This window comes from Dendrobates tinctorius, unplaced genomic scaffold (assembly GCF_039654945.1).
Source record: "Dendrobates tinctorius isolate UK_male_01 unplaced genomic scaffold, ASM3965494v1 ptg000004l, whole genome shotgun sequence".
NCBI classification, from domain to species: Eukaryota; Metazoa; Chordata; class Amphibia; order Anura; family Dendrobatidae; genus Dendrobates; species Dendrobates tinctorius.
Genome location: NW_027361672.1, coordinates 45,639,702 through 45,783,880, shown reverse-complemented (window position 1 = coordinate 45,783,880; position 144,179 = coordinate 45,639,702). Strand labels below are relative to the sequence as shown.

Below are 144,179 nucleotides of genomic sequence, written 5' to 3'. Positions count from 1 at the left end.
ATCTGTCAGACGAGGCAATGAAGACGTCCTCCCGCCCGCGTCCACGCGTCGCTCATCGACGCCACAGGAAGCCCAGCAGGAAGCTGACGACGAGAAACGGTCCAGGACGTTCTCGCGCGATCAGCGATAATCAGCAGGGGAGCCGGTCGGAGGTAAGTATCAGACATAGCGATATCGCTATAACGTCACAAAATCAGTGACGTGTTAGCGATATTGCTAGCGATATCGCTTAGTGTGACAGGCCCTTTAAAATGTTTCAGATCACCAAACTAATTATTAGACAAAGATAACATAAGTAAACACAAAATGCTGTTTTTATATGAAGGTCTTTAATATTAAGGGAACAAGAAATCCAAATCAACAGGGCCCTATGTGAAAAATTGAATACTCCCAAGCCTAATAACTGGTTGGGCCACCCTTTTTTTTTAATCAGATAAATTTTTATTTATGATAACAATTACATCATGTACATGACATCAAGCAATTGTTCACATATAAACATGTTTTTATAAACAAAAACAAAACTCCTCCCTCCCTTCCCCCCCCATCCCCCCTCCGAGATCCCGTCAGTGCCTTCCCCGTTCCTCGTCCAGTAATCTTTCCAACATCCATATATAGTTATGTAATGTGAATATCTTCCATATCCCAATACGTCCCTCCCACCCCTCTAACTCCATTCTACCCATGGCTGCCATATCTTGTGAAACACCTCAAGTTTATTTCTCTTAGTGTAAATACTTTTTTCCAATGAAATTATATGCTCCGCCTGCGCAAGAAAGTCCCGTCTAGTCGGAGGCTCCTCTCTGATCCAAAACCGGGCAATCAATTTCCTTGCTATGAACAACAGTCTAGCAATCGCCAGTTTGACCATAGCCGCCGCTGCCAATTCTTCCACAAAGCCTAAAATAACGATCAATAACGGGTCCCTGGGGATTACACATTTATATATCCATTCGATCCGATTCAGTACAACTGTCCAGTATGTAGACAATCTAGGGCAACACCACAACATGTGCATCATATCTGCCCGTTCCTGCGAACACCGTGGACAATCGGAATCAGACCTCAAACCCATCTTGAACAATCTATCAGGAGTTCTGTAAGCTCTATGAATTATGTACAGCTGAGACATCCTCCCAGGTTCGCTCATAGAAATCTTAGGCACATATTCTAAAATAGATTCCCATCTATCATCACTTATTTCTCCCAATTCAGCCTCCCATTTCACTCTAGCCTTGATGGGATGACTGATTAGAAATGTAAATAATAAATCTCTATACACTTCTGAGATTGCCCCCTTTGTCTCGCTGTTCCCCAAAATGCAGGCCAGCGTGACATCAATCTGGACCTCAACAGGCCTCCTCCGACATTGCGACCGATACGCATGCTGAATTCTTTTATAATGATACATATTTGAGTGTGGAAGCTGGAACTCTGATTGTAGCTCCATGAATGATTTAAGTCTCCCCTGACCCACAAGCTGACCCATCCGTCTGATTCCTGCCTCTCTCCAAAGCCCAAATCCCTCCATTCGCTGGAATTCTTGTAAATTTGTTATCCCACACTGGAGAGTATTTAGTAAGGCCCTTGACACCCCTAATCTGTTTAACTTTCTCCCATACCTTATGAATAAGGAGAACCGTAGGAAACCTAGAGCAAATTTTAAAAACTGCCCCCCTTCCAGGCTCTCTCCCAAAGGCCATTTCCCAAACAGCTTTCTCAAACTACTGGGCGATTGTTCCTGTCCCGTCTCCTCCCCCCATCCTCCCATATGTTGACATTGTGCTGCTAAAAAATATACCCAGGGATTAGGAAGCGCCACCCCCGTCCTCTTTCGGCCTCTGCAACGTTTCTTGTTTAAACCGTGGGCTTCCCCCCCCCCATATTAGGTCGCCGAACAGCGATTTAATTTTACAGAACCTACTCTGTGGGATCCAAATTGGAGAATTATGCAGTACATACAGCAGCTGCGGCATCACAATCATTTTTAAAAGATTAACCCTTCCAATCACCGAAAGATGTAATTTATTCCACGCCGAAATCTTGGAACAAACTTTTTGTAGCAGAGGGCTTAAATTAAGTTCTTCAAAACTACTCAAAGGGAGGGCGATCTGTATCCCCAGATATTTAAATCTCGAAACTACTCTCAATTTCGGTGATATTCCAACCTCCCCAATATCTCCATCTACTGTATCAATGGGCATGATGCACGATTTATCCCAGTTAATTTTGAGTCCAGAAAATTCTCCGAATTCCTCAATGCCATCGCATTATCCAAGTTCTCCCCCGAGTCCCCCAGGTATAGCAGAATATCATCAGCGTACAGAGACACCTTCTCCTCCTTCCTTCCATAAACAAATCCCTTTATCTCCTGTGTATCCCTTATTTTAATAGCTAGGGGTTCCACGGCGAGGGCAAACAGCAACGGAGATAATGGGCATCCCTGTCTCGTACCCCTTTGTAGTGAGAAACTATCAGATAATTTATTGTTTACTCTGATTTTTGCCGTCGGAGAGGAATACAGCAACCCCACCCAAGACATAAACCTAGGCCCGAACCCAAAGCCCAACAGGACCGACCACAAGTACTTCCATTCTACACAGTCAAAAAGCCTTATGGGCATCCAAAGACACTACCACTCTTTTTCCAGCATTATCGGCCGGAATTTGCATATTTAAATATAATCTTCTTAGATTGATTGCTGTAGATTTATTGGGCATAAAACCTGATTGATCTGGGTGAATTATTTTAGCCACCACACGGGTCAACCTGTTGGCCAAGGCCTTTGCCAATATCTTAATATCTGTCGTAAGAAGTGAAATCGGTCTGTAGGACTCCGGATACAAAGGGTCTCTATCAGCTTTAGGAATGACCACAACAATGGCTTCTCTCATAGAAGTAGGCAGCTGTCCCCTCTCCAACGACTCATCAAATACCTTCACCAATTTAGTTATTACTTCTTCATTTAGTATTTTATAGACCTCCGTTGGAATACCATCTGCCCCCGGGGCCTTATTACCCGCCATGTCCGCCAATGCCACCCTCAACTCCTCTGCCGTAAGCGGCCTATCCATCCACTCTCTATCTTCATCCCCCAATCTAGGAAGCTCAATCGTCCCCAAATAACTGTCCATCTCCTCTTGACCTTTATGTGTCTGTGAGGAGTATAACTCACTGTAAAACTGTTTAAATACTTCCAAAATTTGATCCCCCTGTGAAACCACGGTACCTTCCTTATTTTTAATTGCATATACATGGGAAGATTCCCGTTGTGCCGACGCCACCACTGAGAGCAGATGCCCCACTTTTTCACCCTCCGCGTAGAATGCCTCATTCTGAAACGCCCGCCGTCTCTCCGCCTTACGGATATGAAGTTTATTAACTTCCAATTGGGCCACTTTCATGCGGGTCTGCGTATCTGTATTACACTGCGCACCCAATGCCTCCTCCGCTGCCCTTAGTTCCTCCATCACTGCTTTGTCTTGATTTTGAGACTTAGTCTTATATCGAGATACTTCTCTGAATAAAATCCCTCTCAAAAAGGCCTTCATAGTATCCCAGACTATATGGCCCTCTGCACTGCCTTCATTTATCCTAAAAAATTCTCCCAATTCTTCTCCCACCTTTCCCATATCCAGCAACCGTAACCAAAAGGGGTGAATTTTCCATCCCATTCCTGTCAACCTCCCTTGCCCTCCCAATTGTAGAGACACCTCCAGTGGACAATGATCCGATAGGACCCTGGGCAGATATTCCACTTCCTGTACCAAGTCATCCATTCCCTCATTTCCTAAAGCCACATCAATACGAGATAAAGATCCGTATGTCGCCGAATAACATGAATAAGTATATTTCTCCATATTCCGAACTCTCCACAAATCTATCCAACCAATCTCCCTCATGTAGTTTCCAAAAGGTGTCCCCTTCCCACCCCCCGTATGTTTACCTTTATCCCAATGATCATTTGCAATATTATTTACATCACCGATTACAAGCAGCGGGACTCCAATCCATTTCCCAGATAAGTCCAGAATTTCCTGTATCTTTTTTCTAGAGAATGGTGGAGGGATATACAAGGACACAATACATAATAATCTATTCAAAATTCTGCATACAATAAACACGTATTGCCCGTCCCTATCTATTATAGCCTCCACTTCTTCGTATGGAGTAGAATTGTGGATTAACACCGACACTCCCCTTGCATAGGCCGAATACGTCGAGTGATAAGCCTTCCTCACCCATCTTTTTTGTAGCATTGCGACTTTATCCTCTACCAAGTGTGTCTCTTGGAGGCAAATCACTGAGGGCCTCAGCTTCAGCAGATATTGTAAAATTGCAACCCGTTGTGAAGCGTTAGCGAGACCCCTAACGTTCCAGCTTAGAATCTTAATTCTATCCCCCATAATATGTTGCAATCCTAAACATTAGACACGTTATAGGTAGAATCTCGATCCACCCCCCCATCCCTCCCCCCCACCTCTACCCCCTTTCTCAACTTCCCAACTGGAATAGACTCCCCTCCCTCCCCCCCTCCCCCTCCCAAAAAATTAGTTGTCTCCCACAGCCTTTAAGCTGATAAGAATTCTCTCTCCCTCTCTATTTGAGAACCAGTAGGGCGTTTTAACAGCCTAACGATACAAGCTCTGTATTCCAACTACCCTCCCGTCCACATTAATCCAACTGCAATAAGCGTTGCGCCGCCGAACACAACCTTCTTAAACCAACATGGCATTGCTTCATCTCAAAGATGACCATTAACTTAGTAATTTCAAACTAAATCACAGTTAGTCACTGTTTCAACATCCCTCAGAGAATGCTTCAACGGGTCCGTCCCGCTCTGATATTTTGTATATTAGAGTCAAGCCAGAGTGTCGCCTCCTCTGGGTTCTGAATAAAGTGCACCCGGTCCAAAGCTGCGACTCTCAGTTTAGCTGGGTAGATCATCGAGTAGCGCACATCTATGTCTCGTAGTCTTCTTTTAACTTCTCCAAACGTCATCCGGAGCTTCTGGACTGCTGCAGAATAATCTGGGTAAATGGAGATGCGATTGCCATCTATGGTAAGTTCCGCATGGGTCCTGGCTTTCCTCAGCAGAGTGTCTCTGTCTCTATAATTCAAAACTTTAGCCAAAATGACTCTTGGAGCTGATCCTGGGGGCAGGGGTCTGGTGGGCACCCGATGCGCTCTTTCAACAGAAAACATTTTGGTAAGGCTATCCCCTCCCACAGTATTCTTCAACCATGACTCAATGTACTCAGTGGGATTATTGCCCTCTGCTTTTTCTGGCACCCCCACAATCCTCAAGTTACTCCTGCGGGAGCGGTTCTCCAAATCATCAGTTTTAAATTCCAGCTCCGCTATACGTTGCATATACTTCTTTTCCCTTTTCAACAGTTCATTAACCTGGTCCTCCGCACTTCCCGCACGTTCTTCCACCACCTCCACTCTCTGTTCAACTTTGCGCACTGCAGCGTTAATCGCAGCCATCTCCCCCTTTAAATCATCCACACGACCATTCAGAGCTGCAAGGGCAGATTTGTTGTACATTACCACAGAGAATATGTCCTTGAGCGTCGGCTCTGCTACATCCAGTGTGTCCGGCTGCTCAAGCTGGCCAGTACATGCAGCCACCTCAGGGGATCTCCATTCTCCCCACCACTCTGTGGCTGGCCCCCTCCTTCCTGCTGTGTCCCAGGGACATGTTCTGGGTCAGGTCTCTCCCCTTCAGCCTCTGACCGCTCATTAGCAGCCTCCTCTGACCTTGCAAAGCGTTCCAGCCAAGCGATCACCTCCATCTTCCTCTGATATGCCGCGCTCGCCCTTGCCGCCTCCTCTGCAGCCTCGGCGTCATCTTGGGCCTGAGCATTTCCAGACGCTGCCAGCTCCTTCTGTCTCCTGCGCGTCATCCTGCTGCGGGGCTCTTCTCCACCCGACCGCACTCTACTCCCTGCTACTCCCCAGGTTTCTGCACACTCCGTGGGGGAATTCCAGCGTTCGGCGGCGCTGCAAATGGCTATAATCAGGGAGATTGTGGCAGGAGAGCTCCTCTGCACGTCCTCTCACATCGTGCGCTAGGCCACACCCCCGGTTGGGCCACCCTTAGCAACAAGAACTGCCATCCAGGGTTTGTGATAACTGGTAATGAGTCTATTACAACGCTCTGGAGGAGTTTTGGCCCTCTCATCTTTGTAGAATTGTTGTAATTTAGCCACATTGGAGGGTTTCTGAGGATGAACTGGATTTTTAAGCTCATCCCACAGCATCTCAATCTGATTAAAGTCAGGACTTAGACTAGGCCCTCCAAAGTCTTTAATTTTGTTTTTCTTAAGCCATTCAGAGGTGGATTTGCTTGTGTGTTTTGGAACATTTTACATGGTGGCCATATATATGGATACACCTAAATAAAATGGGAATGGTTGGTATTAAAGTGGATTGGTCGCTCGTGGGCCAGTTGAATAGCCACCAAGGTCTCCTGATCTGACCCCCTTAGACGTTTATCTTTGGGGTTATCTGAAGGCAATTGTCTATGCTGTGACGATACGAGATGTGTAGCATCTGAAACAACGGATATAATGGAAGCCTATGCTAGCATTTCTTCTGCGGTGTTGCTATGAGTGTATCAAGAGTGGAAGAAGAGGGTTGCATTGACAATCCAACACACCGGGCAACACTTTGAACACATTTCATAAGTGGTCATAAACTTGTAAATAACTCATGAAAGAATAAAGTTTTGTTAAAACCAAGCAAACCATTGTTTTTCTTGTGAAATTCTCAATAAGTTTGATGTCACATGACCCTCTTCCCATTGGAAAAAATAAAGTTGGATCCAAAATGGCCGACTTCAAAATAGCCGCCATAGTCACCACCCATCTTGAAAAGTTTTCCCCCTCCCATATACTAATGTGCCACAAACAGGAAGTTGATATCGGCAACCATTTCCATTTTATTTAGGAAGATCCATATAGATGGCCCACCCTGTACTGCTGGATAACCAAGCTCGCTTCAGTTTGAGGTCACAAACAGATGGCTGGACATACTCCTTAAGAACTTTGTGGTAGACAGCAGAATTCATGGTTCCATTTACCACAGCATTACCACAACCATATTTTACTGTTGGTATGATGTTCCTTTTAAATGCTGTTCTACTTCTACGACACATGAAACGAGACATACACATTCCAAAAAGTTCAACTTTTGCCATGTCAGTCCACAGAGTATTCTCCCAAAAGCCTTGGAGATCGTCAAGATGTTTTCTGGCAAAACTGAGACAAGCCTTTATGTTCTTATTGCTCAGCAGTGGTTTTCGTCTTGAAACTCTGCCCTGCAGGCCATTTTTGACCAGTCTCTTATGGTGGAGTCATAAACACTGACCTTAAATCAGGCAAAGTCAGGCCTGCAGTTCTTTGGATGTTGTTGTGGGGTCTTTTTTGACCTCTTTAATCAGTCATCGCTGCACTCTTGGGGTCTTTTTGGTCGGCCGGCCACTCCTGGGAAGCTTCACCACTGCACCATGTTTTCGACATTTGTGGATAATGGCTCTCACTGTTTGCTGGAGTCCCAAAGCTTTAGAAATGACTTTATGACCTTTTCTAGACTGATGGATCTCAATTACTTTTGTTTTTTATTTGTTCCAGAACTTCTTTGGATCGCGGCATGTCTAGCTTTTGAGGATATTTTTGTCTACTTCAGTTTGTCAGGCAGGTCCTAGTTAGTTAATCCCTTAACGACCCCCGATGCACCATTTAACAGCGGCAGTTAAGGGTACTTATTCCTCAGCGCCGCATTTAACGGCACTGAGAAACAAGGTTATAGCACCCCCCAGTGTTGGAAAATCTCTGGGGTCTTGGCTACCGTAGGTAGCCGAGACCCCATTGAACATGATTTGGGTCAGTTGTTACCGTCCCCAGTGTTGCAATCACTGTTATTCACCGAATAACGGCGACCGCAAGAAAAAAAGTCTGATTTCCCATCTGTTTCTCTCTGATATAATCTAACACATCATAGGAGAGAGAAATGGGGTCCCTACGGCTTCTGGGAAGAAAATGGCAGGCGCAGTGCGTCCGCCGAGAACTGCCGGTTCACACCCGGCAACAATAATACATTTTTTCCATCATACATGACGGCACCACGAGAGGGGATCAGCCCTTCAAGATAAAAGGGGCGGTTCCTTTCTCCGCATCAGTTGGTTTCCTGTCCTTGATGGGGAACCCTCAAGATTAAGGATCTTGAAGATAGAAGAGGATGCCTGGGTCGGATGGGTTTTGGCAGGCACTGGTCTGCTACATCCATCACCAGGTGCTCGTAGTCGCCTCGGGGGCCATGTGTCACCATGCCCCCCTGAGCAAAGCATGGCCACAGCCTGTGAGGCAATGCCCGGGTGAAGATGCGAGCCTCGGAGGCCACATTCGTGTACCCTCCCTGATGCCTGCAACCCGCAAGATGTATGGAGGTCCTCGGCCACGTTTAATGTACCCTCCCTGTTGACAGTTGGTGGCCATGCAGCCTGTGAGGCACATCGGTGCCCGGGCAGAATTAAAGCTCCTTGGAGACCAGGTTTGTGTACCCTCCCTGTTGAGTATAGAGAGTCAGGCACTAAGGAACTGCCCTAGTGAAGTACCTGCAAACAGTGGTGGCAGTGCTGATGCTTCCTCCAATGAGATCAGGTCCGCACAGGTATGACGGCAGTGGTGCTCAGCCTGGACTACTCTCTGATCTGATGCCGCTTCTCTTGGCGAGGTCCATGGCGTTGCAACGCGCCCAGGTACGCACCGGAAGTGTTCCAGGCGCGTACTGGAATTGAAGGCTGGGTGTGCGCAGCGAGTGTGTACACCCGGGACCAGAGGATGCACACCAAGCAGCAGGTACGCCAGAGCCTTCAGGGGAGCGCGGGAGGTAGTTCGGCGCGCTCTGGATATGAAAACCCGGGTGCGCGCACGTCCCTTAGAGCGTGCACCGGAAGTGGTTGCCAGGTGCACACGAGCGTGATCGCACAGACCAGGCACAGCGTGTGGGGCATTATAGGTCCAGGAAGCACAAGTGGCCGGCAGATGCAGTGATCAACCAGATGATCAATTAATTTAAAAAAAAAAAGAAAGGGACCGCTCGTTATTTAAGAGCGGTCAGAAGTGCTGGTGTGGCCTAGCAAGATGGAGAGCTATTCGCCAGAGCACTTACAGCCGCACCAGGAGGTGCAGGAGAGGCGGTCTCGCTCAAATGAGAAGAGACAGACAGACCACAGCAGCAGTGGAAGTCGCTCGGGCAGAGTACGGGCGGATCTTCGCCGTTCTAAAAAGGAGGGGTGCATAGTCTCGTTGGGAGATAGAGAGAAGACCAGTCAGCCTCCAGATCCGGTACCCGTCCTTTTGAAGCGTCCGAGTGGTGAGTGAGCTTCCAGAAAGTCCAGCACGCTAATGTCTGTTCTCTTTCTCTTGTCTCCAACTCTCCCCTCTTTTTACATACAATAGTGAGGTGGAGTATAGGAGGTCCCTAAGAAGAGCAGATCTAACACTAAGAATAAGGAATGCCCCCTATGTAAAAGTCATTTTAGGACATCCTGGGATAAAAGATTGTGTCAGGACTGTATTGATAAAACTGGCGGAGGAGACGCCCTCTTTCGCTGAAACCCTAAGATCTCTTATACAGTCAGAGGTCTGTAAGTCAGTAAAGGCATTACAGACAATGGATGCAGATAGCAAGTCTAGGGACAGATCCAGCCCCTCGGTGTCTCAAGAGGACGCCACAGGATCAGAGGAGGACTCGGATAGATCACGTTAATCGGAAAGTAGCTCAGATGAAAATACGTTTCCACTGGAGGCTACAGACATGCTTATAAAAGCAGTCTGTTCTACCATGGGGGCTGGTAGAGGAGAAAGCAAAGAAGACGGCCCAGGAACTCATGTTCGGCGGCTTGCAAAAGAAAAAAACGTAGAGCCTTCCCTATTAACAAACAGCTGCCGGGGCTCATTAAAAGGGAATGGGAAAAACCAGAAAACAAGACCCAGATAATCAATTCTCTAAAGAGGAGGTACCCCTTTGATAAGGAGGGCATCCTTATCCTGGGATAGGGCTCCAAAGATTGATGTAGCAATCTCAAAAGTTGCCAAAAAGTCCTCCCTGCCCTTTGAGGATTTAGGTTCCCTGAAAGAACCTCTGGATAGAAAGACAGATAGTTGTCTTAAAACGGCCTGGCAAGCCTCAGCAGGGGCACTAAGGCCGGCCATTGCAGCCACTTGTGTGGCTAGATCCCTAAAGATACGGGTTGATAACCTGGAGGATCAACTAGAGCAAAGAGTCCCCAGGGAGACTATCCTAGAGGCAATACCGGCCATCAGAGCAGCGGCAGTATTTCTAGCTGAGGCTTCAGTGGATTCAGCAAGGCTGGCAGCAAAATCAGCAGCTTTGACTAATATGGGACGCCATGCGGTATAGCTTAAATGCTGGCCAGGGGACACACGGGCAAAGATTAAACTTTGCTCTCTGCCGTGTGAAGAAAATTTCTTGTTCGGCCCAGCATTAGATGAGGTGTTGGAAAAAGCCAGCGACAAGAAGAAAAATTTTCCAAAATGGCCATTTCGCACCTTTCGGAAGGGTCGGAAGTTCAGAAGACAGAAGTATAGGGATCGAGACAGAAACAACTCTGACAAGCGATCCAGAGGAGGGAGAGGCTTCTACTTTGGCAAGCCCTCCAAAGACACCAAAAAATCTTCCCAGTAACTATCAGGTGGGAGGGAGGTTCTCACTTCCTCCCAGCCTGGGAGAGGATTTTGTCCAGCACCTGGATCTGGCAAATTGTGGGATCGGGTCTGGAGTTAAGGTTCCATCACTGGCCGCCATGAAGATACATGCAGACCCCAGGACAGTCCTCACAAAAAAAACAAAAAAGTCTGGAAGGGAAGGTAATCTCGCTCCTAGACAAATGTCCTCGAACAGGTTCCGGTAGAAGAAAGAAAGGAAGGTTTTTACTCCCCCCTATGTCTTCTAAAAAAGACGGACAATTCCTGGAAGACAATTATAAATCTGAAAGGCCTCAACAGGTATTTGATAATCCTGTCGTTCAAGATGGAGACGATAAAATCAGCAGTAAAACTCCTCTTTCCGCAGTGTTATATGGCAGTCCTGGAGCTCCACGACTCTTATTATCACGTCCCAATTCGGCAACAAGATTGCAGGTTTCTCAGGATAGCAGTCCAGATGGGGTCACAGTTACATCACTTCCAGTACAGGGCTCTGCCCTTTGGAGTAGTGATAGCCCCTCCAGTATTCACAAAGTTGATTGCAGAGGTCACAGCGCATCTCAGAAAAAGATACTCTGTTAATACCATATCTGGACGACTTCTTGATAGTGGGAAGAAATTTCCCTCACTGTCAAGAACAAGTCAGAATAGTGATGGAAACACTACAGACGCTGGGAAGGCAGCTGAACCGCAAAAAATCCAAGCTGGAACCAACAATGATTCAGAATTTCTTGGGGCTAACGGTGGATTCAGTGTTCCAGGAGTGTCGCCTGACAGAGGAGAAAGAGGAAATAATCAAACAACTGATTTTGACAACAATAAAGAAACCAGAAATGACACTAAGAAGAGCAATGTCGTTGGGGTCCCTAACCTCCTGCATGCCAGCGGTAAAATGGGCCCAGTTCCATACAAGGGAACTACAATGGTGTGTACTACAGAACGACATAGAACTTCACGGGTAGTTAGAGCGAAAGCTTATTCTCCTGGACTCTGTTCTCCAATCACTCTGGTGGTGGTTACAGATAGTCATCCACGAGAGGAGTACCCAGGACATACACAGCCTCCAAAGTAGTCACAACGGATGCCAGTCCTTGGGGGTGGGGGGCTCACCTAGACACGTTATGGCTCCAGGATCCCTGGGCCCAGGAGGAAAGAAATCTTTCCTAAAACGATTGGGAACTTCTGGCAATCGAAAAGGCGCTAGAAGGGTTGTTACCACACTTAAGAGGACATCACGTGAGAGACAACTGAACAGCGGTCGCATATGTAAATCACCGGGGGCACCCAATCTCGGACATTACAACAGATAAAAAGGATCATGACTCTCGCAGAACATCATTTCCTCTCATTGTCGGCCCTGCATATCTAAGGAGTAGACAACCTGAAGGCAGATTTTCTGAGCAGGAATCACTTGAGGCAGGGAGAATGGTCCCTAAAAGAATCCGATTTTCATCAGATAGTGCACGTGTGGGGCAAACCCAAGGTAGATCTCTTCGCCTCAAGAGCCAACAGGAAGGTTCAGAAATTGTGTTACCTAAGTCCAGCAGACAGGCCGTTGGCAGTAGACACCTTCAGGATAGAATGGACATCAGTTCTTCTGTACACCTTCCCTCCAATATGCCTCATACCAGCAGTGCTGAAAAGGATCAGAGAGGACAAAGTCAGGGTGATTATGATAGCCCCCTTATGGCGAAAAAGGCCATGGTTCTACTGACTGAGAGAGATGTCAGTGACGGATCCATGGGTGCTCCAAGAGGACCAGGACCTTCTAACGCAGAGTCCCTTCAGTCATCCTCAGAAGTCCGGGCTGCATTTGACAGCCTGGAATTTGAAAGGTCACTTGTTATGAATGAGTCACCGGAGGAGGAGAAAGCAAAAATACAAGCTAAGTCCAGAAAACCGGAGAGGTTGGTAGCTATCGGATTGCAGACCCCTGATCCTATTCAGCACAACTAACAGTAGCCGTGGGGGGTTCCTACGGTGCCCTAGACCCCTCGTCACAGCCGGAGAACTACATAAGCCGAAAGAAAGAAAGGGGAAATCTAAACTGCCCCAGAGCAGACCCCAAAGCCCCAAAGCAATAGACAGCTCCCAACATGTATTGTCGGTGAAAAACAGATGAAAACACAGACAGAAAGACAGGCTGAGCAAACGATGGGGCCCAACTAACTAGATAGGACAGGACAGAAAAGATGCTGGCTGCAATCCGTAAAAACCCTACAAAAATGTCCCAACTGTCTGATAGGAAAAAAGGCCCTGAAGTCGCTAGACTTCAAAATCACTATATCAGCACTCAGGTATATTCTGAAAACAGAGCAAAGAGATCAACTGATCAGAGACAAAAATGGAATTCAGCCAGTCCCAACCAGGACTGGCTGAATACAAACACTAAGGAAACCAGACAAAATCTAATGGAATAATAGTAGGGCAAAAACGTAGCTTTTAGTAGACAGGAACTAAAACTGGATGCCAGAGCTCAGAGCAGAAAGGATCACCAGCAAACCCTGCAGGGCGTCGGCTGCCTTATATCCACTCAGAAATTCCAGATGTCCAATCACACTCCGCCTGTTCAGATAACAGGTTCTTCCCATCCCAATCAATTTCACTACCTCTCTTCACCAGCAGAGGGAGTTCATCAGATATCAAAAGTGAAGGGGAAAATGAACTCACAACAGTACCTCCCCCTTGAGGAGGGGTCACCGAACCCTCATCCACGCCACCAGGGTGATCAGGATGGGCCCGATGAAAAGCACGAACCAATCTTTCGGCATGAATATCGGATGCAGGGACCCAAGAATTATCCTCCTGGCCATAACCCTTCCATTTAACCAAATACTGGAGTCTCCGTCTAGCCAGACGAGAATCCAATATCTTCTCAACCTCATATTCCACATTACCTTCAACCAATACAGGGTCAGGAGGTGCCACCAGAGGAACTACTGGCTCAACAAACCTCTTTAACAGAGACTTATGAAACACGTTATGGAACTTGAATGTAACAGGAAGAGCCAATCGAAAAGAGACCGGATTAAGAATCTTCAAAATCTTGTAAGGTCCAATAAATCTAGGTTTAAACTTTGGAGAAGCCACCTTCATAGAGATATTCTTTGATGACAACCAAACCATATCACCCACCTTAAACCGGGGACCAATGGTCCTATGCCGGTTGGAAAACTGCTGGGCCTTTTCCTGGGAGAGAGACAACTTATCCACCACTTGGTCCCAGATCTGGTGCATTCTCTCCACCACAGTGTCAACACCTGGGCAGGCAGAAGACTCCACCTGCCCTGAAGAGAATCGAGGATGAAACCCAAAGTTACAAAAAAAATTACATCAAAGTGGCAGAACTAGCTCTATTATTTAAAGCAAATTCGGCCAAGGGCAAAAATGAAACCCAATCATCCTGATCAGCAGAAATAAAATATCTCAAATACGACTCCAAAGTCTGGTTTGTTCTCTCCGTCTGCCCATTGGTCTGAGGGTGAAACGCAGAGGAGAAGGACAACTGAATTCCCAGCTTGGAACAGAAAGTCCTCCAAAATCTAGAAACAAACTGAACTCTGTCAGATACAATGTTCTCAGGAATCCCGTGCAAGCGAACCACCTGTTGCAAAAACAAGGGCACCAACTCTGAGGAAGATGGCAACTTAGGGAGTGGTACAAGATGGACCATCTTAGAGAATCTATCACAAATCACCCAAATAGCAGTCATTCTCTGAGAGACAGGCATATCAGAGATAAAATCCACTGAAATATGGGTCCATGGCCTCCTGGGCACCGGCAAAGGCATCAACAACCCACTAGAGCGAGAACAAGGTTTAGACCGGGAGCAAGTCCCACAGGACTGCACAAAATTGCTGACATCACGAGACAAGGCGGGCCACCAAAAAGACCGACTCACCAAATCTCTAGTACCAAAAATACCTGGATGACCAGCTAATGCGGAGCAATGAACCTCAGACATCACTCTCTTCCTCCACTGGTCAGGAACATACAATTTTCCAATGGGACAACGCTCAGGTTTGTCCTCCTGAAACTCTTCCAGAGCACGTCTCAAATCAAGCGAGATGGCAGAAAGAACTACCCCCTCGCCTAAGATGGTAGCAGGCTTGGTCACAATAGGAGAATCAGCAAAGAAACTCCTAGAGAGGGCGTCTGCCTTGACATTCTTAGTGCCCGGAAGAAAAGAGACCACAAAATCAAAACATGTGAAAAACAAGGCCCACCTAGCCTGTCTAGGATTCAAGCGTTTGGCCGACTCCAGGTAAATCAAATTCTTGTGGTCAGTAAGGACCACGACTTGATGTTTAGCTTCCTCCAACCAATGTCTCCACTCCTCAAATGCCCATTTCATGGCTAACAGTTCCCGATTCCCCACATCATATGGATGGGGAGAACTTTCGGGAAAAGAAAGCACAGGAATTCATTTTAGATGTTACAGGATCTTTTTGGGACAAAACAGCTCCTGCACCAATCTCAGAAGCATCCACCTCTACCTGAAACGGGAGTGAGACATCAGGTTGCTGCAAAACCGGGGCAGAAGTGAACCTTCGCTTCAGCTCCTGAAAGGAAGAGCCTCCGGAGACCAATTCAGCACATCAGCACCCTTCTTAGTCAAATCAGTCAATGGTTTGGCAATACAAGAAAAATTAGCTATAAATTTACGATAAAAATTAGCAAAACCCAAAAACTTCTGGAGGGCCTTCAAAGAAGTGGGCTGAACCCAATCATAAATGGCCTGTACCTTGGTCGGGTCCATTTCAATAGTTGACAGAGACAAAATAAATCCCAAAAATGAAATTCTCTGTACACCAAAAAGGCATTTCGATCCCTTGACATACAGGGAATTCTCCCTCAAAATCCGGAACACAGTCCGAACATGTTCCACATGAGAGTCCCAATCCTTGGAAGAGATCAAAATATCATCCAGATAGATGATCAAAAATTTATCCACAAAATCTCGGAAAATATCATTCATGAAGCACTGGAAGACAGAAGGGGCATTAGTGAGCCCAAAAGGCATCACCAGGTACTCAAATTGTCCCTCCGGAGTATTAAATGCTGTCTTCCATTCATCCCCCTGCTTAATGCGAATAAGATTATACGCCCCCTGAGGTCAAGCTTGGTAAACCAGCAAGCACCTTTAACTCTGGAGAATAGATCAGAAATCAGGGGTAACGGATACTGATATTTAACAGTAATTTTGTTGAGGGAACGATAGTCAATACAAGGCCTTAATGAACCATCTTTCTTGGCCACAAAAAAAACCCAGCACCTAAGGGTGTAGAGGATGGTCTAATTTGACCCTTCTCCAACGACTCCTTAATATAGGATCGCATAGCCTCGTGCTCGGGTACAGATAAATTGAAAAGTCGACCCTTGGGAAATTTACACCCAGGGCTCAGCTCAATTGCACAGTCATAACTCCTATGAGGAGGCAAAGACGCAGACTCATTCTCACTAAATACATCATAAAAATCAGCCAAATAGTCAGGAACATCATGCGACTGGGGAGAGGTGGAGAAATCAGGAGCATCACTAAGGGCACAACGACAACCCCAACTCATCACAGACACAGATTTCCAATCCAAAACTGGATTATGGATTTGCAACCAGGGAAACCCCAGAACGATGGTATCATGCAAATTATGCAACACCAAAAATCTGCAATTTTCTTGATGTCTGGGGCGACCCGCATTACCACCTGGGACCAAAACTGAGGTTTATTCTTCGCCAAAGGAGTAGCATCAATACCCCTCAAAGGGATAGGCGTCCGTGGAGGTGTCATAGGAAACCCACAACGTTTAGCAAAATCTAAGTCCATCAGGTTCAGAGCTGCTCCCGAATCCACAAAAGCCTTAGCGGAAAATGTGGACAGGGAGCAGATCAGAGTAATTGCCAGAAGAAACTTAGGTTGAACACCACCCACAGCAAATGTGTGTGCAAAACGTTTCTCTCGTTTAGGGCAGACAGAAATCATATGAGAGGCATCTGCACAGAAAAAACACAGCTTATTACGCCTTCTGAACTCCTGACATTGCGCCCTAGACAAAACTAGCACATTGCATAGGTTCAGACATTTGTTCAACAGGTGGCAACACCTCTCGTACAGTTTTGCGTTCACGCCAACGCCGATCAACCTGAATGGCTAATGACATAGAATCGTCAAGACCAGAGGGAACAGGAAATCCCACCATAGTATCTTTTACGGTTTCTGACAAACCCTTCCGAAAGAGAGCTGCCAAGGCACCATCATTCCAGGTAGTAAGGGCCGCCCACTTCTGGAATTTTTGACAGTGCAACTCTGCAGAATCCTGACCCTGGCTCAATGCCAACAGGGCCTTTTCAGCCTGATCAATAGCATTAGGTTCATCATACAACAACCCCAAGGCCTGAAAAAATGCGTTCACATGAGTCAGAATAGGATCATCAGGTTTCAAAGAAAATGCCCAATCCTGGTGATCGCCGCGCAGCAAAGAGATGACAATTTTAACCTACTGCGCAGAGCTCCCCGATGAGTTAGGCTTCAAGGCAAAAAATAATTTACAATTCTTAAAATTCAGAAATTTAGACCGATCCTCAAAAAACACATCAGGAGTAGGGATCTTTGGTTCAGCAGCATGTGAATGAGCAAGGTAGGCGGAAATTCCCCACCCTTCAGCAGCAAGCTGCTCCACACGATCAGACAATTGCTCAATCTCCAATGAGAAAAAATTCCTCCTACGGCCTCAGAGAAATAGAGGAAAAAATATACAGAAAAAAAAAATTCTGACACTTTTTTTTTTTTTTTTTTTTTTACAATTCTTTCCTGCTATTGAGTACCCTAGAATCTGCGGTATGGCTGGTGATTCTGTTATGAATGAGTCACCGGAGGAGGAGAAAGCAAAAATACAAGCTAAGTCCAGAAAACCGGAGAGGTTGGTAGCTATCGGATTGCAGACCCCTGATCCTATTCACCACAACTAACAGTAGCCGTGGGGGGTTCCTACGGTGCCCTAGACCCCTCGTCACAGCCGGAGAACTACATAAGCCTAAAGAAAGAAAGGGGAAATCTAAACTGCCCCAGAGCAGACCCCAAAGCCCCAAAGCAATAGACAGCTCCCAACATGTATTGTCGGTGAAAAACAGATGAAAACACAAACACAGACAGAAAGACAAGCTGAGCAAACGATGGGGCCCAACTAACTAGATAGGACAGGACAGAAAAGATGCTGGCTGCAATCCGCAAAAAAACCTACAAAAGTGTCCCAACCGTCTGATAGGAAAAAAAGCCCTGAAGTCACTAGACTTCAAAATCACTATGTCAGCACTCAGGTATATTCTGAAAACAGAGCAAAGAGATCAACTGATCAGAGACAAAAATGGAATTCAGCCAGTCCCAACCAGGACTGGCTGAATACAAACACTAAGGAAACCAGACAAAATCTCATGGAATAATAGTAGGGCAAAAACTTAGCGTTTAGTAGACAGGAACTAAAACTGGATGCCAGAGCTCAGAGCAGAAAGGATCACCAGCAAACCCTGCAGGGCGTCGGCTGCCTTATATCCATTCAGAAATTCCAGATGTCCAATCACACTCCGCCTGTTCAGATAACAGGTTCTTCCCATCCCAATCAATTTCACTACCTCTCTTCACCAGCAGAGGGAGTTCATCAGACATCAAAGGTGAAGGGGAAAATGAACTCACAACAGTTACTACTAGAAAAAAAGGGATTCTCAGCTGGGTTAATATCCAATTTACTCATTTATGGGAGGATATGGAGAAAATTCTTATCTGTCTCAGGGTCAATACGGGAAGGGGAAGTCCCGATGTTGGCAATACTGGAATTTCTGCAGAAGGGTTTAGAGTTGGGGTTAGCCGTCAGTACCCTCAAAGCGCATGTTATAGCCTTGGCAGCATTATTTAACTGTGATCTGTCAAATAATAGGTGGGTGGCCAGGTTTATCCGAGCCTGTAGTAGAGCTGACTCTGTCCCATCTCCTCCTCCTCCTACTTGGGATCTAAATTTAGTGTTATCTTTGACAGAGAGTCCTTTTGAACCACTAAACAGAATGTCAGATAATATACTAACATTAAAAACAGTCTTACTAGTGGCGCTCACGTCAGCCTGTAGAATTGGGGATTTACACGCATTATCAGCAGACCCTCCCTACACAGCTCATGGGCGATAGAGTTGTGTTAAAGTTAGATCCAGCATACCTCCCCAAGGTAGTGTCAAGATTCCACTGGGCTCAGGAGATAATGTTACCATCTTTTTGTCCTAACCCTAGCAACCAGAACGAAGAGAGGCTTCATTGCCTAGATGTGAGGAGAAGTCTCCTGCAGTATTTAGCAGTGACAAGACCTTAGAGAAAGCAGAGGGCTTTATTTCATTCCAGGGGTCAAGAAAGGGCCTTAAAGCCTCCAAACAGACTATAGCTAGATGGGTGAGAGAGGCCATTATGCTAGCGTATAATAGTGCAGTCAGAGTGGTTCCAGAGGGTCTAAAAGCCCACTCCAAGAGAGCCATGGCGACATCCTGGGCGGACAGAGCAGATGCTTCCATCGACCAAATCTGTAAGGCGGCCACTTCGTCCTCTCCGTCTGCCTTCTTCACAGGGCTGTGGAGTCGGTAAGCCACAGTTGCGACTCCGACTCCTGGATTTTATCAGACTCCGGCTCCGACTCCTTCATAAATGGCCAATTCATAACAACAAATTTACTGTTGTAAAATATTAAACATCGTGCTTATTCAGTTTCTCACCATCATATAAGTAATCAGACCACTTAGAGCAAAAACTACATTTATTAGAATACAATTAGAATATAGCAAATAACTTTTATAAACTTTTCTAAACTGTAAGTAAATATGCAATAAACACTTTTATGCAGTTAAGAAGAAATCTATAAATTTGTCCTCAGAAAAAGTATTGCCTCTGTCAGATCCTCCTTCATGGATGCCCTCAAATCTGATCTAATTGTTTTGAGAGCAGAGAACAACCTCTCTACACTAACTTGTGTTGTTGGCAAAGCAGTAACCACTCGGGCAACATCTCTGACAATGTCAGGATACAGAGGAATCGCTTGTTGCACTGTTATTTTTGATGACCGGTCAAATTTCTCAATTTCTTTTAGTGCACATGAAAAATTCTGCTGAAATGTACTGGCTGTGTTGCTTGATGGGGATGACTCTTCTATGCGGGAACGCTTTGCACGGTCCTTGTGATCCAAATATTTTTCGAAATTAAATTCTTCATCAGTTGATGAGGGTGAAGATGTGGCAGGACGACCAAATTCTTCTTGTTCCTCCTGACTGTTCTGCAACCCTTTCATCCTTACTGCTATTTGAAACAGAGCTTCTTTTCCTTTACTTAGCTGTTGATCATCTAGAAGAATCCGATGCATTGGGTCTACATAAACAGCTGCCAAAAGAATGTTATTTTGTAATAGTAGCTCCTCTCTCCGTTTCATTGATGTAGCAATGCCACTTGCAATTAACCCTCCTCTTTGGGACAGTCGAAACATCAGGTTCTTCCACTCCTTTAAGAAAATACCTGGAGTTAAGTCCTCTGCTTGTAATTTTTTAGTCACTGTAAATGGGTGCTCTAGCAATTTTTCCAGCTCAGTCACCTGATTCCACTGACTTTCATTTAGCGTCAGTTGAGGGTTAGCCATGTCTACAAGAAAGGTTTTCAGTTCAACCAAGCGCTGAATCATTAAGTAAGTACTGCCCCATCGTGTGGCTTGATCAATAATTGCCCCTTTTCCAGCACGTCTCTTCAAAATTGAGTCAACTTTAGGGGTTCTGGCAACAGTAGCCAATTTTCTCACCTTGCCAATCAGTGCAGCAGCATGTCCTTCTTGCAGACTGTCTCTTATAGCCAGCTGTAGCGTATGCACAACACAGCGCATGTGATGAATGAAAGAACATATTGACACAGTTTCAACAAGATCATCTAAACTATCATGTTGCTGTTCATCTGAAGCAACTTCAGTTTGCTCCTCAGTTACAATACTGTGTTCCTCTATTTCAAACATTTCTGTGTCTGTGGACCCAGAATGTTCTACTAGCTGCTGGTCACCATCATTACTCTCATTCATTAGCTTAATAGTACTTATCATATTTGAAGCATTGTCAGTTACGACAGAAAGAACTTGCTCTTTTTTAAGTTCATAGTCTTGCAGAACCTTTTCCACCAAGACCTGGAGAAACTCACTGGTGTGATGAGCTTTGGTGTCTTTTACTGCCAATGTCTTGGTAACTATTTCATTTTTGTCACAAATAAATCAGACATTGATGGCAAAATAGTTCACTCTGTGACGTGTGCAGGCATCCATTTTAAGAAACAGAAAGCGTCCCTTGAGAGTTTTTTTAAGTTCTTCCTTTTGTTTAAAAGCTTCTTCGATTACTAATTTTCTAATACTCTCTCTCTCCAGAGAAACACCAAGCTTGCGGGCCATTTCCCCATTCAGACACATAAAAGCTGGTCGTGAAAATAATGAAATAGGCACACTATCCTTTACAACAAGCTCTATGATCTGTTTTTTAAATCTATCTACTGTCATTGTCACAGTAACTTTGTCACTGACAAAATATCTTGCAACTGATGGCTGCAAAGTTCTCTGCTCCTTTGTTTGGCTGGAAGAGATGGGCACTGGTTCATTGGTTTGGATGCAGTCTTTCTCATCCACTGCTTTCAGTACTTCTGGATGAAAGCGCTGTAAATGTCTCTTTAGATTAGAAGCTCTGGTAGGAGCATTTTTATCTTTGCCTGAATATGCACTCATCTTGGCTTCACAGCATTTGTTTTCGTCTGGATCATTTGTCATACACTGACAGACATAATGTTTTCTATCTTGAGTGATGGTGAAATGTTCAAATACAGCTGATTTAATGTGATGCTTCTTTGACAGTCTCAGGTTTTTAATTCTGCATTCACAATCCAAATGACAATTGTTTTTCCTAAAAACAATTGTACAAAATTATTGCCAGGTCATACAACTGATATAGTGGTCAGTAATACTGTTATTATTCCTCATGTACTCACAGTTAACTGATGCAAAGTTTGTTGAAAGGATAATACTTCTTACAGTCTTCCTCTTCTGAGTAGCAGGCAGCTGTGAGATGCTTGGAAGACGCACACCTAGTATGATCTAGTCTAGAGGAGGAGCTTTACTACTAAGAATTTGCAACACATTTTCACTTTCAGTTTCATACATTGTAAGTAGGGGGGTTGGGGCAGCATGAGGTTAACCAAGTATAAGATTAGATAAGGGCAGTGGAGAACAGTGACACACAAGAAGTAAGAAATGTCTCTATCTCCAGCAGAACTGCTTATCACTGTTGTTAATAGTTTGATAGAACATATATATTTGAGTAACATTTATAAAATTCATATGAAAGTTCAATTATGAAATATTAATACATTTTTTTTAAAGCTGGAGTCGGAGTCTGTACATTTCTTTTTTGGGAGAAGGGTGTTACAAGCGGTGATCCCTCCCTAAGAGACTACAAATCTCTGTAACTCGTGGTGCCGTCATGTATGATGGAAAAACACGGGTATTGCATACCTGGTAATGTATTTTTTCATGACATGACAGCATCCTAATATTCCCTCCCTATTGATCACATTATTAGTTGGGTGCATTATTAGCATTAGACACTCCCTTGGGTGTTGGTAATTAGGAGTATAAAGGATGTATTATTTTTATGTACACTAATCTGTAAAACAACTGATGCGGAGAGAGGAGCCGCCCCTTTTATTTTGAAAGTTTGCTGTCCTTGAAGGGCGGATCCCCTCTCTCGTGGTGCCGTCGTGTCTCATGAAAAAACACATTACCAGGTATGTAATACCCTTGTTTTCCTATTGGTTCATTTTGATCACTGTGATAAACCCTATCACAGTGTTCAAAATAAAAAAAATAGTAAATGAAACCCCCTTTATCACCCCCTTAGTTAGGTAAAAAATAAAATTAAAAAATGTATTTTTACATTAGGGTTGGGGTTAGAGTTAGTGTTGGGGCTAGAATTGGGTTAGGGGTGTGGTGTTGGGGGTTAGGGTTGATAGGCGCCCGCCATTGATTCCACCCAATTTTGCGTTCAAAAAGTCAAACGGTGCTCCTTCACTTCTGAACTCTGCCATGCGCCCAAATAGTGGCTTTCCCCCACATACGGGGTATCGGCGTACTCGGGAGAAATTGCACAACAAATTTTGTGGTTCATTTTCTCCTGATACCCTTGTGAAAATAAAGTTTGGTTCCAAAGTGATTTTTTTGTGAAAAAGGTAAAATGTTAATTTTTTCCTTCCACATTGCTTTAGTTCTAGTGAATCACATGAAGAGTTAATAAACTTCTTGATTGTGGTTTTGAGCACCTTGAGGGGTGCAGTTTCTAGAATGGTGTCACTTTTGGGTATTTTGCATTATATTGACCACCCAAACTCCCTACAAATGTGAGGTGGTCCCTAAAAAAAAAAAATAGTTTTGTAAATTTTGTTGGGAAAATGAGAAATTGCTGGTCAACTTTTAACCCTTATAACTTTCTAACAAAAAAAAATGTTTCTTAAATTGTGCTGATGTAAAGTAGACGTGGAAATGTTATTTATTAACTATTTTGTACTAAACTAGTTTATTATTTATCTTGGGTGGACATTTCTTTATTTATGGTGTTTGCACATATGCGGAGTCCGTGGCTCATACTGTGACAGCTCCTGACCTATCTCTGCCATCTTTCCTACCCTCATTACCATTTGTTTTATTTTCAGGGTTTCTCAATGACATTTTTACATGTTTTATTTGGCAGTTACAGTATTTCTGTTTATCCATTTTTAAGGTTATGACAAATAGACACACATTGCTCTTTTAGCTAAACCAGTGCACCTATACCCTGATACACTTTTTTGATCTATGATTTTATGTGATTTTATTTCATGGACCATGGACCCCCCCCCCCCAACCGACCAGGAAAACTGTTTCAACAACATTGTTTTTTTTTTCATTTTTAGTTTTTAGTTGTTTTTTTTCATTTTTACACTATAGTTGTGATATTCTCATATGGGGAGTTACTAGACTTTATATAGTCTCCCATATTGTGATTTTTTTTTTTCTCATGCCATTTAATTTGTTCAGTCAGGATTCAGTGGCATCCCCTACTGTTATTTTTATCATGTGTTTTTATAGTCATCTGAAATAAATATTTATTAATTTTGTTGTTATGCGTCACTTCGTTACTCTGGCTCTTTACTTTTAGCCAGAGCATGGTGGATTATTTTGTATGTGAAGTGCTATAACTTCATCTTTTGAAAATTGTGATTAATAATTTGACTATGGCGTTAATAAGGGGGGTGTCTTATAGATGTCTCTCCATTACTAACTCCTGAGCTTGATATCAGCTGACATTACATAGCTGACATCAACCCCAATACTATTAACCCACTTGGCACCGCATCAGGGCAAGTAAGGGTGAGCTAAGCGCCAGGATTGTGCTTCTAAAGGATGCGCCATTTTTGAGACGGCTGACTGATGTTCTTAGGTTTGTTTCACATTTGCATTTTTGTGCGCAGCGTATCATCTGTATGCGCAAACGCAGCATTTTTTATCCGCATCATCTTAAGCAAGACACCAAAAAAATGCTGCATGTGCATGCGTTAGTATGCGTTTTTGCGGTTTTTATGCGCATGCGTTCGATATTCCAAATGCTTTGCCAGTACAATTGCCTTGACACCAGACACCCTATGGGCGTGTCTCATGGGATTTCTATATATAGACACTCTGCACTGATGAAATCCTAGTCTTTTGATGCTGTTTCTAGCTGAAAGATGGATCTTATTAGCAAAACGAGCTTCATGTTTAATCTGGATTTCTCTTTGAAATTGGCTCATGCCATTGCTGTGGCTTGTCAAGAACAAAGAAGAAGAGAAAAACGGAGAAGACGTCATCGGTATTGGCAACACCCCTTTGTAGAAGTCCAAGGGAACCGTGGAGCCTACCACTCATTGTACACTGAGCTGTGTGAAAACCCGGAGAAATTTTCTGATTACACAAGAATGCCACAACACAGCTTCCATGACTTGCTGCTGCAACGTGTCAGAGGATCTATCAGCAGGCAGGACACACAGCTCCGTCAAGCAATTCCTGCTGAGGAACGTCTCTTGGTCACTCTGAGGTACGTAGTGTTGAAAAAGAAACTCCTGTCACAAATAACCCTAAGCAGTGTACTGATTTTTGTTTCTCATTTTCTTTTCCGCAGATTCCTGGCTACTGGAGAGACATTATCATCGTTACATTTCCATCTCAGGATTGGAGTATTCATGCTTTCTTGTTTGTGAAACATGCCGTGCTTTATGTAAGGTTCTGCACCGAGAATTCCTCCCTCAACCCACAACTGAACTATGGATGGAAAATGCTGCCAAATTCATGGAAATTTGTAATTTTCCCAACTATTTGGGGGCTGTGGACGGCAAACATTGGGATTTTGAAACCTGCTGGCAGTGGATCAGAGTATTACAATTATAAAACATACTTTTCTATAGTCTTAATGGCTATTGCAGATGCTAAGTGTAGATTTTTTGCCGTGGACATTGGCTCGTGTGGACGAGGAAATGACTCTCAGACTTTCAAAAACTTTGACATGGGCCAAAGTCCGTATGGAAATAATTTTAATTTTCCGCAGCCACGTCTTCTTCCCAACAAGAATTTTTAACTACAGTTTAAAAAGGGCACGAAAAACTGTTGAGTGCATCTTTGGATTGCTGGCGCATTTTGGGAACATCCATTAATCTTAAAATTGACACTATTGGTCAGGTTGTAAAGGCGTGTGTGGTTCTTCACAACTTCATTCTAAAAATCGACCCAAGCTAGAGGAACCTGCTACTATCACATTGCATGATTACTTCTATCACCCTATGAAGACTACAGTGGCAGTTGGCCAAACAGATAAATTTTCTGCCAACTTTGTGATATTGGACGTGTGGCATGGCGAAATGTACCTGTTATGTTTGTACCTGTTATGTTTGCTTACTTAACACCTTTCCAAAACCTCTTAAGTGTAACATCCATTACTACACACATGTTTAAGTAAAGACATAAATAAAAGAGACAGTGATTGTGAACCAAAAAAAAGTGTTTTATTAACAAAACTAAAAACAATGTTTACTTCAACATTAATAAATTTTTGGAAAAAAAATGTCTGCAATGTCTGCTTCTTGTTCTGCCCAATGGTATGACATTTTGGACCTAGGGGTTGTTGGGCTGGGATAATTGGCTAGGAGTGGTTGGGGAAGTGGTTACAAGGGAAGTGGCAGATACTTGGAGGAGTGGGTCAGACACGACACATTGGAAGCAGATGAAACATTGGGGGAAGAGGACACATTGGGAGAGGCAAACAAAGTGGAAGGCATTGACAAATTGGAAGGCATTGACACATTGGAAGGGATTGAAAAATTGGAAGGGACAGAAGGAGCATAAGGTGGGGACACAATTGGAAACTGAGAATCAGGGACAGTTGAGGTTTCAGGTAGTAGGACAGGTGAGGCTGAGGTGGTGGGTTAGATTTCTTCAAAGTTTTTTTCCATGAGGTTTTGCTGGTTCCTAGCAGTTTTGCTTGGCTTCGGTCCTGGGGTGCTGCACTTGGCTGAGATGTAGATGGCATGTCTTCACTCAGCTGCATGATGGTACTTGAACTCGGCTGTGTGGTGAAGCTGGGTACTGTCCTAATGTCCAGAGGTGGTGGAAATGTCACTTGGCGTGGTTGAGCTGATGGGTATCCTTGTCCTTATGAGGTGTTGAAAGGTGCTGGAGGATTCTGCCACTGCTGCTGTGCTGGCCCTTGTTGACCTGTATGGAAGGAACGTGGTACCTGCCGCTGATGTAGGGACAGCTGCTGTAATACCTGGTTGTAAGCAACATGGCAGGCCTGCATCACATTTAGCTGGAGATCAGGCGGTAGGTTTTCCATCATGCACCGTTCCATAGAGGAAAAAAATGTTGCACCAGTCTCTTGGTTGGCTTCCAGGTGGTCAAGAGACTGTACGGGCTCCTGTCAGGTATATATTATTGTATATATCCATTCTGTCTACAATCGCCTTGTTCCCACCCTGGAAGATCGACCCGAAGTACTCAAACTCGGGCAAGACTTGCCTCTCCCAGGCCCTCTGCCACTGATGAGCAGACCCAAATAAAGCAGTGGTAGAGGGCTGAGAGAGGGGAAAACTAGATCAACCGGCTGCCTGATCCCCAGCCTGTGAAGCCTGCCTGGTTGCTCCTTCGCTGGTGGATGACTGGGATTGGGCCTCTTCGTTGGCTTGATGAAGGTCCGCTCCAACAGAGGATGGACCAGGTTCTGCAGTGCTGCTCCAGGTTCTGTTTGGAAAATAAATGAAAAACATTAGTAAGAAAATTTAGACAGTTTGCATAAGAAAACACAAAAGATACTCAAGTTCGCTGAGCAAGTGCAGGCCTCAGAAACACAAGCTGTTGGTGATATTTGTATTTTCTCAGCCTTTGAGCAGCACCACTTCTAAACCGAATCTCTTGTCTCAAGTCCTTGTTGAAGTGATCCTTCGTCGAACGCCAATGGACTTTTATACTCTTCACTGTGAAGGGGAAAATAAAAAAGAAAGAATTGTTAAACAATGCACATACATTTTCAGGTTCACTGCTGCATCAGACCACTTTGAAATACTTACAAAAATCCTTTCTGGAATGTGGCGTGGCACGGTCCCAATCATCCAGCAGCGATCTTGCCACTTCGCAGAGTCATCGAATCAAGACTGCGTCGGAATGGTTGTGATCACGGGGGTCCCACAATGCTGCTCGCTCTTGCACTGATTGAATAAGAGTGTCATTATTGATCTCTGGTTTGCAATCATGTTGTGGAACCTGTAGAAAAAAAAATTGGTAAGTAAAACTGACAAAAAATTCAGTTACAACTCTGATAATGAAAAGAATACTTACACCCCGTCTTTCAACCTCAGAAGTTTGAGGCCGACGACTCTGGGAAGATTCATTTCCATTTGACTGCTGCTACTCTTCCCCGCTATCAGGTACCTGTAAAGAAAATACATATAAATACAATATAAATTCACATGTATAGTAATGAGAGAGTCTACATTAATGTGAGGAGCTATATTAGCCTATGCCACACTGAGGCCATGAAAGAGTAATATCAGAGAAGAAACTGGGCAAAGGTCTGTCCCAGCAAGCAAACCCTAACACCCAGAAAAACGAATAAAAAATCGTTTGAATAATAGAGTGACACACTGGCGCTAGTCCACTTGGCCCAGAAGAAAAAAATTGGGTATTCCCAGATGCTGCTGGTGATTGACAGGTTCTGTGCTAATACCTGCTAAAAAGAGACAAGCTTAAAATAGCAATTATACCACGCTATACTGGGAAAGACAAGGGTTAATATTAGACTACTCACTTGATAATGTATAGAAAAAACAAGATGTCCTGGAGGCTGGTTGCCTGGTCTTGGAAATATAGATAGCTGGCACAAAAAGTGGGATGAATAAATGAATGAATAAATAAATAAAGCCTATTTGTTTTGTTTTAGAAAATAAGCTACTCACTTGGTAGTGTATAGAAAAAACGTAATGTCCTTAAGGCTGATCGCTTTGTCTTGAAAATGTAAGTAGCTGCCAATAAAGTGAAAGAAATAAATAAACAAGAAGAGTACGCTTATCTTTCAAAAAGGGGGGGGGCAACCCCTTAAGGGTTAAAAGAGATTCTGCTAGACTTACTTATTAATGAATCCGACCGTAAGTGCATCCAACCTTGGAACTGTTACTGGGATATTGGCTGGCACATGTCCCCTAATCCTGGTTTAAATATAATTACTAATATAAAAGATTTGAATATCAGAAAAAAAGCCAAAAGGTACCAAGGAATAATGATAGATGGTTCGGGTGGAGGCTGAGGCTAACCTTGCCGAATGCTAGTGGCTGAATATCCTTAGATAAATCAAGAGCACCTGGTACTAGACTGTTATATGCAGAGGCAGACCTGTGACATAGATGAGGGTTAGAGGAGGCTTGTGCTCGCTGGTAAAGTGCAGGGAGGGGTGGCACTTACTTGGAAGCTGGTGGTCAGTGGTGCAGTCAAGCGTGCTAGATGGGGTGGGTGATGACCGCTGCTGCTGGGCAGTGAAGCAGTGCGGATCGCCGCTACCTCGTGTGCTCCGGCCGTGAGCGACGCTGAGGAGGTCGGCGTGTAGTGGGGGCAGGGTGTAGCGTGACGTCACACTGGGAAAGGACGGTGGCTTGCTAATGGCACAAAACCAACGCGTTTCGAGAGAACGTCTCTCTTCATCAGGGTTGTGCCTGCCATTGCATAGAGCGTCCTTTAAAGTATCCTGAAACCCTGCAGAGTAATCACCTGACCCACAGCTGCCTGATAAGAAAGCCTCATTAGGAAGGAGAGATTGTGGATTCCATGAGAATCAGAAAGGGAGGAGGGGAGGATGGCGGTGTCTGTATTTAACCCTAAAACAAGTAGAGGTTGCATGAGACTGAATCCAAATGAATGGACATAGAGAATATGTGTATATAAAAGGGAATGATTGATGAGATTAAGAAATACATAAATAAAATATGCATGTGGTGTAACCTTTATTTATTGAGAGAATTAAAATAGATTAAAAAATGAGAATGCAAATATATATAAAAAATATGTATCTCAAGAATAATGCTAAAAATAGGAAAAAATATAAAAATTAAAGTAAAAAGTATGCGCATATTTCAAAAAGCCCCATTTTATCGGGCCCTGTTTTTCGTTTATGGGCTGATCAAATAGTCCGACATTCATATGAAATCATGTCCATACTTCTGATGTAGCTTCACTTTTAAGCCATTTTGTTTGGCGTATATAAGGTGATTACGTATCGGGGAAAGAATTAATTGTTTTCCAAATTCCCGTATCATAGAATCATTAAATACGTGATTAAGAATACTGGTGTATATAAATGGTATCCAGTATGTATAATAAAACATTCATAAAATGCACGTCCAGGTGGCTAGTAAGGTCATGCAGGGTAGAGGAAGCTATGGGGTCATGAAGGATATTGATGCTGGATGACCTTAAAACTTGTACCACAAAGTGAGGAAAAAACTAGAACGCATAGAGCTCAATTTCGTGATTCAAACCTACTGGGGCTAGAGTGTCCAGGGTTAAAATCCATCTGGATTCCACTCGGGACATTGCTTTGAGATAGTCGCCCCTTCTATGATTTGGCTTAACTAATTGTATGCCCATATAGGAGACACCTCTGCATGATCGATTGTGCATGTCTGCAAAGTCGCGGGACAATGGATGTCCTTTATATCCCTTTCTAATGTTGTCAAGGTGCTCCTTAATCCTTACTTGCAGAGGTCTCTTAGTTCTGCCTACATACATCTTCCCACAGGGACATTTTAAAATATATATAACGCCTGATGTTTGACAGGAAATATTGTCTTTAATGTGAAAAGTATTCATGTTAGATGACTCCGTGAAGCACTGATGGAGTTTTTTTGGGGTTGCTGTTCTAATACAGCATGCACATCTCCCACAGGATTGAAATCCCTGTGTGTTTGGGCTTTACCGGAGTGCTTGGTTGGTTTGCAAGATAGAGCCACATATCTTGGTAGTGGGTGCCAGCAATAAGCCAAGATTCGGTGCCTTCGTATATACGAACCAAGGTTTTTTTGGAAGTAAATCACCCACATGTTTGTCACTCTGTAAGTGTAAGTGTGACCAATGTTTATGAATGATCCTATTGAATGCCCTGTAACCTGTATGAAACTGCGTTATAATGGGTAGATTATGAATCTGTTCTGGAATCGTGGCTACATTACTCTACTTGTTTATTTATTCATTCACTTTATTGGCAGCTACTTACATTTTCAAGACAAAGCGATCAGCTTTAAGGACATTACGTTTTTTCTATACACTACCAAGTGAGTAGCTTATTTTCTAAAACAAAACAAATAGGCTTTATTTATTTATTTATTTATTCATTCATTCAATTATTCATCCCACTTTTTGTGCCAGCTATCCATATTTCCAAGACCAGGCAACCAGCCTCCAGGACATCTTGTTTTTTCTATACATTATCAAGTGAGTAGTCTAATATTAACCCTTGTCTTTCCCAGTATAGCGCGGTGTAATTACTATTTTAAGCTTGAATAAAAAATCGTGCCTAGGGCGGAAGAGCCCACCCCCCAACAAACCCACAAGCAATCGAGAAACCACAATAAACATTGTATAACAGTATCTCGACTAAGACCTCCCATAATCATAATGCAGTAAAAAATAACGTGCATTAAGTAGAAACCGAAAGATTAATCATGCAGGTATATATAAACAGATGTAACATGGCTATCAACTAGAAAAAAATTACAAAAACCATGAAATTAAAGTCAAGTGGCCGGAGAAGAGGCTCGGGAGGAGCGCTTCACCTCCTCCATGGCTTCATTAGGGTAAACAAAAAACATCGTCTTTCCTTGGAGTTCCACCCTCAGACGTGCCGGGTAGAGAAGGGCAAAACGGGAGCCTCTGTCATGCAGAAGTTTACAAACTGGAGCAAAGGCGTGGCGCTTGGCCGCCACCACGGCAGAATAATCTTGAAACATAAGAAGAGAGTGTCCCTCATATTTCACAGCAGACATAGCCCGAAACATTAGCATTTTGTCCTGAAAATTAAGTAACTTAAAAATAACAGGGTGAGGGCGGGCATTGGATTCTGAAGTTGGAGGTCCAAGTCTGTGGGCTCGTTTGACTATCATGGAGCCAGGTCGGTCAGGCAAATTAAGTGCTCGTGGGAGCCAGGAGGAAGTAAAGTGGTGGAGATCCTTTACCTACTCGGGAACCGATGACGCGGAGATTGTTTCGGCGGCTCCGGTTTTCTAGATCATCGAATTTGTCTTGAAGCTGCTCTATCACATGGTCCTTATCTTTAAGCTGAGCAGCATAGGACTGTACAGTGTCCTCCAAATCACTGATCCGCTGTTCTGCTGCCAAAATTTTGGTGGAATGGACGGACAACTGGGATGTGATCAAGTCCAATGAGGATTGAAAGGAAAGAAGTCTTGCATCTATTTTTGGCATAAGTTGTTTTGTTAGAGTCAGCAATGGTTTGTAGGGATTCTTTAGACATGACGGGGTTAGAATCTGGTGATTCAGGAGATTTGGTGGCCTGTGCCCTGGTTTTAGTAGCCTTGGAGCTACTGGGATTTACAAATTTTTCCATGTAGATGGAGATAGAAAATGAATAGAAATGCACTTGTAAGGAGAGGGGAGACGTCTCAGTCGAGATTTAAGTGCAAGAACCTACATAACTAAGTAGTTTAGGTAGGACATCACGGAGAATTGGTCCCAAGGAGATCCAAGATGGTTTAAGGGATATGGACCACTCAGAAGATCCTAAAGGTATACAGGCTGAAAAGGGTCCCCAGTTGGGCCGGTATCCACAGCAGTTTAGAAGATGAGCCCTTAAGAGAGGCGTCTGTGCTTTAAAGAGAGCACTGAGTGCCACTCAGCAGTGGTATCCAGAGTGGTAGTATATTGCAGCCTGTATCAGTGCGTTATTTTTGTTATGAGCAGTAGATGGCAGCAGAGCTCCAACTTAACTGGTATATTGGATGAAATAGTAAATCAGGGATCAGGTGGCTTTTGGAGTAGTCTCTTGCTTTATGTGTGTCCTCTTGGGGGGTGTGGGGGGTCAAGAAAGTTCTGTCCCAGTAGCTGCCCCCACCAAAGGTAACCAGTGCCACAAATAATAGGTAACAAGCTCCTCTGGCCACTATTGGGGAGAGGCAACAGCACTGCTCAGGCTACAGTAGAGGAAATCTCATGCAGTGTCCCTCTAAGGCCCCAGGCTGCTCAGTGATTCTGCAGCAGATGGAGAATTCCCCTAATTGCACAGGAGAGGAAACAGCTCCCGGCAATCACACAGAACCCGATCAGCAATCTTCCCTCTCTCCCTCCCCGGGTGCAACAAGCAGCAGTATCAGCAGGTAAGACAGCAGATGGGTAGGGAGAGGTCTGGTCCTGGGGGTGTCTTACTGCCAGCAGGGTCTTCACCACCGATGCAGTGGGGCGCCCCCCGTGATGGATGATGGTGGCAGACTTCCCTAAATAATGTGCTGGAGGCTCCCAGAAAGTTCACTTACCCCTCAGCCGGGCCTCCACTGTAGATCTGTCACAGGTGGATGGAGGGGAAGGAGTGCAGGGACCATCCCCAGCCACAGGAGAGACTTTTTCCGACAGGGGGACCACGATTCAGGCCCTGTAGTAGGCCGCAGATTTAAGAGGCTGTGCAGGCAATCTCAGGCTGGAGAAGTTGGTTTAAAACTGCTGCTTTCTGGTCCCCCAGGCACTGGGCACCCACCAGAGCAGAGCAGGATGGTTAGTGAAGCACTATTAAGGATGGATGGCACGGATTGACTCCTCTGGGTGTGGAGCTCCCTCGTGTGTCTGATCCCTGCGGCGGCCATCTTGGAACCGCTGGTCAACTTTTAACCCTTATAACGTCCTAACACAAAAAAAAATTTGGTTCCCAAGTTGTGCTGATGTAAAGTAAACATGTGGGAAATGTTATTTATTTTTTGTGTGACATAACTCTGATTTAAGGGCATAAAAATTCAAAGTTGGAAAATTGCAAAATTTTTGCCAAATTTCCATTTTTTTCACAAATAAATGCAAGTTATATGAATGAAATTTTACCACTTACATGAAGTACAATATGTCACGAGAAAACAATGTCAGAATCACTGGGATCCATGGAAGCGTTCCAGAGTTATTACCTTATAAAGGGACAGTGGTCAAAATTGTAAAAGTTGGCCCGGTCATGAACGTGCAAACCACCCTTTGGGGTAAAAGGGTTTAAAAAACAAACATCCTACTTACCTTGCCTGAATCATCCCAGGGTGGACATGACATTTATTATGTAAGCACATTTGATATACTGTTTGGTAAGTATTGACTGTCAATCTTGGAACGTGGCTGGGCTCAATACTCCGGTGAAACGCAGGAAAGTTTTAGACCATGTTACTGGTATATGCCCACACATTGTGTTTTTGCAGGAAACTTACTGGATTTGTGGAAAACATCCTCCGCTCCATAACAAGCATTACCCGGACTGCATAGAGGCTTCTTTTTCAAGGAAGAAACGTGGGGTTGCCGTCCTGTTCCATAAAGACCTTGAATACTCTATTCAAGATGTGGTAAGAGACAAGGCGGGACCATATTTGCCAATTAGGATCCTTGCTGAGCAGAGGGAATACTGTCTTATTAATGTTTACCCACCTAATGCTGCTAGCCCTTCCTTTTTTTTCTAAGCTTGTAGAAGTCATCCATAGCTGGCATCCTACTAATATATTATTAGGTGGGGATTTAAAAGCTCTTCATGATATCTTTTTAGATAGGTCTACCTCACCGCCTGCATCCCTCTCCCCGGTTGGAATGATTCCCATCTTATTAGATAGGCTTGACTTATTGGATTCCCGGAGATGTTGCCATCCTACAGAAAAAGAATATACATTTTACTCTAGGGTTCACGAAGTACACACTCGCATTGATTACTGGCTAACATCTACCCTTCTTTTTTCATCTTTAAAATCGGTTGAGATTCTTCCAATGGTTATTTCAGATCACTCTCCTGTCCTATTTACCCTAGACCTTCCCACAATGAAAACTCTTTTCGTTGGCGTTTTCCCTCCTATCTTTATACGTCGGATGATTTAAAAAAATGTTTGGCTGGCTGGTGGGAGACATACAGTGCCCTGGTACTTTTCAACCTTTTCCCACATATGCTTCAAACATAAAGATACCAAATATAAATTTTTGACGAATCAACAACAAGTGGAAAACAATTGTGAAGTTGAACAAAATTTTTTGGTTATTTTAAATTTTTGTGGAAATTCAAAAACTTAAAAGTGGGGCGTGCAATATTATTTGGCCCCTTTAACTTAAAACTTTGTTCTGCCACCTTTTGCTGTGATTACAGCTGCAAGTCGCTTGGGGTATGTCTTTATCAGTTTTGTACATCGAGAGACTGAAATTCTTGCCCATTCTTCCTTGGCAAACAGCTCGAGCTCAGTGAGGTTTGATGGAGATCGTTTGTGAACAGCAGTTTTCAGCTCTTTCCACAGATTCTCCATTGGATTCAGGTCTGGACTTTGACTTGGCCATTCTAACACCTGAATACGTTTATTTGTGAACCATTCCATTGTAGGTTTTGCTTTATGTTTGGGATCATTGTCTTGTTGGAAGACAAATCTCCGTCCCAGTCTCTGTTTTTTTGCAGACTTCAACAGGTTTTCTTTAAGAATGGTCATGTATTCGGCTCCATCCATCTTTCCATCAATTTTATCCATCTTCCGTGTCCCTGCTGAAGAAAAGCAGGCCCAAACCATGCTGCTGCCACCACCATGTTTGACAGTGGGGGGATGGTGTGTTCAGGGTGATGAGCTTTGTTGCCTTTACGCCAAACATATCGTTTGGCATTGTTGCCAAAAAGTTCGATTTTGGTTTCATCTGACCAGGGCACATTATTCCACATGTTTGGTGTGTCTCCCAGGTGGCTTGTTGCTATCATTAGACAACACTTTTTATGGCTATCTTTGAGAAATGGCTTTCTTCTTGCCACTCTTCCATAAAAGCCAGATTTGTGAAGTGTACGACTGATTGTTGTCCTATGGACAGACTGTTCCACCTCAGTTGTAGATCTCTACCGTTCACCCAGAGTGATCATGCGCCTCTTGGCTGCATCTCTGATCAGTCTTCTCCTTGTTTGAGATGAAAGTTTAGATGGACGCCCGGGTCTTGGTAGATTTGCAGTGATATGATACTCCTTCCATTTCAATATGATCGCTTGCACAGTGCTCCTTGAGATGTTTAAAGTTTTGGAAATCACTTTGTATCCAAATCCGGCTTTAAACTTCCCACAACAGTATCACGGACCTGCCTTTGTGTTCCTTGGTCTTCATGATGCTCTCTGTGCTTCAAACAGAACCCTGAGACTATCACAGAGCAGGTGCATTTATACGGAGACTTGATTACACACAGGTGAATCATTAGTCATTTAGGAAAACATTGGATCATTCAGAGATCCACAATGAACTTCTGGAGTAAGTTTGCTGCACTGAAAGTAAAGGGGCCGAATAATATTGCACGCCCCACTTTTCAGTTTTTGAGTTTCCACAAAAATTTATAATAACCAATAAATTTCGTTAAACTTCACAATTGTGTTCCATTTGTTGTTGATTCTTCACCAAAAATTTACATTTGGTATCTTTGTTTGAAGCATGATATGTGGGAAAAGGTTGAAAAGTTCCAGGGGGCCGAATACTTTCGCAAGGCACTGTGCATAGAGGATAACTTGGAACACTTAGAAGACATCAGTTTATTCTGGGTTAGCGCTAAAACATTGCTCAGAGGACATATTATCTCTTCTGAGTCTCAGAAAAAGAAGAAATGTCCTCCTTGCGGCCTCTTCTTGACCAGCTCATTCAAACCTATAGAGATTTCCGGCTACACAATACCTCCTCATCCAAGGAGGCTTACCTCACTGCTAAACATAATCTAGACACCTTACTGCATGAACTAGCGCATAACCAACTTGCCTACCAACGTAACTGCTTCTTTCTTTGGGGCAATAAACCTGGGCGCCTTTTGGCATCACTAACGAAACCCTTCAAAAAGGCTACTAAAATCACCAACATCAAACATCCTAATGGTTCCATTATCCGTGACCCAGTTCAAATATGCACGGTTTTCAGAGATTTTTATGCAGATCTCTATGGCCCACCCAACGATTCTCAGCAAGAAGGCTATAATTTCCTTCACAAGGTTGATCCACCAAAACTTTCCATCTCAGAAAGAAATTTTAAATAAACCTATCTCTCCTGGGGAAGTTTTAGTCTTTTTAGATTTCAAATTGCTCAACAAAATTATGGCCAACAGATTACAATATATACTTCCTAATATCCTCACCATGTCCTAAATGGGCTTTGTCCACGGCCGATCCATCACCTACAATATTAGAACGGCATTAGCCGCTGTTATTCATAGTCATCAAACCAAAGCTAAACGAAATATCTTGGTTAGCCTTGACGCCAATATGGCTTTTGACCTGGTATCTTGGTCCCACCTCATCCGAACTCTTAAATACAGAATGTTTGGATTTTCCTTTTTTCAATTTTATCCGGACGATTTACACCACTCCTCAGTCCTCAATATGGCTTCATGGTATTCAGTCATCCCCTTTCTCAATTTTCAGAGGTACGAGGCAGGGGTGTCCTTTATCCCCTATATTGTTTAATATTGCCCTAGACCCTCTACTTAGATATCTGGAGATGATTCCTTCCTTTAACCCCTTCATGACCAAGCCTATTTGGCCTTAATGACCAGGCCATTTTTTGCAATTCTGACCAGTGTCCCTTTATGAAGTAATAACTCAGGAACGCTTCAACGGATCTTAGCGATTCTGAGATTGTTTTTTTGTGACATATTGGGCTTCATGTTAGTGGTAAATTTAGGTCGATAATTTTTGCGTTTATTTGTGTAAAAATCTGAAATTTAGTGAAAATTTCACAATTTTCAAATTTTGAATTTTTATTCTGTTAAACCAGACAGTTATGTGACATAAAATAGTTACAAAATAACATTTCCCACATGTCCACTTTATATCAGCACAATTTTGGAAACAACATTTTTTTTGTTAGGAAGTTATAACGGTTAAAAGTTGACCAGTGATTTCTCATTTTTACAACAAAATTTACAAAACCATTTTATTTAGGGACCACCTCACATTTGAAGTCATTTTGAGGGGTCTATATGGCAGAAAATACCCAAAAGTGACACCATTCTTAAAACTGCACCCCTCAAGCTACTCCAAACTACATTCAAGAAGATTATTAACCCTTCAGGTGTTTCACAGGAACTAAAGCAACGTGGAAAGAAAAAATAGACATTTTAATTTTTCCAACAAAAATTTTCTTTTAGCATCAATTTTTTTATTTTCACATGGGCAACAGGATAAAATGGATCCTAAAATTTGTTGGGCAATTTCTCCTGAGTACACCGATACCTCATATGTCGTCATAAACCACTGTTTGGGTGCACGGCAGGGCTCAGAAGGGAAGGAGCGCCATTTGACTTTTTGAATGGAAAATATGCTGGAATATTTAGCGGTTGCCATGTCGCGTTTGGAGAGCCCCTGTGTGCCTATACATTGGAGCTCCCCCACAAGTGACCATATTTTGGAAACTAAACCCCCCAAGGAACTTATTTAGATGCATAATGATCACTTTGAACTCCCAGGTGCTTCACAAATTGATCCATAAAAAAGTCCTTTTTTTTCACAAATTCTCTTTTAGCCTCAGTTTTTTCATTTTCACATGGGCAACAGGATAAAATGGATCCTAAAATTTGTTGAGCAATTTCTCCTGAGTACACTGATACCTCATATGTGCTCATAAAGCACTGTTTGGGCGCACAGCAGGGTCCGAAAGAGAAGAAACGCCATTTGATTTTTTTGAATGGAAAATTAGCTCCAATCGTTATCGGACACCATGTTGCTGTGTGCCTAAACAGTGAAAACCCCCCACAAGTGACACCAATTTGGAAACTAGCCCCCTTATGGAACTTATCTAGATGTGTAGTGAGCACTTTGAACCCCCAAGTGCTTCACAAAAGTTTATAGCACAGCAGTGAAAATTTTCACATGGCTAACAGGAGAAATTGGACCACAAAAGTTGTTGTCCATTTTGTCCTGAGTACGCTGGTACCCCAAATGTGGGGGGAACCACTGTTTGGGCGCACGGCAGGGCTCAGAAGGGAAGGAGCGCCATTTGACTTTTTGAAATGAAAATTACCTCTAAACATTAGCGGACACCATGTCTTGTTTGCAGAGCCCCTGTGTGCCTAAACATTGGAGCTCCCCCACAAATGACCCCATTTTGGAAACTAGACCCCCTAAGGAACTTATCTAGATGCATAGTGAGCACTTTGAACCCCCAAGTACTTCACAAAAGTTTATCACGCAGAGCCGTGAAAATAAAAATTATTTTTTTCATCAAAAAATTATTTTTTAGCGCGCATTTTTTTTCTCAAGGGTAACAGGATTAATTGAACCCCAAAAGTTGATGTCCAGTTTGTCCAGAGTACGCTGGTACCCCATATGTTGGGGGGACCACTGTTTGGGCACACATCGGGGCTCGGAAGGGAAGTAGTGACATTATGAAATGCTGACTTTAATAGAATGATCTGTGGGCGTCATGTTACATTTGCAGAGCCCCTGATGTACTTAAACTGTGGAAACCCCCCAAAAGTAACCCCATTTTGGAAACTAGACCCCCGAGGAACTTATCTAGATGTGTGGTGAGCACTTTGAACCCCCAAGTGCTTCACAGAAGTTTATAACGCAAACCTGTGAAATTAAAAAATCATTTTTTTCCTCAAAAAAATGATTTTTTAGCTCGCAAATTTTTATTTTCACAAGGGTAACAGGAGAAATTGGACCCCGAAAGTTGTTGTCCAGTTTGTCCTGTGTATGCTGGTACCCCATATATGGGGGGAACCATTGATTGAGTACACGTAAGGGCTCGGAATGGAAGCAGTGACGTTTTGAAATGCAGACTTTGATGGAATGGTCTGCAGTCGTCGTTACGTTTGCAGAGCCCCTGATGTGCCTAAACAGTAGAAACCCCCCCACAAGTGACCCCATTTTGGAAACTAAACCTTCCAAGGAACTTATCTAGGTGTCTGTTGAGCACTTTGAAGCTCCAAGTGCGTCATAGAAGTTTATAACGCAGAGACGTGAAAATAAAAAAATACATTTTTTTCCCGCAAAAATAATTTTTTAGCACCCAATTTTTTATTTTCCCAAGGGTAACAGGAGAAATTAGACCCCCAAAGTTGTGCAATTTTTCCTGAGTACGCTGATACCCCATTTGTTGGGGTAAACCACTGTTTGGGCACACGTCGGGGCTTGGAAGGGAGGGAGCACCGTTTGACTTTTTGAACGCAAAATTGGCTGGAATCAATGGTTGCACCATGTTACATTTGGAGACCCCCTGATGTGCCTAAACAGTGGAAACCCCTCAATTCTAACTCCAACCCTAACCCCAACACACCCCTAACCATAACCCTAACCACAAGCATAACCCTAATCCCAACCCTAACCACAACACATCCCTAATCCTAATCTTAACCCTAATTCTAACCCTAATTCTAACCCTAATTCCAACCCTAACCCTAATTCCAACCCTAACCCTAATTCCACTCTAACCCTAATTCCACCCTAACCCTAATTCCACCCTAACCCTAATTCCAACCCTAACCATATTTCCAACCCTAACCCTAATTTAAAAATAAAAATAATTTCTTTATTTTATTATTTGTTCCTGCCTATGGGGGTGATAAAGGGGGGGTTTATTTACTTTTCATTCTATTTTGATTACTGTGAGAGTTTCACAGTGATCACAATGAATGAATGGAATCTGCAGCCGGCGGGCGCACTGCGCATGCGCCCGCCATTTTCCAATAAGGCGACGCCATGGTCCGGGACCGTGGGACACCGGGAGCGAAAGCGGCCCTCGGTAGGCACCGGGGGGTGGGAGGGGAGGTAATTGGAATGCGGGGGGAGCAGATGATGACAGCGGCGGTTCGGATCGGTGTCACCAGCCATGTCCGATGCTACTGCAGCATCGGCCATGGTTGGATTGTAATATTTCATCAATTTTCATTGATGAAATATTACTATCGCTCTGATTGGCCGTTTCACTTTTAACAGCCAATCAGAGCGATCTTAGCCATGTGGGGGTTGAAGCCACGCCCCCTGTGGTGAAGTACAAAGCCCCCTGTATCTGCGGGTCGGATGACCTTTCAGTGACCCCGGTCACCCGACCCGCAGGGGGGCTTTAAAGTCATAGGCGTCACTGGTCATAATGGCACAGGTTTTCATGACGCCTATGTGGCGTCATTGGTCGTGAAGGGGTTAAGGGAATTGAGATAACCACCTTACACTCAAGTCCCTGGCATTCACCGATGACCTACTACTCATTACTACTCATGATAGCCAATCCTAAGGAGTCCATTCCTTTTATAATGGAGGCTTTCCATGAATTTGGAGAAATCTCGGGATTCTGCATAAATTTTAAATCCAAGGCTTTAGCGATCTTCAGGGATGCTCGACAAAAGTGGCCCTTCCCTTTTCCATTTCAGGGGGGGCATGGTTCTTTATGTTATCTTGGTATTCTTCTACCCTCCAACCCACATACTATTTACCAACTTAATATCCGACCCTTAATATCTGCCATTACTCAGGAAATACAATCTTGGACGTGTTTTAAATTATCTTAGCGGGTAAAGCTCACCTTATTAAAATGGTTTCCTTTCCTAAAATACTCTTCCCTTTACAAATGCTACCTATTCTATTATCTAAAGCAGACAATCAACTCCTAACTAAGATTTTTCGACAATTTATATGGGGCTCGAGGGGGAGATCTAGGATCAGTATTTTTAAATTGCAACAGGCTAAATCTTTGGGCGGCCTCAATTTTCCAACTTTAAGATTGTATAGTGTTGTTGCTATTTTCAGACATTCTCTTGATTGGATTTGGGCCCATACTAAATTTACCAACACTCCATTAGATGAAGCAATGTCTGGACCGATGATTCTTCCTGCCTTACTCCATTTACAACAAAATAGAGTCCACACTGCAATCAGGGATAATCCTCTGCTATGGTCTGTGGTATTGGCATGGCGTCATACTAGAAGGATCAGTGGACTAGACCCTGATACCTACGTTTTATTCGGACTCCCATGACAGCACCACGAGAGAGGGGATCCGCCCTTTAGGAACAGGAAACCTACAGATACAAAAGGGCGGCACCTCTCCCATGCATCAGTTGGTTTCCTGTTCCTGAGGGGACGGGATCCTACAGAAGACCAGATCCCAGGCCGGCCGGCTGATACAGGTAGCGAGGGGGTCTCCTACCTCGGCCTGGTGCGGAAATCCTGGAAGACGCCACGGTGGCCCAGGATGGGTGGCACGGCGGTGGCGTATGCAGCAGGGAGCGGCGTCCGGAGGAGGTCCGTCTCCAGGGTAAGGCCGCCGTCGGTGAGTATGCCCCCCTGGGGGCTCCCGGCTCCGGCGGCGCAAGTGCGGTGGTAACGGGGGCCGCGCACTGGGGAGACCGGGCTGAAACCGGGGAGCGTTGCATTCCAGAGCGCCCGGGCGTCCCGCGTGACTTCCGGTTCACGTCGGGGTCGCGGTGACGTCAGGGGGCGGGCGGAGGATGCGTTTCCGAGTCGGCGGCGCCACTGCGCAGGCGCGAGAAACCAAGATGGCGGCGCCCATCGTAAACGCCGATAAGCGTCGGCTCTCCGGCCAGGTGCGGCGTCAGCTGGGGAAGGGAGCCCTATTAAGGGGGGAGGGGCGCGGCAGGAATGCTGCTGTCCGGAGGAGGGGTATATAGGCAGGACCCTGGCAGGGTGCCTTGCCTTGGCCACATTATTGCGAGCGGCGGCAGCAGCGACAAGCATCACTACCGCCCCTGGATGACCTTCGGCAGGTCAAGCAGAAAAAGAAAGAGTCCCGTGACAGTAAGGAACGTGCGGGACGAAGTGACCAATCCAGTCATAAAAGCTCCTCTAGGCAGACAGGAGCATCGACTGAGAAGAATCCCCCTCATTCTCCGGTACTTGATTGTGGCACTGGTAAGTGATCTTCGTGAAAGTTCACTCAGTGACGGGACCCTCCTTCTGTGTTTTATTCTAGGGGAAGAAGGCTACAAGTAAAACTAAACACAGGGAATGCGCACTCTGTGCATGCCCATTACCAGACGCATGCCCCAAAAAATTGTGCCCCCCTGTATTCAGCAGACAGTGGCGGAAGAGTCGCCCGCGGTAGCGACGAGTTTAAGGGACATAGTCAGGGCAGAGATGAAGGAAACCCTAAAGTCTTTGTCCCAGCCGGAAAGTCTAAGGGGCGGGGTCCCGGTGGAGTCTGATTCCTCGGCAGAATGGAGGAGAAGTAGAGACTCCCAGGCTTCATCTCCCTCGTCCTCCTCAGGAGAAGAGGACTCTGGGCGGTTTTGTTTGCCACTTGACCGAGTAGACAAGCTGGTCAAAGCAGTCAGAGGGACAATGGAAGTAGAGGAGCCTAAGCCCCAGTTATCCATGCAGGATGTCATGTTCGGGGGGCTGGAGCAGAGGAAACGTAGAGTCTTCCCATTAAATCAGAAAATCCAGGATCTGATCCACAGAGAGTGGAAAAAACCGGATAAAAGAGGGTCGCTACCACCAGCCCTCAAACGCAGATATCCCTTCGACGATCCGGCAGTGAGTACTTGGGACAAGGCCCCCAAATTAGATGCAGCCATTGCGAAGGCATCGAAAAGATCCTCGCTACCCTTTGAGGACATGGGATCCCTTAAAGATCCCCTAGACAGGAAGGCAGATACCTTCCTTAAGAATACCTGGGAAATGGCTGCCGGGTCCTTAAGACCAGCAGTGGCATCAACATGCACGGCCAGTTCCATGATGGTCTGGTTGGACCAGTTGGAGTCACAATTAAAACAGGGTACGTCGAGGCAAACAATTCTTGGGGCCCTACCAACAATCCAAGAGGGAGCAGCCTTCCTAGCAGATGCCTCGGCGGATGCAGTAAGAATGGCCGCCAGGGCAGCAGGTCTCTCTAATGCGGCTCGTAGAGCCCTGTGGCTAAAGTGCTGGCAGGGAGACATTCAGTCCAGGGCGAAGCTCTGTACTATTCCGTGTGAGGGTGAATATTTGTTCAGCGCAGTCCTGGACGAACTGCTTGAGAAGGCTGGGGACGACAAGAAAAAATTCCCAAATCTCTGGTCTGCGTCCTACCGACGTCCATTTGGTAGAAGGAGATTCGGTCAGGGGAGAAGGCGCAATTCTTCGCCTATTAGAGACCGTCCCAGATGGGAAGATAGAAGGAGAAGAGGTACGGGCTACATGTTCAGACGCTCGTCGAGAGATCGAAAGAGACAGAATCAATGACTAGTAATTCCCGTGGGGGGTAGACTGTCATCCTTCCTCCTGGCATGCTTACAGATTACAAATAGTGACTGGGTGCGCAAGGTAATATCCACCGGGCTTAGATTGGAGTTTACCCAGGTCCCGCGGAATACCTTTAAACCAACTCCTTTAAGATCTTCACCCCTCGAACAAGCAGCTTTAGAAGCGGAGGTCTTGAGCCTATGCCAGAAAAACGTCCTGATAGAGGTTCCAGAATCTGAGAGAGGAAGAGGGTTCTACTCTCCCTTATTCCTAATCCAAAAACCTGATAAAACATTTAGAACGATTATTAATTTACGTTTCCTTAATGAGTTTTTGGTTAATCGTACTTTTAAGATGGAGTTCATCAATACAACAATAAAAGTATTGTTTAAAGGGTGTTTTATGGCAGTCATAGATTTGAAAGATGCATACTATCGTGTACCTATCCATGCAGATTTCCAGCAGTACCTGAGAGTGGCGGTTTCAGTAGACGGCACAGTCCGTCATTATCAGTATAGAGCCCTTCCCTTTGGTCTCTCAGCAGCGCCCCGGGTATTTACAAAAATAGTGGCCGAAGTTATGGCTCATTTATGGGAAGTTGACATCTTAATTGTTCCATATTTAGATGATTTTTTGATTGTGGGAAAATCGGTGGGCCATTGTATATCCCAGATAGAAAGAGCTAAGTCCAGGTTAGAAAACCTCGGATGGATATTAAACTACGAGAAATCCCGACTCCAGCCCTTAAAGATACAGAAGTTTCTAGGCTTACTATTAAATTCAGAAATTCAGCAGTGTCTGTTGCCATTGGATAAATTGCAAAAGATACAGCAGCAGGTTCTTCGGGCGATTGATAATCCTTCTATGACCCTCAGACAGGCCATGTCCCTGTTAGGCTCTCTAACCTCATGCATCCCAGCAGTCAGGTGGGCACAATTCCATACTAGAGCCCTTCAGAAGGACGTCCTGGTTAATAGCAGGGCCTTGGAAGGCTCCTTACAGGGTCGAGTGTTGCTAAGCCCCTCAGCTGTTACATCGCTTAGATGGTGGCTTGATGACGAGAACCTAGCCTCAGGGGTGCCCTGGATAACGCAGATAACCCGTATTATAACCACAGACGCTAGTCCCTTCGGTTGGGGGGCCCATATGGGGGACATAGTGGTACAAGGACATTGGGATTCTGATGCTGAGATCTCATCCAACCAGAGAGAGCTATTGGCGATAGAGCGGGCAGTTAAAAAACTCATTATGTACCTACAGGGCCATCACGTGAGGATACTCTCGGACAACCAGGTAGCGGTAGCATATGTCAACCACCAAGGTGGAACCCGCTCCGACGCCCTGATGCGGATAACAGAACGTCTCCTCCAGATAGCAGAGAAAAGTTTTCTATCTTTAACGGCGCTCCACATCAGAGGAAAGGACAATGTGAAGGCAGACTTTCTAAGCCGCAAGGCTCTAAAGCAAGGTGAATGGGCTTTGAACAGGGATATTTACCACCAGATTGTCCGCAGATGGGGTCAGCCAGAGGTAGACCTCTTTGCCACCAGAGAAAACAGGAAAGAAAAATCGCTCTGCTCTCTGAATCCCAGGGAAAATCCACTGGCAGTGGATGCCCTCCTGATAAGATGGAACTTTTCTCTGGCATACGCCTTCCCGCCATTAAATCTTCTACCTCTGGTAGTAAGGAAGATCAGGCAAGAGTCATATTAATTGCCCCCTTTTGGCCCAGGAGGACCTGGTTCGCATGGTTGAGGACCATGTCGGTATGCGATCCCTGGGTACTGCCGAACCTTCCGGATCTCCTCTACCAGGGGCCAGTCAGCCACCCACAAGTAGCGGGACTCAATTTGACGGCGTGGTGTTTGAGAGGACACTATTAAAGGATAGAGGGTTCTCCAAGAATTTAATTGATACCCTCCTAAAAAGCAGGAAACTAACTACCACTAACATCTATGCTAGGACCTGGAAGCGATTCCTGTCCACCTTTCAGTTTGATGTCAGAGACGGAATTCCCACGAAACATATTCTGGAATTTCTCCAGAAGGGTCTCGAATTGGGTCTCTCCACAAGTACATTAAAAGTACAGGTTTCAGCCTTAGGAACCTTGTTTGCATGTGATATTGCCAATAGCTATTGGGTAGCAAGGTTCATCAAAGCTGCGGCTAGATCGAGACCCATACACAAGGACAGATGTGTGCCTTGGGACTTAAACTTAGTCCTTACAGCCATGACAGAAAGTCCGTTTGAACCTTTGGATTCTGCCTCATTGAAGATTATATCTCTTAAGGCAGCATTTCTGGTAGCGATAACATCCGCACGTAGAGTGAGCGACATACAGGCACTTTCCAGATTGCCCCCTTACACAGAGTTCTTACAGGATAGAGTAATCCTAAGGCCAGATCCAGCATACCTTCCCAAGGTAGCATCACAATTTCACAGGACACAAGAGATAGTTCTGCCTTCCTTCCTCCCTAATCCGACCAACCCTAAGGAGCAAAAACTTCAGGCATTAGATATTAGGAGATGCTTACTTAAATTTTTAGCAGCCACGGATCCTTGGAAGAAGGAGAATGCATTATTCCTATCCTTCCAAGGTCCCTGGAAAGGTTGTAGGGTAAACGCACATTAGCAAGGTGGATTAGGGAGGCTATCTCTCTTGCCTACACAGCAGGTGGAGGTCCGGCTCCGCAGAACCTGAGGGCGCATTCCACTCGTGCCATGGCATTATCTTGGGCAGAAAGATCTGGAGTGTCAATTGATCAGATATGTAAGGCGGCCACCTGGTCATCTCCTTCCACCTTTTTTAACCACTACCGGTTAGACATGGGTGCCTCCTCAGATCTCACCTTTGGGCTAAGGGTGCTGCAGGCTGTAGTCCCTCCCTGAGTTAGTTTACATCTCTGTAATTCTCTCGTGGTGCTGTCATGGGAGTCCGAATAAAGTATTAAGTTACGTACCGGTAACGGTATTTTTCGGAAGCCCATGACAGCACCCTTAGTTCCCTCCCTTGTTCACATATAGGGGTGCACTCCTTTAGAAGATTGTCCACAATTTACTGTATGTGGGAGATGGTATAAAAATATTTCTGGTAAATAGGGTAGATAGGTTGTATATATTATATGTTGTGCACTAACCATGGTAGCCTCTCAAGCTCTGTAATCCAACTGATGCGTGGGAGAGGTGCTGCCCTTTTGTATCTGTAGGTTTCCTGTTCCTAAAGGGCGGATCCCCTCTCTCGTGGTGCTGTCATGGGCTTCCGAAAAATACCGTTACCAGTACGTAACTTAATACTTTCCTTCCCTTTCAAGGTAACCCTTTCTTTTTAGAAGGCAGATCACCCCCAATTTACCGAGTGCTGGGGCAGAGGGTGCAGACTGGTCTGCGATCTTCTGACAACTGCTCAATGTTCTCTATGGAGGGTATTTTCTCCAAATATTCAATCTTAGTGGGTAGTATTTTTATTACTACTCAGATTAAGCATTACATTGACTCGGTATTCTGAGGCATACCAGACAGTGTCAGAACCTGTCCTCTCCATCTGATCTCCCTTGGCGCTCGTGCAGGAGTTTATTCGCTAAGTCTTATCTATAAATCAATCAAACCTTCTATTTCATGGTCAGATTCTTCACCAGGCCCGGGCAGATGGGTATCACAACTATCTAATTATAGACAGAGTGGCTTTCAAAAGATCAGTCAATGTTTAAACTCTTTATTGCCATATGACATCTACTCAACTATGGCCCTCATGATTTTCCATAGGGCTTACATCTCTCCGGAGGTCAAATCTAGGATGTCTCTATTGGCTAATCCCTCTTGTCCCAAGTGTTTACACTCTCCAGCTGACATCTTTCATTGTCTCTGGGATTGTCCGTAGATACAGGAGGTTTGGGATATGCTTCTTCGCCATCTCACTAACACCTTCAGCATTCGCTTTACATTATCTCCGGAATGGGCGTTATTTAATTTCCCACGGGATCAACTACTCGGACCCTGCTCAGCAACGACGTGTTTTAACTATTTGGGCGGCGGCTACCCGAAAGAGTATTCTCTTTTTTGGTCACAGGATGCAACCCCCTCACTAAATCTAATTTCTTCGAAGGTAACATATTTGTTTAAAATGGATTGGATCGAGTCCATACTTCATAAAGAAAGTCATACGGAACGTTTTTTCCTCACATGGTCCTCCTTTATTGATCTGCAGCCACTATCGGTGCGTCAAGCATTACATGGTTGCTTTCATCGATTGGTATATGAGAGAGCTTATATCTGGTAACATACCTATTAGGCTTAAAGGGGGTTTTACACTAAGCAATATCGCTAGCAATATCGCTAAAACGTCACCGGTTTTGTGACGTTATAGCGATATTGCTAGCGATATCGCTATGTGTGATACTTACCTCCGACCGGCTCCCCCGCTGTCCATCGCTGATCGCGCGAGAATGTCCAGCTCCATTTCTCGTCGGGCGCTTCCTGCTGAGACTTCCTGCTGTGACGTCCAGCGACGCGTGGAGGCGGGCAGGAGGACGTCAGGATCGCTGTGTGTGAAAGGTGAGTATCGTGCGCTGCGTCGCTGCTGCATCGCTGTGAGATCTTTCTGTATGAAAGCTCACTAGCGATCATTTAGCGATGCACCAGCGATCCTGACCGGGTCGGATCGCTGGTTGGATCGCTGGTGCATCGCTAAATGTAAAAGGGCCTTAAATGATTAAACCTGCAGGGTTTCAGACGTGCCTGGGGGGGATGGGGGGGGAGTTGGGGTCGGGACTGACTGTTATACTGAATAACCCCGTCTTCCTTTGAATCTTTCAAGCTACACTTTCTGGATATTGTTATGTCCTTCTTTGTCTTTATTTGCTATGTATGTTACTGATTCTTATCTTGTTTGCAGACTGTTATAAAAAAAAATTAAAAAGAAAAAAAGGTTGACCAGCGATTTCTCATTTTTACAACACCATTTTATTTTTAGGGACCACAACACATTTGAAGTCACTTTGAGGGGTCTATATGATAGAAAATACTCAAAAGTGACACCATTCTAAAAACTGCACCCCCCCAAGGGTCTCAAAACCACATTCAAGAAGTTTATTAACCCTTCAGGTGCGTCACAGGAATTTTTTGAATGTTTAAAAAAAAAAAACATTTAACTTTTTTACACAAAAAAATACTTCAGGTCCAATTTTTTTTATTTTACCAAGGACTGAAATTGGACTGCAAAAGTTATAGTGCAATTTGTCCTGAGCACGCTGATACCACATATGTGCAGGTAAACCACTGTTTGGGCGCATGGCAGAGCTCGTAAGGGAAGGAGCGCTGTTTGACTTTTTCAATGCAAAATTGGCTGGAATTCAGATCGGACGCCATGTCACTTTTGGAGAGAACCTGGTGTGCCTAAACAGTGGAAACCCCCCCCACAAGTGACCCCATTTTGGGAACTAGACCCCGGGGTGGGCAGGGAGTGATCTCTGCAGCTTGGCAGCAGAGCAGAGCTGCAGGGATCCCATGCCGCCCTGTTTCCTGCCTGGCGCTTCCTTTCTGACAGCACAGCTGGATGACGTCATCATTCAGCACGGGGCTGTATCAGAGAGAAAGGTGCTGGCGACGAAGATGCTGCCGGGATGTTCTCCGGGGAACGTGCAGAGGTGAGTGGTGTTGTGTGTGTCTGTCTGCAGTACGGTGCTTTGTTTGTGTGTGTGGTGCGGTGCTGTTTGTGTGTGGTGCGATGTGTGTGTGTGTATTGGAGACTGGCACTTATGTGGGTGATGGAGAGAGCAGTAATGGAGGTGGTGGAATGGGCAATGATGGTTGTGGTGGAAAGGACTGATGGTGGGGGGAGGAAATAATGGAGGTGTTGGAAGGGTCAGTGATGATTGTAATGGAAAGGACAATGGTGGTGGTGGTGGTGAAATGTGCAATGATGGGGTGGTGGGGGAGAAAGCAATGATGGAGGTGGTGATGAGGACAATGATGGTGTGGAGGGGGAGAACAATGATTGAGGTGGAGGGGGTTGCATTATACTATATGAGGGGGCTACATTATATTCTGTGGGGGGCTACATTTTATTCTGAGGGGCTACATCATACTCTATGAGGGGGCTACAGTATATTCTATGGGGGGCTGCATTATACCTTATGAGGGGGTTGCATCATACTCTGAAGGGGCTACAGTATATTCTGTGGAGGGCTGCATTATACCTTATGAGGGGGTTGTAATATATTTTGTGGGGTGCTGCATTATATTCTGTGAGGGGGCTACCCCAACCCCTGCTACATAATTAAGACATGTGCTACCTTATATTATACCCTGATATTAGCATGTTTTACCACACAATTGGTGGTCTTGTATTTATTCTATGTAGCTACATAGTGGGCCCCAAGAATGATTTTCTCTGGTGGGTCAAAGGTGCTCCAGTCTGACGCTGGGCAGATTCCAGTAATGTATTACTTATGGGGCTGCTTGCTCCAATTTTGAAAAAAAAATCACTTTTTCTCCAGCTCTACCAGTTCACTGAATGTTGAGCTCTGTCTAACTCCACCCACAACACTGATTAGCAGTTGTCTGCCAATGCACATTGTACACAGAAAGCTATCAATCAGTGGTGGGGAGGTACTGTCACACTTAGCGATGCACCAGCGATGCCGACCAGCGATATGACGCGGTCAGGATCGCTGGTGCATAGCTAAGTGGTCGCTAGTGAGCTGCCACACAGGCAGATCTCACCAGCGACATCGCTGGGGACGGGGGTCGCTACTTACCTGTCAGATGAGGCGATCCTGCGTCCTCCCGCCCGGCTCCACGCGTCGCTCGTCGTCACAGCAGGAAGCGCCGCAGGAAGTGACCGACGAGAAATGGTCCAGGAGCTTCTCGCGCGATCAGCGATAACCAGCGGGGGAGCCGGTCAGGGGTAAGTATCAGACATAGCGATATCGCTAGCAATATCGCTATAACGTCACAAGTTATAGCGATATTGCTAGCGATATCTCTTAGTGTGACAGTACCTTAAGGTTATAACAGATCCTATGGCTATGGACAGCTACATGGTAGCAGGTTTACTAGTCTGCTAGTGATAATCACCTACTGATAAAATGGTAGTTTTATCAAAACTACAGCAAGCTGCCCAGTACATTGCGGTAATCACAGTTTCTGTCTTTACATTATGCTACTCTCAGATTAGGTTGTAAAAACCTGGTGACAAATGCCATTTAAAGGTTACCTGTCAGCTCACTTTTAGTCATCAGAACAGTGCAGTCACCATGTTGTATCCACGTCCCACCACTACTACATTGACATCCTGCAGCATGGGTGCAACACCCTGCACCTCCCTGATGATTGGGAGCGAGCGTCTGCAGGAAGAATAAACTTTAGGCCACGTTCACACATTCAGTATTTGGTCAGTATTTCACATCAGTATCTGTAAGCCAAATCTAGGAGTGGGTGATAAATACAGAAGTGGTGACGTGTTTCTATTAAACTTTCTCTCCGATTGTTCCACTCCTGGTTTTGTCTTACAAATACTGAACGTGTCACCATCGCCTTATTTTCAACCTACCGCTGCACTTGCTATTAAATGGCTGCATGTTTAAAATGGTATTTCAGATTACCAGTATAACTGCAGGGAAATGCTGTGTTTATTTGGTTTTTTTTTTTTGTTTGATTGTGCTGACAGTTCATTTTGTTATTTCAAAATTAAAAATGTTGTAATTTTGAGAACCTAAAATCTGTGCTGACTAGCTGACATTTCCTAAATGGTCTATTGTTCATCTATTGTGGATCAGACCATTTAGAGACCACCAGTCCCCCCCTTGTGTTGATCTCCTACAAGATGATCTCAGTTGCAAAGTACAATCGCACCCATGCATCCAACACTCTTAATTGGGAGTTGTGTATGTGTGCGCAACCTGTATCTAATGCATTCATTGACTAGACTTAAGGGATTACTAACTGGCAAAACATTGGTGTTATGTGTGTATACACTGTTTTATATTTATGAGCTTTCCTAACAACCTCTCTGGGTTTTGGGTGGTGGACAGTGGATGTTAGGATGGCATACAATAAAGAGATCAGTCCTGTGTTGGATCATTATATTTGACTAGTCTTGTATTAATTTTTTGTGAAGTGACACTTTTTTCTCTTTTATGTAGGGTAAGTTGTGGATACCACAGTGTAGTACCTGGGATCTAACCAAACATAAGCAGCTTCCTGTTGTGGCATGAGGAGAATTCAATAAACATCTTGTTTCATTTACAAAGTGTAGTGTGATTTCTAAACTGACTGGGAAATTGCTGGGAGACAAAAACATTCCAAGTGCAGCAAGTTTCTTATACGATGTAAGCCTATGGGACCGTGTTCTGATGCTTCATAGACTTACATTGTAAAAGCTACTCCTACGTCACGCAGATCGCCGCATGACTCACAAAGTCTAACGAGCAGTGATGTCGCTAAGAAGCAAAGCAGAACAGCTCTGGATCCTGGAGAAGGTGGCAGTAGGCAAGTATAATAAAGGGACTGTCAGCACAGAATGAATGCTCAAACCAAGTACAAAATAGCGTAGTGCTTAGTCCCAGGTCTTTTTCAACTAGTTGCTGGCATTAAAGATGAAACAAGGTACAATAAATGTGCTGTACAACATATACAGTGAATGCATAAAGTTACATAATCCAGAATGGGGTGTCATAGAAAATGAATGGCATACCTTGATATAATACAGTAGCTATAACAAAAAAAGTACCTATACAGTCAGGCTGAAAGTGCTGTACCCTTGAAATTATTCCAGAAAATTATTGCAGTTGCACATTGTTACACACATTTATTTTCTTTGTGTTAATTGGAACACACACAAAATGAAAAAAGGCAAATTGGATATAATTTCACCCAAAACCCCAAAAATTGGCAGAATTGTTGGCACCTTCAAAATTTTTGACATCTTCAACTTCATATTTGGTTATAATATATAACTGCAATCAATCACTCCATTTAATCAACCAGCTTTTACACCTCTCAACTGGAATTTTGGACCACTCTTTTGCAAACTGCTCCAGGTCTCACATATTTGAAGGGGCCTTCTCCCAACAACAATTGTAATATATCTCCATTGGGGTTTCATGGGATTTAGATCTGGACTCCTTGATGGCCATTTTGGAATTCCCCAAACCTTTTGTTTCCATCCATCTCTGGGTGCTTCTTGGAAGTATGTTTGACGTCATTGTCCTGCTGGAAAACCCATGAGCTAGGACATAAATAAGCATTCTTACACTGGGCACAACATTACAACCCAAAATTCTTTGGTAATCTTCAAATTTTATCATGCCTTGTCAATGTACCTAGTGCCAGAGGCAATGAAACCACCCCAACACATCTTTGAACCTCCACTATATTTGACTGTAGGTACTGTGGTTTCTTTGCAAGTCTCATTCCGTTTTTAGTACACAGTAGAATGTTTACTGAAAAAGCTCTATCTTGCTCTCCTCTGTCCACAAGATGCTTTCCCTGAAGGATTTTGTCTTATGTAGATTTTGTCAAGCTACAGTCTAGCTTTTTTATGTCAGCAGTGGAGTCCTCCTGGTGGCTCTTGTAATTTGGTTTTCAATTGTTCTTGGATGGTAGCCCTGATTCAAAAAGGTCTTTGAGGCAACCAAGGTGTTTGTCTCTATTCATGGGGTTGGAACTTATATACGATTGTATCTGATGGCTAGAGCCACCAGAATATCACGGAATCACCTGCTACATTACAAAGCTAAAGATGAAAATAACCGGGTGCCTCTAGTGGTCATCTACAATCCAAATTTGAAGGTGCTAAGGGGAGCTGCACGGAAATTACAACCTTTACTACAAAAAGATGCCCGATTACAATACATATTTCCAGACCCCCAACTACTGTGTTTTAGGCAGCCCCCAAATTTACAAAACATAATTGTCAGAAGCTCCCTGTCCTCTCCAACAGCTGCAGGAACCTTTCCTTGCAACCAGAAAAAATGTAAAACCTGTCTATTTATAATGACCACGGACAAGATAAAGATCCCCAACTCACATCAGGACTACAAGATCCCAGGTACTTTCAACTGCATCATATCTAATATGGTGTACTTAATTATTTGTGCTAAATGTCCAAATGGGGGTCTGTATGTGGGGGAGACAAGGTAAAAACTGAGAACAAGGATGAATTCTCATCGTCACACAATAAGAGAAAAAATAATGGATCTACCTGTGGCAAAACATTTTTGTATCCCCGGTCATAGCATCATGGACATCAAATTACTTGTTTTAAAAGGTATCTTCAAATCTCAGAGAGACAGGAGGGTCTGGGAGTATAAATTTATGACAACCTTTGAAAAATATTCAGAACTGAGAGTCCTCAGTGGTTGATATCAATCACTGAGGACTCTCAATTCTGAATATTTTTCTGTCTACTGGCTAACACGATAGAAAGATATACATCTTTCCTGTGACAACCTTTGACACACAGTGCAGGAATGAATGTGTAGCATGGATTTATGTCTTTTTACATCAATTAAGGAATTTGCTCTTCAGACCTTCTGGGGCATCATAATCATGGACCAGACCCCTATCAGAGGACATTAAAACTTTCCTTATGTCATGATCTGCTGAGTTCGTGGGATCAGGTAGTTTAGAGGTTAATCTGGACAGCCTCACTCTGAGATTCTGGGAGGCTTTTTATAGCCTCATTGTGGGCTCACTCCTTGTCGCTTATACTCAGATCTTGGCCGAGTGTGTGACCCTGGTGTGCTTAGTGATTGTGATACTTTATGCTTGTTTGGTTTTGATCCGGTTCTGTCCCTGTTACGAGTTCTGCCTGTCCCCTTCGTACTACTTTGCTATCTCTGTGTATGACTCTTGTGCTTTGGACCTGACTACGCTCTGATTTCCCCTCTTGTACTGCATTGCTATCTCAGTGTATGATTCTTTGCTTACGTTCTGACTATTCTCTGTTCCTCTGGTACCGCACCGCCCTCTCTGTGTATGACCCCTCGTTTGACCTGAGTTTCCCTAGCCTGTACTCCAGAATTCCTGTAATAGAATCCTACAGTCATCTCCTGCAACAGGATGCTATGCCACGCCCCCTGTGGTCACATGATCGTAGGTCCTTGTACTTCTTTCTATCTTCAGTATCGCAGGTCCTGTTGTCTGAACTTTCCCTGTAGCTTCGGACCCCAGGGCCCCCGTAGTCTGGGTGAGCTACCCTGCTCAGCCACGGCAGTCTGCCAGCGCTGACAGGATCCTGATACCTTATCTATGAACTGCTCCAATATTTATGTTTATCCCTCTCCCATAATGACAATTCTGCTTTACGTCACTTGTCTTATCTATTGCGTTTTTTCTGTGTTGTTTTGTGCATAAATATGTGATTCTTCCGATGTTGTATTAGTCTGCCTGATGAGACCTGAGTAGTCTCGAAAGCTTGAAATTTGTTACCATCTTTTCAGTTAGCCATTAAAAGGTATCAACCACTGAGGACTCTCAACTCTAAATATTAATTTCCAAGTCACTGAACAGATTCCAAGACCGAGGCAAGTTGATAACAAGGGTAAACTATTAAAAGAGAGGGCCAAACATAGTACAGAAACTAGCCCCTGAGGTTCTGATTAGGGGATTAATTGTACTTGTTCAGTGATGTATCCAGGGTGAGAGGTAGGCACCTGCTCGAGTGCTACCTACTGCCTTCCCGAGGGGGAGACTCATTTCAGAAAAAAATAAGCCCTGACATTGCTGATGGGTCTGGGAACTGCTGGGGCCAAACCTCCTGTTCCTGTGGGTAAAGAGAGCTGGAGCAAGCCAGTAACCAGGGTGATGGGGGCGTGGCCAGTCAGTGTGAGGTAATGGTTGCGTGACAACGGAAACAGTCTTGCTTCAACTGCATCTGAATTGTTTTGTTTAAAATTCATTGTGGTAATGTCTAGAACCAAAATTAGAAAAATGTTGTCTCTGTCCAAATATATATGGACCTGATATAGAAGAGTTAATGGTTTGCTTTTATATCCCTTTAAATGCCTTTAAGACTTCAATTGCCTTTTGCCTATTATTGCTAGAATTATTCTTATGTAGACTAGCAGTCTCTGTCTTCAAGGAAACTATACTTGTTATCATATTTGTTCTCAACAACGTGTTCTGGCTACATTGTAAACAAGGTACGACCCTGAGGTGATGGTGGGGGCCAAATGAGCTCCATAGAGTCACATATTGTTGTAAATGGTATAAAAACATGTCTTATATTTCATTACGTCAGATAAAGTGATTTGACCACGGCTTGTGTGTTGAAGTCTCTTTGTCTCCAAGCGCAACAGAAAGGGCGAAAAACCTCACAATTCGGACTCACTGGTGATCTGGACAGCTGACGCTTGGTCAGGACAAAAGCAGCTACGACAGTTTTGACGCCCAACGGGGACCGTGGAAACCAGTCTATTCGGAATCCGTATGTGGGAGTTTCCTGGGAGGTTGAAAAATTCAGAATCCAGGCTGCAGCAGGTGAGAACATTTATTCTTACACTGATTTTGCATTTGCAACCTCGCTAAGGATCTCTACATATCTCTGGGTAAGACTGTAACGGCACGGTCCAAAAAGAACCCACATCACCAGTGAGTGGTGAGTATGTCTGTGTGAGAGTTGAATAATAGAGTAATAAGATAATAATTGTCATCTGTATTATCTGTCAATCTGTTCTAGCAATATACTAATATACTAACTGGTTGTGTACTGGTGTACTGTGTAGCACAAACAAAGTCTGGGATAGACTCTGCAGTTGTTGTTTTTGATTGGCAGTAAATCATATGAGGCTGTATTTTGTATAGGGCTGTGGTTTTTGGCTGCTCTGGTTTTCAATGTTTCTTGTTTAAGAAGTTTGCTTTTGTGTTCTCAGTGTCAGTGGACACTGCTGTAAGTTAAAGTGTCAATCAAATATCTAAAGTGCAAGATAGGCAGGCTGTGTGAATCTTTGTATGTATGTCTATGAGAACCTCTGAATGAGTTGAGAGATGAGTAATTGAGTATAAGGGATATAAATAAATCCCTGATTGATGAGGGGTTCCATTAGGCGTGGTCCTCTGTATGTGACAGAGGACATTATTCGACTCACTTTGAGCTGAATTAGGCAGAGTGATTGAGATAAGGGATTTTTATTATCTTCTCTTTGTAAAATCAAATGACCGCTGAAAAGTGAAAGAGAAAAAAAAAAGGAAAAAAAATCCCTGAATGAGCACGTATGAATGAATCATCACACATCATTTTTGTGTCAAGAGATTTGTTACCTTTCTAGTTGTGGTGGAATCCCGGACAGATGCGTTATAGATATTTCAAATCTACATCTGAGATTGAATGAATTGCGTAATGATATAGTTCGTGTTATATGTGGCATTACATTGTAAAGTTTCCTGAATGCATTTGGCCATAAAAGGGCAAGACTCATTATACAGTTATCTGCTCTTACAGTGAAATCCCGTGATTTTGAGTTTCTTTGTAGAAATTGATTTTGGTAAATCTAAAGAACTACGGAACTCTGTGAAGGACGCTCTGATGGGAGGGGGGAATGATGCCGCTGCGCAGTTTTTCTTCTCCCTTCGCTCTTATCTCTGCTGAGTGTGAGCTGTGCTCAAAATTCTCTGTAATTCTATATGTAAGGTACGCGCTGAAAGATTTGTGCATTTTAAAGCAACAGTACTTAATTGAAGTTGGAAGTTAAAAGTAAAATATGGTGCCTAATTTAGAAGAAAATTGTAAGTGATTGGTCATTATAAGTGATTGTTTGGTAATTGTAAGTGATTGTTTGGTAATTGTAAGTGATTGTTTGGTCATTAATGTGTTTGAACCTGCTTCTAGTTGTGTGATTGATTTGTATAGCAAATTGTGTATCAACAGAGGAGGTAGCCGACTGTACGGCTGATAAAGTAGGTCAGAGGCCTATCACACCTGGGCCTTCTTACTTTAGTCAGCGGGTATTTTGTTGTGGGTGAGAGGCGAGGGCAAGGAGCCCTCTGGATATACCTTGGCAGGCTCGCTCTGACTTGCTATGTGTGGCCGCCCGTAGATATGGTTAGGCACACTAGAGGGGCATTTCAGAATAAAGGTGAGCTGTCTAAAGTTGAAATAGCCTTCCCACAACAATCCATGGAGCTGGGCTGGAAGGATGCAGGCCTGTTCCTATTCTAGCCAGCTGATCTAACGGGTGAGAGGCAGAAAGCCTTCTCGTTACATCCTGTAGGTCTACCTGGTGAGAGGCAAGGAGCCTTCCCGCTACATCTTGGCAGGCTCGCTCTGACTTGCTACGTGTGGCCGCCCGTAGATATGGTTAGGCACACTAGAGGGGCATTTCAGAATAAAGGTGAGCTGTCGGTAGAAAAAGGTTGAAGCCATGGCAATTTTTTGTGTGTACAGTCGGTGCCCCCAATGGGGTCCAAGACAGCTATGCAAATTGTAAAAGCCAGAGAAGAAAGGAAGCAGTAAAGCAGGTTGGACCAATATTTAAAAAGGCAAAAATACCAGAGTGTGAATGTTTGGATGTACAAAAAGGCACAGACAAGGGAAGAAAATAGCAAGTAAATAAATGATGCTTGAGAATGAATGTGCAGCAGTATGGAAGGTGTATTATGAATGTTTTGATTGACAAAATTTAACTAGAGACCCAGACGAAACAGATGGACTTGTAAACACTGTGATCAGACTCAGACAAACCCAGACTGAATAGCTACTTGTGTGACCTGTGCTACTGACCTAAGCGAGTTGCACTAAAATCTGTCCAGACAAGATTATAAGAAGCTGACATAATAGGTTGGGTAGTGGGGACATTGACCTTTGAGGAGTAAGCTGACAGTAGACATCAGACGACCAACCACATCAGGACCTAGAAGTGCGACTAGAATAAGAAAGATGCAGGTGTATTATCCCTGGAGCCCCTCTGACCAGCTAGCTTTGCTGAAGCAGCTGCCTGACCCTGAAGACCAACCATTCCCGTTTTACAGACACATAAAGGAAGTACAGCAGACATATAACTACCTGGGCAGACCTAGAGAGGTTGGTGAGTTTAAAGGCAGGTGACGCACTAGGACATATAATTAAGACACACACAGATGTGACAAAGAATCAGGCTTGGGGCATGGATGATAAATCTGCACTGTCTGGGGAGACGTACTGTGAGTCACTAAAACAATGGGCTATAGTGAAACAATCAGAGCAGTCCGTACTCCTGACTGACGTGACACAGCAAAAAGGAGAGAGTGTAGAGATGTACTTTGGACGGATACAGCTGAAATGGGCAGACATGGGGTACATTTGCATAAACCCACTTGATGTTAGAATACTGGTGAATGCATTCATTGACGGTATGAACAAAGACTTACGAGACGCAGTACAGACAGCCAGACCTGAATGGAGACATGTAGATCCGAAAGACCTCCTTAAGGTAGCTAAAGAAATTGAGCAGACAAGGACAATAAGACGACCTGTCATGTATGCTGGAGCACAAGGAAAAAAGTGGAGATGTAATAAGGGACCTAAGGACCTAGAAACAGTGAGGTGCTGGAATTGTGGTACTTACAAAACTTATTGTTAGTGACAATACCCCTATGAAATTACTGGGAGCAGATGTGCTGAGTGCGATCCCGGCCACCATACAGTACTCTCCTGAGGGTATTACAGTCACAAGTCCCCTCTCAGATAAACATTTGTGTAAGATTGCGGCAATGGTGTATATGACAAAAGCGGTGAAACTAACACCTGACACCAAAATGCCTGAGGATGAAGAAATGGGACAGGTGCCCGACACTTTTTGGGCAAGGGGAAAAACTGATGTGGGTCGGTTGCCCATTCCCCCTGTCATGATTAAATGGAAAAAAAAAAAAGAAACCACTCCTCCTTGTTTTAAGCAATACCCCTTGAGCCTAGCCAAATCAATTGCCCCGAGCAGAGATATTAGAGAGTATGTTAAGGCAGGGGTTCTAGTGCAAAGAAACCCCCCCTGGACTGCAAAGATCTTCCCCCTGCGACACCACTTTGTATCCCATTAGGAAAAAAAAAAGGATTCAAGGGTTTGCTGACACTTACAGAAAGGTTCATGACTTAAGGGCTATTAATGATGATACAGTGAGTGTGACCTCAATCGTCCCTAACACACACAATACTGTCACAGATCCCAGTAATGTCAAAATGCTTCACAGTCATTGATTTAGCAGGTGCATTCTTCTCTGTACCCCTGCACCCTGACTGTCAGGGATCCTTGAGTAGTGGCAATCACCTCATCCGCTGATTGTACTATTACAGTACGTGGATGACCCTAAGAGTTGCAAGGTCTCACGTGACAAATTACAGTATTACAAACAAAAGGTGACATTTGTCGGGACATTATATTGCCGAAGGTACCAGACACCTGACAGGAAACAGGCAATTCAAGATCTCCCTCTACCCAGGTCACATCAGCATCTATGCACTCTCCTAGGTTTAGTGACCTACAGTAGGCCTTGGATAAGGTCCGCTTCACAAATATTCCAACCACTTTATGACTGCTTGTCATCAGACCCGGGACCTCACACAAAATTGATTGTGTCTGTGCGGTAGGAGCAGCTGCACTACTACTAGGAAAGGCATGTGAGATCACACTGACATTTCTTTTGACAATCTATTCCCCACATGACATCCATGCCTACTCGTACAAGTTCAACCAAAACATCTGTCTATGGCCAGACAGCTCCGACTTGAGTGTGCTCTACTAATTCCTGAGTATGTCACCCTCAAAAGATGTAACGTTCTGAATCCAGCCACCCTCCTGCCTGTGGATTCAGAAAAGGGGGAATTGGTGACCGTATTAGTGAGTGAGGAAGGATACTTTGACATGACACATGAACATGTCTGCATAGAACTGATGAGTCAGGAGACAGTTGGGTTTGCACACGTTCATGAAAAAAACCTGTTCCTAATGCAGACTTTGAGTTTCTTTTTTATGTAGATGGCTCCAGATACCACCAGGATGGACGATTCTACACTGGATATGCAGTAGTATCCTCACATGAGGTAATCTGAGCGGAACCACTCTCTCCTCACATGTCAGCGCAGGAGGCAGAGTTGAAGGCACTCACTGAGGCGTGTAGAGCCGCTGCAGGTAAAGTCGCTAATATTTTCACAGATTCGAAGCCCATTAAAAATGCAGAGCTGGTGAAACAATTGATGGAGGCATTGATGTTACCAGTCCAGGTTGGCATTGTCAAGGGTAAAAGCACACACAAAGGTGACTCCGTGGAGGTAGAGGGCAACAGAAGGGTGAACGAGGCTGCTAAAGTAGCACAAGGCGGCCTAGAGAGAGCAGTGGACGGTGGCGGGGAGTCAGCGTATTCCAGCCACATTGAGCCTAGATGTCCCAAACAGAGAAGGTACACCGGGGGAGACTGGGAGCTGAGCTGAACTCAAATGGCGTATGGGAGAATAAGGATAAATTGTGCCCACCAAAGTCCCTGTTCCCAATCATGGCGCAAGCAGCACATGGCCCCACTCACACCTCAAAAAGTCACATGTGTGCCATGGTAGATGCCTTCTGGATCGCTCCTGGTTTCAGTTACGCAGCCGCGAAACTTGTACAATCATGCCTCATCTGTGCACAGCACAACCCAGGTAAAACAGTGAAAGTCCCTAAGAAAGCGACATCTAGGCCTCTCTACCCATTTCAGAGACTGCAGATTGACGACATACAGCTACCAAGGTAGGAGTGTATGCAAATATCCTAGTATGTGTAGATCTCTTCTCTGGTTGGCCGGAAGCCTAGCCGGTAAAATGTGCAAATGCTAAAATGACTACAGACAAACTGATGAAAGAACTGATCTGCAGGTATGGTGTCCCAGACGCCACAGAAACAGATAGGGGTACACACTTCACGGGAGAAATAATGAGGGAAGTCATGCAGGCCCCGGGTGTACAGCAAACGTTTCATACACCATATAGGCCACAAAGTAGTGGGAAAGTGGAAAGACTAAATGGGACACTTAAACTGAAAATTCAAAAGGCCATGGCAGACACAGGAAAGAGCTGGGTAGAGTGCTTGCCTCTTGCACTCTTTTCAGTCAGACACACTCCAAATAGAAACTCAGGCTTGTCTCCTTCTGAAGTCCTATTGGTAGTGCACCAAAGACTGGTCTGTACTTCCCACAGGTGCTACAGATGCAACACGGTGCTATGACAGCCTACCTCCCGGCCTTGCAGGAAAGACTTAATGTGGTGCATAAACATGTGTTCTCATACATTCCAGATCCTAATGCCAGTGCAGATGTGCATCAGCTGAATCCAGGTGATTGGGTGGTTATACGCAGACACGTGAGAAGGAGTCTGGACCCACGATTTGACGGCCCCTTCCAAGTCCAGCTGACCACATCCACTTCAGTAAAACTTGAGGTAAAGCCCACCTGGATCCACGCCAGTCACTGCAAGAAGGTCCTGTCAACAGCAGAATGACTGTTCTCCTCATCACCTTGCTGGCAGTGACAGGGTTACTGCACTCTACAGAGACACAGGACAACCTCTTAAATGCTGATTGGGACAACAAACTTATTTGGCATCATGCTCTTCTTATAAAGGACATGGAAGGACAGAAACCGAAGGACTGTTGGATCTGTACACACAGCCCTGTATCTGCGAGGACTATGCCGTACTTAGCTTTACCTCCGGAGCCATGGGAGGTATTAACCCCACACTGCATACACAATGAGACTTGGACTCAATCTAGGTGTGCCCCATGATATATCTGCCTCATTGGCTATAGTCGAATGGGCTGCTAATCCCTGGTTTCAGTTTAATATAACGCGGCCTAAAGGTACAAATGTGGTGGCGGGAATATGACTCAGACATTGGAAATATGGTCGCCAGGAGGAGGACCGAAATCCCTCACTCAGACCCTATTCCCAATGATGGACTGTAGTTCAGTCTTCAACACACTGGAGCAGACACCTGTGGTGAGGACAATAATTGCTTCCGCATATACACTCGCGATCAAACACAGGTTAATGATACGGTGTACCAAGATGGTGTTGAAGGCTGTAAATCATCTACGGGTAAAATAATAAGGAAAGAAAGGGGTAAATGTACATCTGGTGTAAGTGGAAAACAAATGAATAATACTTGGTGCGCCCATAAGCCTATGTCAGGACTTTTGAGTTTATACCAATGTATACAGACCCCTGGTCAGGTTTGTGTTCTCCCCAAAGGAGTATTCTTGGTTTGCGGACATCGTGCTTACGGTTGAGTGAGCACGGACATAAGAGGGGTCTGCACTCTTGCTAAACTGACACCAGCCACTTTCATAGTTCCTCATAGTAAAATAGACACTGCAGCAGTTCCAATTCACACCTCGTATAGAAGGGCTGCAGACAATAAGCCAAATGGTAGGCCGCATCTAGTAGAAATGGGGATAACAAAATATTCAGTAGTATGCTAATATACCCCTTCATAACCCAAATGTGGGATAAATTAGTGGAAGCTACCGACTACCTGGATGATCAGATTTTCCAGATTCTTGAAGTTCTTAATGAAACTAATACAATACAGAGACAATTAATCGTAGTTACTAACCAGCATACTATAGTACTAGATTACGTGACCGCAAAAGAAGGAGGAATGTGTCAAATAATTGGTCCCACCTGTTGTAATTATATCGACCCTGCTGGCAATCACCAGATCACGGCCAGTATAGACAAAATAGGTGAACTTAGAGACCAATGGTTAAAGCAGCACAGTGCAAACAGAGACTCCTGGTGGGGTAACACATTCTCTTTCCTAAATCCAGCAAATTGGTTTAATAGCTTAGCAGGATGGATTTTTTTTGGCATTGTACAGACTTGTATGCAAATTTTGTTGTTTTGCTTATTATTTTATGCAGCCGTAAAAGCGCTAATATATGTATTACTTAAGCTACTGAATAATGTATGTGTGAAAAAAAGAATCTAAGGCTGAGCCTTCTGTAGTGTATCATAGACCCCAGGTGGCCATTGCTGATGGGGAAAGTGAGTGTCCACACTGAGGGTGGATGGGCGAAGCAGGTAGGAAGCCCCCTTATGGGTACTAGACCCATGAGACAGTAGCTCCTTTGTGGACATCAGCTGACCCTGTGGCAAAGGTTATACCATTTACAAAAAGGGGAAATTGATATAGAAGAGTTAATGGTTTGCTTTTATATCCCTTTAAATGCCTTTAAGACTTCAATTGCCTTTTGCCTATTATTGCTAGAATTATTCTTATGTAGACTAGTAGTCTCTGTCTTCAAGGAAACTATACTTGTTATCATATTTGTTCTCAACAACGTGTTCTGGCTACATTGTAAACAAGGTACGACCCTGAGGTGATGGTGGGGGCCAAATGAGCTCCATAGAGTCACATATTGTTGTAAATGGTATAAAAACATGTCTTATATTTCATTACATCAGATAAAGTGATTTGACCACGGCTTGTGTGTTGAAGTCTCTTTGTCTCCAAGCGCTTGTAACAGAAAGGGCGAAAAACTTCACAATTCGGACTCACTGGTGATCTGAACAAAAGCAGCTACGACAGACCTAACTGTACATGACTACTGGACCCTTTAATGTGCTTTGTGATGTAAGGCTACATTCCCACAATGAGCCTTTGGTGAGTTTTTGATGTTGCATATTTTCGCTGGGTCAAAAACTCAATGTCTTTCAGTTCCAGCAAAGTGGATGGGATTTATAGAAGTCTCATGCCCATTGTGCTTTTTTTTTTACTCGGCGTAAACTGACCTGCAGTGTGGGTTTCAGATCTGCAGCATGTACATTTCTCTTGTGGGTATGCCGAGTCATGTACAGATTTTACCCATAGACTTGCATTAGATGTGGAAAATATGCAGGTAAAATAAAAAAAAATTTTGTGAATTTCCACAGTGGAAACAGACGCGTGTAATCAGCACTTAAAAGTAAATCAAAGTTTTGTAGAATCCATATACCAAGAAATATAAACCAAAACCACTTTATTTAAAGCATGACACCAAAAACACAATAAAATTGGGTTACTTGCATCTTGTTTTTTTAATATGTGCAGAAATTTCCCTGAATCAAAAACTACTGCCGGCGGGCGGATACTTAAACATCTCTTTCTTGGACATCATCTGCAAATAAGGAAATCTTAAACATCTTATCGCATACCTCTACCCCTGATATATTCGGATTTTGTCTAATCATCGCTGCTAGCGGCTCTATGCAGGGTCATTATTTTGAGATCTTGACGGTCAAGGTTCCCATGAGTGAGCTTAAGACTCTTAAGGCAGCTATGATGAGGTTCATTTGGAAAGATGGACGATATCGGATCTCTAAGCGTGTCGTCGTCTCCCCTAAATCACGAGGGCCTATCGGTCCCTGGTATTATTAAATATTACTAGGCCGCAAACCTTCGTAGAATCCCTTCATGGGCTCTGTTTTGGGCATACAATAAGTGGACAGAAAGAGAGAAATTATGGTTGGCGCTAATTGAACCAAATGCTCTACTTTGGTTAAATGTGACCATTGTAACTCCAGAGCCCCTATTGGGTCCCATTCGATTCACGAGGGAGATCTGGCTCTCCTATATGAGGAAGTTTGGTCTGGCCTCTCTCTCCTAATTCCCTATGATTTCATTTATATTTCAGCCCCTGCTGCCAAGCAGTTTTGAGCATGCAATTGGCCCACCCTTGGTCCTCTGCGGGCTTGTTTAGATTTGCGGACGTGGTAGACGGGGATGCGCTTGAGCTTCTTACATTCAATGACGTCAAATCTAAATGTTCAATTACTAATAGAGAATTTTACCAGTACCTGCAGATTAAACCTTTTACCTTTTCCCTTTATGGCTCTTCGGGAGTCTTCCTGCCAACAGACTTTGAGAGGACTTGCAGGAGAGGGTTTTTCAACCAAAGGATTAATTTCAGTAATATATAAAATTCTGAGTTCTCCCCAAGATGGTCGTCAACCAAAACACTCCTACATGTGAAATGAGAATCTATTCTAGGAAAGGAACTCACCCCAAAACTGGCATACCATCTGGGAAAAGGCAGCTAAGTCTTCTATTTGCACCCTTTATAAGGAAAATCAGTATAAGATTTACCCCCAAGGGTGGTTTGCACGTTAATGCTCAAGCCAATTTTTACAATTCTGACCACTGTCCCTTTATGAGGTCATAACTCTGGAACGCTTCCATGGATCCTGGTAATTCTGACATTGTTTTCTCGTGACATATTGTACTTCATGTTAGTGGTAAAATTTCATTCATATAACTTGCGTTTATTTGTGAAAATATCTAAATTTGGCAAAAATTTTGAAAATTTCGCAATTTTCCAACTTTGAATTTTTATGCCCTTAAATCACAGAGATATGGCACACAAAAAACTTAATGAGTAACATTTCCCACATGTTTACTTTACATCAGCACAATTTTGGAACCAAAATTTTTTTTGTTAGGAAGTTATAAGGATTAAAAGTTGACCAGCGATATCTCATTTTTACAACAACATTTATTTTTTAGGGACCACATCACATTTGAAGTCACTCTGAGGGGTCTATGTGATAGAAAATACCCAAACGTGACACCATTCTAAAAACTGCACCCCTCAAGGTGCTCAAAACCACATTTAAGAATTTTATTAACCCTTCAGGTGCTTCATAGAAATTTTTTGAATGTTTAAAAAAAATATTAACATTTAACTTTTTTTCACCCAAAAAATTATTTCAGGTCCAATTTTTTTTTATTTTACCAAGGGTACCAGGAGAAATTGGAATGCAAAAGTCATTGTGCAATTTGTCCTGAGTACGCTGATACCTGATATGTGGGAGGGAACCACTGTTTTGGCGCATGGCAGAGTTTGGCAGGGAACAAGCGCCGTTTGACTTTTTCAACGCAAAATTGGCTGGAAATGAGATCAGGCGCCATGTCACGTTTGGAGTGCCCCTGATGTACCTAAACAGTGGAAACCCCCCACAAGTGACCCCATTTTGGAAACTAGACCCCCCCAAGGAACTTATCTAGATGTGTAGTGAGCACTTTGAACCGCCAAGGGTTCACAGAAGTTTATAACGTACAGCCGTACAATTAAAAAAACATTTTTTCCAAAAAAATGATATTTTCACCTCTAATTTTTATTTTCCCAACGGAAACAGGATCCCAAAAGTTATTGTGCAATTTATCCTGAGTACGCTGATACCCCATATGTGGGGGTAAACCACTATTTGGGTGCATGACAGAGCTCGGAAGGGAAGCAGCACCATTTGACTTTTTTGGCTGGAATTGAGATCGGACGCCATGTTGCATTTGGAGAGCCCCTGATGTGCCTAAGCAGTGGAAACCCCCACAAATTACACCATTTTAGAAACTGAACCCCCCAAGGAACTTATCTAGATATTTGGTGAGCACTTTGAACCCCAAAATGCTTCACAGCAGTTTATAGCGCCCGGGCGTGAAAATAAAAAAAATCATATTTTTTCCACAAACATCATCTTTTAGTCCCCAATTTTTTTATTTTCCCAAGGGTAAAATTGGACCCCAAAAGTTGTTGTACAATTTGTCCTGAGTACGCTGATATCCCATATGTGGGAGAAAACTACTGTATGGGCACACGTCAGGGCTCGGAAGAGAAGTAGTGACGTTTTGGAATGCAGAATTTGGTGGAATGGTCTGCGGGTGTCAAGTCGCATTTGGAGAGCCCCTGATGTACCTAAACTGTGGAAAGCCTCCACAAGTGACCCCATTTTGGAAACTAGACCCCCTAAGGAACTTATATAGATGTGTGGTGAGCACTTTGAACCCCCAAGTGCTTCACTGAAGTTTATAACTTAGAGCCATAAAAATTAAAATAATTATATTTTTTTTCCACAAAAATGATATTTTTTGCACTAAATTTTTTATTTTCCCAAGGGTAAGGAGAAGTTGGACCCCAAAAGTTGTTGTGCAATTTGTCCTGAGTAGGCTGATACCCCATATTTTGGCTGGAATTGAGATCGGATGCCATGTTGCGTTTGGAGAGCCCCTGATGTGTCAAAACAGTGGAAACCCCCCCAATTCTAACTCCAACCCTAACCCTAACATACCCCTAACCCTAGCCCTAACCATAGCACTAACCATAGCCCTAACTATAACCCTAATGGGATAATGGAAATAAATACATTTTTTATTTTATTATTTTTCCCCAACTAAGGGGGTGATAAAGGGGGGTTTGATTTACTATTTAAGGCGGGTTTTTATGTTTGGCAGCTGCAATACGCTAAAAGACGCTTTTTCTTGTAAAAATAGTTTTTGCATCACCACATTTTGAGAGCTACAATTTTTCCTTATTTTGACCCACCGAGTCATGTGAGGCTTTAGTTTTTGCAGGGCGAGTTGATATTTTTATTGGTACCATTTTCGGGTACGTGACATTTTTTGATCGCTTTTTATTCTGATTTTTGGGAGGCAGAATGAACAAAAACCAGCGTTTCATGAATTTCTTTTCGGGGGGGGGGGCGTTTACATCGTTCCGCATGTGGTAAAATTGATAAAGGAGTTTTATTCTTCAGGTCAGTACGATTACAGCGATACCTCATTTATATCATTTTTTTATGTTTTGACGCTTTTATATAATAAAAGCAAGTATATATAAAAAATAATTATTTTTGCATCTCTTTAATCTGCATGCTATAACTTTTTTTTTTCGCTGATGATGCTGTATGTTGGCTTGTTTTTTGCGGGACAAGATTACGTTTTCAGCGGTACCATGTTTATTTATGTCCGTCTTTTTGAGCGCGTTATTGCACTTTTTCTTCGGCGGTATGATGATAAAGCATTGTTTTTTGCCTATCTTTTTTAAAGGGGTTCACTAAAGGGGTTAACTAGTGGGACAGTTTTATAGGGCCGGTTGTTACAGACGTGGCGATACTAAATGTGTATTTTTATTGTTTTTTTTTATTTACAAATAAAAGAATTTATTAGGGATTTTTTATTTATTTAGGATTTTTTTAAATTATTTTTACACTTGTTTTTTTTTCACTTTATTATATTGTCCCAATGTGGGACATTACAATAAATTGGCAGAACGCTGATCTGACATCTTGCACAGCCATGTGTCAGATCAGTGATCTGACAGGCACTGCAGCAGGTTTTCTCAACGCCTGCTCTCAGCAGGCACTGAGGAAACTGCCTTCCTGCAGGCCTCCGTGGCCATATTGAATCCGGGGGCCTGCAGGGAGGAGACCCTCGGAGCAGCGCAGCACATCGCGTTGCTCCGAGGGTCTCAGGGAACCACGCGGGGAGCTCCCTCCCTGCGCGATTCTTCCCTAATCCCCCGGTACACTGCGATAATGTTTGATCACAGTGTGCCAGGGGTTAATGTGTCGGGTGTCAGCTGTGATAATCAGCTGACACCTGGCCGCGATCAGCGGCGCTCCCCCTGGGGGCGCCGCTGATCGCTATGACGTACTATCCCGGGTACTGTGGATGGGATAGTATGTCAGATGTTAGAAAGGGGTTAATGTTCTGGTATCACACTCCTGACCTCCTTCACAGACTGAACCCCTTAATACCAAATGTGTGTTGGCGTTGCGGCTCCAATGTGGGCAAGCTGTATCATATCTTCTGGTCATGTCCAGCAATTGGGAGTTTTTGGAGGGAGTTGGGTTCGTTGATTTCCAAGGTTCTTTTTGCTGAAGTGGGACTGGACACAACCATATACCTGCTAAATCTCACTCCTAAAGGGATGGGGGATAAGTCAGATAAATTGCTATTTATCGCTATTTATTCTTACTGTGGCAAAATGCTTGATCGCCCCAACTGGAGACAGGTCTCCCCACCTTCACACCTTCATTTACTATATTGAGTTAACGACATCCGAAGGATGGAATACATGACGGCGATTCTGAATGCGAGTGTGGAGAATTTTTATTGAGTCTGGGCTCCATGAGATTATATCTGGACACAGAGAATTGCTTAACTCAGTACTTGAATGCTTGATCCTCCCTCCCTCTGGTACTTGCTCTCTCCCCTTTCTTTCCTTATGGTGTGTGTCTTGTCTTTTTGTTAGTACAAATTAAGGTTACATGCTCAATTAATTGTTTGTTTGTCCTGTAGTTTGGTTGGAGAGTCATTGACATTCTCCTTATTTTCTCTGCTTTGCACTGTAAAAGCTTGTCTTGACTTTCCCTTTTTTGTCATAAATTGATGATACATTTATAAAAATTTACAGTTATAAAAAAAAATTAAGAAGAAAGGTTTTTCGTTCAGTCCTCCTTTACAAACATTTGTATATAGAGTGATTCATTCTAGAGAGCTCACTGAATTACTGAGTCCGGTACTTTATACGCTATGGGACTAGTCATATGTCTTTTCTTTGCCGGTTTACAGGCCTACCTAGACCAACATCTTCAAAGAACCTATCACATTTGGAAACCAACATTGTCCAAGTCTCATCTCTCGGTGTCTTCTTTAGACAATAAAAAAAGATACAATTAATTAGTAAGCATTTATTTCACATGCATTTGCCTCAAAGCAGAATCATGAAGCAAGAAATCTTTAATTGTTACAGGCTACTTCAGGAGACACATTTATTGATACATTGTGGTTTTCTAGAACATTACAACATCAGTATGTTCAGTTGCACATGTCATAAAGGTATAAGAAACAATGTACCTATTACAGCAAACTTCATTTAGGTTTGAGAGTGTTCAGTGTGATTATACCATCAGCTCATTCATTGAAGGAAACCATACAAAATTATATAAAGCGGAGTTTCCAAAATGTGTATTTAGTGTATGAATGCTAATAGGACTACAATTATGTCTTCTGCAAAAAAAAACACACTCATCACAGCTTTGCCTTCCTTTGGAAAAATTCTTGTAGAGCCTTGATGGAGTCTTCTGAATTTACTCTTTTGGCAAGAAGTTCAAACTCTTTTTCACAAACGGCATGAAGTTTCTCTTTTTCCACATTACGGATCAGTTCTTTAGACAGAGCCAAGCACTAAGGAAGTATACAATATCATTCAGCTACTACATTTGTTAATTTATGTATCTTAAGCAGATTGAGCATGTACGTGAAAAATGGGTTTCAGAATAAGGCTAATATGCAATGTTTTCTACAACCGGATTTTTTTTATTAGATAGGACTGCTCCGAGAAGGGTATACCATGACGTGGCGTGACGTGGTGGAGTGGCTTAGCGTACATTTTTTTGCAAAAAAACGTATCTACTAAATACCCTGGTTTTGTTAACATCTTTTACTAGCACTTGCTGCTTACTGTTACATATATTTTGCAACAGAGTATTTATGCACATTTGTCATACTGTGTGTTTTTTCTGTGTCTTAGTTCTTGAGTGATGTGAACAGGGTCTTACTGACCTGTTCATTTTTTGTGCATGTGTTCTGAATCTATTGATTTCTTGCTTATGCAAGCTTTGGGTGATCCCCGCCTCTGTCTTTTGGGACATGCACATAAAAAGCCATTTTGCCCAGCGAGCCCATACCGGGCAGCACCTTTCTGAACCCTGCTCATGAAGGTATTGTTCACATGATCAGGTTTTAAATACATTAGATAGGACTGCTCCGAGAAGGGTATACCGTGACGTGGTGGAGTGGCTTAGGCTGGTTTCACATTTGCAGTTTTTTGCGCGTGCGTTTTTCCCCTATATTTAACATGGGTGCGCGTACGTGTGCTGCATTTTTTTATGGTGTGCGTCCTTAATTTCCAGATGCTACAAGTTGCATTTTTTGGTCCGCCCAACTGCTTAAAAAAACATATGCGCACGTTTTGCGCAAAAAATTACCATTATGGTCTATGGGTGTGCATACGTGCACATTGGCATGCACATGCATGCGTTTTCTTTGCGCATGCGGCTTTTTGGTGTCCATTGGGTAGACTAGTTATAAAAATCCCCACTTAAAAAAACTTCATGTCTATATAAAAGGAGGTGTCTGCCAGCACGGTACCATAACTATAGAGACAGCCTGGAGAGCAGAAAGACTGCAAAAGAAGACCCCATTTTCAATTCCAGCTTCAGCGGCAATAATGTGAGTATTATTACATCTAAAAAATGTATGCCTGTCCTTTTAAATTGTATATGTACTAATGCTTTGTATTATTTTTACATGCAGTATGTCTTCGGAATCGGAATATTCACCATCCCGGCAGGAATTGGCGCAAGCAGACTGTGGTAAGTATATCTGCTGCTTCTCAAAATCTCTAACGTTTGTTGTTTTTTTTTTCAGACATTGTCATCTTCAGCGGACGCGACTAGTGAGGGCGAACGGCATGAGCAGCCAAGCCAAGTCCCGGTGTTGATACGGAATGTAAGTATCAAATGATTTGTAATGTTCTTTATTTTTTATCTTCTATATTTCCTCTTTTCTGGATCTTTTTTGTAACTTTTTATTAACACAAAATTCGAATATTCTAATGAATGTGTTTTGTCTAGGTTCCACAACGGGATGAAGACGTCTATCTGGATAATGAGCACCTTATCCGCCTGGTCCAGGAGCGTGCCCCGTTGTGGGACAGCCGTGACTGGCTGTACAAGGGCAATGTGGTGACCCGGTGGCTATGGAATGAGGTGGCCGCAGCGTTGATGGATGGCTGGGACAGCGCCACTGCATCCTCCAAAAAGGTGTTAGTATTTCCCTGCTCTGTTATGCCGCAGTGACTATTGTCCTTAATGGCATTGTTGGGTTTCGTGCTAGATATATTCTAGCAGGAAACCCAACAATGTCATCTGGCTCAACAGTGACTGTGCTTTGGGTATTGTATTGCTGTCTTGTGCCGCAGTGACTATTGTCCTTGATGGCACTGTTGGGTTACGTGCTAGATATATTCTAGCAGGAAAACCAACAGTGTTATCTGGCTCAACAGTGACTGCTTTGGGTATTGTATTGCTGTCTTGTGCCGCAGTGACTATTATCCTTGATGGCACTGTTGGGTTTCGTGCTAGTTATATTCTAGCAGGAAACCCAACAGTGTCATCGGGCTCAATAGTGACTGCTTTGGGTATTGTATTGCTGTATTGTGAGGCAGTGACTATTGTCCTTGATGGCACTGTTGGGTTTCGTGCTAGATATATTCTAGCAGGAAACCCAACAGTGTCATCTGGCTCAACAGTGACTGCTTTGGGTATTGTATTGCTGTCTTGTGCCACAGTGACTATTGTCCTTGATAGCACTGTTGGGTTTCGTGCTAGATATATTCTAGCAGGAAACCCAACAGTGTCATCTGGCTCAACAGTGACTGCTTTGGGTATTGTATTGCTGTATTGTGCCGCATTGACTCTTGTTCGTGATGGCACTGTTGGGTTTAGTGATAGCATATACCATGCATCATACACAATTGTTAAATGTTGTTTGTTTGTTTTTCCAACAGTGGACAAAGTCCGAACACGTTGGCGCTCGATCAAGGACCGCTTCAACAGTGATGTTCGTGCTGAGGGCCAGGTTCGCAGTGGTTCAGCGTCAAGGACAAGAACAAGATACCGGTACTATCATGCGTTGCAGTTCCTAATACCGGTCCTTGCCACCAGATCGTAAGTATTATAATTTTTTGGTTTTATTTTTATTAATCTGTGTTTTTCTAATCAAGAGCTGATGCTTCTTGTAAGTAAAGGCATGATAGTAATGATTTTCCTTTCTTCCACAGCACCTGGAGCAGCACCCTGCAACCTGGCCCTGGAGCGGTCCTTCATCGGACGTCCTCTGACCCGTCCCAGCAATCCGACAGCCAGCAAGCACCTTGCAGGTCAGCCACACAGACAGCGGGTGACCAGGAAGCTGGTCCATTAGGTGTTCCCCTGTCCCAGGTCTCTGCCACTGGTTATGCGGGCACTACCCGCCAGCGGCAGAGGGCCTTGGACAAGAATGTCTTGCTCGAGTTTATGCACTTGAGCGAGGCCTTTAATGCCAGCCTCAAGTCGCTGTCAGACAGAGTGGAAAGCGGTTTTTCACTCATGGAACGTGGTTTTAATCACATGGAACACCGCTTCCATTCTGTCGAACAGCGCCTTGACAGTCTGGAGGCTGACCTCAACAGACCAGCGCACCATTTTTTTTAGTAAGATTGAAAAGGGCATGACGGAACACCTTAGTCCTGAGCAACAGCTGAGTGTGCTGAAGGCCTGCAACAATGCTTTCTTGCAGGCTATGCAGCATAATCAGTACGGGCAGCATTCAGTGGTGTCATTTCCAACTGTGCCACCATTGACTCTCTTCACCTCACTACCGACTTGTGCTGCATACCACTGCATGGACACCTCTATTCAAAGCCAGGACACCCACCATTACACCACCACAAGTCTGAGTTCTGCTGGTCACTTCACCGACACCACCATGGCAAGCGCTGCTCCTGTCTGGAGCACCACCGCCACCCCCATGCGTGCTTGGAGCACAGCCACAGTAACCACTCCTCAAACGTGGAACAGCCCTGCCGCAAACACTACAACATGTAGTAGCCCTGCCACCACCACTCCGCAAACCTGGACCATCACTGCCGCCACCAGTCCTCCTGCAAGGACGAGCACTGCCACCGCCACCACAGAGCATCAGCAGCAGGCACAGCAGCAGCCACAGCAGCAGATGGGGACCCACATTCCTTATTTGCCCCACGTTCCATGCAGCGCCAACAATCAAGGCGGGCATTGGGCCCAAGTAGGTCCAGGCAGGCAAGTTTAAGGAGACAAACAGTTAGGACCACTGTAGCTGAACCTCTGTCCTCTCCTCCTAGTGTGTCTAGTTCAATTGTCATAACTGGACTCCCTTCCCCCTCAAGTTTTGTTGCCCCTTCCCCTAGAACACCTTCATCAACTATAAGCTGTTCATCTTCACTGCACACCCCCAACTTGCAACCATCTGCCCCCAAACGCAGAAAAAAATAAAGTTTTTTATAATTTTTTTGGCTAAAAATAAATTTAAATTTCTGGTTCACCATAACAAAGTTTGATTAATGTTTTTGGCGCTGCCTACACACACTGTGCCATACACACAATGCGCCTTAAACTTTGCAAGGTGTCATAAAGTGTTTTGAGGATTGGCTGTTTTTACCATCCTCATTTCACTTTTTGTGATGCTAGGCAAGGGGGATTATTGATATACCTTGTAATTAACAACATACTCTTATTACGTGTGTGTTGAATCCACTGATGGGTAAAATACACGTCATATGTTAAATACCAAGGCCTAGTATACTAACTAGAGTTGACCGACTAGGATCTGGTTTCATGAAACACAAACTGGTGAAACTCGGGCAAAAAAAAGTCGAGTTTCGTTCGAAACCCTGCCACAATGTTAGTTAATGGGAAATAAAAGTTGTCATTGAGCGGATTACATTCATCCACTCAATGCAGACTTTTATTCCCCATTGACTTGCATTGGGGTCGGGTTTTGAACGAAACTCCAACTTTTTTTTCCACTAGTCAGACCAGTTTCATTTGAAACGAATTTGGTTTCATGAAACCTGATCCTACCAAAGTCGCTCAACTCTAATCATAACTATTTATCAATCATGGCCTGGTTAATACACATATCATATTTAACCTGCAGCGTTGCTTACGTACCAATATATTTCATGCAGACTAGCGATGCTGCAGTTTAACTCATATGTGTATTTACCTGCCCAGGTGTGAGGACATCATGAATTCACAGGTATACATGGGAAGTTTTTTATTTTATTGGAGTGTAAAAAAACATAGTGCACTCGGTACTGGTATCAAAACAGGTTTTTTATTAACATACACACACGAAAACATTTTTACACCATTTCAACTTGCCAGTGCACCCGTCCTACATCAGAGATAAAGTAGGCCGCAAATTGGTCCCTCATTTGGCCAACTTCAACGGATGACCTGAGAGGGTGCTGAGTGAATTCAGGCAATGTGTTAGGAGCAGCATCATCGAGTTCAAAGGTTGGGTGCTCTTTAGCCATCACAAAATCATGTAGAACCACACACGCCTTCACCACCTCATCCACTGCTTCAAGTTTAAGATTAATAGCTATGCCGAGAATTCGCCATCTGGAGACAAGAATCCCAAAAGCACACTCTACAGTTCTTCTGGCCCTGGTCAGCCTGCAATTAAAGATTTTTTTGGTGTGGTACAAATCACGGCTGGAGTAGGGTTTCAGTAGGTTTGCGCACATTTCAAAAGCGTCATCCCCAACCATTACAAAGGGCAGTGGCGGAGCTTCGGTGTGAGGAAGAGGCCGTGGCATAGGGAAATTAAATTGGTTGCCATACAACCTCCGGCCCATGTCTGAGTTTTTAAAAGCCTGGGAGTCATTACCATGGCCAAATGCTCCAATGTCCACTGCTACAAACATACAGTTGTGGCCAAAAGTATTGACACCCCTGCAATTCTGTCAGATAATACTCAGTTTCTTCCTGAAAATGATTGCAAACACAAATTCTTTGGTATTATTATCTTCATTCAATTTGTCTTAAATGAAAAAAGAATGAAGCAAAAAGCAAAACATTGATAATTTCACACAAAACTCCAAAAATGGGCCAGACCAAAGTATTGGCACCCTCAGCCTAATACTTGGTTGCACAACCTTTAGCCAAAATAACTGCGACCAACCGCTTCCGGTAACCATCAATGAGTTTCTTACAATGCTCTGCTGTAATTTTAGACCATTCTTCTTTGGCAAACTGCTCCAGGTCCCTGATATTTGAAGGGTGCCTTCTCCAAACTTCCATTTTTAGATCTCTTTCACAGGTGTTCTATGGGATTCAAGTCTGGACTCATTGCTGGCCACCTTAGAAGTCTCCAGTGCTTTCTCTCAAACCATTTTCTAGTGCTTTTTGAAGTGTGTTTTGGGTCATTATTCTGCTGGAAGACCCATGACCTCTGATGGAGACCCAGCTTTCTCACACTGGGGACCTACATTATGCTGCAAAATTTGTTGGTAGTCTTCAGACTTCATAATGCCATGCACACGGTCAAGCAGTCCAGTGCCAGAGGCAGCAAAGCAACCCCAAAACATCAGGGAACCTCCGCCATGTTTGACTGTAGGGACCGTGTTCTTTTCTTTGAATTCCTCTTTTTCTCTTTCCCCCATGACTGCACCACGGAGAGAGAGGGATCCGCCCTCAGGGACAGGAAACCTACAGATGAAAAAGGCGGTACCTCTCTCCCACATCAGTTGGTTTCCTGTCCCTGATGGGGAACCTACAGCATGTACCTGAACAAACGTCCCTTTTGGAACAGGAGGTTTATGCGGCGGAATCCCCCAAAAGGGAACAAAGAAGGTTGGGAGGACAGAAGGAACAAGAGCAAGGGATTTATGTTTAACAAAAATCCCGACAGCAAGAAATCCATCTTCCACCTGGCAGAGCACAATCTACTATCCCTGACAACCCTTCACATAAAAGGTGCAGAAAATCAAACGGCGGACTTTTTAAGCAGGACAGGTCTAAAACAGGGGGAGTGGGAACTAAGCCCATTAATCTTTAATCAGATCGTGAAACTCTGGGGCCGGCCACAAATAGACTTATTTGCAAACAGTCAGAACCGGAAGCTGGAAACCTGCTCGATCGATCCCTGGGGGGGCCCAGTAGCGCTAGATGCTTTCACGATACCCTGGGATTATCATCTGGCCTACGCCTTCCCCCCAATATCTCTCATTCCCTTAGTACTGAGGAAAATACGGGAAGACAAGGCAACGGTAGTGGTAATAGCGCCCTTCTGGCCACGGAGAATATGGTTCTCTTGGCTGAGAAGAATGTCTGTAACCGATCCCTGGGTTCTACCAGAAACTCCAGACCTGCTATCCCAGGGACCAGTGTATCACCCCCACATAAAAAACCTACATATGACAGCTTGGCTTTTGAGAGGCAGCTCCTAAGTAACAAGGGCTTCTCGTCAAACTTGGTATCCACACTACTAAAAAGTAGAAAGCCAGTAACCACTAAAGCGTATGGCAAAGTGTGGAAGAAGTTCATGTCAGTGTCAGGCTCTTGCCCAATGGGCGAAATCCCTGTAGTCAAGATTTTGGAATTCCTACAAAAGGGGTTGGAAAAGGGGTTAGCTACTAGCACCTTAAAAGTACAAGTGGCAGCCTTGGGGGCTTTGTATAACCATGACCTAGCCAAAAATAGATGGGTTAGGAGATTCATTAGAGCCTCAAGTAGGTCTAGGCCGATCCCACTACACACCACCCCACCCTGGGATCTAAACCTGGTGCTAAACGCACTAACCAAATCTCCCTTCGAACCCCTAGAGAAGGCTCCTTTAAAAATATTGTCGCTTAAGACTTCCCTCCTAGTAGCCTTAACTTCGGCCCGCTGCATTAGTGACATACAAGCTCTGTCTGCCCACGCACCCTTCACGCAAATTCTGGAGGATAGGGTAATTCTTAAAACCGACCCAGCATATCTCCCCAAGGTGTCTTCACAATTTCATAGGACCCAGGAAATCTCTCTACCCTCTTTCTGCCCCAATCCCAAAAACAAAAAGGGAAGAGGCGTTGCACACTATAGACGTAAAAAGATGCCTGGTTCAATATTTAAAAACCACAAGGGAGTTTAGGAAGGATAGGGCTCTGTTTGTCTGTTTTCAGGGTCCTCGGAAGGGTCAGAAAGCATCGAAGGCCACACTGGCGAGGTGGATAAGAGAAGCCATCACCCTATCCTACTCCTCTTGCGGGGCGGCCATACCAGAGGACGTAAGAGCCCACTCAACCAGGGCAGTGGCATCATTCTGGGCAGAGAAAGCCGGAGCTTCAATAGATCAGATATGTAGAGCTGCCACTTGGTCTTCCCCCTCTACATTTTTCAAACATTACCATCTAGACTTGACCTCCTCTTCAGATCTCACCTTTGGGAAAAGGGTTCTGAAGGCGGTGGTCCCTCCCTAGATGTACTATCTTTGTAATTCTCTCCGTGGTGCCGTCATGGGGGAAAGAGAAAATCTTAGTTACTTACCGATAACGGTATTTCTCTGATCCCATGACGGCACCCATACATCCCCTCCCTTTCACACACACAGGTGTGCACATAAGAGTGAGTTAGTTAGCTTTAGTACTTAGCCACACGGTGCCTCTATTAAGCTTAAGTTGAGTAAATTTGATTAATTTTGGATTTTTATAACCATTTGAGTTGCAGCTGAGAGTTCTGTGTAATGCTCTGTAAACCAACTGATGTGGGAGAGAGGTACTGCCTTTTTCATCTGTAGGTTTCCTGTCCCTGAGGGCGGATCCCTCTCTCTCCGTGGTGCCGTCATGGGATCAGAGAAATACCGTTATCGGTAAGTAACTACGATTTTTTCTCCTGTAAACTCTATGTTGATGCCTTTGCCCAAAAAGCTCTTCTTTTGTCTCATCTGACCAGAGAACATTCTTCCAAAACGTTTTAGGCTTTTTCAGGTAAGTTTTGGCAAACTCCAGCCTGGCTTTTTTATGTCTCAGGTTAAGAAGTGGGGTCTTCCTGGGTCTCCTACCATACAGTCCCTTTTCATTCAGATGCCGACGGATAGTACGGGTTGACACTGTTGTACCCTCGGACTGCAGGGCAGCTTGAACTTGTTTGGATGTTCGTCGAGGTTCTTTATCCAACATCCGCACAATCTTGCGTTGAAATCTCTTGTCAATTTTTCTTTTCCGTCCACATCTAGGGAGGTTAGCCACAGTGCCATGGGCTTTAAACTTCTTGATGACACTGCGCACGGTAGACACAGGAGCATTCAGGTCTTTGGAGATGGACTTGTAGCCTTGAGATTGCTCATGCTTCCTCACAATTTGGTTTCTCAAGTCCTCAGACAGTTCTTTGGTCTTCTTTCTTTTCTCCATGCTCAATGTGGTACACACAAGGACACAGGACAGAGGTTGAGTCAACTTTAATCCATGTCAACTGGCTGCAAGTGTGATTTAGTTATTGCCAACACCTGTTAGGTGCCACAGGTAAGTTACAGGTGCTGTTAATTACACAAATTAGAGAAGCATCACATGATTTTTCAAACAGTGCCAATACTTTTGTCCACCCTCTTCTTTTATGTTTGGTGTGGAATTATTTCCAATTTGGCTTTAGGACAATTCTTTTTGTGTTTTTTCATTTAAGACAAATTAAATGAAGATAATAATACCAAAGAATGTGTGTTTGCAATCATTTTCAGGAAGAAACTGAGTATTATCTGACAGAATTGCAGAGGTGTCAATACTTTTGGCCACAACTGTACATCCGGCATCCACAATGGCCATGAGTACTACTGAAAATTACTTTTTGTAATTATAGTACTCAGATCCAGTTCTTTTGGGTTTGATGATCCGTATGTGTTTACCATCAACAGCTCCCAAACAGTTGGGGAAATTGCAGACTGTCCGGAATTTGTCAGCAATTTCCATCCACTTTTCAGCGGTGGGCAGGGGCATAAATTCGGGACAAAGAACGTTCCAGAGAGCCCGGCAGGTGTCCGCAACAATTCCAGACAAGGTAGAGATTCCAATACGGTACTGGAAGTGTAGTGAAGATAGTCACCAGGAATCTGCGAAACAGAAAGAAGTAAAATTAATATTTCTGTATATGGTTTTTTAAAACTATAAAATAAAAAATTAGTACATTCACGAAAAATAATTAGCCCAGGTTTTGAATAGTACATGTAAAAAAAAAAAAAAAATCAGACCCCACCCCTTGGTTTTTAAATATTACGTACAGTAATGTCACCAGGAGCCGTTCCTCAGGAGGAATCGAACGACGGAGCTGTGTGTCCTGTCTCCGGATGGATTCTTGGACACGAGCAAGCAAATCCCTGAAGCTTTCTTGGGACATCCGGATAAAATCTGTAAATTTCTCCGGGTTTGCCTGTAGCTCACTGTAGAGGGTGTTGGTACGCCCCACGGCTCTCCCGGAGTTCAACAATCGGATGTATCCACATACGCCGCCGCTGCCGTCTTCGTTGTTTCTCTCTTCCTTTGTTCATGGCAAGCAACTGCATATGCCCTAGCCATCGCAATGTCCAAATCCAAGTTGAAGTGAAAACTCTTCCAGCGCAGATCCATGTTGACACGAGAAAAATCAAGCAAATGTGAAGAATACTGTAGACAGGGTCTATATATTAACATACCACACCGCTACTGACGTCCCATTGGTCGTGTGTGTTGAAAGATTGTTATCTAGATTTTTTTTGGGTAAGGACAAACAATGTGCAAAAAAACGCAAACGCACTAAAAACACACACAAACACTGCGTTTTTTCCTGCATGCGCATAAAAATGCTTGAAAAAAATGCAGCATTTGTATGCGATTTTTTTCATGCGTTTGTGTGCGCAAAAAACGCACTGCAAAAAAACGCAAATGTGAAAGTAGCCTGAGGCCGGTTTCACATTAGCGCTTTTTCAGCGCACGCACGGCCGGGGGTAGCTCCGCCCCCGAGCCGGCTCTCTGCCCGGCGTGCCCGCCCCTTGCTTGTAGCGCCGCCTACTAGCGGACAGCGGCGCCTGCGATCGGCGCACCCTATCTTTAGCATAGGGTGCGCAGATCGTGCGCAGGCCGTGCGCTAGTTGCGCTTTGACCTGCGCTGCGCACCTTTGACGGTGCGCCGTGCGCGCCAAAATCAAACTTTTCGGATTTTGGAGCGCACGGCGCACCGTCAAAAGTGCGCAGCGCAGGTCAAAGCGCAACTAGCGCACGGCCTGCGCATGATCTGCGCACCCTATGCTAAAGATAGGGTGCGCCGATCGCAGGCGCCGCTGTCCGCTAGTAGGCGGCGCTACAAGCAAGGGGCGGGCACGCCGGGCAGAGAGCCGGCTCGGGGGCGGAGCTACCCCCGGCCGTGCGTGCGCTGAAAAAGCGCTAATGTGAAACCGGCCTTAGCGTACATTTTTTTGCAAAAAAACGTATCCACTAAATACCCTGGTTTTGTTAACATCTTTAACTAGCACTTGCTGCTTACTGTTACATATATTTTACAACAGAGTATTTATGCACATTTGTCATACTGTGTTTTTTCTGTGTCTTACACTGCGTGCAGAATTATTAGGCAAGTTGTATTTGAGAGTATTCTTTTTATTATTGAACAACAACTATGTTCTCAATCAACCCAAAAGACTCATAAATATCAAAGCTTAATATTTTTGAAAGTTGGAGTGGGTTTTTTTCTAGATTTGGCTATCCTAGGAGGATATCTGTTTTTTCAGGTAACTATTACCGTGCAGAATTATTAGGCAACTTAATAAAAACCAAATATATACCCATCTCACTTGTTTATTTTCACCAGGTAAACCAATATAACAAAACAAAATTTAGAAATAAACATTTCTGACATTCAAAAACAAACAAAAATAATCAGTGACCAATATAGCCACCTTTCTTTACGATGACACTCAAAAGCCTTCCATCCATACATTCTGTCAGTTGCTTGATCTGTTTACGATCAACATTGCGTGCAGCAGCCACCACAGCCTCCCAGACAATGTTCCGAGAGGTGCACTCTTTTCCCTCCTTGTAGATCTCACATTTTATGAGGGACCACAGGTTCGCTATGGGGTTCAGATCAGGTGAACAAGGGGGCAATGTCATTATTTTTTCTTCTTTTGTTAGACCTTTACTGGCCAGCCACGCTGTGGAGAATTTGGATGCATGTGATAGAGCATTGTCTTGCATGAAAACCATGTTTTTCTTTAACGATACCGACTTCTTCCTGTACCACTGCTTGAAGGTGTCTTCCAGAAACTGGCAGTAGGTTTGTGAGTTGAGCTTCACTCCATCCTCAACCCGAAAAGTTCCCACAAGTTCATCTTTGATGATACCAGCCCATACCAGTACCCCACCTCCACCTTGCTGGCGTCTGAGTCGGAGTGGAGCTCTCTGGCCTTTACTGATCCAGCCTTGGGCCCATCCATCTGGTCAATCAAGAGTCGCTCTCATTTCATCAGTCCATAAAACCTTAGAAAAATCAGTCTTAAGATATTTCTTGGTCCAGTCTTGATGTTTTATCTTATGTTTCTTGTTCTAAGGTGGTCATTTTTCAGCCTTCCTTATCTTGGCCATGTCCCTGAGTATGGCATACCTCGTGCTTTTTGATACTCCAGTATCGTTGCAGCTCTGAAATATGGCAAAACTGGTGGCAAATGGCATCTTGGCAGCTTCACGCTTGATTTTCCTCAATTCATGGGCAGTTATTTTGTGCCTTTTTTATCAACACGTTTCTTGCGACCCTGTTGGCTATTTGCCATGAAACGCTTGATTGTTCGGTGATCACGCTTCAAAAGTTTGGCAATTTCAAGACTGCTGCGTCCCTCTGCAAGACATCTCACAATTTTTGACTTTTCAGAGTCCGTCAAATCTTTCTTCTGACCCATTTTGCCACAGGAAAGGAAGTTGCCTAATAATTAAGCACACCTTATATAGGGTGTTGATGTCATTAGATCACACCCCTCCTCATTACAGAGATGCAAATCACCTGATTTACAAAATTGGCAGTTGGCTTTCAAGTCTATACAGCTTGCAGTAGGACAACATGTAAAAAAAGTATCATGTGATCAAAATACTCATTTGCCTAATAATTCTGCACACAGTGTAGTTCTTGGGTGATGTGAACAGGGTCTTACTGGCCTGTTCATTTTTTGTGCATGTGTCATGTGTTCTGAATCTATTGATTTCTTGCTTATGCAAGCTTTAGGAGATCCTCACCTCTCTCTTTTGGGGCATGCACATAAAAAGCCAATTTGCCCAGCGAGCCCATACCGGGCAGCACCTTTCTGAACCCTGCTCATGAAGGTATTGTTCACATGATCAGGTTTTAAATATATTACATAGGACTGCTCCGAGAAGGGTATACCGTGACGTGGTGGGTGGCTTAGCGTCCATTTTTTTGCAAAAGAACGTATCAATTAAATACCCTGATTTGGTAACATCTTTTACTAGCACTTGCTGCTTACTGTTACATATATTTTACAACAGAGTATTTATGCACGTTTGTCATACTGTGTGTTTCTTCTGTGTCTTATTTGTTAATTTATGTATCTTAAGCAGATTGAGCATGTACGTGAAAAATGGGTTTCAGAATAAGGCTAATATGCAATGCTTTCTACCGTTTTTTTTTTTTTTTTTTTTTATTGAGGACCAATCATTCATGTGCTAATCAGTTTTTGACTGTATAATGGGTAAGGGAAGCTTGGTAGTCATTTTTCTTTTTGGATATAAAAATTACATAAGTAAATGAAAGTAAGGTAGCTGGAAACTACAGCCAGCTCACCGACTAAATCCGCAGGTGCATGATGTGACGAGGTAAATGCAATGAAGGATGAAGTGAACATTCCAGCTCCTTAAAAATTTTCAAACTTTATTAATCCATATCAGGAAAATTTTTGCGGTAAAAACTCCAGTACCAATGTGAAATCAAGGGGTTAAAGCGACGCATTTCGATCTAACACCAGATCTTTATCTTTATCTGGTGATCTAACACCAGATCTTTATCTTTATCTGGTGTTAGATCGAGACGTGTCGCTTTAACCCCTTGATTTCACATTGGTACTGGAATTTTTTACTGCAATAATTTTCCTGATATGGATTAATAAAGTTTGAAAATTTTTAAGGGGCTGGAATGTTCACTTCATCCTTCATATAAAAATTACACTGATGGACACATGGACCAAAAGAAAAAAAAGATTATGTGCTGGATTGAATTTTCATCACCTAGATGAAAATGGTTTATTTTTCTCGTCCGAGAAAATGTAAAATAATCAATGATTATTGAATGAGTGCCAAGGCCGAATATAGACATTTGTGTTTCACAGATTACTGACCGCAGTGCACAGGCTAACCGCAGGTCTCCTGATCTGACCTGAAAGGAAGGTGCCATGATTACATAATCAATAATTAAAAATAATTTAGTATGAAATTTTGCTTACAGTTTTTTTTTTTAATATATATAACATTTTTTTTTCAGCCACTGTGGGCTGTCATTTTAATTTGCTGATGTGTGTTTGAGCATAACACTTACACACTTTAAATACAGCAGCCTCTGTACATAGGAGACTGTGGTTGCTCTCCAACCGCATCTCCTGCATTGGATGCCTCCAGGTGTGACCTATGCACTCCCTCTGGGCTGTCCAGGTCACAGCTGTGGAAGGAGGATATGAGAAGCCCGCCCACAGTGCCAGCGGTGACAAGAGTTGGAGCAAACAGTGAGTGGAGGTCTGGGATGATGTGAGCATTGGCAGCGATCAGCAGCCTGGCATTAGCAGTACAAAACCAGACTGATGGTCACAGCTCCCCACCACCGCAGTGTTCAGAGCACAGCAGTGTAATCATTGCGCTGCTGTGCTCTGATCATTGACACAGCTCTACTCTGTAAGAGTAAGCCTCTGAAGGTGGGGCAGAAAACCACAAGATAAAAGGGGACACTCAACCCTCTAAATTGAGCACATCAGCACAAACGACCAGGGGGCCATGAGACCAGCACGGCATATGAAGAGTTAATAAAGCCTTGCATATTCCAGAGGGATTGTTATGTGAGCAGTTACTTTAAAACCTTATAATAACTGGGTGGCACCTGTATGCCCTATACATCTCAGTGCCCCCCAATCTATATCAATGTCTGTCTTCATCGCAGTCTGACATGGTATTCCTGAATCAGGGGGCAAGTATCAGTCTTTGAAAACTCCAGAGGAGATGCCAGAGCTCATCCAGGGCTTCCTGGTGTCTGACCTATAAGTAATGAGCTCCCCTCTACTTATATTCATAGGAGAATGAAATGTTCAGCAGAACTGGCACTTCCTATAACTGGTGTCTGGTCAGGACAGGGTAAAAATACACCTGTCATAAAAGCACATAATGAGGGTGTTGGATGACTGCCCCCATAGTCCTTCTCGATGTACAGCAGGACGCCAGCGCTACATGTGATATAACCCAGAGTTGCGTATCTAATGCCCAGCGTGTGTGGAACAGCCTGCATCATGTGACACAACTCTGATCAGTGTATCCCAGCGTGTGATACACTTCACGTATCTAACCCCAGCTTACAATATAGTGAGCAGCACCAACTAAACAGAATTGGCACTGCCGGCCATCCTGGGTGACACTTTCCACATGTCAGTATCACTTTGCAAAAGGTTAAGAGGATGAAATATAGGATCAGTGCGGAGACATTCTGTTGGCGACCGCAAACACCCAGAAGAGAAGGGGAGTAGTGACATCACACAAGTGAGAGCAGATCCCGCCCACATTTACTGCAGTCGTAATGCGAGCTATCACTACAATAAGTTTCCATGGCAAACTTCAGCAGCTGCTCCACCTAGTGTTTAAAAGTGGAAAAATATCAAAACTTTATATTTCATATTTTATATTATAGAGAAAAAAAAAGTTAATACTTTGCCATCAAAATTTTTTTTTTTCATAAACGTACTGTCCCTTTAAGCATCATATGTGTTAGGCGTCAGGTTTCTGCATCTGCTCTGTAGGAATCCAGAGCCTCACATTCCGCGGTCTCCTGCTGTCTATCTACTGCAGAGAAGATTACTTTGCAGCAGACCGCTCCAGAGACTAAGTTCCTCTGTGCTCCTACTGGGCATGCTCACGAGACATCTCCCATTGGAGATCGGGAGTCATGTGTCCAGGTCCTGCTCCAGATCTCATTGGTCCATCTCGGAGATCTGGAAGGTCCCGCACGGCTATAAAAAGCGCGCATGACCGTTCGGCCATGTGCTAGTATAGACTATACTTGCTATGTGTGAATGGTGACGGACTCATTATAAAACCCCTTCCCTCTGATATTACGCATGTGGATAGGGAATTAGTTTAGCAGTTAGCGCCAGTCAGTGGCAAGCCTTAAGCCACTGTGCACACCGCACCGCTACGCTAGCGTCTGACATTGCGCTTGCTTTCTGGCTTTGTCGTCGAGCGGCAGTGTCCTACGCCGCGCTGCAGTTGCAGCCCTTCTTGGAGTTCGCAGAAGCGAAGCCGCACACACGGTAGGTCTAGAGTGAAGCAGCTCCTCTGTCTTGGGTCCTGCTCCTGTGACCAGATACCGTGTGTGCATTTACCTGATGCCTGTGTCTCTAACAGGTTCAGCATTTTGTATGTTTTTGTTGCGGCACCTCTGTGTATGAGCAGAGCTCGCTCTGTGCAATCCGGGTGAAGTTGAACCCGCGCGCCTCATAATGCCATATTGCTCCTCTGTCATTACCTAGCAGTGGTGTAACACCTACTGCACGGTGGACCCCGAGCGGCGAACGCACTTTATTATTTATTTTTATTTAGTGCGTTCCGCCGTTCCTAACAATATGTGCCTATGAAACTTATTTCAGGAGATTCATGGTTTTCCAAGCACTGAATTCAGCCAGATTTATTTTAGAAATTGAAATCATTGCTCATTTTGGAGTTCAGCAGTCAAGTTGGAGGATTTAATCTATGACTGACCACTACTTCTGTATGCACACTTCTGTTGGGCAATGTCAGTTATGGAACAAGACCTCCCACTTGACTATTGAGCCCAGAATGACTTGAGATTTTTAAGAGTAAAAAAATTAAAGTAATATACTGGGTTTTTTTTTGGCAGGAAAGATTACATTTCAGCATTTTCAACCTTTCCTGCTCTATAACACTCTGCTGGCTGATCACAATGCATGTTGAATATCACATATGCCCTCGAACCTTTGCCATTTCCAGGTTTCGGCTACTTTCCGGTCTGGTGGGTTTTTTTTCTAAGCGGTCAACACTTTTAAGAGCAGCTTGCCTGCGGATTCCTACTGCTACAACTGATTGCTATAGGAGTTCTATAAATATGTATAATGGGTGCAGTTGGCCCTTAGCAGAAATGGTTCAGCTCCAAGGTCTCTCCAGCAATCGGCCCCACAGACCTCTGCCTGCCTACATGATAGATCTACGGATTAAAAATGTGGTTTTGTAAAATCTATTGAAGGTCTTACTACAAATCAGGCTGTTATCTCGAAAGTAAAGAATATTTATGCAATTGTAATGATAAAATCTTCATATACTGGGCCAGATAGCCACTTACAGTTTTTGGCAGAGTAGCATAATTTCTGAGCCTGGACCAAGCTTCTTGCTGAAAAGTTGCATCAGGAAAGACTTCAGTGACCAATCCTACATTACAAGCTTCCCGAGCAGTCAATGTCTTGTTAAAAAGTAGTACCTCAGTTGCCTGGATAGTGAATACATAAAAAGTCAGTGCCTCCGACTGTGAATGGTTATATAAAAGCATTGCAGTTTGCAAGTACATTTCTCCCTTTAGGGTTTGAACAGGAGGACACACAGCAGGAGAAGGACCAAAAGGGAGGGAGAAAGGCTACAGGAGGAGACTACCAGCTAGGAACAAAAATTTGTAGAGGTTCAATGACACTGACATGGTCTTAAAGGGAGTCCGTCACCCCCCAAATGATATCTAAATTACATTTGTATATGGAACCAAGCCCTATTGCCGTCATACTAGGCAAAATAATAACTGGGGCAATGTCTGCCTATACAAGTAGAGGCGCTTAATATTATTTAACTCACTTATATGGCGCCATTAATTCCTCAGCACTTTACAGACATCTTATGGACACTTTGGCTTCCCTGAACCCCCCACAGCCACACAAACCACCGAACCGATAATGTGGCATCATGGCTTTATAACGCAATAATAAATCTAAATTACCATTGGTAAAATTATTTGTTACAGAAAATCAGTTTTCTGACTTCAATTAAAAAATAAATTTGATCAGTTTTGCATCTATTAGGAATTAAACAAACAATAGAAATAAGCTACTAAGAACATTATTTTCTGATTTACTCTTGTGGTATTTTAATAGTATTTACAATAATGTTGAGGGATCTATTTTCAACCAATGTTTCAGCACTTTCAATTAAAGTTTGGTACTTACCTTTCCCAATCCCATCATCTTTGGGAATGTATAAGAAGAACATCCTTCAGGATGCTGTCCCAACTTGGTAAATGGTGTATTGAATGTGGCCTGCACCAGAGACATAACATAAACAGATGTTCTGAGTCTTCTATATAATATACCCTTTTTTTATTCTTTTTACAGATGAAGTACAGGGATGACACACACACGTGAGCAGGAGAAAGTGTTGGAATAATCCTTATTATTGCATATATTGCAACAACTACTATTTAATAGTGCATGAGTTTATGTCTCCAGAAATAGTGTTATATTTCCAGTAAAACACTGTTACAAAAAAAACACACACAGGATGTTCCTGCTCACCGTGTGTGTGGCTGGCGCACAGTGTTACTTTTACTTTGCAAGCTGACAGACAAGATGCCAAGATCCTAAGCTATAAGAAATACCAGTTGTAAGCTGTGTTATCTTTGTTCCTGAATTAATTTATATTCAGTGTTGAACAGTGCAGAGATTAATCCGATGCGAACAGATGGTTTGGATAATCATGTACCAACCCCAAATTCAATACAGACAATGTGTTTTTGTTCAAATCCTCATTAATAGACCACATTAATACATTAGTATTTCTCAGCCAAAACCAGAAAGGGACAAAACAGAAAATATAATGGAAACAACCATTTTGTATTTTTGACCCCTCCTGATTTGGATTTACAAACACTGAGGAAAAACACTGCTATATGAACATGGCCTGACTGACTATTTGGGAAAGTAAGGATATTTGACATATTGTTAAACAACTTTTCAATGAATTCCATATAGACTTTTAGGACACAAACCTTTTAGTCATAAACACAAAATTTATAACTCAGAATTATTCCAATTTGGGCAAAAACAACAACAGTATAAAAAAAAATGCATGCACACACACCTTACCTTATCTGAAGCATACACAAGATCAAACAGGCCAAGAATCGTTGTGGCAATCCCAATTGCAGGACCATTTACCATGGCTACAAGAGGTTTTTGAAAATCGATAACTTTATGCACCAAATTCCTAGTAAAGCAAGAATATCATAATATTCAGGAATTAGACACTTTCAAATGTTAATTACTTATTATTATTATGCATTTATATAGCGCCATTTATTCCATGGCGCTTTGCATGTGAAAACGGGAAATATAGACAAGTATAATAAACGTGTAAGACAAGGGACACACAAATACATAAGGAGAGGGGACCCTGCCCGCGAGGGCTCACAGTCTACAGGGATGGGTGAGGATACAGTAGGAGAGGGTAGAGCAGGTCGTGCAGTGGTTCAGTAGACCGAGGATCATTGCAGGCTGTAGGCTTGTCGGAACAGGTGGGTCTTCAGGTTCTTCTTGAAGGTTTCCGTTGATGGTGAGAGTCTGATGTGTTGCGGCAGAGAGTTCCAGAGTATGGGGGAAGCACGGGAAAAGTCTTGTATGCGGTTGTGGAAAGAAGAGATAAGGGGGGAGTAGGGAAGGAAATCTTGAGATGATCGAAGGTTGCGTGCGGGTAGGTACCTAGAGACCATGTCACAGATGTATGGAGGAGACAGGTTGTGGATGGCTTTGTATGTCATGGTTAGGGTTTTGAATTGGAGCCTCTGGGCAATAGGAAGCCAGTGAAGGGCCTGGCATAGGGGGGAGGCTGGGGAATAGCGGGGAGACAGGTGGATTAGTCGGGCAGCAGAGTGTAGGATGGACTGGAGCGGAGCCAGAGTGCTAGAGGGGAGACCAGAGAGTAGGAGGTTGCATTAGTCGAGGCGGGAGATAAGAACATGCACTAGTGTTTTTGTGGTTTCGTAGTTGAGGAATGAGCGGATCCGGGAAATATTTTTGAGTTTGAGGCGACATGAGGAGGAGAGGGCTTGGATATGTGGTTTGAAAGAGAGCGCAGAGTCGAGGATCACCCCAAGGCACCGAGAGTGCCGGGACTGGGGAAAGAAAGCAGCCATTGATATTGATGATAGGTCTGGTGGAGGGGTAGATTGAGTTGGGGAAAGATGATGAATTCTGTTTTGTCCATGTTCAGTTTGAGAAAGTGAGCAGAGAAGAAGGCTGAGATAGCAGACAGACATTGTGGGATTCCAGTCAGTAAGGAGGTGAGGTTGGGTCCAGATAGGTAGATCTGTGTGTCATCGACATAGAGGTGATACTGCAAACCGTAGGATTCTATGAGCTGTCCCAAGCCAAAGGTGTAGATGGAGAATAGTAGGGGTCCTAGGACAGAGCCTTGAGGAACACCAACAGACAGGGGGCGAGGTGAGGAGGTGGTATGTGAGAGGGAGACACTAAATGTTCGGTCTGTTAGGTATGATGAGATCCAGGATAGGGCCAAGTCTGTGATGCCAAGAGATGAGAGAGTCTGTAGCAGAAGGGAATGGTCTACAGTGTCAAAGGCAGAGGACAGGTCCAGAAGAAGAAGGACAGAGTTGTGTCTCTTGGTGATTAGTAAGTCGTTAGTGACTTTAGTTAGGGCAGTTTCAGTTGAGTGAAGCGGTCGGAAGCCAGATTGTAACCGGTCAAAGAGGGAACAGGAGGAGAGGTGGGAGGACAGTGCAAGATATACATGCTGTTCCAGTAGTTTTGAGGCGCAAGGGAGAAGAGATATCGGGCGATAGTTAGACACAGAGGATGGATCAAGGGAGGGCTTTTTGAGGATGGGTGTGATTGAGGCATGTTTGAAGGATGAGGGAAAGACACCATTTGTAAGTGAAAGGTTGAAGTGTGTTAGAGATGGGATGAAGACTGTGGCCATGTTAGGGATGAGGTGAGATGGGAGTGGGTCGAGGGCACAAGTGGTGAGGTGTGATCTTGACAGAAGGGTGGAAAGCTGATCTTCTGTCATGGTGGAGAAGCTGGCTTTTGCAGAACAGGGCTGAGCGACTAAGAGGGGCATTGGGGGCTGCGGGCCAAAGTTTTGTCTGATCTTGTCGATCTTCTGCTTAAAGAAGGAGGCAAAGTCTTCAGCAGAAATGAGAGGAGGAGGAGGTGCTGTGGGACGGAGTAGAGAATTGAAAGTGTTGAGGAGTTGTTTAGGGTTGTGAGACAGGGAGGATATGAGAGATGCGAAGTAAGTTTGTTTAGCGGCAGAGAGCGTGGACTTAAAGCTGGCAAGGGACTGCTTGTATGCGCTGAAGTGCTCAGTAGAATGGGTTCTCTTCCATCTCCGCTCAGCGGCCCTGGAAACCCGTCTCAGTTCTTTGGTCAGGCTGGTCAGCCAGGGCTGCCTGTTGATTGTACGAGTTTTGCTCTGCGTGAGGGGGGCAGCCGAATCAAGTGTTGCTGTTATTGTGGTGTTATAAAAAGTGGCAGCAGCATCTGTGTCATGAAGGGAAGCTATGTCTGTAAGAGGGAGAAGGGACTCAGAGAGTGATTGTAAATTGAGGTGCTTGAGATTCCTGCGAGGGTGAGCGAGTTTATGGAGCGGGGGTTGTGCAGTAGGAGAGGAGAGGGAAGAGAATGTCAGTAGGTTGTGGTCAGACAGGGGGAGGGGTGAGTTATAGAGATTAGTGAGGGAACAGAGACGGGTGAAGATAAGGTCCAGCGTGTGACCATCTTTGTGAGTGTCCGCAGAGGACCATTGAGTGAGGCCAAGGGAAGCCGTGAGCGATAGAAGTTTTGAGGCAGCTGGGGTGGAAGTTTCAATGGGGATGTTGAAGTCGCCCATGATGATGGAGGGGATGTCAGCAGAAAGGAAATGGAGTAGCCAGGTGGTGAAGTGGTCGAGAAAGGTGGAGATGGCTAGTTCTGGGGGGCGGTAGATGACAGTCAGTTGGAGGTTGGAGGGGGAATAGATGCGGACGAAGTGCACCTCAAACGAGGGAAGAGTAGCGGAGGGTGGCAAAGGAATTGGGGTAAAGGAGCAGGTATCGGAGAGGAGCAAGCCAACTCCTCCACCACATTAGTTGCTGGGGCGAGGGGTGTGAGAGAGATGGAATCCATCATAGGAAAGCGCAGCTGGAGAGGCTGTGTCAGAGGGAGTGAGCCAGGTTTCAGTGATGGCAAGGAAGGAGAGTTGTTGGTGATAAAGAGGTCATGGATAAACGATAGCTTGTTGCAGACAGAGCGTGCATTCCATAGTGCTCCAGGTAGGGGGAGTGGGGGCTGGATGAATGGGTATGAGGTTGTCATGGTTGCAAAAAAGTGTAGAGGATCATGGCAGGATGTTAGAAATGAGTGTGGGGATGTGTTGAGGAGGGCCAGGATTTGGGGATACATCGCCAGCAATGAGGAGTAGTAGACAGAGCATTAGAAGGTGGGAGCAGGATAGGACATGATGTGGCCGTGTGTGTCTGGAGAAAAAGGATTGTATGTGGAGGAACAGTTGTGACGAAGAGATGAGATCGCTGGGAAGGATGGAGGGGGAAATTACTAGTTCCTTACTGAGTGGAGGGATTTCAGGAGTTAGGGAGAAATAGAGTAGTATGAGGGTGATAGTAAAAAGAAGGTGAATCATTGTTGTGGTGTTATAGCCCCCCTTATATGTAAGACCACAGGGGAGACCACATGCTGCAGAAAACTAAATCCACCATGATGCGACTATTGAGCAGCGTTGTGGCTGAGGTGTTGGATGAATGTCCTCACATCCCAAGTGTGCCAGTCTGCAGGGAGCTCACGTATCAGCGTGGTGGACGAGTTATGTGAATCAGCCGTGCACCTCAGTGCCTGTCATTGTACTTTGTTCTGCACTACCAAGTTCGGTGTGTCATGTCTGTAACCTGCCTCTGCCTGTACCTATAATGTGTTCTGTTTCTTCCACTCAAACCAATAAGTATCAATATCAGCCTGTTTTAACAGTTCAGTAGAACATGGGTTATCTAGTTGTCTTTGTGTTGGTTGTTCTTATATCAGGAAATCCTGGATCTGAACCTGTTTCCCAGGGAGGAGTGGGTCGCCCTCCCAGGGCTGTGGGGTACTCGGTACCGGGCTGGTGTCAGGGGAATGTGTCACAGCAGCGGTGACCCGGTCCGTGGCCCTGGGCGCCCAAGTAATGGGGGAATGTATATGTAGTTAATGGAATAGTTTGTGATGCCACCTGTGGTGTTTGGCACGCAAGATGTTAAGTCAACGCTGCGTGCAGATCCTCTGGGCCTGATGGTGTGTTGCAGCATAGATGGTGTAGCTCCCCACAGGTGAAGCTGTAACCCCAGGGCAGTGTAATTGCAATAGATGAGGATAGGCGCAGGCGGTGTGAGGAATGCTGGTACCCAGATGTAGCGGTGCTGATGGTGTTAGCGCACAAATGAATGGAAGACACCAGGACTTGCAGTTTCAAAGCCTTACTCACAGTCCGTCGTACACACTGGTGTCTGCCTCCATGCCGTGTCCTCCGGGGCAGAGACTCAATCAACCTCCCGGGCAAGTCAGGATTCTCCTCTCCAACACTCCGCCAACATGTACCTTTCCTGAACGACTCCTCTATTGCGCCTTAAGGTGTGAAGAGCTCCAGTATCGTGGTACTCTGGAGTTCCTCCTGACAGATGTTCCTAACAACTCTACTCGTATGGCAGACAGCTGTAGCCTCTCTCGGGGACTCCCTTCTCCGGAGTCCTGGCTCTCTATTCAGTTGCTGTTGTGCCCCAAGTCTTAGATGGGAGTAGTGCATTTACAGACAACTACTCCACCGGTGTCTGCTGCAGAACCATAAGTGTCCATACAACCTCGGGGACCGGGCCCCGGCCTTGCACTGAGAACCTATAGGCAGGGTTCCTCTTCCAACCCATGTCTCCTCTCTGTTTTCCTACTCCTTCGTTCCGCACTGTTCTTTCTCTCTCCTATGGAAGCTTAGGTTGCAGTTCTATGTCTTTTTCCTTCTGTTCCTTTCCCGTGCCAGCTGGCTCAGATCACTGAGGCAGCTGCAGCACTCCTTCTCCTCAGACCCGTCCTCAGACTCTCCTGACTGACTGTTCTTCTCTCGCCTGACTTCCCGTCAGACTCACCTCCAGACTGACTTGTAATTCTAAACCTTCCCAACCTTTTATCTGGATCTCAACTCCACCCACCTCCCAGCACATCCAGTGTTCCAAGCAGGGAACCACCAGAGGCACTCCGAATGTCTAGGAGGAGAGAGAGCCCTCAATGTGATTGTGCTGAACGACCCTGTTGTGTGGGATGCGAGTGTTGGAGTGTGGAAAGGAGCTCCCAACTTACCTAGGTGGTGGGGCACTACACCTTAGGAGAAGGTGCAGTACCTCTGTGGCGACTGAGCCTCAGGGGGACCACAGGAGACCACGAAGACTCTGCTGCTTGCCATGGACTCAGAACTATTGGAACTGGTCTGTATCGGAATTCTGATTCCCAAAACCTAAGTATGTAAGGGGTTCTACCATGAAACCCTTTTGGCTTCCAAAAATAATAGGAGCTGTTAGCGTACAAACCAGATTTGAAATTCTGTGCCTGTATGCTGTATCTTCAATCCTGAATTTCTACCCATGGATCTATATCCAGTACCCCGAACCTGTGTTTATAATAATCCGCCAGCCTTTCTAGAAAACACCGGCGATTGTCTAAACGCTGTGTCTAATATCATGTCCTCACTATATCTGAAACTGGACCTGTCAAAGACTGAACTCCTGGTGTTTCCTCCCTCTTCTAATGTACCTATACCCGACATTGCCATTTCTGTGTGTGGTTCCACTATTACTCCCCAGCAACAGGCCTGCTGTCTTGGGGTCATACTTGATTTCGAGCTTTCCTTTGCCCCCCACATTCGATCACTGGCTCGCTCTTGTCATCTGCACCTCAAAAACATTTCTAGAATCAGAACTTTTCTTACTTTTGACTCTGCAAAAACTCTTACTGTTTCTCTTATTCACTCTCGTCTCGACTATTGTAACTCTCTTCTAATCGGTCTCCCTCTTACCAAACTCTCCCCTCTCCAATCTGTCTTGAATGCTGCAGCCAGGATCATATTCCTCACCAATCGTTACACCGATGCCTCTACCTTGTGCCAGTCATTACACTGGCTACCCATCCACTCCAGAATCCAGTACAAACTTATTGCCCTCACCCACAAAGCCCTCCATAGCTCAGCACCACCTTACATCTCCTCCCTTGTTTCAGTATACCACCCTACCCGCACCCTCCGTTCTGCTGATGACCTGAGGTTAGCATCCTCAATAGTCAGAACCTCCCACTCCCGTCTCCAAGACTTTACACGTGCTGCGCCAATTCTTTGGAATGCACTTCCCAGGTCAATACGATTAGTCCCCAATCCCCACAATTTTAAGCGTGCCCTGAAAACGCATTTATTCAGACTGGCCTATCGCCTCAACACATTAACCTAATCTATCCCTGTGTGGCACAGCCAAAAGTTTTACCATAACCAGGTTCCCCGCATCATGTTCCCACATGCTTTATGCATCCATCAGCCCTCTGTTTGGACCAGCCATAATGTTAAGTGTGTAACAGTACAGACACAATCAGGGCAACTGTTACCACCCACCTTTCGTGTCTCCCTTTTTCCCTCATAGACTGTAAGCTTGCGAGCAGGGCCCTCATTCCTCTTGGTATTTTGTTATAATCTATGTGATTATTGTTATGCTGTAATGTCTATTGTCTGTACAAATCCCCTCTGAAATGTAAAGTGCTGCGGAATATGTCGGCGCTATAGAAATAAAATTTAGTATTATTATTATTATTATTATCCCTGATATGCTATTCCTGGACAAATTCAGCTCTGATATGTTTCTGTGTTATTCACAATCAAGAAACAACAATGATGCTTGGAGTTTTGTATCTGTATTATTCCAATGCACTCGGTGTCTTGGCTATGTGCTGAGCTAAAGCACAAGAAATACACACTCGAATACTTCATCTTGATATATGCCATTTTAGAGTCAGTGTGGAAGGTAACGTACTTTACTACCCCGCTGTTTCCTGTTATTGCCTGTTCAAGACTTCCTTCAAATGGCCGAAGAGCATTATTTAAGTCATTGCCACTGCTAAAGTAGTCTCCTTGCCCTGTAGAAACACAAAATGAAGATGTAGAGTTCCATTTATTCAATTTAAATTTGACCTGACTCTTAAAAAGAGCGAAATTTAAGCATGTTAGATCTGCAGCCACTATTCCATGATGTGGCCAGTGTGAGTCAAATTATTTTTTTTTATTTCTCTTTTCTGATTTTGAGATATTAGCTTGTCCAGTTTATGTTAGGTTAAAATGAGAGTCCTCAGTGGTTGATACCTTTTAATGGCTAACTGAAAAAATGGTAAGAAATAGCAAGCTTTCGAGACTAATCAGGTCTCATCATCAGCCTCAGTATAACAAAAAATCTTAAGAGTCACATATTTATACAAAACAGGGCACAGAAATAATACAATAGATAAGACAAGTGACGTGAAGCAGTTGGGGAACGATGGTGCAGTTGGGCTGCCTAATGTGACAGGCTGAGGTGTCTCCTGTGGGGGCTGCATTTTGCTGCCCCGATACTGGGATTCGGCCGTTCTGACAGCTAGCACAGAGAAGGTGAAATGCGCCGGCTCCCAGTGGATAATTGTACTCGTCTTTTATCACACTGCTGATGTCACTCACTGGTGCGTAGAACATTGGTGGTAAGTGCTCCACACTAGAGGAACTGAAGACACCAAAGATTAAATGTAACGGTGGGAGATTTACGGTCGTGGGGGAAAAATTTGAAGACTTAAATTAGGGGAGCAAGGAGATGACAGGTGCAGACACAATATAGGGAGTAGCAGAAGTTTGAAGACACGGTATGAGGAGCAAGGGGGAAGATGGGGGACATGGTTGTGTGGACACAGTATAGGGAGTGAAAAGGGAAAAATGTATGTAGACACCATATGGGGAGCGAGAGTGATGGGATATGTGGAGACACAGTATGGAGCGTAAGGGGATAAAAATAGATTATTTCTCATTTTATCTACAGTATGTTAGGAGCATTAAAGGCGTTGTCGAAGTTCTCACAGCATGCTGTCAGGATTCTCTGGTGCCAACGATTTGCATTCATGTGGTCACGTGCTGAATGGACGTGTGTGGCCTCAGTCAATGAAAATAAATTGAACAAGGCCGCACACATCTAGTCTGACTGTGGCCAGTAGTATAAACATCTCATACAGTTATTGTTAGGCGTCAGGTTCCGGGCGCTGCACAGCGGGAATCCCGAGCCTTGCCATCGACAGTCTCCCATTCCCCTCCGGCCGCAGTGGAGCCTGCTCAGCAGACTCCACGATGCCGGCATTCTGCCCACACTAGCATTGTGGGTTCGGTTGCTGCTGCCACCTCTGGTCCAGTTATGGCAATGCAGCCTGGCCAGCAGCAAAAGACTCCAGAGTATAAGTCCTTCCTTCAGTCCACTGAGTATGCTCATGAGACGATCTCCCATTGGGGATCGGGAGTCACATGCTCAGATCCTTCTCCAGTTCTGATTGGTCCATCTGTAGGATAAGGAAGGTCCCGGAAGGGCACAGCTATAAAAGGTTCGCATGGCCACCCCGCCATGCGCTATTATAGAGTCTGAGGCTATAGTGCTTAGTGTATATGTGATGATGGATGAATGAGCCTGGTTACTGACGCATTATAATTCCCCCTCCTTGCATATTACGCATGTGTTAGGGTTAGGAATTGGAGTCAGCACAGCAGCTCTGACACTGCATAGCGCCGCAGTGTTCCTCATCGTCTTCCTCTTGCACCTTGGGCGTCGGCCAGTACAGACCTTCTGGACCACTGCTACTGCAGCGTCCGCCTAAGTAATGCTGTGCGCCTTAGGAGCGCTTTCCAGCTCAGTTGTTAGGCTGGTTAGTGGTGTCCGTCAGGGCGGATAGTGCACCCGTACTAAGCGGTGATTCACACTACCGTGACCTGTGATGCTAACAGGTTGTGGTTTTTTGCCAGTTGGCACGTGCCTCGTGAAGTAACGGGGTTCGTGCCTGTTCCCACCGGTACCCGGCTCTCTCCTACACGCCTTCTCCCCATTGTTTTAGCTGCAGTTGGTCACCTCTGCACAGTGGGCCCTGGGCTGCGAACGCACCTTATATATTATTTCATCTTTATTATTTGGTGCGTTCCGCCAGCCCGTAATATTTATGTTCAAAAGCTTACATACCCGGGCAGAATTTTTGCTTTCTTGGACTTTTTTAGAGAATATGAATGATAACACCAAAACTTTTTCTCCACTCATGGTTAGTCATTGGGTGAAGCCATTTATTGTCAAACTACTGTGTTTTCTCTTTTTAAGTTGTAACAACAACCCAAAACATCCAAATGACCCTGGTCAAAAGTTTACATACCCCATTTTTTAATACTGTGTATTGCCCCCTCAATCATCAATGACATCTTGAAGTCTTTAGTGGTAGTTGTGGATGAGGTTCTTTATTTTCTCAGATGGTAAAGCTGCCCACTCTTCTTGACAAAAAGCCTCCTGTTCCTGTAAATTCCTGGGCTGTCTAGCATGACCTGTGTTCTTGAGATCTCCACAGAGTGGCTCAATGATATTGAGGTCAGGAGACTCAGATGGCCACTCCAGAACCTTCACTTTGCTCTGCTGTAGCCAATGACAGGTCAACTTGGTCTTGGGTTTTGGATAATAATAATAATAATTTTACTTTTATAGCGCCAACATATTCCGCAGCACTTTCCATTATAGAGGGGACTTGGACAGACAATAGATGTTACAGCATAACAATAAACACAGATCAGAACAGATACCAAGAGGAATGAGGACCCTGCTTGCAAAACTTACAATCTATGAGGAAAAAGGGGACACACGAAAGGTAGATGGTAACAATTGCTTTCATTGTTCGGACTTGCCATAGTGTACAAATTGGGTGTTCCTGTATTGCTGCATGAACCAGTTAACAGCCTAAGTATATAATAGTACAGACACAGAGGGTTATTAAATGTATAAAGCATTTGAGAACATGTTGCGAGGAACTTGATTATGGTAAAAAAAATTTTTAATGGGCACTACAGGGATAGTTAGGTTAATGCGTTGAGGCGGTAGGCCAGTCTGAACAAATGTATTTTTAGGGCACGCTTAAAACTGTGGGGATTGGGGATTAATCATAACCTGGGTAGTGCATTCCAAAGAATTGGTGCAGCACGTGAAAAGTCTTGGAGAAGGGAGTGGGAGGTTCTGATTATTGAGGATGTCAACCTCAGGTCATTAGCAGAATGGAGGGCACGGGTAGGGTGATAGGCTGAGACAAGGGAGGAGATGTAGGGTGGTGTGAGCTATGGAGTGCTTTGTGGGTTAGGGTAATAAGTTTGTACTGGATTCTGGAGTGGATGGGTAAACAATGTAATGATTGCCAATGGGTAGATACATTGGTATAATGGTTGGTGAGGAATATGATCCTGGCTGCAGCATTCAAGACAGATTGGAAAGGGGAGATTTTCATAAGAGGGAGGCCGATTAGTAGAGAGTTACAATAGTCTAGATGAGAATGAATAAGAGAAACAGTAAGAGTTTTTTCAGAGTCGAAAGTAAAAAAAGGTCAAATTCTAGAAATGTTTTTGAGGTGCAGATAACAGGAGCGTGCCAGTAATAGGATGTGGGGGGTGAATGAAAGCTTGGAATCAAGTATAACCCCAAGACAGAGGGCATGTAGCTGGGGAGTAATGGTGGAACCATACACGGAGATGGCAATGTCGGGCAAAGGTAGGTTAGTAGAGGAAAGAAACACGAGGAGTTCAGTTTCAGACAGAGGGAGGACATGATGTTAGAGACAGCGTTAAGACAATCACTGGAGTTTTCTACGCGTGATATCGGGAGAAGTGTATAATTGGGTGTCATCAGCATAGAGATGGTACTGGAAACTGTTATGAGTTCATTTTCCCCTTCAACATTGAGGTCTGATGAACTCCCTCTTCTGGTGAAGGAAGGTAGTGAGGCTGATTACCAAACACCTGAGCTGGTAGAGGATGACTGGGTGACAGGAATTGCTGACTGGATATAAGGCAGCCGACGCCCTTCTGCCTCGCTGGTGATTTCTCTGAGGGATTCTAGGCGACCAGTCTGATTCCTGCTCCTTAAAAGCTAAGTTTTCTCCTTGCTTTTTGCATTTGTGTTTTGGTTTTATTTTGCCTTGCTTTTCTGGATTCTGCCATTCCCTGCTGGGGTGAGCTGAATTCCTTTGTGTCTTTTTGCTCTGTCTTCAGAAAATACCTGAGTACTGACATAGTCTTTTTGAAGCCTAGCATCTTCAGGGCCTTTTTCCCTGTCTGTCTGTTGGTTCTTGTTTTGATAGGGTTTTTTGGTGGATTGCAGACAGCAGCTTTTCTATCCTGTCCTATCTAGTTAGCTTGGGCACCATCATTTGCTCAGTCTATCTTTCTATCTGTGTTAGTGTTTTTTCTTCTTGCTTCACCGTCATTATATGTTGGGGGCTGCCTATTGCTTTGGGGTCTGCTCTGGGGCAGTTTAGATTTCCCTTTCTGTCTTTAGGCTATGTAGTTCTCTGGCTGTGATCGAGGGGTCTAGGGCACCGTAGGAACCCCCCACGGCTACTGCTAGTTGTTGTTGATAGGTTCAGGGGTCTGCAATCCGATAGCTTCCAACTTCTCTGGTTTTCTGGACTTAGCTAGCATTTCTGTTTTTGCCTCCTACGGTGACTCGTTCATAACAGAATCACCAGCCATACCGCAGATCCTAGGGTACTCAATAGCAGGAAAGAATTGTTAAAAAAAAAAAAAAAAAAAAAAGGATGGTTCATTAAGGCCTTGTATTGATTATCGTGCCCTCAACAAAATTACTATTAAATATCAGTATCCGTTACCCCTGATTTCGGATCTATTCTTCAGAGTTAAAGGTGCTTGCTGGTTTACCAAGCTTGACCTCAGAGGGGCGTATAATCTTATCCGCATTAAGCATGGGGATGAATGGAAGACGGCGTTTAATACTCCAGATGGACATTTTGAGTACCTGGTGATGCCTTTTTTGGCTCACTAATGCCCCTTCTGTCTTCCAGTGCTTCATGAACGACATTTTCCGAGACTTTGTGGATACATTTTTGATTATCTACCTGGATGATATTTTCAACTTCTCCAAGGATTGGGATTCTCATGTGGAACATGTTCAGACTGTGTTCCGGATCTTGAGGGAGAATTCCCTGTATGTCAAGGGATCGAAATGCCTTTTTGGGGTACAGAGGATTTCATTTTTGGGATTTATTTTGTCTCCGTCAACTATTGAAATGGACCCGGCCAAGGTACAGGCCATTTATGATTGGGTTCAGCCCACTTCTTTGAAGGCCCTTCAGAAGGTTTTGGGTTTTGCTAATTTTTATCAGAAATTTATAGCAAAATTTTCTAGTATTGCCAAGCCATTGACTGATCTGACTAAGAAGGGTGCTGATGTGTTGAATTGGTCTCCGGAGACTGTTTCTTCCTTTCAAGAGCTGAAGCGAAGATTCACTTCTGCCCCGGTTTTGCGGCAACCTGATCTCTCACTCCCGTTCCAGGTAGAGGTGGACGCTTCTGAGATTGGTGCAGGAGCTGTTTTGTCCCAAAAGGATCCTGCAACATCTAAAATGAATCCCTGTGCTTTCTTTTCCCGAAAGTTCTCCCCATCTGAACGTAACTATGATGTGGGGAATCGGGAACTGTTAGCCATGAAATGGGCATTTGAGGAGTGGAGACATTGGTTGGAGGGAGCTAAACATCAAGTCGTGGTCCTCACTGACCACAAGAATTTGATTTACCTGGAGTCGGCCAAACGCTTGAACCCTAGACAGGCTAGATGGGCCTTGTTTTTTACACGTTTTGATTTTGTGGTCTCTTTTCTTCCTGGCACTAAGAATGTCAAGGCTGACGCTCATTCTAGGAGCTTCTTGGCTGATTCTCCTGTGGTGACCAAGCCTGCTACCATCTTAGGCGAAGGGGTAGTTCTTTCTGCTTTCTCACCCGATTTGAGACGTGCTCTGGAAGAGTTCCAGGAGGACAAACCTGAGCGTTGTTCCAGTGGAAAGTTGTATGTTCCTGACCAGTGGAAGAAGAGAGTGATGTCTGAAGTTCATTGCTCTGCATTGGCTGGTCATCCAGGTATTTTTGGTACTAGAGATCTGGTGAGTTGGTCTTTTTGGTGGCCCGCCTTGTCTCGTGATGTCAGGAATTTTGTGCAGTCCTGTGGGACTTGCTCCCGGTCTTAATCTTGTTCTCGCTCTAGTGGGTTGTTGATGCCTTTGCCGGTCCCCAGGAGGCCATGGACCCATATTTCAATGGATTTCATCTCTGATATGCCTGTCTCTCAGAGAATGACTGTTATTTGGGTGATTTGTGATAGGTTCTCTAAGATGGTTCATCTTGTACCACTCCCTAAGTTGCCATCTTCTTCTGAGTTGGTGCCCCTGTTTTTGGAACAGGTGGTTCGCTTGCACGGGATTCCTGAGAACATTGTATCTGACAGAGGAGTTCAGTTTGTGTCTAGATTTTGGAGGACTTTCTGTTCCAAGCTGGGAATTCAGTTGTCCTTCTCCTCTGCGTTTCACCCTCAGACCAATGGGCAGACGGTTAGAACAAACCAGACCTTGGAGTCGTATTTGAGATGTTTTATTTCCGCTGATCAGGATGATTGGGTTTCATTTTTGCCCTTGGCCGAATTTGCTTTAAATAATAGAGCTAGTTCTGCCACTTTGATGTCACCTTTTTTTGTAACTTTGGGTTTCATCCTCGATTTTCTTCAGGGCAGGTGGAGCCTTCTGCCTGCCCAGGTGTTGACACTGTGGTGGAGAGAATGCACCAGATCTGGGACCAAGTGGTGGATAAGTTATCTCTCTCCCAGGAAAAGGCCCAGGGGTTTTCCAACCGACATAGGACCATTGGTCCCCAGTTTAAGGTGGGTGATATGGTTTGGTTATCATCAAAAAATATTGCTATGAAGGTAGCTTCTCCTAAGTTTAAGCCTAGATTTATTGGACCTTACAAGATTTTGGAGATCATTAATCCGGTCTCTTTTCGGTTGGCTCTTCCTGTCACATTTAAAATCCATAATGTGTTTCATAAGTCCTTGTTGAAGAGGTTTGTTGAACCAGTAGTTCCTGGGGTGGCACCTCCGGACCCTGTATTGGTTGAAGATAACATGGAATATGAGGTAGAGAAGATATTGGATTCCCGTCTGGCTAGACGGAGACTCCAGTATTTGGTTAAGTGTAAGGGTTATGGTCAGGAGGATAATTCCTGGGTCTCTGCCTCTGATATTCATGCCAAAAGATTGGTGCGTGCCTTTCATCGGGCTCACCCTGATCGCCCTGGTGGCGTGGATGAGGGTTCGGTGACCCCTCCTCAAGGGGGAGGTACTGTTATGAGTTCATTTTCCCCTTCACCATTGAGGTCTGATGAACTCCCTCTTCTGGTGAAGGAAGGTAGTGAGGCTGATTACCAAACACCTGAGCTGGTAGAGGATGACTGGGTGACGGGAATTGCTGACTGGATATAAGGCAGCCGACGCCCTTCTGCCTCGCTGGTGATTTCTCTGAGGGATTCTAGGCGACCAGTCTGATTCCTGCTCCTCAAAAGCTAAGTTTTCTCCTTGCTTTTTGCATTTGTGTTTTGGTTTTATTTTGCCTTGCTTTTCTGGATTCTGCCATTCCCTGCTGGGGTGAGCTGAATTCCTTTGTGTCTTTTTGCTCTGTCTTCAGAAAATACCTGAGTAGTGATATAGTCTTTTTGAAGCCTAGCGTCTTCAGGGCCTTTTTCCCTGTCAGTCTGTTGGCTCTTGTTTTGATAGGGTTTGTGGCGGATTGCAGACAGCAGCTTTTCTATCCTGTCCTATCTAGTTAGCTTGGGCCCCATCATTTGCTCAGTCTATCTTTCTATCTGTGTTAGTGTTTTTTCTTCTTGCTTCACCGTCATTGTATGTTGGGGGCTGCCTATTGCTTTGGGGTCTGCTCTGGGGCAGTTTAGATTTCCCTTTCTGTCTTTAGGCTATGTAGTTCTCCGGCTGTGATCGAGGGGTCTAGGGCACCGTAGGAACCCCCCACGGCTACTGCTAGTTGTTGTTGATAGGTTCAGGGGTCTGCAATCCGATAGCTTCCAACTTCTCTGGTTTTCTGGACTTAGCTAGCATTTCTGTTTTTGCCTCCTATGGTGACTCGTTCATAACAGGAAACCAAATCTACTGATTGCTTGTCCAATAGAGGTGGTATACAAAGAGAAGAGGAGGGGGCCTAGGACTGATCCTTGAGGAACCCCAACAGTAAGGGGAAGATGAGAGGAGGAGGAACCAGCAAAAGATACAGTGAAGGAACGGTCAGAGAGATAGGAGGAGAACCAGGATAGAACGGTGTCCTTGAGATCGATGGAGTGGCGCATAGTGAGGAGGAGCTGATGATCCACAATGTTGAATGCTGGGAGAGATCCAAGAGAATTAGCAAGGAGTAGTAACCATTAGATTTAGCAGTTAATGTACACAAAATACCCCAGTGGCATAGACGACACCAATTGGTGGGATACCAATAATCCCACACCAGGGAAAAAGAACACCCGCTCATCAGAGACATGTGTGTGGGGAGGAAGAGAGAGCAACTAGGTAGATATAATAAAATATATCACTTTATTAAACAATTCATTATCAAGAAGTACAATGTATTGAGTAACAATAAATATAAGCATCAGAAGACCATAGCAAGATAATCCAGATAAACAACAGAGAAGTAGCAGTTCCCTATCTTGCATGCAAACAGCATGAGATCATAGGGCTAAATAGAAAAGCTAGTGCCTGACTTGCCTCATGCATATAGGAGAGCTCCAAGCAGTGGTCCATAATAGAGATAAAGTGTTGACAAAACCGTCCATGAAAAGTATAGAACCAGAAGGCAGGAAACTTACCAAAATCTGGGGGACACCGCAGGCCGCCCTGGGCCTGGTATGGAATGCCCTGACGAGCATTTTGCGTCCAGAATGCACCACTATATCAGGGGGAACGGTTTGATGGCATGTTTAAATGAGGAGGGAAAGATACCGGAAGAGAGAGAGGTTGAATATTTTTGTTAGGTGAGGTGACAGCAGGGGAAAGGGACTGGAGGAGATGTGATGGAATGGGGTCACTGGTGCAAGTGGTAGGGCGAAAAGATGCAAGGAGCCTGATTACTTCTTCTTCTGAGACTGGTTCAAAATCAAAGAGTGAGCTAGATGCAGTGGGGGAGGGAGGAGAGTGCATGGTATGAGAGGATTGGGAGACAATTTCCTGGATTGTTGTCATGTTGGAACGTCCAAGTACGTCCCATGCTCATCTTCCAGTTTGAAAGCTGCTGACTGGCATTATCAATACCTTGGATATCTTTTTGTATCCCTTTCCTGTTTTATACAGTTCAATTACCTTTTCCCGTAGATCTGTTGACAATTCTTTTGCTTTCCCCATGACTCACAATCCTGAACCGTCAGTGGCTGGATGAAAGATGCAAGAGTCTGTTTGGATCCCAGAAACTCACTCAGCTTTTATGCACACACACTGATTACAAACAAACAAGTCACAGGTGAGGATGTTAACTTTAGTTTGTTTCAACTTCTGTGCATGTTATCAGGCCAAAATCACCAGGGTATGTCAACTTTTGATCAGGGTCATTTGGATGTTTTGGGTTGTCATTATAATTTATAAAGAGAAAACATAATAGTTTGACAATAAATCACTTCACCCGACCACTAATCAAGAGTGGAGAAAAAGTTTTGGTGTTATCATTCATATTCTCTGAAAAAAGGCCAAGAAAGCTGGGGCATGTAAACTTTTGAGCACAACTGTACTTGTGCTGACATGACTGTTTACTCTTGCCATTGGCAAGGTAGAAGCCTAAAAGTGTGCAGTGCATGCGCTATGAGAATTCAGAAGCTTGCAGTCACAGAGTGGCTGCAGACTTTCAACTTAAACCTCGACAAGCACCTTAACCATTTCACCCCAAAGCCTGTTTTCACTTTCATGACCAGGCAAAATTTTACAATTCTGACCACTGTCACTTTATGTAGTTATAACTTTGTAACGCATCAATGGATCTCACTGATTCTGAGAATGTTTTCTCGTGACATATTGTACTTCGTGATCATGGTGAAATTTCTTCTACATGACTTGTGTTTATATTTTTTAACTTTGCAATTTTCAAACTAACTGATTTTATGGGCATAAAAATGATGTCACAAAATAGTTAATAAATAACATTTCCCACATTTTTACTTCACATCAGCACAATTTCCGAAACATATTTTTTGCTAGGACGTTATAACATTCAACATGAGAGAACAATCGCAGTGAGATTTGGCTCACTTGCACCCATACAAGTCTATGTGTGCAAATGAAACTTTGGACTGCGCTCGGATATCACCCAAGTGCAGTGTGATATTACTTTCTCTGTCTCCTCTACAGCTGTGCTCCAATCCAGTCATGCAAAAGGATCTGAGCACAGTAGTATGACACTCGGCTCCCACTCACAGTGAGGAAACTGAATTCTTGCCCCAGATGCCAGAAAACCTAGGTACACCTCTGGGAGGAGTTCATAGATAAGGAGTGAAAGTTTTATTGTCCTCTGAGTCCTGATCCAGGGATTGTGATGCCCCTACAAGGTCTAAGGAGCATATTCCTTGATTGATGTAAAATGACATAAATCCATGCTACACATTCATTCCTGATCTAAATGTGTCAAAGCTCATCATGCGTTTGCATTTCCAGACTGTCTCACTGGGATGTGGTTACCTTTCAATACCAGCACTAGAGATGCAACCTGAGAGGGCAGAAGGGGTGATCGCCACGGGCTGAGGTGCCCACCAGGAACTACGCTACTGTCAACTGTATGGAGAGTGCATTATACTATATGGAGGCTATCTGAGAGCCATCATACAGTGTAGGGATTACAGTGAAGTAGACATCATACAGTGTGGGAAATAATGTGGGGGCCATCATACAGTTTGAGGGCTACTAAGGGGTCAGCATACTGTACTATACAGTGAGGGGGCATTGTACTATGTATAAAAGCAGAAACCTATACACCAAGCCAGCACCCACAAATTGTACCGCTAGTCAAAGGATCAGCATATAGGGGTGAAAGGACGTATAGGGAAGGTTAAGTGCAAGGATAATGAAAATCATATAATGAAAAGCACTAACGAAAACAAAAATACAAAAAGTGAAAAACTTTATTGAGGTAGCAATAAAACATGATGTAAAAACATGAAAAATAACAGGGAAGTGACAGTGGTAAGCCAATTGATGGAACCACGGTTAACAGACAGGTAAAAAGAACCACAGGCCAAATAAGTAATTGTAAACATATAAGTCTGCTCAAAAGTGCAAGTGTGCCACAATAGGGGAAAAGGGTGCAAAGCAAAGACTGTAAAGGTAAACAACATATGCCTGAGGGATTACCTGAAGGACCGTGGTTTCACCCACCCCAATGCACGTTTCAGCGTAGTGCCTTCTTCCAGGGGTACCACGATCCTTCAGGTAATCCCTCAGGCATATATGTTTCTTACCTTCACAGTCTTTGCTTTGCACCCCTTTCCCCTATCCCCTATTGTGGCGGTCAGCCTCTAGGGATCTTTCCTGTGCTCCCAGTGTAGATCTACCTTTGGATATACTTTTCATATAAACTACCTACACTGGCATACCCTTTAGCACAATGCACTTGTACTTTTGAGCAGACTTACTGTATATGTGTACAGCTACTTATTTGGCTTGTGGTTCTTTCTACCTGTCTGTTAATCGTGTTTCCATCAATTGGCTTACCACTGTCACTTTCCTGTTATTTTTCATTTTTTACATCATGTTTTATTGCTACCTCAATAATGTTTTTCACTTTTAGTATTTTGGTTTTTGTTAGCGCTATTCTTTATATCATTTTTATGTATAAAAGCATCATACTTTGTAGAGGGGAGTTGTACAGAGACACGGGACATTATTAAATGTAAGTGGGCACTTATTGTTATAGGGGAACTCAGGTTACTGTGACTGTCAAAGGGGCACACAGAGGGCATTATTACTTTCTAGGTTAAAAATGTGGCCACTGTTTTCTAGGACACTTGCACCTGGCATTAATATAGTCTAGAGGTTTGTTTTACCATTTAGAAGTCACACAGTAATAGGGACACATCAGGCAGCAGCGGCTCAGCATTGGGGTATCAAGAGGATGAGAAGTTTGTGCAGATTGGGGATAGATGGGGATGGTTCTAGAAATGTGATCAGTCAAATGTATCTTTGTTGTAAATGCTGCACCTGACTCCTGTCTGGAGAAGTTGTCGTGTCAGTCAGGGCCAGATGGAAAAGATGGGAAAAGTGAACGAGTCTATCAGAAAGAACATCAGCTGTAAGTCACCATCTGCAACTCTACTGTAATCTTACATATTCAGCAGTACTGGTAGCTACCACTATATGGTCACCACATGGCGGTAATTTCAGTCAGGGCCGGCGTCAGCATCTGGCGCACTGGGCAGGTGCTGGGGCCCTGAGCAGGTGGGGGGACCACTCGCCGTTGGAGACACCGGCGCGCTATGGGGCCCGGTGTCTGTGCCAGTGATGGCGCCCGTGAGTGGCCCCCCTGCTTGCTCAGGGCCCTGGAACTTGCGATACTTACCACTCCACCCCTGCGGCGTCTTCTGACTATGACATTCAGGTCAGAGGGCGCAAAGACATCATGTCTGTGTGCTCGCTGCCTGAACAGTCACAGTGCAGAGAGCCAGAAGATGCTGACGTGGTGGAGTGGGGAGAGTCTGGAGCAGAGCAGCGGCCAGCAAGCAGAGGTGAGTATTTATTTTTTTAATGTTTGGAGGAATATATGGGGCCCATTATACACTGGAGCATCATATATGGGGACCATCATACACTGGAAAATCATATATGGGGCCCATTATACACTACAGAATCATATATGGGGCCCATTATACATTGGAGAATCATAAATTAGGCCCATTATACACTGGAGAATCATATATGGGGCCCATTATACACTGAAGCATCATATATGGGGCCCATTATACACTGGAGCATCATATATGGGACCCATTATACATTGGAGCATCATATATGAGCCAATCATATACTGGAGAATTATATGGAGCCCATCATATACTGTATGGAACATTATATGGGACCCATTATCTATAGAGCAATATATGGGGCTCATTCTTTATGGAGCAATATATGGGGCATTCAGTATGGAGCATTATATGGGTCCCATTATTCTGTATGGAGCATTATATGGTGTCCATTATTCTGTATGGAGCAATATATGGGGCCCATTATTCTGTATGGAGAAATATATGGGACTCATTATTCTGTATGGAGCATTACATGAGGTCCATTATACTGTATGGAGCATTATATGGAGCACTATGTGGTGTATGGAGGACTATACTGTCCAGTTTTTGAGCTATAGATATCTTTGGTATTGTTATATACCTATATTTCTCTGCTATATCTGTGCACCATGAATTGTGGTGTGTGTAGAAGGGGCCCACTGATGCTCTTTTGCACGGGGCCCACAAAAACCTGGAGCCAGCCCTGATATCAGTGTTGGTCTTTGTATAGAGATTATTTTCAGTAACAGTCCGGTCATCTGCTGAGGTTCTACATCCACTATTAAGATGCACCATATTGTGTGGCAATGAGTAGTCATCCTTGTTCTAAATTTTTTCCGTCTTTCCCACAGACAGACATTTGGTACAAATAATAAAGTAGACTACATTAAATGTGATGCAGCTGAAAGCACCTGGGATCTTGTAGTCCTTATGTGAGTTGGGGGATCTTTATCTTGTCCATTTATCATTATAAATGGACAGGTTTTACATTTTTCTGGTTGCATGGAAAGGTTCCTTTTGTTGGAGAGAAATGGGGGCATCTGACAATGCTGCTTCTTAAATTTGGAAGCTGCCTAAAACACAGAAGTGGGGGGTCAGGCAATATAGATTTTAATTGGGCATCTTTTTTGTAATAAAGGTTGTAGTTTCTGTGCAGCTCCCCTTAGCACCTCCAGATTTGGACTGTAGGCGACCACTAAAGTAATCCAGATACTTTCATCTTTAGTTTTGTAATGTAGGAGGTGATTCCTTGATATTCTGGTGGCTTGTGCAATCAATTCAAGCTTGAAAGCGACTCTGTCCTCTTGTCCCATCATACCTCTGGCCTATTATGTTACAATGTCCAGATGATTAAAATACTGTCAGAGTCGATGATGGTGTCCAAAAAGTTAATTTCGGTACAGAACAATAAAATTGAAACATCTCTGTACGAGAAGCCAATTGGCTGTCCAATTGGACAGTCAATGGGACAGTCACATCCATGGGAAAGTTTTCAGAATAAAAAAAATATATATACTAGCTGAAGAGCCCGGCGGTGCCTGGGCATAGTAACCAACTGTGGTTAGTTATAACAAATTATAATGATTATATTGCACATAAAAACCGTGCATCTAATCCTATTCTGTGTGATACTGACTGCTGAGCTGTGTATCTAATCCTATTCTGTGTGATACTGTCTGCTGAGCCGTGTATCTAATACTATTCTGTGTGATACTGACTGCTGAGACGTGTCTAATCCTCTCCTGTGTGATACTGACTGCTGAGCTGTGTATCTAATCCTATCCTGTGCGATACTGACTGCTGAGCTGTGTATCTAATCCTATCCTGTGTGATACTGACTGCTGAGCTGTGTATCTAATCCTATCCTGTGTGACACTGTCTGCTGAGCCATGTGTCTAATCCTCTCCTGTGTGATACTGACTGCTGAGCTGTGTATCTAATCCTATCCTGTGTGATACTGACTGCTGAGCCGTGTATCTAATCCTATCCTGTGTGATACTGGGCTCCCCCTGCAGTCTGTGTCAGAGGGAGGAAGCTTCCAAATGGCGGTGGATACCGCGTTCAGCCCTGCACACTTGCAGCCTACTTCTATAAGCCCCATATTAGCCTTAGACTGCCGGTCTCACCTGCACACCTGCAAGCTACTATTATATGCCCCATACGGGCCTTTTGCTACCGGTCTCGGTACAGACATTTTCTACAGGTATATTTTTACACCGGTCTCAGTACAGACATCTTCCACAGGCAAATTGCTTCAGCAATCCAGCGGGAACCTCTCCTCATTTCCTTATGGAATATTGCATCTAATTGAATTACCAGCACAGCACACCTTAAGGGTAGCTGGAAGCCTGCTATATGCCTACACCATATTTGGAAGCAGGAACTTACAAAAAAATTATTTTGCTCGTGGACATACATTTGTTCATACTATATAGACAGCAGTCGGACTGACGAAGGCCAAGTGTAGGCCGAAACGTCTATTTGTAGGACTGCACATAAATAAAAACTTCACTTAAAAAGGACAATTCAGTTGAGTGCCAAGTTGCTTTATTATTATTCACTTGGGTCTGGGTAACCTACTTGTGCACCTTGTGGTAGTGCCACGTTATACTTGACATGTGTCAGAGGGTGGTCTGTGTTGGCACAGTAATAAATTGTGTTATTTCCAGCTTCACAGAAGGACGATAACACCATAGAAATAAGAATAATAGGCCTCAGTTACCACAACTGTCTACAAAGAAAACTGTTCCTGATAGCAACCAATCACAGCTCATTTTTCACCTTTTAAACAGCTCTGGGACAGCGTGGCAAGTTTTGAGTGGCGACTTTTGTGTTTCGACTTTTATGTAGCGAGGTTGGTGTATGTGTCGTGAAATGTGTGCTGAGGGTGGTATAAGTGTTGAAGCACATGGTAGTGTGTGGCGCATTTTGTGTGTGTGTTCATATCCCCGTGTGTGGTGAGTATCCCATGTCAGGGCCCCACCTTAGCAACTGTACGGTATATACTCTTTGGCGCCATCGCTCTCATTCTTTAAGTCCCCCTTGTTCACATCTGGCAGCTGTCAATTTGCCTCCAACACTTTTCCTTTCACTTTTTCCCCATTATGTAGTTGGGGCAAAATTGTTTGGTGAATTGGAACGCGCGAGGTTAAAATTTCACCTCACAACATAGCCTATGACACTCTCGGGGTCGAGACGTGTGGCTGTTGCTACGACGGTGCAGATGCCAATACATACATACACTTTTGCCCCATTATGTAGATAGGGGCAAAATTGTTTGGTGAATTGGAACGCGCGGGGTTAAAATTTCGCCTCACAACATAGCCTATGACGCTCTCGGGGTCCAGACGTGTGACTGTGCCAAATTTTATGGCTGTAGCTGCGACGGTGCGGATGCCAATCCCGGACATACATACATACACACACATCTACATTGAGCTTTATATATTAGATTTATATGTAAAACCTGTCCATTTATGATGAAGACAGCCTGGATCCTCAACACACTTCAGTACTACAAGATCCCAGGTATTTTCAAGTGCACCACAACTAAGTAGTGTACTTATTTATAAGTACCAAATATCCTAAGTTATTGTCTTGTCTCCCATTCTTGCCCAACTGAATTGTCATCGCCACACAATAAAAGAAAAAAAAAAAGAATAACTCTACATGTGGCCAAATTTTTTTTTAGCCCTGATCATAGCATCATGGGCATGACATTGATGGTATTGAAAGGTAACTTCACATCCCAGAGAGGCAGAAGAGTCTGGCAATACAAACCTTTGACATATTTAGAGCAGTAATGAATGTGTAGCATGGATTTAGATACAGGAAAGATATATATCTTTGTGAAGCGAAAAAAGAAGAAATATGCAGCACTCACCAATATAGCTGAAAAACTGTGCGTCTTTATTTCACATCAATTCCATCAATAGATGTGTGGACATGCAGGACGTTAGAGGAATGCTAGGGGAGGGAGGTATATCTTTGTACCGTGTTAGCCAGTAGATAGAAGAATATTTAGAATTGAGAGTCCTCAGTGGTCCCTAACAAACATGCATTCCACACATGTATTCAAGCTGTTTAGCAGTCGCAAATCTTGCAGATGAGACGACGAAATCTAAATCTCTGAGCACGCCAAAATACTCAAGAGGAAACCCGAGCAACGAGTATCCTTGCTCATCACTATTTACAAACTAATACAAAAGGAAAAAATTCAAAATACACTTAAAGATAGGTAATACTAATTACTTCTTGTCAATGGACAGCCCCTTTAAAGGTACGACCACACCACACCATCCATTTTCACAGTAAATAAGAACATTTGAAACACATAATATTACTTGAGCCACAAACTATTTTTTTTTATCCAGTGGTATTGGATGGCATTGTGATGGTTCTATGGTTAACCCCAAGTTTTGCATCTCAGGGGCTTTTAATTGCCCAGATGGTTCTGTCCTGAATTAGTTTCGGGGATCCATGTATACCAATGTATGCCAATGAGGATAGGATATGGTGAAATACCTGTTATTACTGTTAATACTGAATCATCTTGTCCTGCTTCATTCAGTGCAGTAGTAACTTCTTTGTACATCTGCAATTAGAGACAGTTTATAGTTTCTGGCCTTTGTACAATGATCAGAATTCCTGAAAAGATTGACCTGATATTTTCTAATCTACCTAGCTTTTGTTACTGTTGGCAATTGAAAAATAAAAAACAAATCGGGTGTTTTTTGTTCTGGATATTAGCTTGCTTTTAATGTCTGATAAAATATAACCACATACACCAGATGTCTATTATAGTTTATTCTGTAGATGGTGCTACTGACAATGTTAAGAAAGGCGTATTGAAGAGGATTAATGGGGAGTTTTTACATCCCAACTCATTTATTGTGTGCATTCACTTGAACCTTTAAAATGTAATTTCAATGCTCCAGGAAAAGGTATTCAATCCCTGATTCATCCGATCGGTCCCATACTGCAGTGTACATCTACGGCTGTAATGCAAACATATGGCATGCAGTTTGGGCAGGAGCTGTGCCCAGACCACCTGCAAAGTAGCCATTCAAACCTTCAACCAACTAGAAATGACACCCAAGCGTCTTTTCTACACAATGACGGGCATACAGTCATGGCCAAAAGTATTGACACCCCTGCAATTCTGTCAGATAATATTCAGTTTCTTCCTGAAAATGATTGCAAACACAAATTCTTTGGTATTATTACCTTCATTTAATTTGTCTTAAATGAAAAAACACAAAAGAGAACGAAGCAAAAAGCAAAACATTGATCATTTCACACAAAACTCCAAAAATGGGCCGGACAAAAGTATTGGCACCCTCAGCCTAATACTTGGTTGCACAACCTTTAGCCAAAATAACTGCGACCAACCGCTTCCGGTAACCATCAATGAGTTTCTTACAATGCTCTGCTGGAATTTTAGACCATTCTTCTTTGGCAAACTACTCCAGGTCCCTGATATTTGAAGGGTGCCTTCTCCAAACTGCCATTTTTAGATCTCTCCACAGGTGTTCTATGAGATTCAGGTCTGGACTCATTGCTGGCCACCTTAGAAGCTTTCTCTCAAACCATTTTCTAGTGCTTTTTGAAGTGTGTTTTGGGTTATTGTCCTGCTGGAAGACCCATGACCTCTGAGGTAGACCCAGCTTTCTCACACTGGGCCCTAAATTATGCTGCAAAATTTGCTGGTAGTCTTCTGACTTCATAATGCCATGCACACGGTCAAGCAGTCCAGTGCCAGAGGCAGCAAAGCAACCCCAAAACATCAGGGATCCTCCGCCATGTTTGACTGTAGGGACCATGTACTTTTCTTTGAATGCCTCTTTTTTCTCCTGTAAACTCTATGTTGATGCTTTTGCCCTAAAAGCTCTACTTTTGTCTCATCCGACCAAAGAACATTCTTCCAAAATGTTTTAGGCTTTTTCAGGTAAGTTTTGGCAAACTCCAGCCTGGCTTTTTTATGTCTCGGGGTAAGAAGTGGAGTCTTCCTGGGTCTCCTACCATACAGTCCCTTTTCATTCAGTTGCCGACGGATAGTACGGGTTGACACTGTTGTAACCTCGGACTGCAGGGCAGCTTGAACTTGTTTGGATGTTAGTGGAGGTTCTTTATCCAACATCCGCACAATCTTGCGTTGAAATCTCTTGTCAATTTTTCTTTTCCGGCCACATCTAGGGAGGTTAGCCACAGTGCCATGGGCTTTAAACTTCTTGATGACACTGCGCACGGTAGACACAGGAACATTCAGGTCTTTGGAGATGGACTTGTAGCCTTGAGATTGCTCATGCTTCCTCACAATTTGGTTTCTCAAGTCCTCAGACAGTTCTTTGGTCTTCTTTCTTTTCTCCATGCTCAATGTGGTACACACAAGGACACAGGACAGAGGTTGAGTCAACTTTAATCCATGTCAACTGGCTGCAAGTGTGATTTAGTTATTGCCAACACCTGTTAGGTTCCACAGGTAAGTTACAGGTGCTGTTAATTACACAAATTAGAGAAGCATCACATGATTTTTCGCACAGTGCCAATACTTTTGTCCACCCTCTTTTTTATGTTTGGTGTGGAATTATATCCAATTTGGCTTTAGGACAATTCTTTTTGTGTTTTTTCATTTAAGACAAATTAAATGAAGATAATACCAAAGAATTTGTGTTTGCAAACATTTTCAGGAAGAAACTGAGTATTATCTGACAGAATTGCAGGGGTGTCAATACTTATGGCCATGACTGTAATTGCAGCATTCAGATAGGTTGCCTTGGAAGCTTGGGTCCTAAAAGTGATTCCCAACTCTGCTTCATTGAAAGCTACCAATATCTTATTTTTCTTTCCAACATATTCTTATGAAGCCTGCAGCTTTCCAAATATGAGATATTGTTGACATTATTAGATTATTACAAATTATAAATTTGAGACAGACCGTGATAATGCTTAATATACAGTATATTGTAGGCTTAGATTATCATTTAGACAAGTTATATATCATTGATATAACTAATACATAAACTTATAAGAGCTTTTCATACAATTAATACAGGGAGTTGTCAATGATATAGAGTCACCTTTGTTAGGTTGTCTTGGTTACTGAAGGCATAGGAAAAAAATGGGTAAAACTAGTTTGTATGAATTCAGCAGATTTCATCATTTACAACTTTGTTATTCCCAATTTACATATCTTTTCCTTAGGTAATGTACTTAACCATTTCCCTTTGTTCTGTAGGTGTAATAAAGATCTGAGGGCAGACAAGAATTGTACACTGACAGACACTGACTGGGTGTGTTCTTGCCTCCGAGGCATCATTTTTAATTGGACCAACAATGGCAGATCTGGAGATACGTAGTTTGCATCTCACCCCACATTAGATCTTACAGGAAAAAGAGGGTTAAGGCCCCTTTACATTTAGCGATGCACCAGCGATCCCGACCACGATATGACCCGGTCAGGATCGCTGGTGCATTGCTAAATGGTCGCTAGTGAGCTGCCAAACAGGCAGATCTCACAGCGATGCAGCAGCGGTCGGGGGTCGCTACTTACCTTTCAGACACGGCGATCCTGACGTCCTCCCGTCCGCGTCCACGCATCGCTCGGCGCCAGCAGGAAGCCCAGCAGGAAGCACCCGACGAGAAATGGAGCTGCGCGATCACCGACAGACATCGGGGGAGCCGGTCGGAGGTAAGTATCACACATAGCGATATCGCTGCTGCGTCACCAAATCGGTGATGCTTTAGCGATATTGCTAGCGATATCGCTATGTGTAAAACTCCCTTTACTGTGACAACAGTAATGTATAACCTATTAGTATATTCACTATTAGGAACATGGATAGTAGCCAGATAAACAACATTTTACCTCAAAATTAAAAGCATTTTTTTTCTCTGCCCGTTTCAGTACTATTTTAGTGATGTTGTCTAGGTGGAGGACGTCAATGGTTTCATATTTTGAATGGCTGCATGTCCTCAATTGTATGGCAGGCTCAGAAGACACTGTATGGACATTCTGATTTCCCTAAAAGTCAAAACAAAAATGAGATGTTGTTAGAGAACTGGACTACTATCAATTAACCAGAAAGAAAGGCAGCAGTTTTGTGTGATACACATGGAATGCTAAACCCAAAACTGGCAATTTATTGTGGCCACTACTAATAATTAATTTGTAAAAGGAAAAACTACCGTAATTGAATTCTAGGATTTGAGGGAGTCAAAGGCTTCATTATTACTGAGAAGAAATTATTGATCATTAGAGTTGAGCGATACCGTCCGATACTTCAAAGTATCGTATCGGATGGTATCGGCCGATCTTTAAAAAAAGTATCGGTATCGCCGATTCCGATACCGGAAGTCCCATTCAAGTCTATGGGACTTCCGGTATCGGAATAAGAAAAACCCTTTCCTGCCCTTGTACAGCCTCTCTGGGGTCTGTACGGGCCTTTCGGGGGGCTGTGCCGGCCTGCCAGGGGGTCTGTGCAGGCTCCGGTGGTCTGTGCCGGCCTGCCGGTGGTCTGTGCAGGCTCCGGGGGGCTGTGCCGGCCTGCCGGGGGGCTGTGCCGGCCTGCCGGGGGGCTGTGCCGGCCTGCCGGTGGTCTGTGCCGGCCTGCCGGTGGTCTGTGCCGGCCTGCCGGTGGTCTGTGCAGGCATCGTCCGATGGGACTACAAGTCCCATCGGGCGATGCCTGCTACCATGACAGTGATTGACACATTAGCCAATGATGGGACAGTAGTAGTCCCATCATCCGGCTAATGTGTTAAATGTAAAAAAAAAAAAAAAAAAAAAAAAATTACATGCTACATACATACAACATGCATACTACATACATGCTACATTCATACTACATAAATACTACATGCAACATACATACTACATATATACTACATGCATGCTACATACATACTGCATGCTACATACATACCACATATATACTACATACATACTACATGCATGCTACATGCATGCTACATGCTACATACATAACACATATATACTACATGCATGCTACATACATACTACATGCTACATATATACTACATGCATGCTACATACATACTACATGCTACATACTACATATATACTACATGCATGCTACATGCTACATACATACTACATATATACTACATGCATGCTACATACATACTACATGCTACATACATACTACATATATACTACATACATACTACATACATACTACATGCATGCTACATGCATGCTACATACATACCACATACATAACACATATATACTACATGCATGCTACATACATACTACATACATACTACATGCTACATACATACCACATATATACTACATACATACAATACATTCATACAATACATACATAGACATACAGTACATAAAACATAGAGTAACATACTTACCAATACTTGTCACATTGTTCCCCGAAGCCATTGTCTTTTCCGGAATAAATATTAACATAACAAACCACAAAAATACTCACCCACGATCCGAAGCAGTCCACGAGTGTGTCCCACGACGATCTTGGGTAGAGAACTGCAGCATCAGCTGTTGCTGCCGTTCTCTACGGGCTGCAGGAATCCAATGACGGAAGGTAGGTATCCTTCCGCACTGTATTCCTCCGCCACTTAAAAAAAAAAAAAGTCCCTAGTCTCACTTTATGCCATTGCTGTGTGGGAATTTCCCACGCAGCAATGGCATAAAGTGAGACTAGGGACTTTTTTTTTTTTAAGTGGCGGAGGAATACAGTGCGGAAGGATACCTACCTTCCATCATTGGATTCCTGCAGCCCGTAGAGAACGGCAGCATCATCTGATGCTGCCGTTCTCTACCCAAGATCGTCGTGGGACACACTCGTGGACTGCTTCGGATCGTGGGTGAGTATTTTTGTGGTTTGTTATGTTAATATTTATTCCGGAAAAGACAATGGCTTCGGGGAACAATGTGACAAGTATTGGTAAGTATGTTACTCTATGTTATATGTACTGTATGTCTATGTATGTATTGTATGAATGTATTGTATGTATGTAGTATATATGTGGTATGTATGTAGCATGTAGTATGTATGTAGTATGTATGTAGCATGCATGTAGCATGTAGTATGTATGTAGCATGCATGTAGTATATATGTAGTATGTATGTAGCATGCATGTAGTATATATGTAGTAGGTATGTAGCATGTATGTAGTATGTATGTGGTATGTAGCATGTAGTATGTATGTAGCATGCATGTAGTATATATGTAGCATGTAGTATGTATGTAGTATGTATGTAGTATGTATGTGGTATGTATGTGGCATGTAGTATGTATGTAGCATGCATGTAGTATGTATGTAGTATGTAGCATGTATGTAGTATGTATGTGGTATGTATGTAGCATGTAGTATGTATGTAGCATGCATGTAGTATATATGTAGTATGTAGTATGTATGTAGTATGTATGTGGTATGTATGTAGCATGTAGTATGTATGTAGCATGCATGTAGCATGCATGTAGTATGTATGTAGCATGCATGTAGTATGTATGTAGCATGCATGTAGTATGTATGTAGTATGTATGTAGTATGTATGTAGCATGCAGTATGTAGCATGTATGTAGTATGTATGTAGTATATATGTAGTATGTATGTAGTATATATGTAGTATGTATGTAGCATGTAGTATGTATGTAGCATGCATGTAGTATGTATGTAGCATGTAGTATGTATGTAGCATGCATGTAGTATGTATGTAGCATGTATGTAGTATGTATGTAGTATATATGTAGTATGTATGTAGCATGTAGTATGTATGTAGCATGCATGTAGTATTTTTTTTTTTTTTTTAACATTTAACACATTAGCCGGATGATGGGACTACTACTGTCCCATCATTGGCTAATGTGTCAATCACTGTCATGGTAGCAGGCATCGCCCGATGGGACTTGTAGTCCCATCGGACGATGCTTGCACAGACCCCCGGACATCAGCACAGCCCCCCGGCAGGCCGGCACAGCCCCCCGGCAGGCCGGTACAGACCCCCACAGGGTGCACAGACCACCGGCAGGCCGGCACAGCCCCCCGGCAGGCCGGTACAGACCCCCACAGGGTGCACAGACCACCGGCAGGCCGGCACAGCCCCCCGGCAGGCCGGCACAGACCCCCACAGGGTGCACAGACCACCGGCAGGCCGGCACAGCCCCCCGGCAGGCCGGTACAGACCCCGGGCAGTCCACACAGCCCCCCGGCAGGCCGGCACAGCCCCCCGGCAGGCCGGCAGAGACCCCCGGAAGGCCCGAAATGACGGCGCATCATGATGCGCACACACCGCGCATCATGATGACGTCAGTCTGTCAATCAACTTTGAACTTCCGATTCCGATGCCGAATTCCGATATTGAAAAAATATCGGAAGTCGGTATCGGAATTCCGATACAGCAAGTATCGGCCGATACCCGATACTTGCGGTATCGGAATGCTCAACAGTATTGATCATATTTTGGGTATTTTTAAAACAGGGAAAACAACTGTATACTAGGTAATAACATTAAGGAACAGTTCAAGGTTATAAAGATTTATAATAAACTCAAGCATACTACCTATACTATACATATTAACGAACAGGAAAAAACCAAAACCACTTTCCATGCTTGCTCTTCTCTGACCTGACTTCCCAATCCAGAAGCAGTCCGCTGACATCCCCATGTGCCCCAGTTGGAGCAGTCCTCCATAAATTAGTGCCCCCAACCTCAGACGACCCTTCGGCCGCCAGGATCCAAGGGACGGCACCCTACCAGGAGAACTCTCCCCAGGTAACCACCTTCTCACGGACTGTAGGTATCCTCCTTTAGGAACAGGAAATCCCACTGGAGAAGTAGAGAGGTACCGCCCCTTTTATTTTAGTAGGTTTCCTGTTCCTGAGGGCGGATACTCTCTCTGTGCGGTGCGGTCATGATGAAGGGAACAGTTTATTTTCTCTGAAACAATGAAGCATTTCAGAGAAAATAATAAATAAACCTGGGTGGAATTAGCATCTGATTCATGCTGCTCACGGGTTTGTGCAGCGACTATTAGGCCGGGGTCACACTTGCAAATGTGATATCAGAAACTCGCGCTAGTCTCTCGCATCAATACCCGGCACTGCCGCCGGCACTCGGGACCGGAGTGTGTGACTGCATAGAAATACATTCAGCCGCACACTCCGGTCTAAGTGCCGGCGGCAGTGCCGGGTATTGATGTGCGAGTTTCTCGCATCACACTCACAAGTGTGACTCCGGCCTTAGATGACAGGTTATCGTTATGTCTAAAATACTCAAGTTCACTTGCATCATTCCTGTTGACAGCTGTACAAGGCAAAGAAAAAAAAAACGCAGATGAAGATTAAAAGTGTATTACAACAACTGAAGTTAATTTTCTGTCTATTATTAATGAAGCGTCTCATTAACTGCACCCTCCTCCTCCCCTTAATCTGTGCATCTATACATGTACTGTAGTGAGTGCGTTTATATACTCACCTACCACTGTCTTTGGTGTCCAGTGCCATTCCGCTCCTCTTCCGAGTTAGGTGATGGCCAGATCACACTGCGCTCTGTGTAACCATGAAGTGGATTTTACAATACAAGCCTATAGAGCATCAGAGCAAAGCTCGATTGACCTGTATTGTAAGGGCGTAGTCAGACGGCCATATAAAACAGACAGATTGGAACAAAATTCTCAGACTGGCCAGTGGCTCTCCCGATCCAAATGTGACAGCTTCATATATTTTTCTATGCAGCCATCACGGTCAGGGTGGGAGAGCCACAGGCAGTCTGAGCATTGAGTTCCAATCTCTTTCCGATTTTTATGGCCACCTGTTTGCGCCCTAAAAAAAAAATTATAATGTTGACTTTGTTCATAAACTTATGGCTTGTGCACACATTGTGTTTTTTTCTAGGTGTTTTGTTGCAGATAAAAAACCTCAGCATTTTTCATATACCAGCAAAGTAAATAATTTCTGAAATGTCATTCACTTGCTTATTTTTTCATTGCAGATTTGTAACAGGGTCTTTCATTTTTCATTCATTTCAGCAATTTGTACCCATGCTGAATGTTTGCACGTACTCTTAATTTACTGGGGGCAGCAGTTGTGACTGAATCAGAGTCTGTAATCCCAACCCACCACTGATTGGCAATATACTGTGTACACAAAAAGCTGCCAATCAGTGATGTCACCCCAATTGGCAGGTTGGATTACACAGCACTAATAGGCAGCTTGTCCTGTAGTGATAATCTCCTGCTGATAAAACACCGATTGTATTGAAACAGCAACACAGATCCCAATAATTGACAAACCACTTGAATCGGGGTCTCTGCTTCAACATTATGCTGCTCTCAGATCACATTGCAAAAACCTGGTGACAGATTAAATAATTTTCAAATGGCTCTTTAGAGAACAATAATCTAACCTTTAGAACTTTGTCTTTGAACTCCTTCTTTGATTGCTTGAATTCTGTCATCTTTACGTAACGTGTCCAATGCTCACTTTATTTCCCTGAGCTCAGACAAATCAGATATTAACAAATGTTGTGGCCAAAGCTCAGATTTCATCAACGCTGATCATAGGTCAAGGTTTACAAGGATTGTACATGTAATATACAACTTAAAAATAATGTTCACTTATAAACAATGCCAGAATCTGGATGTACTGTAGACATTGCTAGTTATAGCTCCATGTCAGCAAAGGCAAATTCAGCTGTGGATTTGTTACTAAAAAAATCATTTCAAATTAACAAATCATGGCTTTGAGTACTGCCGCTAATCGCAAACATTGATTCTTTCAAGCCTTATTAAATAATTGTGACAGTCGCAGTTTCTGCAAGAGAAAAAAGGAAGTTGGCTGCTTAATAATTTACAATAATGCTTTAGCATTATCAATGAGGTTGGGCAGTATTACTTCTCAGCTTAAAGGGAACCTGTCAGCAGGATTGTGCACAGTAACCTACAGTCAGTGTCAGGTCGGCGCCGTGATACTGATTACAATGATACCTTGGTTGATGAAATCCGCCTTGTGGTTGTTTCAGTTTTGTGTTAAGACGGATTTCATCAACCAAGGTATCATTTTAGTCAGTATAGCAGCACCGACGTGACAATGTCTGTAGGTTACTGTGCACAATCCTGCTGACAGGTTCTGTTTAAGCACCACTTCAGCATTTTCTTTATGTCAGTGTTGGAGTGGTACTACTAACAAAGTTGTCTGACCCTAGTCTTATTCTTACCAGCCACCGTCTTATGCTTTTCCCACACTGACATCTTATGACCACAACTTCTAACTTACTGGAAGTCAGCAAAAATATTCAGAATTGAGAGTCCTCAGTGGTTGATACCTTTTAATGGCTAACTGAAAAGATGGTAACACATTGCAAGCTTTCGAGACTACTCAGGTCTCTTCATCAGGCAAAGACTAATACAACATCTGAAGAATCACATATATATGCACAGAAATAACGCAATAGATTAAACGAGTGATGTGAAGCAGAATTGTCATTTTGGGAGAGGGATAAACACAAATATTGGAACAGTTCATAGATAAGGAGTGTGAAAGTTTTATTGTCCTCTGATTGGGGTCTGGTTCTGTGTTGTGTGATGCCTCACTTGTCTTATCCATTGCGTTATTTCTGTGCTGTTTTGTGGATAAATATGTGATTCTTCAGATGTTATATTAAGGGCCTGTCACACTAAGTAATATCGCTAGCAATATCGCTATAACGTCACTGGTTTTGTGACGTTATAGCGATATTGCTAGCGATATCGCTGTGTCTGATACTTACCTCTGACCGGCTCACCCACTGGTTATCGCTGATTGCACAAGAACGGCCTGGGCCGTTTCTCGTCGTCAGCTTCCTGCTGGGCTTCCTGCTGTGGAGACGAGCGACGCGTGGACATGGGCGGGAGGACGTCAGGATCGCCTCATCTGACAGTTAAGTAGCGACCCCCCAACCCCTGCTATGTCGCTGGTGAGATCTGCCTGTGTGGCGGCTCATTAGCGACTACTTAGCGATGCACCAGCGATCCAGACCACATCATACCGCTGGTCGGGATCGCTGGTGCATCGCTAAGTGTGACAGTACCCTTAGTCCATGCCTGATGAAGAGACCTGAGTAGTCTCGAAAACTTGCAATGTGTTACCATCTTTTCAGTTAGCCATTAAAAGATATCAACCACTGAGGACTCTCAATTCTGAATATTTTTCTATCTACTGGCTAGCATGGTACAAAGATATATATCTTTCCTGTATCAAAATGGAAGTCAGCATTAATGGTCTCTAAATTCAAGGTCTCACTGCAACTCTATTAAAGCCTTGTTCTTGCTCTCATAGACTTTCATTTAGTTGTGACATCCAGACCACCCAGCAAACACTGGAGCAATCCGACAGGCCACAAACTGCTGGAGACTTACTGGAACTGCACAGATAACAGAAGAATATGGCGGCTGGTAAGTATAAGACTAGGAGCACCGCTCCAGCAATAAAGTTAAAAAAATAATAAAAATTGCAGCATGCACTAATTTCTTCCTGAAATCAGATGAGACTTGCCAATTGAAGCCTAATAGTATGCAAAAAAAAATTATCATAGGTGACAAGTGAGAAAAAAAATTGTGTCTCCGTTGAAAGGATGAAATGTGGCCAATTTTTTAAAAATATTTATGTTCCTGTGAACCTAATCTGACACTGAGGAGTCATGTGAGATAGCTGCAGATGACACATTCTGCTTACACCATCACATTGCTGTTCTCATAGCTTTTTACCACATGACACACTGGATGTTGAGCATTACAAGTGTAAGGCATGTTTCACACATCCGTTTTTTGTGTCCGCCAAATGGATCTGTTTCCTTTTTTGCCGCAAACGGATGCAAACGGATCCGTTTTTTTTTAAAACGGATCCGTTTTTTGACGGATCCGCAGTAACCGCTAATGGAAGTCTATGGGACAAAAAAACGGATCCTCCAAAAAAATGGCGGATCCGTTTTTTGATGGAAACCGACGGATTTTGACGGATTTGAAAAAACGGAAGTGTGATCCAGGCCAAGGGGGTTAGATATGATGTCTTTCTTGCCCCCTTCCATCTGTTTGTCTTCCAGTTCTAAATGTTTACAGATCTGTTTTATGATAATTGCCTGCGGTACTGCTACATGTATAACTATGTATTACCACTCATTGCTTATGGTATTGCCACTTGAATGTGTTACCATTGTATAGAAAACTGTATGTATTGCTTTGCATTCCTGTTTTATAATATTGCCTACATATTATGTGTTCTTTGTATATGTACAGTCAGGGAAAGGTAGTGTATCCTCCTTGGGACATTAGAGGAGGGCACTCTTAGTATATAGTTTCCCCTATAGACCAGGTAGTTGTAATTATGTAGCGGGCCACTAGATGGGGGTATACTAGTGGGGCCTGATAGGAGGTTCTTAGAGGGTTAATTGTAGGAGGGGCTGCTGAGAGTTAAGGTTAGTGATGAAGAGTGGTTTGCTCAGACGGGGCCAGGGCGCCCAAGTGTCCACATGGGCTATAGGCCCGGATAGCTTGGCAGTCACGTAACGTTAAGTCGTTATTGCCCACGCTATCCACGGACACTGCATGCTTTAGCAGTGGGTCAGAACAGGAAAAGGAAGATGCGGCATCTTACCGCCTAGACCAATGCTTTTAGGGCAGAAGTTGGCTGGACTAAAGAGATGAAAGGAGTTGGATCTTCGACGAGATCGGTACAGATGGGCCGGATCCTTCACCAGGGCCCACCAAACGTAGTGACTGATGAATTCATGTCTGGGGCGAAACAGGCAGAAGGAAATGTCATTATAGGGTGGTCAGGCCAGGAAGGAACTGGGAGGCAGTCTAGTACTGTCCGGGCGTGTACTGCACAGAAGTGACAATAAGCAAGGGAAAAATTAGGAAGCAGGCAAATGCTATAATGTGCCAACTGTGGATGTAACGTGCAAAATCCTATGTAAAGAAAGTGTTAAAGTTGTCTCGGACTGTGTCACCATTGATGGGGGTCACTAGAAGAGGGACCGTTATGGCCTGGGAAGTGCCCGGGTGAAGATGAATCTGGAGATGCAGGTATGCCGAGGGATATAGTATTGTTTCATGTAGGAGAAGGACTGGACGCAGCTGCCACCGGAATACAGGTCATGACTACAGTCCTGGCCCTCCCTTATACATGTATGACAAACCATTTCTGGTTTCTGTGTTGGGACATATTTGATCTGTGATCCTGACTTTTTGTACAACTGTCTTACCCATTACGCTCTTTTATTCCAATATAGATCAGGTAAGACAACCTTGAAGCATTTTGTTAACCCTTTAATTTGAGTCCAACATAAAATGCACTAACATTGAACACTAAAACAGATCATAAACCACCAAAGAACAAAAATTCAGTATACCATGCCAGTAAAAAAATATTTTACTTTATTCAAATTATCAATATAACAAAATAATATGCAAAAAACACAAATATAAAGGCTACTACCAAATGTGTCATTGGAGAGACTAGCGCCAGAAGCCTGACCTACTAAGTATGCAAAAAAGTGCACCTAAAATTCACAGACACTGCCACCATCTGTATTAACCATATAGTACTTAGCAATACACAGACTGCCATTAAATGAACTGATGCTGGTTGCTGTGAACAAAAGAAAAATCATTCAAAACAATTACATATAATTGCGGTCCTCCACAAGTTCCCCAACGTGTGTTTTGTCCCTTCGTCAGGAGGCGAACGCTGTGGGGAGCCGTGGCGGTGATTGTAAATCCAGTGCCGCTGTACACCAAGGAAGTAAACCCAGGTCAGGTGGGGTATACTTCCGGTACACATTGCGCGTGCGCCGCTGACACACTCCATTCACCAGACGCCATGATCTGCGGCCATGGAATACAGGCACGTCATGGGCCGTCATGGTGATGGCGCATGCGCCCTGACTCCTATGCCCGCTCGTCATAGCATCATTGTAGCAGGAAGCATCGCGCGCGTCATACCGAAAATACATTTCAAAATGGGGAAATCATTATTCAGATGTTAGCTACAGTCAATATATACTAAACTATATAAAAATAAGTATAAGTCTCTCAAAGAGAGATAGGGAGCACTTTTTTTTACTGGCATGGTATACTGAATTTTTGTTCTTTGGTGGTTTATCATCTAAACTAGTTGTGCCATTTCACCTTATGGGTTTTTGTGCTATATACTAAAACAGATCAGTCTATTGGCTGCACAGGGACTTATCTCAGGACTGCCTGAGGTTACATACAGCACTGACTTTGCCTATTTAGCTACATAATATAATGCGGTAGTCATAAGGGGGCGAAGCAGAAAACTACAACATGCGCATCGATCATCACTGTCTGTCAGCCACATAATGTAGTAGAAGACGATGTTTATGTTTCATTCATTTCATTAGAAATTACCAGTTATTACGCTAACTATAAACCTCTAATATATTATATGTCATCTTTAACCATTTGTAGCATTTTACTTCCTCCTTGGTGTTTTATAAATATCGGATGTATCCGTTCCATATAGTTATTGCTTAATATGCTCCGGTCTTGTGTTCTAATAGACAACGGAGGGCTTGTGATGAAACCAAGAGAAAAGAACTTAAAGTTCAGATTGTGAACTTTGCTCCAATACAATTCCTGTCTGACTGTATAAACATTACAGCTATGGAGAAGGAACAGCTTCTTGAACAGCGCAGAGTAGCTAGAGGGCTACAGAAACCTGCCATTCTCACAGTCTACACAACTAATTACTGCCTCCACTGGTATGAGCAGAATCAGGTCCTGTAACCCCTCTGTAGTCCTTACCAATCACTTGCTTTGCTGTAGTAGGAGAAGAAAGTCGGTAGTGTGTCCTGGAAAGCCTGCCCTGTGTTATGGCTATGGTGGGGCGTGCTCTTCTATCCTTTCTTATTGCTGCTTGCTTATGATTGGTCAGCAGCACCATAGAGGGTGTAGTACACACCCCCAGTAAAAACTGTTTGCCCACGCCCAACAAAAGTTAACTTATTAGGTGCCAAATGCTTTGTTCGCTTACAGCTTCACTAAGGAGAGGCGAAATTAACCCCTTCAAGACATGACATATATTTATGTCATATGTGTCTCTGACTCTGATGCAGGCTCCGTCGCGAGAGCATTGGATGTGATATGTTACATAGTTACATAGGTTGAAAAAATACCTGGGTTCATAGAGTTCAACCTTTCTCCACCAATTGTTCATTTTTTCACTAAATTCACTATAACCCGCAATATTATCCCTGTTAATGAAATCATCCAGCCTTTTATTTAAAAGCTGTTATAGTGTTTGCCATTACTAACTCTTGTGGAAGGGCATTCGATAATGACCCTCAGCTCCTGCTCTGCTGCGAGGGTGAACCGAGTGTCGGTGGCCTATGCTCCGATCCTCTCGCATGATTTATATGGGTGTGTGTGATCCGAATTTGGCATGCAAATGTCCGATCTTGATACGATTGGAGCAGGAAAAAAACGCCATTGAGAGAGGAAGAATAGGATTAAATTGGTATGAATGCAATTAGATTTTTGATCACATTGCATAAGTACGATGTAATCGCAAGTGGGAGCGAGCCCTAAGTCAATCTTTGACAGTGGGTTTAACGTACAGGCACTGATAGGTTGATTGAGGGGCGCCAGTGGGATGTCATGACAGCTGGTCTGGAGAAGCTCCGTATGCCTGTCATTACGATCCTCCTGTGAGCGTCGGCTCATACTGAAGCGTAGTATACACCAGAGACAAGTTAAGTTTTAATCTTATCCTGTTTTTAAATGAATTTCTAATAAAATGATGAATTTTATGGATGGAAGTTCCAGAGAAGCCTTTTTTCTTCTCCGGTTCTTAAATATAGCTGAGCTTCACCAGCAGGAATTGGCACCCATTCATCAACGTTCCGTTGTATCACGAACAATATTGGCATAGTGCGCTTCTTTATTTCTTTTTCAATGCACAGAGCAGACGATCGGATGATAGTAGCTTTAAGTATCCTTAACCCCTTAGTGACCGAGCCAATTTTGACCTTAATGACCAAACCAATTTTTACAGTAAACATTCAAAAAATAAGAATAGCCTAGAAGACAAACAGCTTCAATAATAAATCATCCAAAAAGCAAGAAGAAGCCATGCCTAAAATATTGTAATCTTTATTGAAATCTATTAAAATGCTATAAAAATATCAGCATGATTATTAAAAGTGAGGGCACTACAAAAAAATCACCACAACAAGAGGTAACATGCACGAAATAAAAAAATATATATAAGTATATATGAAGTGTGCTTGAAAAATAATATTTGTGTATAAGACTAGTAACTCATTTAAATAAATGCTGGTGCATTCCTACAAAATATGAATTTTAGAGGAAAAAACTTAAATGCACATATATAAAAAATATAGACATATAGTGGTCAGCATAGATCAATACAAAACAGATGAAACATATCCCAAAAGTGTCCCCTTAATAAAGCTACCGCGAAAAGCGTGTCGGGGTCTTCCTGCCCGCACCCTGAGGTAATATACACTCTTTATATCCTTTATCTGCTGCTTGAAAATGTTTTTTAGGGTCCATCACCGCCATACTTTGCACAGGCTTATACTGGCTATATGATGCCCTATCTATCCACTTTTTCTTATGTTAACTGATATGTTCACACCATTATACTTTTGGGATATGTTTCATCTGTTTTATATTGATCTATGCTGACCACTATATGTCTATATTTTTTATATATGTGCATTTACGTTTTTTCCTCTAAAATTCATATTTTGTAGGAATGCACCAGCATTTATTTAAATGAGTTACTAGTCTTATGCACAAATATTATTTTTCAAGCACACTTCATATATACTTACATATATTTTTTCGTGCATGTTACCTCTTGTTCTGGTGATTTTTTTGTAGTGCCCTCACTTTTAATAATCATGCTGATATTTTTATAGCATTTTAATCGATTTCAATAAAGATTACAATATTTTAGGCATAGTTTCTTGCTTTTTGGACAATTTTTACAGTTCAGACCACTGTCACTTTATGAGGTTATAGCTTTGGAACGCTTTAACGGGTACCACTGATTCTGAGTCTGTTTTTTCGTGACATATTGTGCTTTATGTTAGTGGTAAAACTTTGTCGATATGACAAAGTTTGCAATTTTCAAACTTTTAATTTTTTGTGCCCTTAAATCAGTCATGTCACACAAAATAGTTAATAAATAACATTTCGCACATATCTACTTTGCATCAGCACAATTTTGGAAACATAACAAAAAAATTTAGGAAGTTATAAGTTTTAAAAGTTACCATCGATTTCTCTTTTTTTCCAACAAAATTGACAAAACCATTTTTTTAGGGGAAATCTCACATTTGAAGTGACTTTGGGGGGTCCATTTTAAAAACTGCACCCCTCAAGGTGTGCAAAACAACATTCAATAAGTTTAATAACCCTTATTAACCCTTTATTAACCCTTCAGGTGCTTCACGAGAACTAAAGCAATGTGGAAGGAAAAAATTAACATTTTACTTTTTTCACAAAAAATTACTTTAGGCTCAAACATTTTTATTTTCACAAGGGTATCAGAAGAAAATGGACCACAAAATTTGGAACAATAAATATACACTGGCGCTCACCAAGTTAACATTGTAGCTGCGGGTGCCTAAACAAACTCTGTGCTTGGTTTGTTAGAATAAACACTGAATAAATCACAAAGAAAGGAACCTGCGCTTACAACTATGCTGGATATCCAAACATTAATTAAGTCCAGAAGTGACAATGCTGAAAAGGTTAAAAACCATAACACAATGTAATAAAAACATAAAAATATGCTTAAACCTAATGTTACATGCGCTAACAATATAGAAATAACTGCACTAGTCACATTAGGTATAGTCTTTCTAGGAGTTGTAGCTTGCCAATATGTAGGTAGCAATGCTAGCAGAGTTAAAACAACACCACAACGTGATAGAAACACTGGACCACAAAATTTGTTGTGCAATTTCTCCTGAGAAGGCAGATACCTCATATGTGGGGGAAATCCACTGTTTGGGCTCATGGCAGGGCTCAGAAGGCAGGGAGCACCGTTTGACTTTTTGAACTCAAAAATGATTGGAATCGATGGCGGGCACCATGTTACGTTTGGAGACTCTCTGATGTGCCTAAACAGTGGAGACCCCCGCAGTTCTAATTCCAACCCTAACCCCAACACACCCCTAACCCTAATCCCAACCCTAACCACAACATAATCCCAACAACATCCTAACCCCACCACTACCGCAACCCCAACTCTTACCCCACAACAACCGTAACCCCAACCCTAACCCCACCACAACCGTAACTCCAACCCTAACACCAACACAACCCTAACCCCAACCCTAGCTCTAACCCTAACCCCAACCCTACCTGCAAAGAATGGAAAAAAAAAATTTTTGTTATTTTTACCAAACTAAGGGGGTGACAAAGGGGGGGTTTGATTTACTATTTTTTTTATTTTGATAACCGTGATAGGGTCTATCTCAGTGATTAAAATGAATCAATAGGAAAAATCTCCTATTGTTGCTGGGGACTGGCAGGGAGCAGATCTTAGCAGGCGCACTGTAGAAGATGACGCAGAGGGCAGGGGAAGGAGCAGGAGGGTTCGGGGATGGCGGAGCGAACAAAACAAATAATTAAGATTGTGCTTTGGGAAAATTATTATTTTTGAAACTCTTGGAATGAAAAATTAAAATTGTCAGAAACATATAATTCATGGTCACCAATGGGGTAATGCACTCTATATTGCAAATTATATAAATATATCAAAATGTCTAAGATATCTAAGGGGTTGTCTAGTACTTTCTATTCATAGCCTATCCTTAGGCTATGTTATCAATATCAGATTGGTGTGGGTGTGACATTTTGCACCCCCAACAATCAGCTGTTCCCTGCGACGACCGGATGTACTCAGTTGCGAAGTGGAACTACATTGCTCCGTCAACTGTATAGTGGTCGAAGTGGGGTACTGCACATCTGTGCCTATTCATTGGAATATTTATTAAGGCACCTATATTAGTAAAAAGAAAAAAATGATATAAGGAAGCATAAAATTATAGTTATGGACAGAACTTTTCTCTTCTTGACCCCTTTTTTTATGATGTACAAAATTTATACTGAAAGTCTGCAAATTTTCTTCAACCTTTGGCCTTATATCATTGCCTCTTTTCTGGTATATTATGTTCAATATAAATATATAATTATGATTGGAAAGTAGGCATTACATGATTATGCACTTTATAACACTGCCTAAATGGGTGCAAATATTATATACTGTATAATAAAATAATACTTGTTTGTTACATTGTGTGTAGATTTTGGTCCAAAAAATTTGTTGTATTTTTTTGTTATTCAGGATAAACTGCAGCCATAAATTTAGCTTGTTGGCATGTTGCAATTTTTTTTTTTTAAACATTCATAAATATTTAGGGCATGAAGAAACTAATGGTGCAAAACACTGGTCCACAGGATAAATCTCTCGGTTACCAAAAGCTGGACTACAATTGGGAACTCTTTCTCGGAGAAATAAAGACAGTCTGTGCCAATTACCCCGGCGTGCCTGCTCCCAAAGTCCGCATTTTCTCCATTGCACCAACCGTTGCCATCAAAATCCTTGTGAGACTCTACAATCCATCAACGTTCTAGATGTGAATTCATTGCACACGCCTCATTACATTGCAAAGTGGCAAACAGTAACTTATTGAGGTTCACAATACACGTTAGTGCAGTGCTGAGATTTCCATAAAATTCATGTGGTAGTCAACAATAATTCAGACATTTAGATCCTCCCATCTTTTGCAATAATGTCGTTGTGAAAACATTGTGTCGAGTAATGATGTACAATCATAATTACATAAAGGAATATTTACATATATTCATGAAGTATGTCATCATAAGGGTATCATGTCTTATTGTAGTGGTCCACAGGAAATATTAGTGGTGGAGAGAAAGAATAAGAGCAAATTTCAATTTGTAACAGCTAAGGGGTACAATATGTAGCATTGTCAGCAGTCCAAGGTAAGGTGGGTATAAACTACCTGACATCTGGGTAATCCGTAGGAGGGAGTTTTAGGAATCCCAGAATTATTCTAACTGTATGTGGTACAAGCATCAATGGTAGTGGTGAGATTAACATATACTATTAGAAGAATACTGTACTACTGCTGTGCGTATGGAGGAGATATCATTGCATACATATTCATTTATGTAATCCTGTTTGTGCATCATAACTGCCTTATGGTTTCACCATGTGTACAACAGCGAATTTATTGACAGACCCAGATGGGTCAAAGCATCTGAATGGTTAGTTAGCACATGAATTTTGCAGATTCTACATGCCCCTGCGTACTGTGAACCACAATAAGTGAGTGACACTTTGCAATTTAAACTGGAGTGTGCAGTGAATGCTTCAGATTTGTATGTGACAGGGGACTCACACCCTGATCTACTTGCACCTCCGAATCTCAGTTGACTGTTGGTATTTCTAGAAAATTGGAGAACAATCTTTTGTTGAAAGCAATCTCATTCTGACTGTTAATGATACACCTGTAGCATTCACCTTCCAACTGGGTGGCACAAGCATCTCGATTATCTTGAGGAGAGCGATTCACATCCTTTTCTTGGCAACGACCCTTGTCTAGGCAAAATCTGTCGCCCACATTCCCAGGATGATATTCGGATCAACGATTATCTCAGTCAGGATCAACTGGGCCGTAAAGAGTGGGCTGTGCAACAAATTGTCTCTAAGTTGCTCTGCTAGCTTCAGAGGATCCCAAAGGTCAGTCTTCCGTATCTCAGGTACTATACAGGATTCAGCTGTTCATCTCCAGGACCTTGATCCTATGGTGATCAGCAAAAATACTAGAGCTGTTAGGGTACCGTTACACTTAAAGATGCACCAGCGATCCCGACGATACGACCTTGTCAGGATCACTGCTGGTGGATCGCTACATGATCGCTGGTGAGCTGCCAAACAAGCAGCTTCACCAGCGAGGACGCTGGTATCTAAGGTAAATATTGGGTTACTAAGCGGCGCGCATCACTTAGTTACCCGATGTGTACATTAGAAACCTGCGTGCTCGTGCCAGGAGCTGCAAGCATGCAGGTTTCTAAGGTACAAATCGGGTAACTATGTGACGCGCGCCGCTTAGTAACCCGATATTTACCTTAGATGCCAGCTCCCAGCGCCTGCTTAGAGTGCTGGGAGCCTCGCTGATCGTTGGCTCCCGCCGCCACACGCAGCGATGCGCGCTTGCCAGCGGGAGAGCAACGATTAAAAAATGGCCCAGGACGATCGTGCATGATCAGCGATACCCGGCGGGGGGGTGCGGTCACTGATCCCCCGTCACACACAGCAATCTCACTGGCGAGATCGCTGTGGAGTAACAAAATCAGCGAGATCGCTGTGTGTGACGGGGCCTTTACATTTTCACTGTTACTGTTTCTTCCATGTGTGCTCAAGAAGTTTGAGAGTTTCCGGTACTTTCAAAGCCCCAGACTGGCTTTTGATATGTAGTTATTGTCAACTTCCTCATAGATCGTTAATCCCTCAAGGTCTTCTCTTCCTTCTTACAATACTACTTGTGGTTTTTCAGCCTAGGTCAATCAGACCATGACCTGGATAAGAAATCAGTCTTCTCTTAAGCCCCCGTTACACACTGCGATATCGCTAGCAATATTGCTGTAAAGTCACCGATTTTGTGACGTTGCAGCGATATTGCTAGTGATATCGCTACATGTGATACTTACCTCCGACCGGCTCCCCCGCTGGTTATCGCTGATCGCGCGAGAAGCTCCTGGACCATTCCTCGTCGGCCGCTTCCTGTGCCGCCGACGAGCGACGCGTGGAGCCGGGCGGGAGGACGTCAGGATTGCCACGTCTGACAGGTAAGTAGCGATCCCCGACCCCAGCGATGTTGCTGGTGAGATCTGCCTGTTTTGCAGCTCACTAGCGACCACCTAGCGATGCACCAGCGATCCTGACCACGTCATATCGCTAGTCGGGATCGCTGGTGCATCGCTAGGTGTAACGGTACCCTTACTTATCACATAACTGGTTTTAGTGTATTGCTTTTTGTTAAATTGTTCATACTGTATCCCAGAAGTCTCACTGGATCATTCAAGTGGATTGAATCATCATTTTTATTTCCTGTTCAGGCTAATGACCCCTGTGTCAAGTAACTTCCTCTGTCCTGCAGATCACATACGCCTTCCACCTTCATTTAGAGTTGCATTGCCCACTGTCCATTTTCTTGGAGGTTACAAGTCAAGTTTCCACTCAGCATTTCAGTCAATATTTTTCCTCCTGGCGTTTGGTCTCACCCATCGTTGTCCTGGAAGGTAGATGTACAAGGGTGCCAGACTTCAAACTAAGCTGCCCAAAAAGCATGCAACAGAGTCCAGCCATTTGATTCCCCAAGGTGTGCAGGACAACTAACTCATCCCTTCATCCTCACTTTTCTGTGTCCCCAATCAAATTCATAAACAGACAATTCTTCTGCACAATGACAACTATTTTTCTCAAATTTTTAAATTGGGAGACACAGCAATGACCTATTGCTTTGTTTAACTTGTCTGTGGTTTTTCACTACATTTATTTTTATTTTATAAACTGTTTAATTATGCTTCAGTGGTTGTCCACTTTTGGAGACTTTTTTTTTTTTACTTAAATGTTTGTTTTTGGGGCTAAAAAGATGGATTTTTGGTTCTTACCGTAAAATCTCTTTCTTGGAGCCTTCATTGGGGGACACAGATAACCATGGGTGTATGCTGCTGCTGCTGCTGTTAGGAGGCTGACACTATGCAAAACAATAAAAATTAGCTCCTCCCCGGCAGTATACACCCACCGACAGGCACCAAGCACCTCAGTTGGTGAAAAAGCAGTAGGAGAAGCAAAGAAAAAACTCTAAACATATGTACCAACCCAACAAGGGACTCTAAGGCTGGTTTCACATTTGCATTTTTTAGCGCTGGAAAAAAACGCATACCTGCGCATGCGTTTTTTCCCCTATATTTAACATGGGTGCGCATACCTGCGCGCTGGTAAGCGCATGTATGCGATTTTCATGCGCTGCGTTTTTTTGGGGTGTGCGTTGGTATTTTCCAGACGCAGCATGTTGCATTTTTTGGCCCTTGAAAAAAGCGCATGCGCACGTATGCGCACGTTTTGCGCTAAAAATGGCCATTATAGCCTATGGATGCGCATACGTGCGCACTGGCATGCGCAGGTATGCGTTTTTTTAGCGCTGCGTTTTTTTGGTGGTGTCCACTTGTTGTCCTAGTTATAATCTTCTAAAGTAAAAAAAAAAAAGTCTATATAAAGGAGGTGCCTGCCAAAACTCTGCCACTACTACACTGACAGATTGAAGAGCAGACAGTCAACCAAGAACCCATTATATCAGCGAAGAATGTGAGTATATTACATTATATGCCTGTCCTTTTAAATTATGTATGTACTAATGATTTTTATTATTTTTACATGCAGTATGTCTTCAGAATCAGAGTATTCCCCATCGCGGCAGGAATTGGCGCAAGCAGACCGTGAGGTGATTATTTTTGTGCATCTGGTAAGTATATCTGCTGCTTCTCCAAATCTCTTACGTTTTTTTCAACTTTTTTAAGACATCGTCATCATCCTCTTCTGTGGACGGGACTAGTGAGGGCGAAGAGCAGGAGCAGCGAAGCCAAGTCCCGGTGGTGATACGGAATGTAAGTATCAAATGATTTGTAATGTTCTTTATTTTTTATCTTCTATTTTTACTCTTTTTTATGTTTCTTTTTTTGTAACTTTTTATTCAATTTAAATTGGATTATTCTAATGAATGTGTTTTGTCTAGGTTCCACAACGAGATGAAGACGTGTACCTGGATAATGAGCAGCTCATCAGCCTGGTCCAGGAGCGTTCGCCGTTGTGGGACAGCCGTGACCGACTGCACAAGGACATTGTGGTGACCCGGCGGCTATGGAATGAGGTGGCCGCAGCGTTGATGGATGGCTGGGACAGTGCCACAGCATCCTCCAAAAAGGCGTTTAGTGAGTATTTCCCTGCTCTGTATTGTGCCGCAGTGACTGTTGTCCTTGACGGCACTGTTGGGTTTCGTGCTAGGTGTATTCTAGCAGGAAACCCAACAGTGTCATCGGGGTCTACAGTGACTGCTTTGAGTATTGTATTGCTACATTGTGCCGCAGTGACTGTTGTCCTTGACGGCACTGTTGGGTTTCGTGCTAGGTGTATTCTAGCAGGAAACCCAACAGTGTCATCGGGGTCTACAGTGACTGCTTTGAGTATTGTATTGCTACATTGTGCCGCAGTGACTGTTGTCCTTGACGGCACTGTTGGGTTTCGTGCTAGGTGTATTCTAGCAGGAAACCCAACAGTGTCATCGGGGTCTACAGTGACTGCTTTGAGTATTGTATTGCTACATTGTGCCGCAGTGACTGTTGTCCTTGACGGCACTGTTGGGTTTCGTGCTAGGTGTATTCTAGCAGGAAACCCAACAGTGTCATCGGGGTCTACAGTGACTGCTTTGAGTATTGTATTGCTACATTGTGCCGCAGTGACTGTTGTCCTTGACGGCACTGTTGGGTTTCGTGCTAGGTGTATTCTAGCAGGAAACCCAACAGTGTCATCGGGGTCTACAGTGACTGCTTTGAGTATTGTATTGCTACATTGTGCCGCAGTGACTGTTGTCCTTGACGGCACTGTTGGGTTTCGTGCTAGGTGTATTCTAGCAGGAAACCCAACAGTGTCATCGGGGTCTACAGTGACTGCTTTGAGTATTGTATTGCTACATTGTGCCGCAGTGACTGTTGTCCTTGACGGCACTGTTTTTTTTTTATCAACAGTGGACAAAGTCCGAACACGTTGGCGTTCGATCAAGGACCGCTTCAACAGTGATGTTCGTGCTGAGGGCCAGGTTCGCAGTGGATCTGCGTCAAGGACCAGAACTAGATACCGTCACTATCACGCGTTGCAGTTCCTAAGACCGGTCCTTGCCACGAGATCGTAAGTATTATAAATTTTGGGTTTTTATTTTTATTAATCTGTGTTTTTCTAATCCACAGCTGATGCTTCTTGTAAAGGCATGGTAGTAATGATTTTCCTTTCTTCAACAGCACCTGGAGCAGCACCCTGCAACCTGGCCCTGGAGCGGTCCTTCCTCAGACGTCCTCTGACCCGTCCCAGCCATCCGACAGCCAGGAAGCACCTTGCAGGTCAACCACACACACAGCTGGTGACCAGGAAGCTGGGCCATCAGGTGTTCCCCTGTCCCAGGTCTCTGCCACTGGTTATGCGGGCACTACCCGCCAGCGGCAGAGGGCCTTGGACAGGAATGTCTTGCCCGAGTTTATGCATTTGAGCGAGACATTTAATTCCAGCCTCAAGTCACTGTCCGACAGAGTTGAAAGCGGTTTTGCACTCATGGAACGTGGTTTTAACCACTTTGAACACCGCTTCAATTCTGTAGAACAGCGCCTTGACCGTCTGGAGGCCGACCTCAACAGACCAGCACACCATTTTTTTAGTAAGATTGAAAAGGGCATGGCTGAACACCTTAGTCCTGATCAACAGCTGAATGTGCTGCAGGCCTGCAACAATGCTTTCTTGCAGGCTATGCAGCATAATCGGTACGGTCAGCAGTCAGTGGTGTCCTTTCCACCTGTGCCACCATTGACTCGCTTCACCTCACTACCGACTTGTGCTGCATACCACTGCACGGACACCTCTATTCAAAGCCAGGACACCCACCGTTACACCACCACAAGTATGAGTGCAGCTGGTCACTTCACCGACACCACCATGGCAAGCGCTGCTCCTGTCTGGAGCACCACCGCCACTCCCATGCATGCGTGGAGCTCAGCCACCACTAGGCAAACATGGAACAGCCCTGCCGCTACAACAACATGTAGTAGCCCTGCCACCACCACTCTGCAAACCTGGACCATCACTGCCGCCACCAGTCCTCCTGCAAGGACGAGCACTGACAACGAAGAGCAGCAGCAGCAGCCACCTCAGCAGCAGCAGCCACCTCAGCAGCAGCCACCTCAGCAGCAGCAGCAGCCACCTCAGCAGCAGCAGCAACCACCTCAGCAGCAGCAACCACCTCAGCAGCAGCAGCCACCTCAGCAGCAGCAACCACCTCAGCAGCAGCAGCCACCTCAGCAGCAGCAGCCGCCACCTCAGCAGCAGCAGCCGCCACCTCAGCAGCAGCAGCAGCCACACCTGCAGACGGGGGACCTACACTCAATATTTGCCCCTAGTTCAAGGCGAAATCTATCAAGGCGGGCATTGGGCCAAAGTCGGTCCAGGCACACAAGCCTACGGCGACATGCCATTACAACTAATGTACCTGAACAGATTTCCTCTCCTCCAAGTGTTCCTAGTTTAATTCCCTTAACTGGACTACCTTCCCCCACAAGTTTTGTTGCCCCTTCCCCTCAAACACCGTCTTCAACAGCAAGTGTTGCATATTCCCTGCACACCCCCAAATTGAAACCATCTGCCCCCAAACGACGGAAAAAATAATTTTTTGGTTTATTTTTGTGATAAAAAATAAATTTACATTTGTGGTTCACCATTACTAAGTTTCATTAATGTTGTTTGCGCCGCTCACACACACTGATGGGTAAATACATGTTAAAAACCAACCCAAGGCCTAGTATAGTCATATGTGAAATAATACACGGACTAGTATAGTCATACCAAGGCCTAGTGTAATAACTCGAGTTTTACCAACTTGGATCTGGTTTCATGAAAAACAAACTGTTGAAACTTGTCTTAAAAATAAGTTTCTTTCTAGTTTCACCAGTTTGTTTTTTGTGAAACAAGATGCTAGTTGTTAAAAATCGAGTTATTACAGTAGGCCTTGGTATGACTATACTAGGCCGTGGTATTTCACATATGACTATACTAGTAGGCCCAAGGCCTACTATACTCATATTTGAAATACCACGGCCTAGTATAGTCATTCCAAGGCCTAGTGTAATAACTCTAGTTTTACCAACTAGAATCTGGTTTCATGAAAAACAAACTGTTGAAACTTGTCTTAAAAATAAAGTTTCTTTCTAGTTTCACCAGTTTGTTTTTTGTGAAACAAGATGCTAGTTGTTAAAAATCGAGTTATTACAGTAGGCCTTGGTATGACTATACTAGGCCGTGGTATTTCACATATTACTATACTACTAGCCCAAGGCCTACTATACATACTCATATTTGAAATACCACGGCCTAGTGTAGTCATTACAAGGCCTAGTGTAATAACTTTATTTTTACCAACTAGAATCTGGTTTCATGAAAAGCAAACTGTTGGTTTCAAGTTTCAGCCGTTTGTTTTTCGTGAAACAAGATCCTAGTTGGCAAAAATTGAGTATGCCTTGTTATGACTATACTAGGCCGTGGTATTTCACATATGACTATACTAGTAGGCCCAAGGCATACTATACTCATATTTGAAATACCACGGCCTAGTATAGTCATTCCAAGGCCTAGTGTAATAACTTGTAAGTTGGAATGGAGCAGATTACATTCATCCACTCAATGCTGACTTGTATTCCCCATGGACTTTCATTGGGGTTGGGTTTTGAGGGTTGTGTTTTGAGAAAATCACATACTTTGTTTTCAACTAGTTGCACAATTTTCTCTTGAAAAAAAATGGTTTCCTGATTCATGGCCTGCAGCTTTGCTCGTTCCAATATATTTCACGCAGACTAGCAATGCTGCATTTTAACTCATATGTGTATTTACCTGCCCAGGTGTGTGAACATCATAAAATTCAGTTATACATGGGAAGTTTTTTATTAAATTGGAGTTTAAAAAATATAGTGCACTCAGTAATGGTATCAAATAAGGTTTTTTATTACCATAAACAAACAAAAACATTACACCATTTCATCTTGCCAGTGCACCCGTCCTACATCAGAAATAAAGTAGGCCGCAAATTGGTCCCTCATTTGGCCAACTTCAACGGATGACCTGAGAGTGTGCTGAGTGAATTCAGGCAATGGGTTAGGAGCATCATCGTCCAGTTCAAAGGTCGGGTGCTCTTTAGCCATCACAAAGTTATGTAGAACCACACAGGCCTTCACCACCTCATCGACTGTTTCAAGTTTAAGATTAATGGCCGTGCCCAGAATTCGCCATCTGGAAACAAGAATCCCAAAAGCACACTCGACAGTTCTTCTGGCCCTGGTCAGCCTGTAATTAAATATTTTTTTGGTGTGGTCCAAGTCCCGGCTGGAGTAGGGTTTCAGTAAGTTTCCGCACATTTGAAAAGCCTCATCGCCAACCATTACAAAGGGCAGTGGCGGAGCTTCGGTGTGAGGAAGAGGCCGTGGCATAGGGAAATTAAATTGGTTGCCATACAACCTACGGCCATGTCTGAGTTTTTAAAAGCCTGTGAGTCATTACCACGGCCAAATGCTCCAATGTCCACTGCTACAAACATACATCCGGCATCCGCAATCGCAATGAGTACTATTGAAAAGTACTTTTTGTAATTATAGTACTCAGATCCCGTTCTTTGGGGTTTGATGATCCGTATGTGTTTACCATCAACAGCTCCCAAACAGTTGGGAAAATTGCATACTGTCCAGAATTTGTCAGCAATTTCCATCCACTTTTCAGCGGTGGGCAGGGGCATAAATTCTGGGCAAAGAACATTCCAGAGAGCCCGGCAGGTGTCAGCAACAATTCCAGACAAGGTAGAGATTCCAATACGGTACTGGAAGTGTAGTGAAGATAGGGTTTCTCCAGTCGCCAGGAATCTGTGAACAGACAAAGAAGTAAAATTAATATTTATGTATATTATTTTAAAAAACTATAAAATAAAATATTAGTACATTCACAAAAACTAATTACCCACGGTTTTGAATACTAAATTTAAAAAAAACCCAGCAGACCGCACCCCTTGGTTTTTAAAACATACCGTAATGTCACCAGTAGCCGTTCCTCAGGAGGAATCGCACGACGGAGCTGTGTGTCCTGTCTCCGGATGGATTGTTGGACACGAGCAAGCAAATCCATGAAACTTTCGTGGGACATCCTGATATAATCTGTAAATTTCTCCGGGTTTGCCTGTAGCTCGCTGTAGAGGGTGTGGTATGCCCCACGGCTCTCCCGGAGTTCAACAATCGGATGTATCCACATACGCCGCCGTCTTCGCTGCCTCTCTCTCTTCCTTTGTTCATGGCAAGCAACTGCATACGCCTGAGCCATCGCGATGTCCAAATCCAAGTTGAAGTGAAAACTCTTCCAGCGCAGATCCATGGTCACGAGAAGAATCAAGCAAATGTGAAGAATACTGTAGACAGGGTCTATATATTAACATGCCACACCCACAATGAAGTCCCATTGGTCTTGTGTGTTGTTGAATGGTTGTTTTTTCATTTTTGTGGGGTTTTTCCAAAATCTGTAAAAAAACGCAAACGCACAAAAAACGCATACAAACGCGCAAAAACGCTGCGTTTTTTTCCTGCATGCGCATAAAAATGCTTGAAAAAAACGCAGCGTTTGTATGCATTTGTATGCGTTTTTTTAATGCGTTTTTTTGCGGGAAAAACGCGCTGCAAAAAAAAGCAAGTGTGAAACTAGCCTAAGACCCAACATGGTACAATTTAAACAGGGAGGGTGCTGTGTCCCCCAATGAAGGCTCCAAGAAAGAGATTTTACGGTAAGAACCAAAAATCCATCTTTCTTTATCGCCTTATTGGGGGACACAGATTACCATGGGACGTTCCAAAGCAGTCCCAAGGGTGGGAACAGCAATAAGGAACGAAAGTAACAGAAAGGCTTAGGTTGGCCGGTGAGCCACCGCCGCCTGCAGAACCTTCCTACCAACAACAGCATCAGACGAGGCCTGGGTATGAACCCTGTAGAACCTCGTAAAGGTGTGCAAAGACGACCAGGTTGCGGCCTTGCAAATTTGCATGGCCGAAGCCTGGTGACGAACAGCCCACGAAGCCGCCACAGCCCGGGTGGAATGAGCTCTTACTCCCGGAAGGGGTCGTTTTTCCTGAAGACGATACGCTTCCAGAATGGTAGAACGCATCCAGCGAGCGATCGTGGATTTGGAAGCCGGAAGGCCCTTCTGGCGACCTTCAGAGATGACCAGCAAGGAATCGGACAGACGAAAGGAAGATGTCCTGGCGAGATAGACACGCAGGGCTCTAACTACGTCCAGTTTGTGGAGAGACTTCTCAAGTGGATGAGAGGGAGCCGGACAAAAAGAAGGAAGAACGATATCCTCATTGATATGGAAAGAGGAAACCACCTTTGGAAGAAAAGAAGGAACGGGCCTGAGGACGGCTTTGTCCTGATGGAGAATCAGGTAAGGGGAACGACATGACAAGGCCGCCAATTCAGAAACTCTTCTGATGGATGTAATGGCGATCAGAAAGGTGACCTTCCACGAGAGAAGGGACAAAGGAATGTCCTGGAGAGGCTCGAACGGCGCCTTCTGGAGAGCGCTAAGAACGAGGTTGAGATCCCACGGGTCTATTGGCGAATGATGAGGAGGAGCCACATGGGAGACCCCTTGGAGAAAGGTTTTGACCTGTGGTAGAGAAGCTAGCTCTCTTTGGAAGAGGATAGAGAGAGCGGAAACCTGGCCCTTGAGCGTACTGAGGGACAGACCCGCTTCTAAACCAGACTGAAGAAACCCAAGGATAGATGGGATAGAAAGGGACATTGGGAAGTCTTTTTTATCATCGCACCAACGGAAAAAAGCCTTCCAGTACCTATGGTAAATGCGGGAAGAGGCTGGTTTCCTGGCTCTGATCATAGTTTGAACAACCTGACTGGACAGACCTGATTCCTTCAGGATTGCGGTCTCAACGGCCATGCCGTCAAACTCAGAGACTGAGAATTCTCGTGGTAAAGGGGGCCTTGCGAGAGAAGGTCTGGACGGTCTGGAAGCCTCCAGGGGACGT

At 43.8% G+C, this 144,179-nt stretch overlaps 1 protein-coding gene across 4 annotated transcripts; it reads right to left on the bottom strand.

Moving 5' to 3' along the window:
• Nucleotides 1-25,819: 25,819 nt before the first annotated feature.
• Nucleotides 25,820-128,115, bottom strand: LOC141083282 (enoyl-CoA delta isomerase 2-like). Of its 4 annotated transcripts, none has more exons than XR_012230676.1 (11): nt 128,031-128,115; nt 122,633-122,718; nt 117,095-117,250; nt 113,752-113,821; nt 96,359-96,461; nt 89,406-89,526; nt 88,491-88,580; nt 87,626-87,769; nt 27,670-27,762; nt 27,402-27,594; nt 25,820-27,308 (listed from the first exon to the last, which is right to left on the bottom strand). XR_012230676.1 is itself a non-coding variant. In XM_073567472.1 (9 exons), the coding sequence occupies exons 2-9, from the start codon at nt 122,681-122,683 to the stop codon at nt 70,512-70,514; spliced, it is 891 nt and encodes a 296-aa protein (XP_073423573.1). In that variant the 5' UTR covers nt 122,684-122,723; nt 128,031-128,115; the 3' UTR covers nt 70,157-70,511. The 4 variants fall into 4 exon arrangements, 2 of the variants coding, with proteins under 2 accessions (XP_073423573.1, XP_073423564.1); XR_012230677.1 differs by having other exon boundaries at nt 27,402-27,539; XM_073567472.1 differs by lacking the exons at nt 25,820-27,308; nt 27,402-27,594; nt 27,670-27,762 and adding an exon at nt 70,157-70,667 and having other exon boundaries at nt 122,633-122,723.
• Nucleotides 128,116-144,179: the final 16,064 nt, after the last annotated feature.

Bases quoted from the DNA above. Each gene is read 5' to 3' on its own strand.
- LOC141083282 (XM_073567472.1), bottom strand. From the start codon at position 122,683: ATGACAGAATTCAAGCAATCAAAGAAGGAGTTCAAAGACAAAGTTCTA. The intron at 113,822-117,094 runs GTAAAATGTTGT...CTCTAATTGCAG, and splicing joins AAAATGCTTTTAATTTTGAG to ATGTACAAAGAAGTTACTAC. The intron at 96,462-113,751 runs GTATTTCACCAT...GTGTTTCTACAG, and splicing joins AGTATTAACAGTAATAACAG to GGCAAGGAGACTACTTTAGC.